This window comes from Akebia trifoliata, chromosome 11 (genome assembly GCF_017979445.1).
Source record: "Akebia trifoliata isolate Shusen 1 chromosome 11, ASM1797944v1, whole genome shotgun sequence".
Classification (NCBI taxonomy): Eukaryota; Viridiplantae; Streptophyta; class Magnoliopsida; order Ranunculales; family Lardizabalaceae; genus Akebia; species Akebia trifoliata.
In genome coordinates, this window is record NC_141385.1 from 10,791,804 (window position 1) to 10,908,464 (window position 116,661).

The 116,661-nt window shown below is 35.3% G+C and overlaps 6 protein-coding genes across 18 annotated transcripts; 5 read left to right on the forward strand and 1 right to left on the reverse strand.

Annotated features, from left to right (window-relative positions):
- Positions 1–3,198: 3,198 nt before the first annotated feature.
- Positions 3,199–28,518, forward strand: RCF3 (RNA-binding KH domain-containing protein). The gene is given in 9 exon segments (XM_086458641.1): positions 3,199–4,241; positions 21,415–21,531; positions 21,533–21,901; positions 25,568–25,810; positions 26,483–26,740; positions 27,437–27,516; positions 27,619–27,727; positions 27,824–27,950; positions 28,025–28,518. Coding segments are annotated over 9 exon segments (2,019 nt in total). The 5' UTR covers positions 3,199–3,554; the 3' UTR covers positions 28,054–28,518.
- Positions 28,519–31,961: 3,443 nt separating this feature from the next.
- On the forward strand, positions 31,962–42,933 carry LOC147390889 (Tetratricopeptide repeat (TPR)-like superfamily protein). Of its 9 annotated transcripts, XR_015182869.1 has the most exons (10): positions 31,962–32,224; positions 33,102–33,275; positions 34,443–34,716; positions 35,845–35,995; positions 38,145–38,367; positions 38,445–38,536; positions 40,440–40,575; positions 41,051–41,124; positions 41,217–41,382; positions 42,402–42,540. XR_015182869.1 is itself a non-coding variant. In XM_086458643.1 (9 exons), the coding sequence occupies exons 1-9, from the start codon at positions 32,181–32,183 to the stop codon at positions 42,650–42,652; spliced, it is 1,665 nt and encodes a 554-aa protein (XP_086314769.1). In that variant the 5' UTR covers positions 31,977–32,180; the 3' UTR covers positions 42,653–42,933. The 9 variants fall into 9 exon arrangements, 8 of the variants coding, with proteins under 8 accessions (XP_086314769.1, XP_086314770.1, XP_086314768.1 ...); XM_086458643.1 differs by having other exon boundaries at positions 31,977–32,224; positions 33,102–33,263; positions 41,051–41,382; positions 42,402–42,933; XM_086458642.1 differs by having other exon boundaries at positions 31,979–32,224; positions 41,051–41,382; positions 42,402–42,933.
- Positions 42,934–48,539: 5,606 nt separating this feature from the next.
- Positions 48,540–54,009, forward strand: LOC147390890 (putative polyamine transporter At1g31830). 3 transcript variants are annotated; one of them, XM_086459597.1, is made up of 3 exons: positions 48,541–48,693; positions 51,589–51,726; positions 52,269–54,009. In XM_086459597.1, the coding sequence occupies exons 2-3, from the start codon at positions 51,724–51,726 to the stop codon at positions 53,724–53,726; spliced, it is 1,461 nt and encodes a 486-aa protein (XP_086315723.1). In that variant the 5' UTR covers positions 48,541–48,693; positions 51,589–51,723; the 3' UTR covers positions 53,727–54,009. The 3 variants fall into 3 exon arrangements, with proteins under 3 accessions (XP_086315726.1, XP_086315725.1, XP_086315723.1); XM_086459600.1 differs by lacking the exon at positions 51,589–51,726 and having other exon boundaries at positions 48,540–48,693; positions 52,191–54,009; XM_086459599.1 differs by lacking the exon at positions 51,589–51,726 and having other exon boundaries at positions 48,540–48,693.
- An 8,511-nt stretch (positions 54,010–62,520) lies between these two features.
- Positions 62,521–63,797, forward strand: LOC147390891 (LOB domain-containing protein 11-like). Its single transcript, XM_086459531.1, has 2 exons — positions 62,521–62,715; positions 63,227–63,797. Exons 1-2 carry the CDS (start codon positions 62,536–62,538, stop codon positions 63,563–63,565), a joined length of 519 nt encoding a protein of 172 aa, XP_086315657.1. The 5' UTR covers positions 62,521–62,535; the 3' UTR covers positions 63,566–63,797.
- A 3,908-nt stretch (positions 63,798–67,705) lies between these two features.
- On the reverse strand, positions 67,706–87,330 carry LOC147390892 (protein NLP6-like). Of its 3 annotated transcripts, XM_086457879.1 has the most exons (6): positions 86,895–87,033; positions 76,873–76,991; positions 74,475–75,046; positions 70,323–70,370; positions 69,311–70,247; positions 67,706–69,095 (listed from the first exon to the last, which is right to left on the reverse strand). In XM_086457879.1, exons 2-6 carry the CDS (start codon positions 76,892–76,894, stop codon positions 67,972–67,974), a joined length of 2,703 nt encoding a protein of 900 aa, XP_086314005.1. In that variant the 5' UTR covers positions 76,895–76,991; positions 86,895–87,033; the 3' UTR covers positions 67,706–67,971. The 3 variants fall into 3 exon arrangements, with proteins under 3 accessions (XP_086314005.1, XP_086314004.1, XP_086314003.1); XM_086457878.1 differs by lacking the exon at positions 76,873–76,991 and having other exon boundaries at positions 69,311–70,226; positions 86,895–87,330; XM_086457877.1 differs by lacking the exon at positions 76,873–76,991 and having other exon boundaries at positions 86,895–87,330.
- A 12,643-nt stretch (positions 87,331–99,973) lies between these two features.
- On the forward strand, positions 99,974–103,149 carry LOC147390893 (uncharacterized). Its single transcript, XM_086458949.1, has 3 exons — positions 99,974–100,119; positions 101,954–102,246; positions 102,560–103,149. The coding sequence occupies exons 1-3, from the start codon at positions 99,974–99,976 to the stop codon at positions 103,147–103,149; spliced, it is 1,029 nt and encodes a 342-aa protein (XP_086315075.1).
- Positions 103,150–116,661: the final 13,512 nt, after the last annotated feature.

Below are 116,661 nucleotides of genomic sequence, written 5' to 3' on the forward strand. Positions count from 1 at the left end.
AGAATTTTACATATCACTAGTAAAAAGAGAAAGCCTTTTTGAATGATTAAAAATGATTTCTTTCTGACAATTACCACGAAGCTCCAAGAATCATAACAAGCATGTGACATACTTTAATGTTGAAGTTGAGGTGAAATAAGAGTCTTCCATCAATAAATGATACACATGGGACAAATCAATTATAAATTAAATTTTGCATTCGATTCAATTTTAAGAAGTAAAATATGGAAAGAGTTTTATCAAATGGAAACAAATGGGATATTTCTCAACCCCAATTGAAATTGCAACTTTGAAGACTAATTTGAGGTAGTTGTTTGCAGAGAAGAATGAACTACGAGGAGGGAATGGATGAAATGAACCTTTAAGAGAATGAATGAAAATTAAAAGGCAGAGTTATTTGATCAAATGAGAGATAATTTGGGTTTAAATTAAGACGATGATGTGTGCACCATATGTTCTTGATTGGATGATGTAATTTTTTTTTTGTTTCAATTTAAATGATTTTTTTAATACATGTTATAAAGGCATTTTTTGACATTTAATTAAATAAATGTGTTATTTGAAATCAAAATTGACGTTAATTGCAATAAATCAACAATGTTGAATTTTTGTCGAAGAAGTAAACCACGTTTTATATTTCACACGGGAGGAGGCAACAGCCCTTGTTTAAACTTATTTGATCTATTGTTTTTTTTTTGCCTTTCTTTTTATATATCTACTGTTATAATAAAATAAGGCGGAGTAGAGGGTTGTTGACAGCAATATTTTCTTCTGAAAATATCCCATAATACATTTAAAAGTTGCTCAACATTCATACAATTTGATGAATTTACATTTTTCCCCAACATGAAAAATAAATATACGTAATTATATGAAAAACATACAAAAGAAATTGTTTACTTAAGTGAACAATAAATGTACCTCAGAAAATTAAAAAAAGTTCAATACGTGTACTTCTTTCTTATTAAATGCACATACCAAATATGTAGTTTTCCTTCCCGATTGAACTCCTCTTCCTTGTCTTCTTCTTCTTGTATTTCTATCTCTCCCCCATGCTTCTTTTTCTCCACGGTTCGCTTCTATTATAATTTGTTATACTTTAATTCATTATTCAACTTCTTATTCCTTCTATTATTTTTCTTCTTATCTAGCTTTATGCATGTTTCAACGAAGGTTCCGATATACAAGAAGTAATATTATTAGAATATGAGTAGCCTAATCCATTTTAAATATGATTTAACAAATATTCGATCTTATCATGTCAATAATCCAGTGTCGACATGGATAAAACCATGTATATCCAGTTAACATTGGATTATTGACATGGCAATAACTACGTGGACATTGGCCTATCGACACAAATATAATTAGAAAAAAGAAAAGAAAATATTTTTGTCTATGTCAATAGGCGCCCTATGGACATGACTCTTGTGTCGACAAAGCCATTTTTTAAAATAAATAAAATGGTAAAAAATCCTACATCCATTGATGTAATTTTATAAAATCCTAATCTTGGAAGCTTTTAAGAAGAGAAAACAACCAAATAAACAAAATGTGAGTTGCTCACTTTGTCTTCCACACATGAGCAACGAATGAAAAGATTAAGATTTTTCTAAGACGTGGTTGGTACACTTACAAAACCAAGGAATATATATTTGACATTTTAATTTTTCATCAAGGTGGTGCACTTACGCAAATGGTAGGTGCAAATTGAGTGTCCCTATACAAAATAAGATGTATAACCTCTTTCATATTTACTATTATAAAGAAAGAAGGCGGAGTAAAAGTGGTTCCACACTAAAATTAGAGTGGACATAAATGTCCCCACTTTTACATTTAAACTTAAAATAATCAGGGTCATTTGAGTCAAACAGTTCATTTTCAAAATCACCAAAATATTTATTTTACCTTAAAATCTTAAAAAAAAACACCCTTTAACGATTATTATAAATTACAAATAAGCCCTTATAATGCATGTGCATTTGCCCATGCCCCTTGCCCACCTTTTGGTAAATGTAATAAAACATGACTTGTTCAATGGTTTTTGCAAAATACTTTGGCTCATTTTAAATATATTTCAAAACTGTATCTAAAATATTCCCCAAAACGTCAAAGGAGTGATGACTAAATCACCCTTAAAATTTTGATAAAGACGTTTTTATCTAATATTTTTATTTTTAGAGAGATTTTATTAACACAATAATTTTTAGAGAGATTTATCGGACGAACTTATCTGTTGCAATTTTATTACAAAAACTGCCTTACTTTATCAAGTTCGTTACCAATTGACCTTTATTTTATGAATCAGGCTAGCATGACTAATTTAGCAATATTTGAAATCTTTTTAAGGATTGTTGGGCCATATGGATTATCAAATTGGAAATCCAAGACCACATACTTCTAGATTTTATGGAAAATATGAGATTTAAAAGCAATAAATTTGAAAAAAAATCTTGATCCAAGGTGTTGAAAATGGATGGTTATTGAACTCCCAAATTTAAATTTAAAATTCGTCGAAGAAATCTAATTTTTTTTTAAAATTCTTAGATATCCCTGTAGTATCAGATCATGTTTTTGGAAGTCAAAAATTGATGAGGTTTGAATCCACTCTAAGGTATGTTGAGTAATAAATTACCACTTAATTTGAATTTTATGACATGGATCCCAACTTCAAGATTTGCTGATTGACGAATTTGATAAAATAAGTTTTGATGGGTAACAAACTTCGTAAAGTAAGATTTTCTATGAATTGTCAGAACTTCAAAAGAGTTTACTAAATAAAAATGCAACAGTTAAGTCTATCGGGTAATTCTCTCTAATTTTAACTTATAACACACCAATCTATGTGCAGAGTATACAGAGAACCGTTAATTAATTGGTGTATTGTAAGCAAAAGTTGGCCTGCCTTTGGTCCATTCTTACCTCATTAATAAACACGCGTGACACCGTATCGAACAGTCTAATCAAAAGTACGAAAAAAAGTTACTATGAACCGCAGCAAACTATCATCCCTAGACACATACCATAGATTATCTCAAAAATTCTATCACACAAAGAAATATCTACGAAAATACAGATGATTGTTAGCCAAGTAGAAAATATAGTGCCAGATGTCTCATAGTGATTGGTTAAAGAAACACAGACCCAAAAACTAGAACAACAAAGTTCATTCATGAGCTGTTCATCTCATCTCATCTGTAAGAAAATCTCTGTGCTAGTCTCTGCAAAAGCAAATCTCACATCGAAATCTCCGATTGAGAGAGAGTTCTCACCATTCCAGCCAAAACTAGAACATTACCGAAGAAAACGAAACCCTAGAAAGCTTTGCAACTCTCTGCCAAAGCAAATCTCCGATTGGGAGAAGGATTTATCGCCATTACAGCGAACACCAGAACATTAACGAAGTAAACGAAACCCTAGAAATCTCCAATCTATATCATCTTCAACTCGATTTGTTGCGATCAGATGATTCAGAACCAGTAATTCTGTTTGTTACTGTAATCGACACTAACATTCGATCTATCTAAAACCTAAAATTCCTGAAAAGAGGGGAAATGGAGAGATCTAGATCTAAGAGGAATTACTACTACAATCAAGATTATGATTCGCAACAAAACCAAGCAAGAACAAAACCTAGGTTTCATCCTCCAAACAAACACCATTACAACAACAATCATCACAGACGAGGAGGACTTGGTGGTGGAAGATTTTCTAAGCCTCAGGAATCATCTCCAACTGTATCGACTTGTTATCGAATACTTTGCCTTGATATTAAAGCTGGTAGTGTTATTGGGAAATCTGGAAACATAATTAAGGCAATTCGACAAGAGACTGGTGCTTGGATCAATGTTCATCCATTGATACCTGGTGATGAGGAGAGGATCATTGAGATATCTGACACTCGACGTCGCGATCCCGATGGACGAGCCCCGTCTTTCTCACCAGCTCAGGAGGCATTGCTCATAATCCATGATCGGATACTTGAGAGCGATGCTGGATTTGGGTTTGGATTTGATGGAAGTGGTGGTGATGATGAGGAAGATTATGGTCCTCGAGGTGGTGGTGATGGGAGTCGTGTTGCGACGAGGCTTGTCGTGGCGAAGGCTAATGTTGGGTCTTTATTGGGGAAAGGTGGGAAGATTATTGAGCAAATGCGGATCGAGACCAAGACACAAATTAGGATCCTTCCGAGAGATCACAATTTGCCTCAATGTGTATCTATTTCGGAGGAGATTGTTCAGGTAACCTACTTTACCATTGTATGTCTAGTTTAGTTTAGTTCATTTTTTCATGGGTTGTCCTTAATTCAACTTTAAGTTCAATTTTATCAGCTTGTGAAAGAGTTTGATGGTGTATAACTTGTGTATGGGGGACTAATTAGATTAGATCAAGGGTGATCTTCTTGAAATGGTCTTGGAGGTAATGGAGGGTAAGAATCTTGAACCAGTTGCTTCCTTTTAGTCAGCTTTCTTTAATTTTCTACAGTTGCTAGTTTTAGGAATAATTCCCATAATAATGGGATTCTTTGTTATCATGATGGAGATTATGAGAACCTGTTGCCTTTTAAATTCTTTTCTATTTTTGATGATTGTCGTAGCTATAAATAAGAGGATGTATTGAGAATCAATTAATAAGAATCCTTTTTCCAAATTATTTCCTAGGAGGCATGGTTTTCCTCAAAAAGTTGACGTTTCTAGGATTTTCTATTTTCTCTTTCAATTGTTTCCAATGAATTGTTAAGGGAATTGTTACAAGTGGTATCAGAGCCACTCATCCTTTGCCTGTTTCCACCCTTTTTTCTTGGGTCCTGCTTTTCCCTTTCCCTTCTAGGCGTACATGGCAGAGATTCACTCACATATTGCTTCACGCGATAACAAAGGTCAACTACTAGAGAAGATGGAACTCTTTGAATAATAATGACTTGTACTCGAAGCTAATATCAAATCACAATTTGAAGTGATTGAAAAGAGGCAGTAGAGTATGGTAGAATTGATCCATATTTGGAGGATATCCTCCATGATGGCAACATCGAGGCTAGATTTTTGAAAAGTCCTGCGATGGGTCAAACTCCGTTTGGGTTTGCAAAGAGCACATGGCAAGATGTCCCTCACAAGGGCCAGCTGTTAACTAGGATACCCTTGTTTCGACAAATGAGGTATAACTGCACCTTATTCACCTCAAATTCCATCAATTTGATGGAACCGACTCGATTGACTAGCTATACATGCATAACAATTCCTTGATTACCACAATGCTCATCCTTGACCAACATGTCTCCATGGCATCTTTCCACCTCGAAAATAAGGTTATGCAATGTACCAGTGGACTCGCAAAAACCTAGGGACCTTACCTTGGTCAACTTTCGGAGAGGCACTCTTATCTTGCTTTGGTCCAATCAGATTTGAAGATCACTTGGGGGACTTACAAAACTCCAATAAACCAGAGCTTTTTGAGATTACCAATCGGCATTAAATTCCTCTCCAACCATACTCCAGGAGTATCCCTGTTGAATAACTCTTTTTATTTAGTATTTTATGTCTTTTGTCTTTTCCACTTGTTACTTGTAATCCCTTTAAAGTCTAATTAGGGTTTTATAATTAATCAAGTTAAATTTCTCTCAATTCAATTTGGCATCAGAGTTTACCCCCATCGACCCCTTCTACCTCCATCGACTCCTTTTTTCTTGCTACTAACTCTATTGTCCCCCTCCCCCCGTACATCCATCTTTAACACCTCTAGTTTTTAGATTCAAACATCACTCCTATAGGGTTTTTTATCCCACCATACGATAGGAGTGTTAAAATACATTGTAGCCTAAGGCAACAACAGAGTTGCTATTTTTTGGTGGCTGTTAAGCCAAACGATGGCCATTGGACTATCCACAGAGACCTGCGGCAACAGTCCCTTGGTTGTTTGACACCTACGTGAACCAGGACAACAACAGAGGTGCTGTTGGAGACCTATGACAACAACAGAGGTGTTGTTTGGGCCTGCGACCATAGCAGCAATGCTGTTTGGGACCTATAACAACATCAGTGGTGTTGTTTGGGGACTGCGACCACAACAGTGGTGCTGTGTGGGGGCTACGATCATAGCAGATATGCTATTTGGAGGTTGCGACTACAACAGCTTGCTATTTTGGAGACTGCGATTACTACATACCCATTGCTTAGAGGCTGCGATCACAGCAACTTGTTGATTAATTGTTGCAACGACAACAAACCTACTGTTTGGAGGCTGCGATCACAACAATTTGCTGTTTGAGGGTTGCAACAACAGCTGTTTGGAGGGTGCGATCACAGCAGCCTTGTTGTTTGAGGATTATAACAATTGCATGATTGCTTCTTGGGGCCCTGCGATTGAGTTGATGGCTGTTCGGGTTACCTTCAATAGTGTTTGATCACCTTTCACGCCTCTTATGATCGTGCATTGCTACTTTTAGGGTGCTGTGATCAGTTTCTTATTTGAACTCCTTTCAAACCAAAGCACATAAATTTTTTTGATGGCCTCCGAGATGTCTTCTTCCTTGATCATCGGTAATAGTAATGGATTGGGAGGTCTTCCCTCTCATTCGACCGACTTTCTAGGCATCCAAATTATCACCGTGAAATTAGATGGCCCTAATTACTTTTTTTGGGCTCGATCAGTTGAAATGTTTATTGGTAGAAAAGGAAAGATCGATTACCTCATAGGGGCGGACAAACAACCTGTACTGATTGACACTACTTATCCCCAATGGTTTGCTAATGACTCTATGGTCCGCTCTTGACTAATTATATTTATTCAACCACACATTGTGGCTGGTTTCATGTTCTCCAAGATCGCAAAACAGATATAGGATTCCGCAAAGAGTATCTACTCGCAACATCAAAACAATGGCCGGATCTTTAACTTAGAGCATAAGATTTCTCGCCTTTCGCAAGGTGACTCTTTAGTCACCACCTATATATCACAGCTACGTGTTTGATGAGAAGAGTTGACCTTCTACTCTTCGTCCTATGCTTGGAAGGACTTTGTTGATTAGGTATAATATGCATCGATTCTGGATAAGAATCGAGTTTTTCAATTTCTAGTTGGACTCCGGGATGAGTTTGAGTATGTGAGAGATCATTTATCGGGTATGGATCCCTTTCCGTCCCTACAAACTACGTATTCTTATGTCTTAGTTGATGAAAGTCGTCGTATAGCTATCTTACCCCATTCTTTAGGAGACCACTTTGCTATGCTTGTTCGCATACCTTTTCCACAGTTTTCCAGCAAATCTCTGCTTTCACGTTAATGACATAAGTGTGATAATTGTGGAAAGTTGGGTTACGTGAAGGTCTGTTGTTATACACTTCATGGTTGTCCTAATCAGTTACGTCAACTGTCTGACCAATCCTCAGCTCATGTTGTCTCTCAGTCGACTACTGAGCAGGCACTCCTTTCAACTACTACCTCTTCATCGGAGTTGGTATCTATAGCTTAGGTTGAGTTTGATAAGTTCAGGAAATTCTTTAATCATATGGAGACTTCATCTCAATTGGTTTCAATTTTCGCTCACTCAGGTACCTTTGCATCTACACATAGTGTTTCCACCACTTTCTCACCATAAGTCATTGATTCTGGTGCCTTAGATAACATGATCGGTATGTCCTCGCTATTCAAAATCTATAATGTTTGCTCTGGTCATTGCAAGGTTCGCTTTGCTGATGGTTCTTTATCTTTTATTGCTGGTTAAAGTCATTTTTCTGTTACACCTTCTTTATCCTTAATTAATACACTGCATATTTCTTAACTTACTACTAATCTTATTTCTATTAGTAGCATTACTAAACATTTGAATTGCAGTGTAATCTTTTATCATTCTCATTGTGTCTTTCAGGATTTAGAGTTGAAGAGGACGATTGACACTGAACGTGAAGTGAATGACTTGTATATCTTGGATGTGCCTATTTTACCAACCTCTCATTCTGTTTCTCAGCTTAGTAGTAGTAGTCAGTCTAATAAGGCACTTGTAACTCGTTGGCACTTACGCTTAGGCCATATTTCCTTTGGATATTTGAAACACATGTTTCTTGTTTTGTTTAATAATACGAATTTGCTTGATTTTTCATGTGAAACTTGTTAACTAGTTAAACATGTTCATTCTAATTATCCTATTAGTATGCATACTACTGCACCTGTTCTGTTTGACCTAATTCACTCTGATGTGTGGGGTCCTTCCCCGGTCACATCCACTCTTGGTTTTTGTTATTTCGTCCTGTTTATTGATGACTACAGTCGTACCAGTTGGGTCTATCTTATGAAATACAAAATGAAGTATATGGGATATTCAAGCAATTTCTTGCTATGGTTCATACTCAGTTTGGTCGTACCGTCAATAATTTCTATTCTGATCATGGTATCGAATACACCTATAGTGAGGTATTGAAAATTTATTTAGAATCTGGTATTGAGCATCAAATGTCCAATGTTAAGACCCCTCAACAAAATGGTCGACTAGAAAGGAAAAATCGTCATATTCTAGAGTTAGCTCATTCCCTCTGTATTGACATGAACGTACCACAATCCTATTGGGCCGATGCAGTTCTTACTGCAGTTTATCTTATTAATCGGACCCCCTCCCGAGTTCTTTAGTTTGCCACACCTTTCTTTAAGCTCCATCCGGATCGTCCTATGTTTCCCCTTCTTCCGCGTGTGTTTGGGTGTATTTGTTTTATTCAAATTCTTGACCATACTCACACTATACTTGACCCTAAGGCCGTCAAATGTATTTTTTTGGATTATTCTTCTACCTAGAAAGGATACCGCTGTTATCATCCTCCCTCTTGAAGGCGTTTTATTTCTCGGGATGTCTATTTCTTTGAACATAACATACTACACTGGATCAGTTGGTATTCAGTCTAAGTGGTTTCCTCTAGATTCCCCTGATGATGACCCCTCTCCTTTGTTATTTTCTCTTCCCATGCCTATTTCTCCTTCTTCTCCTCCTTCTCATTCTCTTGTTAGTTTGTTACCTTCTCACTTGTAGGTTTATTCTCGGCGGTTACACAATACTACCATCACTTCTATGCCAGACCAGCTCGTTTCTTCGCCTCCAGTTCCGCCTCCTACTGTCCCTTGTGATAATCGTCCTATTGCTACTCGTAAGGGTAAGCGCACTTGTACTTATCCCATTTCTAATTATGTATCTGATTCCATTATCCCACCCTCTTATCGGAGTTTTTTTTACTTCTGTTTCTTTGTTTCTCTTCCTAATATTATTGCAGATGCTATTGCTCATCCTGAGTGGCGAGTAACTATACTTGATGAATTGAACGCTCTTGAAAAAATTCAGACTTGGGAACTAGTTCCTCTTCGGCCTGGGAGGAAGGCTGTGGGATGCCGATGGGTGTTTACCATTAAGCATAATCCTGATGGTTCTATTGCTCATTACAAGACACGTCTGGTGGTCAAAGGGTATGTTCAGACTTATGGGATTGATTACCAGGAGACGTTTGCTCCTGTTGCCAATATGACCACCATTCGAGTTCTTTTTTCTATTGTTGCTATCAGAGGGTGGCCCCTTTTTCAGTTAGATGTCAAGAATGCATTTCTTAATAATGATCTTTAGGGAGAAGTTTATATGGTCAAACCTCCTGGCTTTCTTGCCGCTGCCTCTTATGGACATGTCTGTCGTCTTCGCTTTTCTCTTTATGGACTGAAGTAGTCTCCTTGCGCATGGATTGCTAAAGCCATTTATTAGTTTGATTTTCATCAGAGTTCTACTGATCATATTCTTTTCTTGCGTCACTCCTAGGGAAAAATCGTTACTCTAATTGTTTATGTGGATAATATTGTCCTTATTGGAGATGATTGTGACAGTATTGCAGAGGTAAAATCTTACATAGGACCACAATTTGAGATTAAAGACCTTGGATATCGTCGTTATTTTTTGGGAATTGCGGTTGCGCGATCCCATTCTGGTATTTTTATCTCAGTGTAAATATTGATTTACTCAGTGATTCCAGTTAGCTTGGTTCTCGTCCTGCCACTATTCCTATTGAGCAAAATCACAGAATGACTGATTCTGAGGGGGAATGTTTACTGGATATTAGTCAGTATTATCGTCTTGTGGGAAAATTGATCTACTTGTCTATGACTCATCCCGACATTGCCTATGATGTTAGTATTGTAAGTTAGTTTATGCACTCTTCTTGCACATCTCATTTTACTGCTGTCTATTGTATTCTTAGATATCTTAAGGGATATCCTGGTCGAGGTATTTTGTTTAGTAATCATGGTCATCTTCGCGTTGAGGTATGGACTGATGCAGATTATGCTGGTTCAGTAACTGATAGACGGTCCACTTCTGTGTATTGTACCAAAGTTGGTGGCAACTTGGTAACTTGATACAGTAAGAAGCAGGATGTGGTTTCTCGGTTAAGTGTTGAGTCAGAATACAGAGCTATGGTCCTTTGAGTGTGTGAGTTGTTGTGGTTTAAGACCTTACTAGCTAATTTGTGTTTTCCAGTGATAATCCGATTTTCACTATATTGTGATAATAAATCAGCGATTAATGTAACAGTAAATCCAGTTCAGCATGACAAAATGAAGTATATCGAAGTTGATCACATTTCATTAGAGAGAAGATTGTTTCTGGGCAGATTTGTACTCCATTTGTTTCTACATCCCACCAACTTACCGATATTCTTACCAAAGGTGTTAGCAAAACCGTCTTTGAAGGCATCTTATCCAAGTTGGGCGTTGCCGATATCCACGCACCAACTTGAGGGGGAGTGTTGAATAACTCTTTTTATTTAGTATTTTATGTCTTTTGTCCTTTTTTGTTTTTTCCACTTATTAGACTTTGTAATTCCTTTAAAGCCTAATTAGAGCTTTGTAATTAATCAAGTTAGATTTTTCTCAATTCAATTATCCCAATCTCTTTTGGTGAGTCATTCTATAATAGGATGAGATTTGCTTGGACGTTAAAAGTCGGCGACCTATCACACTAGTCGAAACGATTGTGTTAACACAACTTTATGAGAAAAAAATTATTCCTCACCTGCAAATATAAGCCATTTTGACAAGTCTGCAAACATAGCCATTTTGATAAGCCCATGGTTGCTCTCAAGCTATCTACTTCCAACTTTAAGCACCTCACAACAATTGAAATGAAGGAATGTCGTAATGGGACCTATGCTACAATTGTAATAAGATTTACGCCTTCATTCACTGTTGTAAGGAACAACAATTTTTCTTAATCGAGGATATTGCCCTTCATGAGATGGGTGATGTGGTGATTTTTAACCACATACCTCAAGATTCATGTTGATGGAGATTATCTTCTTCATATCAACTTCAACCATTCTTCCAACCACTCCATCATCTGAATGAGATACTCCGGTGTGATGCTTGCAAAAGAGTCTTTGACGATAAAGTTAGAATAGTTACAAAAATAAAATAAAAATAAATAAGTGCAATAAATAATCAATATTTCAAACCTTTTACCTTATTTGGAGCATGCATTTATCATGTTGAATATTAGCATTTATTGTGTTGAATATAAGAACATATGTCATGTTTTGAAAGGAAACCCATGTGACATTGCATGTTTTTTGTGTGAGAAATTATTAAATGTTGAACCTATTTTCTCAATTGAAAAGACTCTTTTGGATGGTTTTGTTAAAGCTTATGTGTTGATCAATGAATATCATTAATGCTTGATATGATATAATTTTTAATATTAGTGAATGAGCACAAGGAGGTGTTAGAGTTTTGTTTTGTTGGCTGGTAAGTTTTATTATGAGATGTTTATGTCTTGTTTATTTGATTTTGAACCAAGTTTTGTCGATATTGTCTTATTTCCTAGCTTATTCTTTCTCTTGAGACAATAGAGTTTATTTTTTCAAATTCTGAGTTTATTTTCCCATTTGAAGTGATTTTGAATACTTATATAACTGTTTGGATTTTCCTTTTAATCAAGATATTTTATATGTAACAAATAGTATATTTGTATCTGAGCAAAATGTTGCATAACTGATATATAAATTCTTGACTTCAAAATTATAGAGAAATGATTTATAAATATGGAGCTTTTATATGATACAAACTATGATATTTTATATGACACAAATCCCAAGGATATATTAATCTCTATGATACACCTGATCTTGTTTTGACGTGCTTGAAAAAATGGTAGCCACTAGTGACTCTCCCTCCAACATGGAGTATCCTGAAAAGCCCACACCTCTTATGGACATGTCAACGATTGATTCCATGATTTCAAGTTTTAGGACAAGTCTTTTTGAGGAGGGATGGGGTGTAGCAAACCCATTTCCACTGGACTCTCACCTAGTTATTGGGGATGAGTTGGATGTTTGAATCCCCAATCAATTGTTCCCTTTTACTTATTTTCCTTAATTTTCTATAGTTGCTAGTATTTAGGATTAAATTTTATAATAATGGGATACCTTGTAATCAGGATATTGATTAGGAGATTAGGTTGCTTTTAGATTCCTTTCCATTTTTGGATGATTCTCATAGCTATAAAGAGGAGGATGTATTGAGAATCAATTAGTAAGAATCCTTTTTCCAAATTGTTTTATGGGAGGTGCATTTTTCCTCGATGAAACCTAAATTTCTAGAATTTTATCCTGTCTTTTGATTGTTTTCAACGAATTATTAATGGAATTGCTACATTTTATCTCCTCTCTAAAGGGTGGAGATCCCAATGAGCTCAATGATTTTCAGCCAATTATTTCGATAATAAATGTCTCCAATTATCATGACTGAAGTCTCATATTCAAAATCCAACAAAGTAATTTTCTAGTTAGGAGGGACATACACTGAAATTGGGGTGGGGGGAATGAAACTCTTGATTCAAGGGTTAGAAAAGGACAAGGCTGCTGTAGGATCGATATGGAAAAGGGTAGGGCAATGTGAATTGGGAATTGATAGTTTACTTGTTATTGAAGATGGGGTGTAAGGAGAGGTTAGGTGTGAACAATTTAGCATGTATGTATTGGAAATAATCTAGTGTAATTGTTTTTTTTTATATATTCTTTTTATTCTTTTATTTCTTGTAAGGACTTTTTAGTCTTTTACTTATTATTATAAATTTTGCCAAGCTCTCAGATTGAGACTTGTGAATTACCTTTTACAATTCTTCTTGGTATCAGAGCCTCTAGAGGCTCCATCGTCCTCTTTTCTTTTCTTTTCTTTTTTTCTCTTTGGGATATAAGTTGCAATTTGGTGTTTCAACAGCAACTAGGGTTACCTTTTTAGGCCCTATGACAGTAGCTAGGGCTGAGTGGAGGACCAATGACAGTTATAAGTTGCAATTTGGTATTTCAACAACAACTAGGGTTAACTTTTTAGGCCTTGCTACAACAGCTAGGGCTGAGAGAGAGTCCAATGACAGCAACTGTCCTATTTCTGAGCTGTTCTAGACCTTGTGACAACAGCTGTGTTGTTTCTGGACAGCGTAAACCTTGTGGCAGAGACTACAGTGAAGCCCTTTGAGTGGTGGTCAACCCTGCGACAATAGCTGCCCTATTTCTGGGCTGTTCTAGATCTTGCGACAGCAGCTGTGCTATTTTTGGGGTATGTAAACCCTGCGGCAGCAGCTACAGGGAGATTTTGAGTTGTATTCAACCCTACAACAGCCACCACACAGTGAGTTTTTTGAGGTTTCTTGAGTTGTGCTACAGTGCAACCCTTTCATTTTCTCGACTGCAACGAGTTTGTTTGTTTCTGGCCTTCTGGTATAGATCTCCTTTCAAGCCAAATCTACTCCTTGTTTGTTCTTGTAAGCATGACATCACACCAAGAAACCAAGGGCATCAACACTAGTCTTGGGGCAAACTCCTCTACCCAACGTATTACTAATGCCCTATTAGATGGTTGGAATTTTCAGTTCTGGCCTCGATCTGTTAAGCTTTATTTGAGTAGTAGAGGGAAATCTGGATGGCTTTTGGGCACCATCACTAAGCCACACCTCACTTACCCCAAAATTAAACAATGGGAGATCGATAATTGCACCATTCTTGGATGGCTTTTCAATTCCATGGAGCAGCGCATCTACACTATGTTTATGTATCACGAGGCTGTTTCATCATTGTGTTCAGCATTCACTCAGACTTAGGCGCATGTCAGGAATGACTCAAGGATTTATGAGCTTTATACAGCCATAGCCCAGGCTACCCAAGGGACTCAGAGTGTAGCTGATTATTTTGGTTTTCTTCAGTCTCGGTGGGAGGAGCTCTCATTATGAGTCTATGACTGAGTTGTCCATAGAAGTAACTGGATATGTGATTAAGAGGATTTCTCGGGACTAGATATATCAGTTTCTCATGGGTTTACGTATGGAGTTTGAGACATTTGGAACCTAGATTCTTAACACCAACCCATTGCCTTCTTTGTTTGAGACATTTGCGACCATTGACAGTGATGAACGCCGTCATCGTGTTATCCACTCTCAGGCACCTGGTATTCTCTTTGCTCTGGTTACAGATCAGATGGCTTTAGCAGTTAACTCTAGTTTCTCCGACTCTCAGACCCCGGTATCAGGGAGTCATGGTTGTGGTAGCCGTGGTCGTGGTAAAGGGAATGGTCTCACTTGTAGTCATTGTGGAAAGACTGGTAATGAGAAGGCCCGCTGGTTTCAGCTCTATCCTCATCTGATACCATGATCTTCTTCCACTAAGTTTTTGGGACAGTCTACTCATCGTGCCGTTGCAGTGGAGTCATCATCCATTCCTCTCACTGATCCTCCTTCCTCACTTGGCACTATTGACTTGTAACAGCTGCAGACTCTATTGTTCGGGATCAGAATCATGCTTACACTCACCCCTCATCGACAATAACCTCGGATACTACGCTTTTAGGTACATCCTCTGCCTTCTATGTCACTCAGTTTGGTTCTGCTTCTCTGACATGGGTTATTAATTCTGGTGCTTCTGATCGCATGACCGGTGAGTCTAATCATTTTACTTCGTCTACTTTTCCTACCACACATAGGGAGGTTCGCCTTGCTGATGGTTCTCTTACACCCATCCACAGCAAGGGTACCATCCCTTTATCCACTAGACTCTGTGCTTCATGTCCCTCATCTATCTTTTAATCTTATGTCTGTGAGTAGTTTTACTAGATATCTAAATTGCTCAGTTATTTTTTTTCCTATTCACTGCATTTTTCGGGACCTGATTTCGAGGAGGATTTTTTGCAAGGGGTATGAGAGGGATGGGCTGTACTTGTTTGGATCTCAGCCTACTGTTGTTCCGGCTTTTGTGCTTTTTTTTTCTGGGAGTCACACATTTTCTTCTCAAACCTTAGATTTATGGCATGCTCGCTTAGGACATGCCAATTTTCAGCACTTATGTTATTTATTTCCTACTTTAAAAACTATTTGTAGTGAACACAAATTTCAGTGTTCTGTGTGTGAACTTTCTAAACACGCACGTACTTCTTATATTCCTCGTATGCATTGAGTTAATAAAATATTTGATTTAGTTCATTCTGATGTGTGGGGGTCTTCCTCCATTATTGTTTTTAATGGTCATAGATATTATGTTACATTTATTGATGACTATTCTTGTTGTACTTGGGTTTATCTAATGCGTTCTTGTTTTGAGGTGCTTCCTATTTTTGTCAATTTTTTAAAAATGATTCAAACTCAGTACAATATTACTATTAAATCTCTTCGATCTGATAAGGGGGGGGGGGAATATATATCTGATGAGATTCGCTCCCATCTTCATGAGCATGGTATGCTTCACTAGTTGACTTGTCCTTATACTCCTGAGCAAAACGGGGTGGCGGAACGTAAGAATCGCTATCTTATGAACATTGTTCGATGTCTTCTCCGAGGAATGCATGTTCCTAAGGCATATTGGAATATGACAGTCCTCACTACGACTTATCTTATTAACCGTGTCCCTAGTTGCACCTTAGAGGGACAAATGCCTCTTCATGTTTTTCAACTTGATATTATACTTTTTTCCATTACACCCCGAGTATTTGGGTGCACGTGCTTTGTTCAGGACAGAACTCCTAATCGCACAAAATTGGATGACAAAGCTATTCAATGTATTTTCTTGGGTTATTCTTATATGTCAAAAGGGTATCAGTGTTATGATTCAGTTTTTCACCGGATCATACTCTCTTGATGTTACTTTCTTTGAAAATGTTTCATACTTTCGTGCCTCATCTACTTTGTAGGATCATTCTACTTTGCAGGAGCCGTCTCCTATAGTATTGCCTTCTCCAATTTTTCCTTTATTTTCGCTGACTCTTAAGGTCTACACTCGTTGCCTTCCCCCTTCTCCACCTGTGTCGACCTTCTCTTTGGACTCATGTATATTTTCTCCTATCTCTACATCTATACCTGTTCTTACCCTTTCGATTTTTGACTCACCTATTGCTATTCACAAAGGTAAGTGGAGGTGTGTGACTGATCATCCTATTGTCCAGTTTGTTTCCTATAAGGGTCTTTTTTCCTCTTGTCATGCCTACTTTATGGCCATTGATTCTATTCGGATTCCTTGGTATATATCAGAGGCTTTGCGAAACCTTAGTGGTTTAGAGCTATGACTATGAGATAGATGCTTTGTAGAAAAATAATAACTGCGAACTTGTTACCCTTCCATCTGGGGAGTGTATCGTTGGGTGTAAGTGGGTTTTCACTGTGAAATATTTCTCTGATGGGATTGTTGATTGGCACAAGGCACGTCTCGTTGCTAAGGGGTTTACACAGACTCTTGGAAAAGATTTTGGTTCCATGTTTGCTCCGGTTGCCAAACTTTCTACTGTTTGCCTTCTTATATCTTTAACAACATGTAACTCCTGGCCACTACATCAACTTGATGTGACGAATGCTTTTTTGAATGATGATTTTCTGATGTTATATATATGGACCCTCCTCCTGGGTTTCGTTTTCAGGGGGAGTATTCTGGGAAGGTATGTCGCCTTCTAAAATCTCTGTATGGCCTGAAGCAGTCCCCAAGAGCCTGGTTTCAATGATTTTCTGAGGTTATTTTATTTATCGAGTTTACTAGATGTCACTCAGATCATACTTGCTTTATTGTCGATGAGTGGATGGTCGTTGCATTATTGTCTTGGTTTATGTGGATGATATTATTGTGACTGGAGATGATGCACAGTGAATTGACAGGGTTAAGGCGTTATTGGGTCGTGCTTTTAAGGTTAAGTACTTGGGTCCACTCAAGTACTTCTTGGGGATAGAAGTGGCCTGGTCTCGGCGTGGTATTTCGCTATCTCAGTGTAAATACACATTGGATCTTCTTCAGGACACGGGGATGCTAGGTTGTTGTCTTGCTTCCTCCCCTATGGATCATAATCATCGTCTTCATGCTGACTCTAATGATCTTTTATCGGATTATTCTCATCGGAAACTTGTAGGTCGTCTGATTTATCTGAGTAACATTAGACTAGACTTGTCTTTTGCGGTCAATGTGGTCAGTCAGTTCATGTATACTCCTCGTACTTCTTACCTTGATGTTGTTTATCGTATTCTTCGCTACTTGAAGTCGCATCATGGTCTTGGGTTTTTCTATTCTTCTACTGTTCAGCTGCATTTGTCGTGTTTTACAGATGCTGATTGTGTTGGTTCTCTTATAGATAGGAGATCTACCTCTGATTTCTGTACTTTTTATGGTGATAATCTGATCTTGTGGAAAAGTAAGAAACAAAGTGTGGTTTCTCGTTCTTCTTCTGAAGCTGAATATCGTGCAATGGACCTTGGCATATGTGAGCTGATTTGGCTTCGGTCTTTGCTGAAAGAGTTGGGTTTTCTTATTTCCGGTTCTTCTCTTTTGTTCTGTGATAACAAGTCTGCTATCATGCTTGCTTCTAACTCAGTTTTTCACGAAAGAACAAAGCATATTGAGATTGATGTTCACTTTCTCAGGGAGAAAGTTCGATCTGGTTATCTTCAGACAGTCTTCGTACCATCTTCAGATCAGTTTGTCGGCATGCTTACGAAGTTTGTTGGTCTTTCTATCACTAATTCTCACATTGTCAAGTTGGGTTTAGTTGATATATTTGCCCCAGCTTGAGGGGGAGTATTGGAAATAATCTAGTGTAATTGTTGTAATTGTTTTTTTATTCTTTATATTCTTTTATTCTTTTATTCTTGTAAGGACTTTTTAGTCTTTTAACTCTTTTATTCTACAATTCTTCTGTATGTTCTTTTAACTATCATTTGGTTTCTTGTGAAGCTTGAGGAGTCTTGGCAATGTTATTAAAATCTTGTGGTTTACTATTTGAATCTATAGTTCCAATAACTCAAATTATTTGAATCCCTTTAAAAAAAGATCCTACAAACAACCTAACATCACCGATACTTATGACAATTAATGCATATCAATGAATTCAAGTTTTGTACAATTTATGATAGGAGATATTTATTTTTCTTTTTGAGAAAGGTTTTATTGTTTGTATGGTTGTGAGTTCAAAAGAATGCCTGAAATGGTGAATGTTGGGATCAGCAGGTAAATATTTATTATTATTATATACAAGTGTGTTTACAAATTGTCATTATTTGATTGGTTAAGGAATAGTTAGGCATATGTATGTCTAAATATCAAAATTTTGTGGATGTCCATTCATCTTCTTTTTAAATCATAAAGAATCTTTATGAACTTTATCCAATGGTTTGAATCAATCTTATGATTTTATGAATCAATTCGATTATGATAATATTGATTTCAGGCGATGGGATTATTTTTTTCACTCTTTCTTTTGCAATATAAGCATTGAGCACACCTTAAGACGATGAAAAGTCACAGGCTTGTTGAAGGATTTAATGTGGGATAATCCTTTAGAAGATGAAGCTGTTTAGGTTAATTGAAGGCTTTAACATGGGATTGCTATATTTTAATTTGTTGATAACACAAATGTTTTACAAGGCACTCTTTATCCATATGTATAACTTGGAATGTATTGTTAGTGCTTTGAGGCATATCAAACTTGAAAAAAACGAAGTGATAATATGGGAGACGTGGATAGTACTAAAGTGATTTCTGTCAGTTTGGACTGTGGAGTGAGCAAACTCCCAGTTGCCCACATCAGAGTGGTTTCATGTCTTCATGTCAACCTTGAAAAAGGGAGTGAATGGTGTTGGAGTCATGGATAATATTAATTTGATTACTACTGGTTTGCAATGTCAAGTAAGCAAACTCATCATAATCTATCTTGGATTTTTGTTGTTGCAAACTTTTCCTAGTGAATTTTGTTGAAGATATGGCTCAAAAACAATATTAGGTCCGGTCCAAGTGTGTTTTTTTGGGCCGGTCCAAGTTACTTTGGGTTGGGCTTGTGACTCATGTAAGTTGTCCACTTTGTGGTGCTTCTAAAAGGATTTGTTTTCCATAGGGCTGTAACCAAACCCAACCCATTGGGTTGAACTCGACTTTGGGTCAGGTTTGGGCATAGTTAGCTTGGGCGTGGTCTTGGGTTTGGGTTTCAAAAAAAATGCCCAACTCAAATAGGGTTTGGTTTGGGCATGGCATCGGGCAACCCAATTTGCCTAAACCCGAACTTAATATGTGATTGTTTTCATTAAATAAACAATTGCTTTATTATTAATGCTTTTGTTTATGTAATTTCATATTGCCATACAATAATTATGTTACTACTTTAAATATTTTTTTTTTTGCAAATTGGTATTAACAATAAATAAAGTTGGTTCCATTTAATCATTATAAATTTGCTTATTATTTTATGTATGTAAATTTTGAAACACATTTTTAGAAAAATAATTGTAAAATTTGTTTTTTGTTTTTTTTTTTGCATATCACTTATCTTTATGTAAGCCCTTAACATTACTAAATTATCTAATATTAATGAATTAACCCGACTGACCCGCCTTGCATTGGGTTAGGGTTGGGCATGGGTGCGTGTTGGTGTTTGTCAAGTTTGGGTTGGGTCGGGTTGATCCTCAACCTGGCCCAACCTGCCCAAGTTGGAAGCATTAACAAGAGAGTAGAATAAAGATAGAAACACTAAATAGGAGAGGTTGAGAAGTTGGGAAGATTGAAATCTAGAAAAAGATGGTGGTGTATGGTCAGCCATGGGAGAAACTTCAGATTCAAAGGCATAACCAAATGGATGTGAGGAATAAGCATTGCTTTTAAAATTGGCTGTGCCTGCAGAAAATCGTGCTCCCATTGTGGGCTCATCCATGGATGATCGACGTGACATATTGTGAATATGAGGAGCAAAGTCATCATTAGAGCCAAAAAATGATCAGGTGATTGTAACCGCACATGAAAATGGCTGTGGTCACGATACTGATTCCTAGTATTGATTTGCTCTGTTTTTCTTCATAGTGAAATCGAGCTCCAATGCTCATATCTCCGTGGTAAATTCTCGTCTTATGGGCATGGTGTTTTTCCTCTTTTCTTTCTTTGTTTGTTTGTTTCTCTTCTTTCATTTGTTACTATTTTTATAGTACACTCTTCGTTGCCATCATCAAACTAGTTCTTGAAGGTGTTGTGTAAGAGGTGTTTGGTGAAATACCCAAGTTGTGTTTGATCAAATTACTAAGCAGGCTTCACTAATGTATTCACATACACAACAAATTTAGTATCCTTGGTATAACTTAGAATGCAATTTTTTTATTTTTTTATTTTAATTGTAAGAGCCCCATTAACAAAAACCAGAGGGTTACAAACATCAAGATAATAGGTCATGGGTTAGTTATTGGAAGTGTCTATATGTTGGGAATGGGAGCATCATCAAAATCTAGAAATTGAACAATGTATGTGAACCTGATTGATCATTTATTCTTGTTTTAGATAATTCGATAAGACTGTTTTTCCAGATCCATTCTTCCCACCCTATTATATTGAGTAGTTGTTAGATCTTCATAACTGGTGATGTTTATTTGTCAATAACTGAAGAGAGGACCTATCTGTTGCTAGATGAAGTGATAAAAAAATTGAAAAAAAATAAAAAATCTGTTGGTCTATATTCAGAAGTTCTACCATCAATTGGTTAACACAGAATTTATAGCATAGTGATTTCGCTTGAACTTATAAGCTGCATTCCGAGCTTGTATTTGAGATTTATGATGGCTATATACATTATATTACTTTGGTAACAACATGAATCAGTTTTTTACTTGAAAGCAGCTCCAATAATCAGTTCTATGATCAATTACATAATTTTTATCTGTTGTGGATAACCATTATCATGAGAATGAAACATCACGCCAAGTGGTATTACATTGGGAAACTGCAGCGATTGTTTGGCCCATCATAGTTTTATTATCCATTCTGTTATCATTCAACCGAATAAATTACTCTATATTTGGAATCTTTTGATGTTTTTGAAGATCTCTTGATATAACTTCACAACAAGGAAAGAGAGTAGAACTCTATGGCATAACATTATAAATTAACGATTTCATGTAAAACTGCTTTTCAGGTTGTCGGTGATGTTAATGCAGTGAAGAAAGCTGTGGCAATCATGGCATCACGCTTGAGAGAGAGTCAGCATCGTGACCGCAGCCATTTCCATGGGCGGTTACAATCACCTGATCACTTTTTTTCCTCCCGATGATGACTTTACTCCTCAGACGAACAATATGTCACGTCGATCATCGATGGATGGGTCCGCAATGGGACCACGATTTTCTTCAGGCACGGCCAATTTTAGAAGCAATGCCTATTCCTCACATCCATCTGGATATGCCTTGGAAGCTGAAGTTTCTCACATGGTTGACCATGCACCACCATTTTCTTGTGAGGAGATTGTGTTTCGAATTCTTTGCTCAAATGACAAGGTTGACAGGGTTATGGGAGAGAGAGACGGGATTATAGAATTGCTTCAAGGTGATATCGGCGTAGAAGTCAGGATAACCGACCCAGAGCCAGGATTGAATGAACGGATAATTACTATTTCTTCTGACGAGGTACCTTCTCTCTCTCTCTCTTACACACACAGGAACACACAAATACTCCGAGTTGTGCAGCTTTTGATATGCATACATAACAACTGAGTCCTGAAAATCTTCGGAATCCATGGTCCGAGCTTAAATGCAACTCATGTAAATCTTTACTCATATTATGCTCTCCACAGCTATAATTTAGCAACCTGTTTCTCAATTTTCTCTCAGTAGTCAGCAATGATGTCTTGATGCTTGTTTTCAACACATTCAATGCCAATCAGAACTCCAAAACAAGATTAAGATATGCTACATCCATTGAACTTGATGCTAGAGCTAGGGCTGGCAATGAATCGGTTTGGTACCGGATCAATACCGTCCGATTTTTTTTGCTATGATCCAGATCCGATCCAATCGGATTAAGGGTTTTTTCCCCTTTAAATCAATGTGGGAGACGAAGGGATAAAAGGGTTTATTTCTTAGGAAACAATCGGATCGGGGTTTTATCAGATCAGTTCGAGGTCAATCCGAAACTTGTTCAGATCATTATATTTCATTCCGAATCCGAATCCGAATCCAATTTTTTTGGATCGTATCTCGGATAAAAATCAGGTTATTGCCATCCCTAGCTAGAGCTCATGCATTCTTTTCTGTGTTATTCATAAAAGAAATTATCTTTGAATCAACGGTTAACCAATGATACTCACTACTTGAACACCTTATCATATTCAGATCATTCTTGTATAGATATCTTAAAAGTTTTGGCAAGGTGTAAATGGAGGTACTTTGTAGGGAATAAGGAATTCTCTATCTTGTTTTTACTAGTTCTTTTAATTAATTGGTATTCTTTTTTATTATTTTATGTTAGTAAATTTATCAAGTGGGACCTCATTTGTAAGGAGGTCTTATAGGGTGTTTCTCTAACACTTGCTGTGAGCTCTGTTTGGTTTCTTCTTTTCTCTTTTTGTTTTGTATTGTTTTTTTTTTTTTTTGGGTCTGATGCTTGGTTGTATAGGTCTATTGATCTCCCTTTTTCTTCTAGTAAGTTTTATATGTATAAAAAAAATTCTTGTTATAAGAATTCTCTTTCTTGTTTTTAGTAGTTCTATTATTTCTTTTTTATTATATTATGCTAATAAATTTATCAGGTGGGATCTCATTTGTGAAGTCTAGTAGGGTGTTTCTCTAGCCCTGGCTGTTAGTTTCATTTGTTTTATTCTTTTCTCTACCTGTTTTTTTTTTCTTTTCTTTTGTTTGTTGCTTGGTTGTATGGGTTTATTAACCTCCTTGTTTTCTTCTAATGAATCTTATATCCATAAAAGATTGCCTTAAAAGTATTAAATTACCAATCTTATGTCACAAATTATATATATTTCTCAATTGAATCATTTGTTAGATCTTTCTTTTACATTTTGCTGAAGCCTTGGTCTTCATATTGAAGATCCATTTGTGACCAACTAATGTATTTTAATAGTAAACCTATTGACACAGGCATCCTCTCTTTGAGATTAAGGGGCTAGAAGATGGAAGACACTAAAGTTGGAGGGGTATTATTGGAAAAGAGGTTGAAAAGGAAAGATATATATAAAGTTGGATGGGGTATTCTTGGAAGGAGGTAGAAGAGGAAATACAATAAAGCTGAAGGGGTATTCTTGGAAGAGAAGATAAAATGAAAAATATTATCCTCAAGATTCATGGCAAGATTAAATCTTGATCCCTCTTTATTTGGGGGGTATAAAGATCGAGACAAAGTGAGGGACAACTGTTTTGTTTTATTTTATACTAGAGTGTGCCCCATGCATCCTCTTTGGGGTTAATGGGGTAGAAGAGAAAAGACAATAAAGTTAGAGAGATATTATTGGGAAATGGTGGTAGAAGAAGAAAGGTAATAATGTTGGAGGGGTATTCTTGGAAAGATGGAGAAGAAAAAATGCAAGATAGTTGAAAGATGTCCTCGAGATTAAATCCCAACCCCTCTTTATGTGGGGATAAAGATTGAGATAAAGGGAGGGGACAACCATCCTGTTTTACTATGTATACACTAAAGTTTGTCCATGCCACATCCTCGTTGGGGTTAAAGGAGGTGAAAGAGGAAAGATAGTAAAGTTGGAGGGGTATTATTGAAAAATGGAGTAACAAAAGGAAAGATAGTAAAATTTGAGGGATATTTATATCGAAAAAGGGGGAGCGTGGGGGGAGGAGAGGAAATGCAATAAAGTGGAATGAGTGAAGTGGAAAGGCAATAAAGTGGGGGTAGTGGGGGTAATGAGGACTCCACTCCATTGTATTGGAAAATAGTAGATAGTAGTAGTCTAATTCTATTATTTCTGTGTAAGGGCATTTATGTCCATTCACCTTTTTTATTATTATAAATATCTGTCAAGCTCTTAATTAGAGACTTGACAATTCTACAATTCTTCTCATGTAGCTGGAGTGGGACCGACCATTGTGTAGGGCTAGCAACGGATCGGTTCGGTACCAGATCAGTGCCACTCTGATCCGATCCAAATTTTTTTTAAAGATGTACTTGATCCAAATGGATTAATGAATATGTGAACCGAATCCGATCCATTTCATTTCATCCTTAATCCGAAATTGATTTGGTCCGATCCGAACTCATGCCTTATTTTCAAATTATCAATGTTCAAAAATTTTAAAAATCTACTTTTCTACAACAAATATAGAGGGAAATAAAAAAGATTGAGGTAGATCCGAATCCGATCCGAAAATCCAAAATTTTAGGTTTTTTTTGGATCGGACCGGTTAGACATCGAGTATATTTCGGATCATTGCCAGACCTACTGTTGTGTTTTATTATATAGAATATGTATGTATGTATATATATTATGCTTTTATTTTTTTATTTTTATAATGAGTTATTGATAATTTTACAAACTAAAGTTGTTTTGCAATGTGTCAAACCAACTAAGCTATGGGTCTAAGCCCACAATATATATATATATATACACACACACACACAGACACACACACACACTAGTGTTTAGGCACAGGCATCCTCTTTCGGGTAAAAATTGGAAAAAAATAAAGTTGGTGGGGTATTATTAATTTTTTTAGAGGTTACAGGGGTAAAAGATGAAAAATAATAAAGTGGGTTAAAGGGGTAAAAGTGAAAATATAGTCAAGTTGGAGGGGATGAAGAGTAAAGGAAATAACAGAACTATAGCTTGATGGGAGGTTTATCCTACAAAACTGTAGCTGATGGGAATTTATCTCCACCGAACTGTAGCAAGTGGGGGCTCATTTTCACAAAAAATCAGCCCATTCTGTAACTTTGAACCCTAGTTTACAAGTTGAAGAATCATGGACCATCAATTTATACTGTTAGTTGGTAAACTACTTTTGATGGGGTTAGAAGTTTCGGAATGGGCTTTTTTGTGTGTGAGGATGATCTCCTCATCATAGAGATCATCCTCACAAAAAAAAATCAACCATTCTGAAACTTTGGGCCCATACAAGACAAAACTTTGGCTACTGAACGCTATCCATATATATTTATAATATGTATGTTATGTAAGTTAAGTTTTTTTATAATGAGCAATTGATAATTTTACACAGGCATATTGCTTCAGCTTAAAGCTTATTTATGAGGAAGATGTTCCAAATTTTTTGTCTGTGTGAGTGTTGATTGTGCTTGAAGTAACAAAAAATTTCTGGTTTACATTTGAATTCCAGGGCCCTGATGATGTCCTGTTTCCAGCTCAAGAAGCTTTGTTGCATATCCAGAGTAAGATTGTAGATCTGGACAAAGATAATATTATAACAACAAGGTTGCTTGTTCCATCCAGTGATATTGGATGTCTAGAGGGGCGAGATGGATCATTATCTGAGATGAGGAAATTAACTGGTGCAAACTTACAGATATTACCAAGAGATGAACTTCCCTTGGATACTATAGGGGACGATGAACTTCTACAGGTTTGTGATCTAAATTGTTCTGCCTTGTTCAAACTATTTGGGGTTGGCTTGCATGAATCATGTTTCTTTATTCAATGCTGTTCATCTGTATTTGCGGAGAATGCTGACCACCAGCATACATAATCATTAATTTTTTTTTGAACCAAGGATCTTTATGAAGTTTAGGAAATTATTCCTCAAATATACTTCAAAGAAATGTCTACTGTTTTGGGAATTCTGTGAAATTTTTAAAACAGTAGATATTGAACAGCAATGAAGAAATCTTGAATCCATTTGGTTGGCTGTGTTATGCACATGGTACACATGAAGGAGGTGACCACCTTAACTTCTAAGCCAAACATCAACCTGAATGATTGCATAGATGTGACCATTTGATCTATAACATATTATGAAGCCAGATACGTACTATTTTATTACGGATTCAACAACTATAATCATTTACTTCTGTTGTAATTTGATATAGAAGATCTTGTCAAAAAATTCTCTCATGACATGGTTGAATATCTTTCTGCATATGTACCATTTGCACATGTTTATACTATTGTTAGGCCATCTTTATTGCCTACCAGATGTGAATTTCACATTTTTTTCTTAGAAAAAAAGATTCCAATTTTTTTGGCTGTTATTTTATTTGCATGGTGCAGCATTCATGATAATGACAGGTGTTTACAGATAACAGGGGAGATAATGGCAGCCAGAGAGGCTCTTGTTGCGGTAACAGAAAGGCTAAGGACTCATCTATATCGTGAGTTCTTTTCAAAGGACATGCCAACATCATCCATCTCCTCATCAGGACATACCGGGAGCATGTTTGCACTTGAGGTGTGCCCACCCAATGGAAATCCAATTCGTGAAGTTTACCCGGGAAGTGATCCTCCCTCTTCAGGCTATCTCAATGCACAGTCTCCAATAACTACAAGACCGTCAAAGGTGATAATCACTGAGAGATATTTAATTTCAAGCCTGGCTTACCTTTGTGTGAGCTAGTTGTTGAGAGTATATTTTCCTCCACTCTCGGGTGTGTTATACCCCAGTTAAGCCCCTTGACTGTGACCCTCTTATATTCATAGTTCTCCCCCTCTCCAACAGATCGGTCTTTTGGAGTAGTTGGTTGGTTAACATGGTATTAGAGCACTACGTTCGTATAGGCCATGGGTTTGATTCTTTACACTCTTATGGGTGAAGGGGAGTGTTGAGTACATATTTTCCTCCACTCTCGGGTGTGTCATACCCCAGTTAAGCCCCGTGACCCTCTTATATTCATAGTTCTCTCCCTCTCCAACAGATCGGTCTTTTGGAGTAGTTGGTTGGTTAACATGGTATCAAAGCGCTAGGTTTGTATAGGTCACGGGTTCGATTCTTTCCACCCTTATGAGTGAGGGGGAGTGTTGAGTATATATTTTCCTTCACTCTCTGGTGTGTCATACCCCACTCAAGCCTCATGACACTCTTTTATCTTCATAGTTCTCCCCCTCTCCAACAAATCGGTCTTTTGTAGTAGTTGGTTGGTTAATTCTAGTTTCAAGGTTACTTCTCTTCTCTTCTATGACTGCTATCCAATTGTTACATTATTGCCGTTCTATATGTAGCCTTTGTTAGTGTTTTTTAAGTTGACCATGGCTGTAGGATGCTGGAGCATCTCGCGGTGGATCAGTGGATAGGAAGGAAGGCGATGCTCATGAAGATCCACCTATAGCCTTCAACAGGTCGTGAATTGTATGCTTTGTTTTACAACTTTTTTATGTACCAAGTCTTTCCATCGTTGCATACTAATTTCTTTCACCTTTGGCTGTGTCTGAGTTCTGCAGATTGACTGCACCACTTGTCACTAGAAGTACACTGGAAGTTGTCATTCCAGAGCAAGCAATTCCCAAGCTCATCACAAAATCAGGAAACAAACTTGCTCAGTTGAGCGAGGTAAAGTCTAACTTCTGGAAGTCTTTTCTTTACTAGATTTTATTTGTTGGACCACAATTTAATATTTTTCATGGGCCCATGTTTCGATATGAACAGTTGTCGGGAGCAAGTATTAGTCTTGTTGAAGGTAGACCCGAGCAAACCGAGAAGATCATTCAAATATCTGGTACTCCAGAGCAGACTGAAAAAGCTCAGAGTTTGCTTCAGGGATTTATTCTGAGCAGTAAGTTTTCTTGATTATTGGGTTTCCCATCTCTCCTCCTTGGATAGAATGGTAATTTTGATTTTGCTTATCAGCACAAGGAGACGACGCCCCTGCAAGCTAATGTGAGCTAAGATGGTTTCAGTTCTCATGGTATTTTGACTCCCCAAATGCAAATATTCGGTGAGTGAATCATTATGATGGTCTAGTATAAAAAGCTGCGGCTTCTTATACTTGTCTGCAGTTCTCGCAGAATGTGAATATCCAGAGTAATGGTTCACTTTTAAACTGACCTTCTAAGGTAACCTTTTTCTCAAATACAGTTCTCTTTAAATTGATGATTATTGGATTTATTTTATTTTTTTCCTAGATTGAATTAATGTGCCGTCTTTGCATTGATATTTTGCTCAACTGGTTGACATTAACATCAATATCTCCAAATTGGGTAAATTAATAAGGCATTATAGGAAACTTTTGTTGAAAAATTACAAGTGTTACATCGACAACAAATGTATTGTGAAGGGGACACTAGATAGGTGGGGTGTCCTCTCTCCAATCAGGAATGAGAAATCTTTAGTGCCCTTGAATATTTTTTTATTTGTTACTATAGTATAGTTTTCTTGAAAATATTTTGGTGTAAAATGAAACAAACACTTAAAAAGGGGAAATATTTGTTGATCTGAACCCCCCAACCCATCAGTAGTGGTTTTTATTCTTTTGGAGCCCTGGCCACCCCTTGAAGCAAAAAAAATATAATTGCAACCTATGGGGAAAATGCAACATAACGAATTGGTTAATGTTTCCCTTTCTTTTTTCAATAAAAAAACTAGTATTTATTTAATATTCAAAGATCAAAATCAGCCCCCCTATATATAAAAAAATGTCTTTGGTGTATGAGCTAGTTTTATTATAAAATGCGTTTCAGTAGATGGGGAGAGAGTTGAACCAATTTTAGGGCAAAAAATGATGTAAGCAGATTTAGGGATCTTAGGATGGTCCATTGGTTTGCTAACCCATCACGAAAGTAGGGACACTCAAAATCTTTTAGTTCGTTAAATCCAGGTCTGACTAAGGCGTAACAATGGCCAATATGACGTACTACCATATCATTTGTAAATAGTTAGATTGATAAATTTCAGATAAAGTGAAAACCCAGATCAATGATCTCTGGTGCAATGTTTCTTATTAAATAGTGAAGATGGGTACAAGAAGTTACATAACTGCCTAGAAGTTACTTAACATAATTAATGTTCTTTTATATATGAGTCGTGCTCGGGTGACCTCAAGATTGGATCTCATGTAACACATACTTGATGTAAAAGTGGATGGGAGCCATAGATGCTTTTTTGCGAGAGCATCTATGGTTCTCTCGTACACTTTTGCGTCAGGGTGTGCGATGTGAGGCCCAATCACTTCAGCATCTTTATATATTATAAAAAGAGAAACACTTTCCTTAGTAAATATTTTAAGCCTTGCTAAGGGTCGTTTTACTCAAATGGATTATCATATTCGCAATCCAACACAATCCTTTAGATTTCATGGAAAAATTCAGATAAAAAAATCAAAATATAATTTTCTTTGGATTTGATCCAAGATTTTGAAAATGGACGGTTAATAAACTTCCACATAACTACCAAATTTAATAATAAAAAATAACATATCTTTTAAAAGTTCATAGAATTTTGTCCTCCACAATCTTGAAGCGTTGGATCATAGTTTTGGATGCCACAAGTTGAGCCAACGACCCTTGGTGTGAAATCCTTACAAAATTAGAAAGACCAGTTGAACTCTTGTAAAAAAGTGTTAAAAGACTTAATTAATAAATAGTATTGTTGTTGTAAAAATTAATTTTTCTTCCAAAGAATCTTATCTTGAAAATATTCTTTATATATAAATATATATATTTAAATCTTATAATTTTATTTGGTTCACAAAAACCGGTGGATAACTCATGGTTTCAAAACTTGTCCGAGACCGAGACTTATTGCCCGAGTCGTCTCGATATTGGCCAATAACGAGATGGACCCATGTTCATTTTTCTCATTGTTAAACGAGATGTCTCAAATGTATCAGAAAACTCATCCGAGACGACTTGGTCTTTGTTCATGGACGAGATGAGATGTCAAAAAGAATTTTTAGACCATGGGTTCACTCGGTTCATTCAAATGATCCAGTTCCATTATAATCAAACCTCCATTGTTTTAAAATTTGACTGGTTGGGTCCAATTTTTGAAACCTCCATTAACAAGGTAGGAGCCGAGTTTGGATGATTTGCGTCTCAATCTTCGCACCACACCCAGGAATGAAATAAAAACAGCTATAAAAATGAAATCTGTAGAATCTGTTTTCCTGCAATATCACTTTTCCATTTTTTAACTCGTGTTACCAGGCATCGGCCAAACAGACCCTTAGGTATAAATTATAAAATCATCTAGGATAATATTTTCATTTATTTTCTTCAAATTGGTTTTAAAGATAAAATAAAATAAAATAATTAATCAAATTGTGCAGAACAAAAGGGCAATCTCCTCTCAAAAAAAAGGTTGAAGGTGCTTGGAAGTAGGGGTGCACATGGTTCGGATTGGTTCGGATTTTGGCAAAATTGGAACCGAACCAAACATGATCGGTTCTACAACTTTGGAACCGAACCAATCCAATTACCCTATAGAACCGATCCAATCCAATCCAATCTTGGTTCGGATTGGTTCGGATCGGTTCTCGGTTCTCATACTTAATATTTTCAATAGTAATAAAAATCATTAAAAAATAATGAACTAATCTAATAGTAATAAAAATCATGAATCAATCCAAAATACTTATTATTTTTAACACATTAAAAATAAAAATCATGAAAACAATTAGAAAATAAAAATCATGAAACACATAGAAACTTTAGAATTTGTATCTGAAGGGGCTCATGTGAAAGATTCAAATCTTTTCTTAAGATTCAATTTGAATCATAGGATTTGAATTTTGAACAGAAGGATTTCAGCAACACTGTCTGTATGTGTAATTTGTTTTCATTTTTGGAAATATACGGTGTCAGTTTCCATAGTTTTCCTATGGAGTTTTATATATCCAATATGTTTTCAGAACTCCAAAGAGTCAATGTTTTAACATTCCAAGAAATTACTGTATATTGTGTTTCTTGTAAAGATTTAGTGGACATGATCTCTAAATGACGATGATTTGTTATAGGCTACGAAGCAAAGCTCCGATGAAGCTTTATTTTGTCATAGTTACACTGATAGAGCATCATTTACCTTTCGACATCTTTTTCCACGAATAAACTATTTTTTTTTTTACTTCTGTTTGTCTATTTTTAAATTTTTCCTTGACTGTGTTTGTTCGAATATATCAGAAATTTTTGTGTTTGAATTTCACACAGAGAATCCGAGCGAAGGATAGAACCTTCGAAACGAGTGAGAATAACGGCAATAAGAGAGAGAGAGAGAGAGAGAGAGAGAGAGAGAGAGAGAGAGAGAGAGAGAGTTACCTCTGTGTTTTTCGACGAGGTGAGGTAATGGAGGGAGACGACCGAGAACGGCGGCGAGGTTTCACCAGCGAAAGAGAGAGATCTCTGTGTGAGATCTCTGTGTTTTCCGACGAGGTGAGCGAAGGAGACAGCGGCGATGTTTCGAGAGAGTCCTCTATGTTTTCCGACGAGGTGGAGCGAGGGAGACGACCGGCGAAGACGGCGGCTAGGGTTCTCGTTCTCAATTTACAGACCTCCCCCAAATTCGATGCGAAGGAGAAAGAGAAATTAAGAAAATAATTTTTTTTTTTAAATCATTATGTTATATATATATATATTTACGGTTCGGATTTCGGATTGGTTCGGATTGTTATATTCTTAATCCGGAACCGAACCGAATTAACCGGATTTTTTTTTTTCAAACCGTACCCGAACCGTGGGTGTATTTAATCCGAACCAATCCAATCCAAAAGCTTCGGATTGGTTCGGTTCTCGGATTTATCCAATCCAATGTGCACCCCTACTTGGAAGAGGTTAAATAAGGGGGTATTTAAGTCATTTTGTGTTAGTACCTTTTGAAGACAAGGGTCAAGGCAAGGGGTATGTTATCAGTTTGAGAATAGAGCGTATCCAAAATATTCACCAAAACCATGAGGGGTAAATTCAAATAACGTGAAAATATAAAACCCTGTCTCTCAAATTGAGAGGGTTTAATAATTATCCGAGGCGTAAGTTAGCGTCAACAGAGCATCTTTCTTCAACTCTTCTCTGCTCCAATGGCAGCTTCACTTCTTCTTCCTTCGCCTCCTTATATTAAAAGGTACTATTTTCCTCTCTTTCTTTATTTCTCTGAATTTTCTGGATATTATGGATTTGGTTTCAAGTTTTACTTTCTCTTTCGTCGAATTCGTTCGTTAAAGTGTTTAGTAATAGTTGGTTCGTAACCCTAAGAGCAATGTAGAAATCATGGTTTAAAAACTCGTCCGAGACCGAGATGAATCGTTCAAATTGACCGACTCAATCGGGGTTTGTGTGTGTGTGTGTGTTTTTTTTTAAATATATAAAATATATATATATTTAAATAATTTAAGTATTTAATAACAAGATTTTGTGACTGAGCATCTACTAATTCATCATAAATAAGAAAAAAAAAACAATATTTATTAATAAATAATGTTAAAATGGGTGATACACCCAAAAATGAGATGACTTGGATGAGTCAACTCAGATTTGGTTAGACTTGGAACGACTTTGTTACTCAACGTTAAATCTTGAAAATTTATATTCAAATATCATAAAGATTTGGGTAACATTGATTTATATTGGTTTCAATCATGGAAGAGTTACACTTCGATATCGGAAATTTGAACTTGGTCAGTAGGGAGCTTAAGAGAACTACTACACTGCCAACATTCTAGAATTTGATGAATCAAATTTCCATCTTAGATTATTTTAGCAAAACTTTACAAGAAAATGTAGTTTTTAGTAGAATTGCACGATAGTGGGTCTCATCATTTATGCTTGCTAAGATGTTTTCGGTTTCATTTCAAGACTCACCACTCTTTACTTTCTTGTAGTCACATTTTTTTTGTGTGCATAGTTTGAACTAGTTTATTCTGCGTTGTGTTCTTGTTGAGAAATTGTTTTTTAATTTCAACCATCAGTAATGTTCTCACATTAATATTTATACTTTTCAGGAAGGAACAAGATCACTTTTATATCTATTCAAACCATTTGCAGAAGAGCGTTGTGTATTTCTCTTCTCATCTTCAACACCCAAAATGCATTATCAAGCTTTGCACTATGCCCCATAGATCCGTTTCTCATCTTAGTGCATTAAGATGCTTTACTACAAATGGGTCAGTTAATAGGTGGGATTATCTTTTAATAGGTGGGATTATCTTCACTCCATGTCCTAGGTTCAAACCCCATTGAACCCAACTACATTTGCTAATCACTAACCTTATACGTAGTAAAAAATAATAATAATTGTGAATGATGAGTAATAGCTTATGTTTGACAATAAGGACGTAATGGATAATGGGGTTAAGGTATTCTTTTGGAGATTCCTACAAATTATTTTACTGAAGATTGTGTAAGTTTTCTAGTACTCTTATTTTTTGGAGGTGTTGTATTTGCCATACTTTTAAATCTCAATGCACTGAGTTGCAGCTATAATATAGACTATTTTATTATACTCACTACGGGTGGACACTTTGGGTGGTCCGGTCGATTCTATCGAATTTGGTTTCATCTCTTGAAGAAAGGCTGGAGATATGGAACTTGCAATGATTCTTTTACCATCTGACGAGTCAATTTACCTACTAAAATATCACCCATTTTGACTCAAGATCCCAGCATCACAATTCCCTTTCTGTCAAAATTGTGGGGTAAATGGGACTCTTGGAGTACTTCGAGGATCTAGGTAGTGCTATTTGTCAATGAAAAGCGCCAAGTGTCCTGACAAGCCTAAACTTGTAGGGATATCTACAGTCATCCTTCTACCAGGAATCTGGAATCAAGTTAATATTGTTCAGTCATCTTCTAATTTCTCCATGCAACAACTTGGCTTCTTTATTGATATATTTTTTTTCCATAGTCCTTTTGAAGAGTCATTTCCTGTCAAATATGGGTAATGTTGAGAAAATAGAAAAAATTGGTTCGCGTTGCGGATGCTTATTATTTCTCAACTTTTTCTATAAATAATGACACAGCTTTATGAAGCATCATGGTGCAATGGCTTGGCATTGGGGTCTGAATCATTTGTGGCTGAGGCCAAGTTGACTCAGATGATCCATACTCTAAACCCTAAACTCTTTTTTTTCTGTCTATAAGTTTTCTCTTATCTTCCTTTGGAAACTTCTGAAATGTATATCTGGGATTTTCCGAGGGATTATTAAAAACAATTGATGTGGCTATTTTTTTTTTCTTTTTCTTGATAAGTATGGCTTTTGACAGTGAATCTAAACACATGAAACAGTAAAACACATTGCAAAGCATCTTTAAATGGTAATACTTGGCACATTTACTGTTAGCAGGTCTAAGACATTTCTTGATTGCTCAAGTAACTCCACAGATGCCATGAATGATTTTGAGAGACAGTTGCAGGAATTTTTTGCTGAAGTCAAAACCATGCTTAAGACGGGGAACACAGATGATGCCATCGATCTACTTCAAGCAAATTATGAAGCAGTGAAAGAGCAGATGGATTCTGGGGCTAAAGGCATGGAACAAGCTGCTATGCTTGATGTCATAGCCTTGGGGTACATGAGTATTGGGGACTTCAAGTTTGTTGGGTTTCTGTTGGACATGGTAATTTTATTTTATTTTATTTTAATTTCATATTTCCCACCTTAATTTTTTCATATATTTTTACACTTATAAAATAACAATAATAAATCCTCACCTTAGTTTGGTATTCCAAGTGTCTGGAGATAGTCTTCTGTTCCTTAGTTTATTTACTGTTTCATTCAGTCTTCACGGTCATTGTTTCACTAATAATTACTTCATAATAAATGTCTAAACGTTTTTCCTCCTTGCAATTTGAGATATATAATAATGTAGACTCTGTAGTGAAATAAATAGCACATGTTTATCAAAAAAAAAAAAAAAAAATAGCACATAAGAAGGCACGGACAACCTAAGGGGATCTCGTTAATACATGTTAGAATCAAAATGGAGTGAGGGCTATGTGCCATTTCTCATCTATTCTTAATTCTCTGATAAATGTTGTAGATATAAAAACTCCTGTAAAATGGTTTCTATGATGTAGATGATTTTGCATGTCAGATCCCAAATAAAGAGCCTTAAAATGGACGTGGAGGTTCCTGCAAAAGCTTGAGTCTCTGTTTCCACCTTTCCTTTTGAGCCTTGTGAAAAGTTTCGATAATTAATCTAATCTTTTGCAAGACGTGCTTCTCCATCAGCATGGTTTCATTTATCTTTCTGTTGTTGTCAGTGAAATTGATGCCAATTGGCCATCTTCATTCCTTGTTAGGGAATTTCACAAGATGATCTATGAATTATTTTATTTATTTATTTGATACTTATAATTTTATTCAAAAGAAAACAGGAGGTTGAGATGATCCACCTTGATTACAAAAGAAGAGCCAACTTACACTTCCATTGAACTTAGTAAATCCCATCTAAAACTGAAATATTCAAAAAATACTCCTTGCTTAACTAGCACCCAAAAAAAATAAAATAAAGGCCTCCAATTTTTTCAAGATCAAATCTTGGATTGTCCATTCCTTCCCTTAAAAAATCCTTCTGTTTAGTTACTTACACCTCTCATGTTTTTAAACAATTTCTATGACAATACAAATCAAAATGATATTACTTTGTCATTTTTTTTAGACATGTTGATCTTATTGTTTCTTTTGTTCCCTTCCCTGAAAATGCGTTTTGATGAGCATTTTCATTTTTCATTATGAACAACAGTTGAATGAGATTGTTGGCAATGTAAAGAATGACGAGCCTTTTGTAGATTCAGTGCTGATCCATATGGGAAGTATGTATACAAATCTTCGGAAGTTTGAGGATGCCATACTTGTGTATGGGAGAAGTCTTGAAATTCTCGAGGGTATATTTGGTAAGTACCACTTGAAGTATTTTACCTTGATGCACAATTTTTATTGGGACTTGGTTATTAAAGCTGGCAGACCATATTTTAGGTTTGAAAAGGCATGGTTAATTAAGCTGATGGTATGCCTATGTCTGTAATGTCATACCTGAACGGAAGATAACCCCCAAATCAGCTATGAAAAGAAGAAAGAAACTAAAAATCAATTTTAAGATCAGGTTTAAGTTCTCTTTCTAAGTAAGGTAAATTAACCCAATTGAGTGACCGTTTTTGAAATATAATAAATAAAAATCTAGGATATCCAGATTATTCAATAAGTGTGACCTACCTTTATCGACACAATACAATTCCAGTATTGACACCCTTTGACATTCCATGGGGTGCTTCTACAATACAACGCTCTTTTCCAATTGGACTGTTTGTTATTTTCTTGCCTTCTAACACCTTTGATACGTGAACACATTCTAATTAATTTTATTGTAATCAGCTTTGTACAACAACAACAAAGCCTTATCCCAAAGATTTGGGGTCAGCTAAATGAATTATTTTCCTCCATTCCACTCTATCCATAGCCAAATCTTCTATTGGAAGTGATTTCATTTTGATTCCACTGTCGCCCATCTACATTCTTTTGGGTCTTCCCTCGCTCTTTTAGGACCTTCAACTTAAATATTTCTTCTCACTGGTATTGTAATCGGCCTTCGTTGAACATGCCCAAACCATCTTAGTCGACCTTCTCATAGTTTATCGTCTATTGGAGCTACTCCATTTTCTTGAATGCTTTAAGTTTCTAATTTTATCTTTCATAGTCTTTCCACTCATCATCATCTTAATATCCTTGCTTTTTAGGACCTATAACTTATATTTCTTCTAATTGGTGTTGTACTCGGCCTTCGTTGAACATACATAAGCCATCTTAGTCGACTTTCTCATAGTTTATCTTCTATTGGAGCTACTCTATTTTTTCAAATGTGTAAAGTTTCTAATTTTTTCTTTCATAGTCTTTACTCATCCATCTCAACATCCTCATCTCTGTGCTTAATTTATTAATATGATGCTTCTTTATCACCCACCATTCAGCTCCATAAAGCATAGTTATTCTTACTTACGTCTTACAAAATTTCCTTCTAATTTGGTTATATTTTCTTGTTATGTATCACTCCAGAAGTTCTCCTCCACTGTAACCAGATGGCTCTGAGTTTATGGGGGACATCTTCCTCAATCTCTCCATCCTTTTGTGTAATAGGTTCAAGATAACGAAAGTGGTCACTTTGGTATATTTTTAAACCATCAATTTTTACTAGACATTCCTCCTCCTGGGTGGCGATACTAAATTTACATTCCACATACCCGGTCTTAGTTATTCTTATTTTGCTCAATATTTGTGTTGGCGGTGGCTGATTTTTACACCACCTACCAATCTGATGCGACCCTCTTTCCTTTATCTGGGTTGGGGACCAGCAATGTAGTATAAAGGGGACACTACATTGACGAAGTTAAAAGTGAGACATTAGTGCATGGTATCAAAATTTAACATTGCCGTATATGTATTAGTGTCTTGGATTTCGGGAAATGAAGAGTCGTGTCCCGGTTTGTATCATAGTTGTATTTTGGTTATAAGGACACCGACATGTGTGGTGTTGTATAACATGCATACAAGGTGTCTGTCATACTTATCAAAAAAAGTTGTCTGAAATGACACCTTTGGCTTTGACAAGCCCAAAATGTTGGCATGCCTGTACACTTGTTTCATAATACAGTATTTTAGCTATACTTAACTTAGAAGTTTTTTGTTCCAAAAAAAACATAAAAATAAAACCAAGGAATGAAATATGTGACGTAAAAGAAAACATTTTCATACACAATAACTTAGTACTCTAATATCAAACCATTACTTCCTTAAAAAAACGTCTAACCACAATTGCATATTAGGATGTGTCCATGTGTTGGTATGTGTACTGGCGTTTGATATCAGCTGAAAGCTGAAGCCAGATACTCTGAGTCATCTGCTCTGATTTTTGTAATAATGGTGCTCCATGAGTTGGTGCATCTTAGCAACTTTTTATTGATGTTAATATTCACTACTTATTAAAAAAATGCCAAGTATTTCTCTGAGTGCAGCAATTGAATGATAAATTGTTCACGTCTCATTTTGTAGGTAAGAATAGTCCTTTTCTTATAACACCACTTCTGGGACTGGCAAAAGTTTATACATCTATTAGAAGGGCCTCAAAAGCAGTAGAGATCTACCATCGGGCGGTCAATATCCTGGAAACAAGCAGAGGTGCTGAAAGTGAGGATATTGTAGTGCCTTTATCAGGTCTTGGCAATCTATTACTCAAGGAAGGGAGGGCTGTAGACGCGGAAAATACTTTTAGCAGGTTATTCATCTTCCTTCACGATTATCAAGGGCTTCTAACATGTGCTGAATATCCCTCTTTGATCTTTTTCTTTCTAGAATTTTAAGGATATATGGCAAGTTATACGGAGAAAATGATGGACGAGTTGGAATAGCTATGTGTTCCCTAGCACATGCAAAGTGTGCAAAAGGTTAGTTCTTTTAGTTGGTGTTTGAATACAAAATCTTTCCCTGTCCCATATTTGTGCTTTGCCTAATGGGAAATAATATGGCAGCTTCCTTTTTTACTATAATATACATCATATGTGCACTCTGGATCCTTGTTAGTGATCCCATATTTTGTTTGCAAATTTGACATATTTGCTGTAAAATGTACAATACTACTATATGATTTGAGAAATGTGTTTCTCTAAGCAGAGAAAGACCTTTTTATCAGTTAAAACCAAGATCAAGTGCTCATCAGGTTGTGTATTTTTAAGTAGTTCTTCAGTAAAAGAAAAAACAAAATCTTCTTGTAGCTTCGTGCTTTTTCATATATGGACATAAAATTAGTATTATAAATTTGACAATGCAGCATATTGAAAATGTATAAATACAAAAATATATGTTACATTTACACGATGTTTATTTCTTATCTTCATTTCTTTTAATAAAATTTTTGAGGTAAGAAAATAAAAAATCTGAGTAAAATCCTAATCATCTTTCTTCTACTCAAAATAATCCCTGATGATCCATCTGGGGGGATCTTCTCCCATTGGTGAACCGTTTTTGAATATTTGGCCTAATAGCAAGTGGTTGGTGGCCAAAATAGTAGGAAAGTGATGTAATAAAATTTTTATTTACTTTAAATGACATATTAATATAAATGTTAAAATTTTCCTCTCTTACTCTTTCATATAGTTGCATCTATGTATGTGGAGTGTGGAGTTCTGTTCATCACGTGTGTTAATCCAAATGTTTTTATTGACATGATGAGTTGTGAGTGTTGCGATCATGCTTTCTACCATTTCCTCTAAAATCGGTATGTCGTCCTATGTTTTGATAATAATCCTCTAGAGCTATTTTACAGAACTTCTCAATCTTGGATTAACTTCGATCTTTTAACCGAGTGAAGGTGAAGTTTAGTATCTTGTCCAGAAGAGTGCGATAGATTAAATGGTTGTGATAATCAAATCAGGTTGTCTATCGTGATAGGCACTGTCCTTAGCTGGGCTTTGACCTGTCAAATGGGGATGTGCTGCGGCCATAATTACTTTAGATCGGTGTTTCAATCTTACAAACTGGGATACTTGAGTTCATAGGATAATAGCAATGGTGGTGATGACACCAATTTTTTTTGGTAAAAACAAAACAAAATTTTTGAGGGCAGTTCTGCTATGAAAATCAATTCCAAAGGTGTATTTAATGCACTGATAAAGCCTATACTTTTCTTTCTCGAGCTAAAAGAACAACTGTACAAGGTTGTAATGGGTTGAGACTGACCAGCTTTTGTTAGATTGTGAACGGGCTCAACTTGAGCCCGTGCTTGGACCACTTGCAAACTTCATATAAGGTGAGGATTTTATCCCGAATTCAGTAATCAAGCTGTATGAAGCTCATGTATATCTTTTTCTATATCTTCCGTTCCTTGTTTTATCGATAGAATTTATTTACTGTATTTTTGAATGCTGAAACTGAGTTATACTCAACTTTTCATGTACAATATTGTCCCGTATACCTAATTGTTAAAAAGGTTCTGGACCATCCTATAGGCTGGCCACCTCTTGTATTGCATTGGGTCCAAAAAATCAGTCCAACATCAACAGTTTGACTAACCTTTCTAATTTTGAGTATTTAACAAAGTTATGGTATGTGACTGTCAAAAAGTTTGTTCATTAAAGCATTTGGATTTTTATGATATGGTTTTGCTCTTGTGCAATACAAGCGTGTTATTTCTTTAATGAGGCATGTGCATTGTGTATCACAAGAAAATCAGGTTCATTATATTTATAATGTAAAGATCTTGGTTATACTTAAACATAGTTTGTTAGCCATAAAATTCATGTATTCAATCATTTTCAACATCTTATGTGATTCTCATACTTGTCTTTTCAGGAGACCTGGATGAAGCTATTCAATTATACAAGAAAGGTCTTCAGGTTATTAACGATTCAAAATACATGGCTTTAGATGATGAATTTGTGGAGAAGATTAGGATAGACTTGGCAGAGTTACTTCATATTGCAGGAAGGTAGAGATTTAATTCCTATATCTAATGGAGACTCAGTATTAGGTTATGAGATGTCAATGTGCTTAAATAAACTATACATGTTCTTTGTGCTTTATGTTTATGTGTTGAGGCTTCAATTGCTCTGTTGTCATTGTGGTAATTTATTCGTGTAAAATGCATGAACTTGCCAACTTACCTACCTAAGCAGAAATGGATTATTGATTAGTGGGCATTCTCTATATCATCTCCTGACTATCTGTTTTTAGCTAACAATTATAAATAATTTAAACCATCTGTTTATTTTAGAGAGATTCTATTGCCACACCAACTTCTGCTAATGCCACCCCAATTCATATGTAAATCACCAAATAATTAGCTCACATCTTGGGGTGGCATTAGTAAAAGTTGGTGTAGCAACAGAAGCTCTCTTGTTTTATTTTTTTGTCACATTTGTTCTGGACATCTCACTGTATTTGTGTATTGTGGTTTCTCATAGAGAACGTGAGGGCCGAGAATTATTGGGGGAGTGTTTGCTGATCATTGAGAAGCATAAAGGAAGTGAGCATCCCAGTTCGGTGACCCACCTTTTAAATCTTGCCACATCTTATTCACGTTCAAAGAATTTCGTGGAGGCTGAGCGCTTACTAAGGACATGTTTACAGATCATGAAGAAGGATGTCAAGTTGCAAGATCAATCTATCACCGTACCGATGCTACACCTTGCAGTCACACTCTACCATTTGAAACGAGATGAAGAAGCCGAGGGTCTTGCACTGGAGGCTGTTCGCATCCGTGAGGAGGCATTTGGAAAAGAATCTATCTTAGTTGGTAAGTCTGTTTTATCATGTAAGTTTGGTTTGTTATAGGGCAGATCGGTGACATGAATCCCATTTTTTTTAAGTTGTTTATATGAGAGTTTAAAGGAATCTCTAAAAGAGAATGGCTTTGCAACTAGATGGTAAACCTCACTTCACCTCAGGCTTGCTGTCTGCCATAAATGCCTCCAAATTTTCAAAATCTTTGATATTTTTGAAGTTTTGAAAAGAAAGGGATGAAGAACATAGTGAATGTTTTTGGAGCGCTGTGCTTTCAAATTTACAAAAACTATTCTCACAAGAAATTGATTTTATGTAGTCTTAAAAAAACAGAAAATGTTAAATATCTCGTGTGGTTTTCTTTGCTCAGAAAATCATATGAATGTGGTTTATGTGATTATGTTAATATTCAACGTAATTCACAGGGTATGTTTGTGACACCAAATGTGTTCATGAGTTGGGGCTGTCCATGTCCATGTCCATGCCTCATACAACTCCTTAGGTGGGCTATGGCTTGTATGTTATACCAAACTGACAACAGTAACCACTTGGTGAAAAATTAAAATATATACAAATTAAAGAACATAACTCTTTGATTCAGGTTTGGTGCTACCAATTCAAGTTCTCATTAATACAGGGACAATATGTGTGAATGTCTATGGCACACATTTTAAAATGTAACTTTTTTTTAAAACTTCTGAAAGTTGAAGTTTGTTTGGATTAATTTAAAATAACTATTTTTTAAAAGTAAAAATTTCAACCTTTTAAAAAACAAAAGAAAACTACTTCCTACTTTACACAAGATACTTTCTATCCAAACGGGGCCTCATTTCCTCGGAACTAAAATTTGACAAAATGGCAGTAAGCCTTTGCAGTTCAGAACCCAAGCAGAACTAAACCACTTTCATTTAAATGATTCCTTTTGGTTGTCAAACACAGGGTTCGGTTATAATATTTCCTAAATCAGTTCCTGGAAGGATTCAAATATATCTGATTAACTATTAATGTTGGTGCTTTGTGTTTTTTTGGCAGGCGAAGCTCTCGACTGTTTGGTGTCCATTCAAACCAGACTAGGGAAGGATGATGCGAAGTTACTAACCCTGCTGAAGAGGATTTTGATCATTCAAGAAAAAGAGTTGGGAATAGAGAGTGAGGAGGTGATGGTAACTCTCAAGAAGCTAGTTTTCTACTTAGACAAAATGGGGAGGAGGGATGAGAAATTGCTCCTACAGAGAAGACTGTCCAATCTTAGAACCAAGTACAAACACAGGGTTCAATCTTAAAGAAGGATGGTGCAAGGTGGAACCTGTTTTCGTGTGCGATCAATCCACTTGTATTATAAAGCCACATTTAAATTCTCACCCTTTTGTATTATAAAGCAACTTTTAAATCCTCGATGGTACCCAATGATTATGTGTCCCAAGTTGTCTACCACAGAAAAGAGGAAACCGAATTATTTTGCTTGCTTTTCAATTTTAGTGCATGTTGTAATATTATGTTGATATGTACACACTGATACACGAGTTTCTGAAATGTTAATATCATCATTTGTAGGTTAACTTGATGTAGGATAAGGCCTCGTTTCGTGTAGTTTTGTTTGCTGTAGAAACGCTTTTATGGAATAGCTTCTCTTTGAATCACTTGTATAAGAACAGCGAGTGTGGCATTAACAGTTTAGTGATGGCATTCGGGGAGTCCTGTTTTGGGGTCCAGAAACACATTCAGAAGCTGTCGAGCATTTAGTGAAGGCGGTCGACATAATTTTTTTTGGATATTTCATCATTGGTTTAAAACTCGATAATCATTGACATTTTTGCCTAAAATAGTTTTTTTTAATTGTTATTTTTTATACGATAAGAACTTTATTTATTTATTGCATACTCTGATTCAATCCAAATCCCTGTTGCATCTAATATTCTAAGTTTCTAAAATATTTTGATTTTAAATGTAATGTTCCGATACTATCTGATTGAAAATTGATATTTTCTTGCATATTATGGAATCGCTCATCAGATTAGGATATTGCAGACCCAAAATCAATCTAGTGAGTTAAAAAATTGGATCCTTGTGAAATCAGGTTTTTGTTGGAACCCAAAATCCTCGATCTCAATCCAAAGTTTTTAGATCATGATGGATTTTTGATTTTGGGTCTTATCCCTTCCAACGACAACTCTAAAAATCACCAGGGACAGTTCAATAGAAAGAATCACAAAGCTGATTTTTGATATAGGACTTGTTAGTGTTTTGCCTTCCTCAAAATCAAGAATGAGCGTTTCGGACTCCATCTAATTGAAACGAGTATTTCACCCCTATTTTTTAAACACAACGCCTAATATTTAACGAAAATGATCCTAACCATCCTAACCAATGCTTCAACTAAAGCTGCTGTTGTCGAAAAAAAAGGAAATTATGACTTTATTTTTTTAGGGAGAATTATTTAAAAGGACCCTGATGGAGGGACTTTTTTTCTAAATATTCCCTAAGTTTTGGGTGGTCTCTTAATAGTCCATTTAGTAAACTTTTCTTTTCTTAACAGTCTCTTGACCTCATCTTCCACATTTGTCACGAATGAATGCCCTAACTATTCGAAGTCATCATTTTCATCCAAAAAATTGGTTTTTTGGCATTTCAATCAAGTTTCGGAGATTCCATTCCATTGGAAAGAATTTAAGAAGGAAGAATAAGCCATTTTCAAGGGTTTTACAAATATTTAAAAAATGTATGTAAAAAACTATGATTTTTTTCATAGTTTTTGAATGAAAATCGATCAAGAAGGTTGAAACATCTAAACAAGTAGTTATCTCAAATTTTTAGTCGATCTTTCCATGTATTTTAGTAAAAAAAACTCGAAAATTAAAATGGGTGGATTTTACCAGTGTCGAATTCGCCATTTTATTGATTGTCAAAAACTGGTGAACTAGACAATAAATAAAAAATGTCAAGCTCAACAATAAGTAAAAAGTGGTGAACTCAAAAATAAATAGTGGTGAGTTCGACAATAAAAATTGTGAACTCGACAATAAATAAAAAAGTGTCGAGTTTGACCATAAATAAAAAGTGGTGAACTCGATAATAAATAAAAAAAATGGTGAGTTCACCAATAATGTAGACCATTAAGAGATAAAAAAAGTTTACTACATGTCCTATCAGGCTACCACGCAAAACTTAAGGACTATTTAGAAATAAATCCTTCCGTTAGGATCCTTTAAGTAATTTTCCCTTTTTTGTAACTTCCTATGATCAATTTCGGTGAGTGTTTTTCTTTCTCAACACAAAAATTAACTGTTTTTCACCGGTGGACTCTTAAAAGCAACTACCATAAGTTATGGAAAATCAGAATATCATGAACCAAAGAATTCTTATACCTTACATCATAGACCATGTGAAAGATGAATTTTAATAATTTTAAGTTAATGGTTGGAAATTAATGTTTTTGACAAGAGAAATGGTAGCCCCACCCTCTTACTAAAGAGCGTTGGCATTAACTCTCTACAACGTGACGACACGTCAATAGAAAAAATAGTCAGATTTTTTTCGTCTCTGAATTTTTGTGAATATTTGAAATACCCATGTTATTTTCAAGGGAAAATTACTTAAATGATCCCGGCGGAGGGATTTCTTTTTAAATAGTTCCTAAGTTTTGGAATGTAGTTTTGTAGTCCATTTAGTAAACCTTTCTTTTCTTAATGGTCCCTCAACCTCATCTCACCTTCTAATGTTTTGAAATACCCAACCTACTTTTTCTCATCTTTTTCACGTACTTAGGTTTTCCAATGATGATTGAGATCAATTCTGACTATTTTTAGCCATGAATGATGAAGGGAGAGTGATATATTTTTTATTTTGAACATTTAGATGTATTTTCGATTTATTTCAAAGATTTATAATAAAATATGAAGTTAAGATTATAATTTTTTTGAAGATTTCATCGTAACTTTTGATCTAATTGTCAATTTCACAACTAAAATATATGCTTTTTAGGTATTTAGAGAGGATCTATCTGGTATTGTAGTCGAAAAAATAAAAAATCTTGATTACATTTACAATGTTGAGATTATTTTTTATTGTTGACTTTGACATTTTTTAAAAATTGTCAAATTTAACTATAGAAGGCGGTGAGCTCGGCATTGTAAACAAATTTTAGAATCTCAACTTCGTTATTCATTTTTTGTTATAAATCTTTGAAAAATAAAAAAAATACGTCTAAATGTTCAAAATTAAAAGTATAATGTTTTCACTTGTCATTCACGATAAAAAATTATCAGAAATAATTACAATCCTGATTGGAAAACTAAAGTATGTGAAGAAGAGAAAAATGGTAGTTTGGGTATTTCAAAAACATTAATAAATAAAAAGTTTATTTAATAGATTATCAAGTTACCATCCAAAACTTAGGGAGTATTTAAAAGAAACCCCTCCTCCGGGTTCCTTTTAAGTAGTTTTTCCTATTTTCAAACTAGTGACTTACCCTCAAGTCTTGTATTTTAATGAAAATTGATTTAAAAAAAACCCTTTATTTTTATTTTCTAAAGTACTTTGAGATACCTCATATTTTCAGACAAGTCACAAGTCCCTTGACCCCAATCTTCTCTTATAGACTGCTAAAAATGATTTTTAATTCTTTATTTTTCTTTCCAAAACCAGTCCTCTTCAACCTCTTGAATAAGATGATGACGATGATAACAATGACGAGACGATGAATGATGATGAGGCTGATGACGACGAAGACGGCATGCCCCTTGACCTCAGTCTTGATCTCGTGTACTAATGAAATTGATCTTTTATTTTTCTTATCAAACCTATGACTCACATTTTCAAACAAGTCACATGTCCCTTGACCTTAGTCTTCTCTTATAGACTAATGAAAAATGATCTAAAATCCCTCGATTTTTCTTTCCAAATGGTCATCTTCAACCTCCTGAATAAGATGATGACGACGATGTCGATGATGATGACGACAACAATGATCATCATCACCATAACATCATCATAATCAAGAGGTGGAAGATGACTATTTGAAAAAAAACAAAAAATGAAAGGATTTTAGATCATTTTTCATTGATTTATAAAAGGAGACCGAAGTCAAAGAGACATGTTAGTAGAGTCTAGAGAGCTGGAGTATTGGATAGTCATATTGGCAGTCCATGCGGGCCAAACAATCCTTAGTAAGGTTTTAAATCAATCTTAGAATTCTTTTTATGAATATAAAGGGATATCCATGACATTCACACAAAATTGCATAACTAAAACAAAATAAATGAAAGAGAGCTTCTATTAACATACCAAATTTTACTTAGGAAGAATTTTCATTTCATGCTTTGAATATGATGAAATTCCGAGTTTGGTACACTGTTCATTTTAATTTTCAAAACATGCATTCGTCATTTTTATGACCTATGAACTTGTGAGTTAGTCACTTTTAATATCTACAAATACATAGACAAATCAGCGAATTCATCAATTATAAAAGTGACGAATTCACTTGAAAAACATGTTTTGGGAATTAAAATGAACAATGTACTGAAATCGGAATTTAAACATAAGTTGCACACATTTTGAAAAAAATCCCACCATTTAATTTCTAAAAGAATGGTGTATCGTAAGTAAAAGTTGACAGGCCAACAGGGGCGGAGCCAAGATTTTCTTGTAGTGGGGGCAAACTATGGTTAGTTGTATAGTTGAAGAACTTGAAGATGAATGATTTTAGAGAGAAATTCAGAGATTTTTAGTTAGAAGTTGAAGAAAATGATATTTAGGTAATTTCAAATTAGTATATGAGAAGGCCCGATCAAGAGGCAATGCCATTAACAAAAAATTGAAGGAGAGGGGAGGATGTGGGGGCAAATGGGGAGAGAGATGATGGAGTAAGGACAAATAGGACATGTAATTAGTTGAAAATATAGGGGTGTCTTAAAGTTTTGTGGGGGCAATTGTCCCTATTGGTTCTTTACTAGCTCTGCCCTTTTTTTCATGTCAATAGAATCTTCGCATTAAAGTCACACCACTTATATTTTGATAGAGACACCCTAACGACATCAGTGACTGGGGATCCTCTGTAGTACTCTTCCAATATTTTCTTGTAATAAGTTGTAAATATAATAGAATTACAGGTTTTAAAAGAAAAACCAACACCTCATGCATATGTAGATCATCGTACGGATCAGTTTTGAAAAAATAACCAATGAATTTTTATATTTTTATTACGTGGCACTCCCTCAACCATTGAAATAAACTTTAGAAAATCACAAAATAAAAGTACTACAGAGGATTCGATTCTGAGTCCTAACATTAGCACGAAGATTTAATGTAGAAAAATGTTGGAATGACACAAATGGAGACACAAAAGTGACAAAAATGATGTGGTAGCGCGCCCATAACCGTAAATATTTTTTATTCGTTTCTCATAGAAAAACATCTAGTATAATGTGCACGATACCACGAGTTTTTATTACCCTTGTGTCTCTCTTTGTGTCAGCCCATCACGATTAATTTCAAGAAAAAATTGTGATTTCGGAAAAAATTAAATAATGTGGTCCACTAAAGAAAGTAATGTGAGGCAAACCATTTATGGTACGACAGGTGTCCCACGCATTTGGAATGTGTCAACAAGCAGGGTACCGTACCAGCACCTTTATTACACTTTTCTTTTCAAGGAGCGTTACGACGGTGTGGAAAAACATTTTCTTTACAGAAAAATAAATTTCTTGAGAAAAAATTATAAGGCAAAATGAAAATTCCTAATTTATTTGTGAATTTGAAGTTTTTTCCCCTACCAAACCACTAGAGAATGAGAGAATAACATAAGCACTATAGGAATGTCATGGGTACCCATTAAATTGGGGACTGAATTAAAATTCAAAATAAAAAATTTTAATTTTGGATATCTTTTTATTTGAATCTATTAGAGTTGAATTTCTTCAAATTGAACTGGTTGAGAGCTAGACTTGAGAGAAGTCAAGTAACGGAATTGTTCATAGAAGAAATTTTTTGATCATTCAAATTGTGATTCCATTAATTTGAGAATTGGAATTGGAATCAATATAAATTAGATCAGATAAAATTTAATGAAACCGACCCATTAAACCAAATTTTTTCTTAAATGGAAAAGTAGTTGGGGGGCGGAAAATTTTTTTTGGGAAAAATTCAGATTTTCCAAAAAAAAAACCATTTTTTATTTCCTTTTTCCAATCTTTGTGGCACACATTAAGAGACCCTGAGATAGCTGAGAGCGACATTTTCTTTGCAGAAACGCAGGAGTAGAATCAATGAAGACGACATTTTCCGGCGACCGTAAACTATCTCGATAACGGTGTGTCAGATTCCGGTAAGATCTCCATTTCCGACTCCTATTATCCGTTTTCATCTCTCAAGCTCTGTTTATAGTATTTCATCTCTCTGGTGCATTTTTTTTTTAAAATTATATTTGATCCTGAAAAATCTCTGGATCTTCTTCTTTGATTTATTTAATATATATATATATATATATATATATATATATATATTTTTTTTTTTTTAAAGTTTGCGAAACAGTGGGCATAGCTTCGATTTATCTGTATTTGTTTCTTTCTTGATAAATTTTTATGTTAATTTTCTGTTTAATTGAATTGTTGAAATTTTGGTAGGTAGGGTGATTAGGGTTTTACATTTGTGAGATTAGTGTGCTAGATCAACAAAGGGCTAACTATATTTGTTTCTGCAATTATTTGTGACGAGTTTTAATCTGGAAAGTGAAATAGTTTACAAAATAGACGGTATGAGAGAGATTTTCTTTATTGTGAGTAGGAAAATGAGGATTAGGGTTGGATTGGGTCTTTTTGTTTTGTGAGAGAATTCTTTTTTTGTAGGCAAAATAGATAGTAAATGATTTAAATGCACGGTTCTCATTCTAAAAAACAGAGGTTGTGATGAATTCTTACATTAAAGGTCCGAATTCCCAATTACATGGACTATAATGGCCTGTAGGCCTATATCTTCTTTGTCTCCCCAATGTGTGCTCTGTCACCTTACGCATGGTTACTCCCTATGGCATACATGTGGATCTATTCATTTTATACCATCTATATTAGTTCTCTGCATGGTGCAAAGGTTTATGGCGACATTTGTGGCACACATTCCCTATTGTAAATCATGATGTCACATGGAATACAAGGTAGAGCCAAATTAGAAGTCTTCTTGGTTTTAGGAATCTGTTTTTTTTCCTATTTGAGCAATGTTATAGATTGTTATAGGGAGATTTTGAATAATGAATAAAAAAATTGCAGAAGTTTTTGTTTTTCTTGTTTGAATGTTGGTGCATTCAACTTGGTGACATGAAAATCATTTGGGTGATTCCAAGGTAAATCTATCATCTTTTCTTTTTGTTTAAGCACCTATACATAAACAAGGTTTTTTCTTTTAAAAAAAAAAAATCTAACCCATAAAACTCTATTTTCTTGATTTTGATGAAATCTTGAATGATTGATTCTTGATTTCTAGATTGTCTTGAATTCCTAACATAATCATTAGGAGGTTCTCCGGGGTTGTCTCATTCCTGTTTTTAGGAGCAAGCTACCTTAAGTAACTATTTTGACCGTTATCGTTCGAGCCCCTGACATCCGGTTGCAAACTGAAAAAGTGCTATAAACCTTGTATTTTCGGCTTAAACTCAAATTCCACTTGTAAGGACCTGTGTAGAATTGGAACAATTTTATAAACCCCGAATTTTTTATTAAAAAGCCAGAGACTAGCAGTCCGGGGTTTCGTACGGTTTTTTCCTGTAAGCTACAGGAACTCAAGTTTCCGCCCTTAGGAGCTCCTCAATAAGAGTGTGTCGTGATGTGTGTAGGGGTCCCCGCAGCAGGTTTTGTCTGAATCTTCACGGAAGAAGAATAAGCGGTTCACCAGTCACTACATTTGTGACTACAAACCTCAATTCTAAACCATTTCCTTCACCTTATAAACCTAAGTCTCTAACTATAATTGCAAAACGTCTCAATTAAATCCTGCCACCCAAACCCCTTTGGGTTTACCCTTAACTTTTATGGTAATCCTCTTGTAGCCAAAATCCTTAACCTGGTCCCAAACTAGTTTCCCTGCCCCACCCCTTATTTCATCTTCTTCCCTCCCATGCTGCATAAAAAATGACAATGACAATGACTGAAGGTGAATAAGAGTTTAAAAAACAATTAAATTCCATGAGAAAGGTGAACTTTTCATGTTGGCACTATTGCCAATAGGCGGCCTTACCTTGAAATGGCATCGCCTAGTGGTGGAATAATACATGAGAAGGAAAGCAATTATTACAAAGATGTATGCCAAGGAGCTGATATGTGTCTGAAAAAACAAACAAGCATTTGAGAAGCATAGATTCTTCCGGATGTGTTATCACTCGCTGGTGGAATAGCACTAGAGAGGACAATTAACTATTTCTAAAGATGTGCCAGGGAGCCAATAAGCATCCGAAAAGGCAATCAAATGCATACAAAGTGCAGTCTTCGTTCATTGACGACATAGCCTAGATCGGAAGAACGCATGTGAAGGCAAGCAAACGCTTTATAAGGCATTGGAAAGTGTCATGAACCCTAGCTTCCCACAAGCTACTACAGCCAACAAGAGATCAAAAAGTTTGTTGCGTAGTGGATGAGCAAAATTCTGATGGACTCTCATCACCGTCATCAATCATCTACTCCTTTTCAAAATAACATTTGCTTTCGTGTGACATGTTCAAAGCAATCGACGTCTTATTGTATAAGTTACAACTCTTAAGGTGGCAGAAAACAAATTTGTCTCCACCATTTAGGTTCATAACATGAATTCACTTTCCCCAATGATTCTATTTGGAACTGTAGGCTCAGGTTTTGGATATTTTCTTTCCATACGCAAAACAAATCCTTGTCAGATATTTGGAACTGCGATGGTTATTGCAATAGCACTTTCGGCCATCCAAACTCATGAGAGCCACTTAACAGATAAATGGTTTGGATTGGTTTAGTCAAACTTCATCTGGTTAAGAGAAATGATCACAGTTCAATGAAGAGTTAAATATGTTTCAAAAAAATTCACCTACAAGTTCTATCGTGGGAACTTTTTATACGTTTAAGTACGTAGGCAACCCATCATAGGATTTTAAAGTGAAATTGGGTACGCATATGCTATAAAAGAAAGCAATAGGTATATGTAGTTTAAGCTCTACAATCCATAACACATTTTTTCTCACCGTTCATTCTTTTGTTTTTGACAGCTCGATCTTCCTATGTGGTGGTGAAATTTAACATTCAGTTACCTTTTCTTCATTGCCCATTCCTCGTTATACAAGCTAAAGTCCAAACCCCAACAATGGAGAGCTACCATTACTAATCATCCATTTTACCTTTAAATGGTCAGTCCATTCTTAACTGGGTTCCTCTGTTATTATATTTCCCTCCCCTGTTCATGATCTGAAAAGACACACTTTACCATGTTAAGAGGTTAGTAACAAATTGAAGTGCATCATCATCATAAACACCTTACCAAATATTTATAAAAAATATTGTAGTCGCCAAACAACTTGAACAACCAAATATAAATATTAATCAATGATTCTTCCATGTTTTGTATTTTTTATATTTTTTGTATTTTTGCTCTGTATTGGTCTTTGGAATCTGAGAAATTTCATTTTTTATACTGTGGTAAGTATTTAATCTTGTATGAAGAAATTGAGGATACTAGCAATCAATCAAGCAAGTCTTCTGTTTTAGTACATTATGTTTCTTTTTTGTTTTTTTAATTTTCTTCTATATGAATGTTCTTCCAATATGAGAAATTCCAATTTTGTTTAGTCGAAATTCGGTTTGGCTTGTATAGTTTAGGTACACAACAGATAAGTATTGTTTGGGGGAAGACCCCATTTTGATCGTGGTGAGGATTTGTTGTTGCACACAGAAATCGAGGTACACAAAAAATAAGCAAAGTTTTGTTCCAATGCCGGAGTGCAGTGGTGCAGAATATGCAACTTTTGGGGAGGGAGCTCTTCCAAGGATGGAGACATTCAACAAGGTTTCAGTTATACCCCTTGTTTTCCTCATCTTCTATGAGGTATCTGGGGGACCATTTGGTGTTGAGGATAGTGTTCAAGCGGCTGGCCCCCTTCTTGCTCTTCTTGGGTTTCTGGTCTTCCCATTCATATGGAGTGTCCCAGAAGCCCTTATAACTGCAGAAATGGGTACAATGTTCCCGGAAAATGGAGGATATGTGGTTTGGGTCTCGTCGGCAATAGGCCCTTATTGGGGTTTCCAACAAGGTTGGATGAAATGGCTGAGTGGGGTTATTGATAATGCTTTATACCCTGTTTTATTTCTAGACTACTTGAAATCAGCAATCCCGGCATTAGGTGGTGGCTTTCCTAGGGTTATATCGGTGTTGTTCTTGACGGTGGCTCTCACTTACATGAACTACCGGGGTTTAACTATAGTCGGTTGGGTGGCTGTGGTTTTAGGGGTGTTCTCAATCCTGCCTTTTGTGTTTATGGGACTTATATCGATCCCTAAATTGGATCCTTCACGATGGTTTGTCGTAAACCTGCACAAGGTAGACTGGGGTTTGTACTTAAACACTCTGTTCTGGAATCTGAACTACTGGGATTCAATTAGTACTCTTGCAGGAGAGGTGGACAATCCAAAGAAAACTCTCCCAAAAGCTCTCTTTTATGCTTTAATCTTAGTCGTTTTTGGGTACTTTTTTCCCCTTTTGATTGGTACCGGAGCCATTCCACTCGATCGTGACTTGTGGACCGATGGGTATTTTTCCGATATAGCTAAAATGCTTGGTGGAGTCTGGTTGCGATGGTGGGTTCAAGGGGCTTCTGCACTGTCAAATATGGGGATGTTTGTGGCCGAGATGAGTAGCGACTCTTTCCAACTTTTAGGGATGGCAGAACGTGGGATGCTTCCCGCATTCTTTAGCAAACGATCCCGTTATGGAACCCCACTTATTGGGATCTTGTTCTCTGCTTCGGGTGTGATTTTGTTGTCGTGGCTGAGCTTTCAAGAGATTGTAGCAGCAGAGAACTTCTTGTATTGTTTCGGAATGATTTTGGAGTTTATAGCATTTGTGAAATTAAGGATGAAGTACCCGGCAGCCTCACGGCCTTACAAGATACCGGTTGGAACAGTTGGAGCCATTTTAATGTGTATTCCTCCAACCATATTGATTTGTGTGGTTTTGGCTCTTGCGTCTCTTAAGGTCATGGTTGTAAGCCTCCTAGCTGTGCTGATTGGGCTTGTTATGCAGCCATGTCTGAGGTACATGGAGAAGAAAAAATGGTTCACATTCTCCGTCAGTTCTGATCTTCCAGATTTTCATGGTGAGAATAGCGAGAGTACCCAATCCTTGATTGATTGAATGAATATTTGGTCTCTGACAGGTGAAACACCAAACCAGCAGTTCTTGTAGTTTGGGATACAATTCAATGATCTATGTTCACGGAAATCTCCCACGCCAAGGAAATAATCAAGTTTAGAGCAGCTTCTGTAGGTAACTTGTGATCATGTAACTGTAGCTTTCTTTCACCAAACATTGTTATTGGAAATTCGTTTATGGTTTATGTTGTTTCTAACTTCCAAGCTTGTAATTAAGTGAACCATGTTGAGATGCTTTAATGAAAATGTAGTCAGTAATTCCTCCATCCCCTTCTCTGTTCACCTTTGCCTTTAATATATGGCCTAAGAGCAACTCCAACACAAATTGGCATATCTGCTTGGCATTTTATTGTGGAAAGTAATTTTGTCTATTCAAGGGATCTCATTCTAACCAAACTAGTTAAAATGACTCTCCACAAATTCAATCACAATAAAATATTTTTCAACTACCATAATTTTTTTAACCGCCAACAAGTAGAAAGAGAGAGAGAGAGGAATTTTTTTTTTAAATTTTAAATCTCTTATCATGATCGAAAACTTTGTTCAATGTGGATGTGGCAGAGATGAAAACAGAACTTTGTTGTGAAAAATTAAAAAAGAAACTTCAGATATTGATTTTCAGAATTGTCTCAAGGTATATTTACGAAAAAGTTTCTGGCTCACTGTTCACTTCAATTACTAAAATGTGAAGGGTAACGAATTGGGAGGTCAGTCACTTTAAACCTGCGAAATAATCACTTTAAAACCTCCATATTTGTTATAGTTCACGTTTTGGTAATTAAAATTAACAGTGAGCCGGAATAGTAAATTCATCAAATTCAGCTCGCTAAATGGTAATTCACCCTTGTCTCAATCCTTCTGAAAATGTAAGTGTGCTGGAGATGATTCTTTCTTTCTGTTTATTCCAATTTTGACATCACGGCCTTTTCTTGACTAGGGGTATAACATTTTTTCATGAAAAAATTACTTAAAAGGACCTTGGACAGAGGGATTTTTTTATAAATAACTCCCAAGTTTTAGGCGATCTGTTAAAAGTACATTTAAACTTTTCTTTTCTTAACAGTCCCTGGACCTCATCTCCCACATTTCTCGCTATTGAATATCCCAACTGTTGGAAATCATCGTTTTCATAAATATAAAAAATAAAATGGTTTTTTGGCATCTCTATCAAGATTTGGAGACTCTATTCGGTAGGAAACGATTTAAGGAGGAAGAAGAAGCCATTTTCAAGGGATTTTTTTTCACTTTTTTCTTCTTTTTCTTAGTTTTAAATGAAAATCGATCAAGAATGGTTCTTTTGGGTTGAAATCATCTAAACAAGTGGTTATCTCAAGTTTTTAATCGATTTTTTCATGTATTTTAGTTGAAAAAACTTGAAAATTGAAAATGGGTGGGTTTTACTAGTGTCAAGTTCACAACTTTTTATTTAAAAAGTGGTGAATATCACAGTAAATAGTGGTGTGTTCGACAATAAAAATTGTGAACTCGACACTAGAGGTATCAATGGGTACCTATTTAACCGAAACAGAACCATAACTGAAAACCTCAATTCCGGATCCCTTTTTACTGGAACCGATTGGAGCTGGGTCTAAAATGGAATCGAATTGATAGGAACTGGAATCGTTAGGTCTGTCCAAGGGGCACCCGCAGGTACCTGGAACCAATTTATTTTGTCATTTCTTTCTATGTTATAGATGATTTAAGATATTTTTTTTATTTCAAAATAAATGCTTATTATATAAAATTCTTCAATTTTTCATTTAAATCATCGATTGTGTCTTAAAATGAGTACTCTTCCAAAAATGTATTACTTTTAACAAAGATAAATTTTTATTTTTGAAAAAAATTATTAAATTTTATCTTTAGTATAACAAATTATAATTATGTTAATAATTTTGTTGATAGTATGTTAATTTTTTTGTATAATGCTTTGAAATAATTTTTTCTCATTCGATTTTTGAGAATCGAAACCAATGGAAACCCGTGATTTTTTGTGGTTCCGGTCCTATTTTTTTGGAACCAGATTAGGAATCGACAATAATTGGAACTGAACTAAATATAATGGTTATGGTTCTAAGTTTCTTAGGAACTAAACCGGACCCGACCCATTGACACCCCTACTCTACACTTGTCAAGTTTGACAATAAATAAAAAATGATGAACTCGACAATAAGTCAAAAAAAACGGTGAGGACCATTACAAAATAAAAAGTTTACTAAATGTCCTATCAAGTTATCGTACAAAACTTAGGGACTATTTAAAAATAAATCCTTCCTCCAGTGTCCTTTAAGTAATTTTTCCTTTTTTTCTTTCTTCAACTGGACTTGTGTCGCCTCTAGATTAACATAAATATAAGGTTCGAGTCGACTAGAGTATGGACAAGCATTGTTTGAGCAATAGGTCGCGATGACTAGAGTATGGACAGTGACTTTGTGCCATGGGTTAGCATGTGACATGAGTGCTAAGTATTAAGATGTCCAAAATGTTGGGAAACTCCCAAACTTTCAAACCAAGATGCGAAATCATCGGAGTGATTGATCAAGAAATAAATTAAACGAGAACAATCAACCACAACATAAGATTTACGAGGAAAACCCTAAATCAAGTAAAAATTGGGGAGTCACATCGATTCCACTATGTTCAATGGCCAAAAGGAAATTACTATGTTTCTCTCGTAGAAAGCTCTTATAAATAAAAACTCCTAACGAATTAGGATTTTACATAAACTATTGATATTATAGAAATACCCTTAGAAAAACGCGTAGATTGATTAACAATAGGCATGGATTGATTAAAAGTACCTCATTATTGACTAGTACCATCAGACTCCACACTAACATAATTAAAAGTGGTATAAAAACTACCAGAAATCTAATATGTTGGCAAGTCATTCAAACATTATCTTTGTGGTTATTCTAGTAACTTGCAGCACATGTAGGGAACTTAAAATTTTGTTAGCCACCCAAGTTACTTGAGTACAAGATGATGATATATCATGTAAGGAATTTTTTTAAGGAAAAACTGATTCATCCATATGTATATGACAAGTGCTTAGGAATGTCACGTTGGCGCGTAAACATTAGCAAAAACTTGAAAATCAAAAGTGCCAGTGTAACACTGGTGACACTGGGAATCATCCAACCCGTCAATCATGGAAATTAATAGTCGTGATTAAATTAAATTGAATTAAATTCTTGGGAATTAACATGTAAATTTTAAAAATAAATAGAGCCGTGTTCGAGTGACCTTAATATTGTACCTCATATATCACTTTCTTGAGGTGGAAATGTGTAGGAACCATAGATGCTTCAGGTATATCTCGATGGTATGTGATGTTGACTAATACTTGTACTTGTTCTATTACTGATTTGAGAGTTAGAGTGAAATTGACAGATACCTCTCCAACTTTGTCTCATCTGGATCTGTGGCATCCAATCCCTTTGATTCCCTCCCTTGTGGGTTAAAGGTTGGACCCAATAGTTAGAGGTACTATGGAGGTCTTTCCAAGTAATTAGGGGTGTCAACTGGTGATGAGATGTCTTACCAGCAAGAATGAAAAAAGTTAAAAAGAGACAAAGAGTTCTTCAACATTTCTTTCAATCGAAGCCTCCATTGAAGGAAAATAAACTGGCCCATCAACCTTTACTAGAAATAAAAAGTCTTGCACTTTTTTCTTTTATTACTTCTTAGTCTCCATTTTCCAAATGATTTGAATTTAACTCCTACCCAGATGGTGACCCATGAGGTTAGCCTATGAAAAGTCAAGCACATGGAATGGATTTCTGCAATAACATTCCAGAACTCTTCACTGGATGTGATCGGATTTTTTACGCGGTAGCTGAATCAACAACTTTGAAATAGTCACAAAATTAATTTCCCAAATCAGCAACTCCCCATGTAGCACTTTTCCACATTGCAAAAGAGGCAATTTTATTTTTTCCTTATCTCAAAGTTGTAAAAAAAAAAAAAATTAATCAATAACTATAACTTGGGTGGATGAAGAACAATACATTATAGGTGTTAGACATCTATATGGCAATAAAAACATGCCACCTCTATATTCTTATTTTTCTCATGAAGTGTAGATTTTCTTTTCTTTTTCAGCTTTGTAAGAAGAATGATTCAATCTTCCTAAGTAACACCAAATTAAGGTAACACTGTGGCACCATTGTTCGATTGCGATAGATGACTGTAGAGCTGTAGATCTTTGACTAGGCCCATATTTGATTTTTCTATTTTTTTTAAATTTATTTGAATATTCTGTGAAGAAGCTTGACCCTATGTAACGTGTCAAACATAAAATCATAACACAGACACGCACACACATTTTGATTATCATTCTATACATAATTACCAATCAAGAAAATAAGATAGCTTTGTGACCCAAACCTAATTTTTAATATAAATGTAGATTAATTGCCACTTCATTATCCTTGGGATAAGACTTGGATAATGATGTAAATGAAAATCCAAGTCAAGGAAACATCATCATGAGAAAACTGAATTTATGGTGAAGCTATTTGAAAAAACCAAAAAAGGAGGAAGAAGAAGAAAGAGCTGGAAAATAAGTGGAATAGAAGAGGAAGAAAGAAGGTAGGAAGGTAGAAAAAGATCAGAAGAAAGAAGAAAAAAGACAAATTGAAAAAAAAGACAGGAAATCCCAAGAAGAAGATTATAAGGGAAGAAATATTTGGTGTGTTACATATGATTTCAATAATTGATGCATTGTAATAATAATAATAATAAGAAAAAGCATGGTATGATAATATAAATTCTCTACACACTTATTAGTATAGATAAATAAATAAAGTAAAAATCATGATAATCTGACTTACCCATGTAACATACTCAATCGACACCCCTAATGTGACATGTCTCGGAGTGGTACATCTGCACTCCTCGAGATACAAAATTGTGCTTTCCCAAAAGTGCAGCTCTTTATCCTGAGGAGTGTGGATCTACGATTCTCGAACATATCACATCAAGGGTGTCAATTGAGTATGCCACGTGGGTAACTCAGATTATCCCAACCCTTTAATCACAAGATCCAATGGTTGAGATTTATGAGTATCTTGATAACACAAATCTCGGAGATATTTATTTCAAAGATAACTCTCAATCATTGGATTTTGTATTTAAAGGGTTTGGATCATGTGTTTTTTTTTTTTTTTCATGAGGCATTCTTAGGAGTCGAGGGATCCTAACCCATATTGATGCTCTTTTTTTAGATGCCCACATATGCTCTTTGATCTGGTAGTTATTTTTTGTGTATCCCGAAGTAAAGAATCTATGGTTCTATGATGGGGGTTACGCAAGGGGGAGGGGGGGGGTGACATCTGAAAAAAGAGCGTCAAATTATCACGACTCATATGTTTAAGTTAATTTCTTTAAGAAGTCATGGAGAAAGTCGATGTGAACTGCATGGTTACAATAAATGTGTCATTATCCAGTCCAGTTACAAACCCACAAGAGCCCATTTAAACAAAAAAAAAAATCCTAATACCCTTTAAATTAATCAAAGAGCTTGCACAAAACAATAATAATAATAATAAACCTAAAATATGGATAATCACTCTATGCATGAATTCCTCTTTCCATTCAAAGATTCTTTTGTTATTTTATTTTCAGATCCCCACATACCTCATAGGCGGTTAGTGATCATAGAATTCTCTCAATACACAAAAGTCATGATATGTCAACGTCCTCTTATTTGAATCAGTGTTAAACATGCAAAATAAATCATTTTTAAATCAATAAAAGTTAGCAAAATTTTCAATATACTTAAAAAAAAGATAATAATAATAACTTTCAATCAACTTGATTGCAAATAATCATATTTTTGAAAAAATAAAGTTGAAGACATAAAATATATGAAAATGTTATTTATAAAAAATAACTATGAAAGATTTACCCGACATACTTAACTTAATTGTTGAATTTTTATCATAAAAACTCTCTTGGAGTTATGACAACATCAGAGGAACCTTACTTTATGACGTTTGTTACCTAGCAAACCTAGAGATGAGGATCCACATCATAAAATTCAAATTGATGTGGTTAATTGGTTAGTTAACATTTCTTGGAGTGGATCCTAACTGTATCAATTAGTGGCATCCAAAAACATGATTTGAGGCCACTAGGTCATAAAGGATAAAATTCTACAAATTTTGAAAAATAAAAATTATAAAAAAAAGTTAATTTTAAATTTTAAATTTTAAATTTGAAAGTTCAGTAGTCAACCATTTTCAACACCTTCAATCAAGCTTAAAAATGATTTTTTTTTCTCGGATTATTTTGAATTTGAGTTTTTAATGAAATCTAGAAGACTGTGGTGTTGGATTACTAATTTCATAATCTATATGGGTCCAACAACCTTTAGTAAGATTTAAAATCTTACTTAAGTTAGTCATGCTAGCCTAGATTGTAAAGTTAAAGGTTAATCCAATAACTAATTTGATAAAGTATGGGAGCTTCTATAATAAAATTACAACAGATGGGTCTGCCTAGTAAATCTCTCTATAACTATTGCAAAGACCGACCTCCAAAGTTTGGTGAGATGGGTAAGATCACGTCTCAATATAAACTCTCTTTTTATAATCATAGAAGCGCACATCAATCAAAAGGGCTTATTTGTAATTTAAATTATTAAATAAAAGGTGATTTGAAGATTATATGATACAAATATATTTTTATAATTTTGAAAACTACCTCAATGTGATTTTATCGACATGAGATTGCGATTTTCTTAGTTTTTAACAAAAATGACCCTGACTATATTAAAATTAAATATTATGTTGACGGTAGCTTTGAAATCTAAATTCTGGTGTGGAACCACTTCTACTCCGTCTTCTCTCATTGTAATAGTAAAGATCACTTATGTTAAAAGATTTTCGAAGGCATAGAAGGTTTTTATTTTTACATGTGTCATTTAATATGTAAAGCTAGAGATCCACCAATCAGTGGGCCCACCAATTTTGAAAATCATCCAATAAAAAGATCATAATCAAAGCTTGGAAAGCTGTCGACGTCTTGCATAGTAACCACCGTCATGTTAAAAATATAATCTTTCTTTAGCAATAGCATATATAGTTAAATGAATCTTGGTCAATCTTTTGACCTTGACTTTAGTGGTGTCGTTGATGAAGGCATGGGTTGGTGGGCCACAATCGTAAATATCTCTGCAACGTGTATGATAGGTAGGGAGGACGGTATCTAATTTCTTCCCGTCCACCTCTTGATTATGACTAAACATGACTATTTGAACTATCAAAATCAGTGAATCACCAAATTTAGTTTTGTCGACAGAGGCATCTGTTTGCTGATCCTGTACTACAGAAAGTTTGGTAGCTAATCAGCTCCAGATCTCATTTACGATCCACATGTCAAATTCTTCTGGCCCCATTAAGATATGAGTGTTTACTCACTCTTTGATTCACCTAAACTTTAAAAATCAGACTGATGGTGATTTATAGGACTGTCAGTGGATTGGATCAGGTCAACCTATTCGTTAAGAAATGGATCGGATTCAGAATTGGTCCGATGCATATCGGCAGGAGTGGTCCCCCTACCCCAAACAAAAGAAAAATCAATTTTTTTTTTTTAATTATGTAAAATTTTTAAAATAATAATATCGGTGGATTTATCCGGCACTACAGGACTATTTATCTGTCGGTACAGCTTACAAGTCCATTTTTTTCTCTAATTTTTTTGTTCTTCTGTTTTGAGGAATAGATTTCCTTCTTTTTTCAAGAATCAAGACTAAACAAATTGAACCTTACTTTTTATTAATTCTTTCAATCTCTCAATTGCATTTGTAAGAACAATTAAGATTTAATGGTTTTATTTATTTATTTTTTTATTTTTTCATATGTTTTTACATATGGCCCTTGAACCGCCCATATATATATATATATATATAGGGTCCCGTTCAGCACCCTAAGCTTTACCACACATTTTAACAAACGTGTTTTGTCTTACATGGGTTAGAAGTTTTGGAATGGGCTGATTTTTGGTGAGGATGATCTCTATGGTGAGGAGATCATCCTCACCAAAAATCAGCTCATTCCAAAACTTCTAACCCCATCAAAAATGATTTACAAAAAAAGGACGGTCCACGATTTTTCAACGTGTAAACATGGGGCTAAACATTTCAGAATGGGCTGATTTTTGGGGAGGATGATCTTCTAATCATAGAGATCATCCTCACCAAAAATCAACCCATTCCAAAACTTCTAACCCATGTAGGACAAAAAACGTTTGTTAAAGTGTGTGGTAAAACTTAGGGTGCTGAACATTTCTAACCCAAATCCTCATTGTTTCTAAACTGATCGGTCGACAGCCTTAATTTCACAATTAGCAATAATATTTTGGAAAATCTGTTTCATGTAGCTTGGCAAGCAATATTGAAGTCATGATGAGTACATGACCGCTTGACTTATGATGAAGTTGAATCGAATGGCTAGAAATCATTACGACGCACCGAACTACTAGTTGTACAGGATCAACTTATAAGTTGTTTGGGGAAAACGGTGAGGCCTACTGTCTGTTTGGTGGGATGACATAATTTTCAACACTTCCAACTTCTCAAAATATGTCTTGGAGTGGCCGCCTTGCCAACTTCCATGCACTTAACTTTGAAATTTAGAACCCTAGCTAGCAAACAAGCTTCTCTCATCTAACTTTATAGGGACCTTAATTCACCTCCCCACCTATATATATATGTGTATGTATGTCAGTGTAACATATATACTACACAAATTAAACACCTAAACCCCATTTTAAACCTCTTAGTAATGGACCTTCCAATGCAGGCAAAATCAAAGATTAATCAACCATGCGCGGCATGCAGGATGCTTCGCCGCAGATGTGGTGATAACTGCCCATTGGCGCCGTATTTCCCCGCAGAAGAATTGGAGAACTTTGCAGGTGTTCACAAAGTATTTGGTTCAAGCAATGTAATCAAAATGCTTCAAGTGAGTGTGATTTGATGATCTATTTTCATTTTTTTCGTTTATATTTTTGATGTACTTGGAAAAAAGGCATTGTTTGATCCAATTTACGTAACAAGTTGGAGGGTTGATCCCAAATTTTGATTGTTTTTTATTTTTTTGAGTACTAATTGGAAGAACTAAAATAATAATAGAGCCTGCAATATATATGGTTTATGCGGTGCAGATAACCATCTTGTTTTCTCATGACTGCACCTCATTTTCAATTACTTTTCCAAGAGAACCCATTCAAATTCTATGACTGGTTATGAGAGATGAGATAGTGATTGAGGAAGAAATCAATGAATTGGCATTCAAACCTCTCTCCTTAGTTGTTTCAAACTCTTAATTTGATGTGCCCATGTCCTTAATTAGTGTGTGATAAGTAATTTTAATGTGTACAATAAGAGAAATTGGTTAGATATATAATTTATACCCATTATGAGCTCTAACAATTTAAATTTCTCACACATGCATTATCTTGTTATGGTTATAGATGGTAGAGGAAACCAAAAGGGAGGATGCAGTGAAGAGTTTGGTGTATGAAGCAAGGGCAAGACTCCGAGACCGCGTTTATGGGAGTGCGGGCGCCATTTTTCACTTACAAAAACATGTCGAAGACCTCACGACAGAATTGGAACGAACAAGAACTAGAATTCTTGAATCACAACGACAAAGTGATGAGCTCTTAACGGTTCTAATGGATTTTCGCCATCTCCTTCCAGTGTCACCCCTCGACGATTCAATGTGGAGTTCTAACGATTTCTTGCTTGACAATAACACAATGGGCTATGAACCTATTCAACATCCGACGAATTGTGATTGGATCTTATAAATGGAAATCCATAGAGCTTTGGGAATAGTACTAGGAAATAGGAATTACAATAGAAATGAATTTGAACCTTATAAATATCTAAATATTTCTTACTAGCCATGTATAAATTTATAATTAAATAAGAAAATTTTCAATTTCAATTCAAAATTTCGAGTTTTATTTTATTTATTATTTTTGTTGTAATCTCTTGTAGACTATGAGCTTAGACATAATTGAATGGAAGAACATGATCGCTAATTACGTGTATGTGTGTCTGCATGTTCTCCGCTTGGAAATGGCTTGGATAAAGTCTACCTACCCTTCGAAGAAAGAAGTATCAAAGTCTTGAATTTTATTTTATTTTCCTCAATTTCTTAGAGTCGATTTACCTTAAATTTACCATCACCCCCATTTCGCAATATGTCATCAAATGTACTATTGGCTTAATTATGTCCCACTAATGTTGAAATACGATACGCTCATGCTAGGTCAAGACGCGCAGATTTTGGGTATACAAAAAAAAATACGGTATATGAAAAAGTTTGTACATGATTTGTATTTGTACAAAAATTGATATAAGAAAAAGGGATATTTACGAAAAAGTGATCAACTTTTGAGAAATTTAGGATTTTGGCTCACTATTCATTTTAATTACCAAAATGTGAATAATAACCAATTCGGAGTTTTTTAAAGTGCTAATTTCCAAATAGTCAATTTAAACCTCTAAAATAAGCACTTTAAAACTGTCAAATTCGTTACCATTTTGAATTTTTTTTAATGATAACGTGATTATTCGTGTTTTTGTAATTAAAATGAACAGTTAGCTTGAATCATAAATAACTCACTTTCAGCTTACGAAATGGTAATTCACCCTAATTTTAATTAAATTTTGTACACGTAATATATATATATATATATATATTTGGAATAATTGAGAAATCAAGTTCATTATTGTCAAAGCCCAATCCGAGAGATTTGGAATCTACTAAATGAATCCCATTCATCCATTCAATTCTGTGTAGAAACACATTTGCTGTCATTTAAAGTGTATTGATACCTACGTTCACCGTCTCAATCCACATTCTTTTGGACCTTTCTTTTGTTCTTTTGTATAGAAATTTCAACTTGTATATTTCTTGCAAGTTTCGTTTAACATGTCAAAATCATAAATCATCTCAATTGGCTTTCTCTTAATTTATTTTTATTTTGCCTAATCTTCTCACTCATCCATCATCTCAGCATCATCATCAATTTTACTTTCAATCTATTAAGTAAAGAGAGTTGCTATTGCCACACCAATTTTTACTAATGCAACCGTGTGCAATTCTTAGGTGATTTATATAGGAATTGGTGCAGCATTAGTAGACGTTGGTGTGACAATAGTAGCTCTCTAAATAAAACGACTTAGTCGTATAACGTATAGTTAAATAAAGCATATTTGGTCTTAGTGTCATTTTATAAAAAAATTTCTCTAATTTTTTAATAAAATCGATAGTAGAATTATTAAGATTAATTACTTCTAAAACAATGGAAGATATGGGGAGATCAATCATCCTATCATATCAGTTTTAAATTCGGAATATCCATCCAATCCTCTACATGGAACGTATCTCGAAGATTAAGAAGTGCAGTGGATGCAACATATGTGTGGGTCCTCCCAAGTGCTTTAGATGTGTGACATGTTTAGTGAGGATAGAATCTTCATATAATAACCCATTATTTGGGAGTACTGTAGGCGTGTGTTTGGGTTCAAGTGGAGTACAGACCGGTACCGACTTAATTCCAAAACAATCAATATCGTCAACTCTATTAGCAAGCACAAGCACAAAAGTTTGAATTTGGGGTACAAAAGAGGAGAAAAAAATGGGGTCTTGGTTGATCTATCTAAAATCTTGAGAGGACTAGACTTATCTCTGCAGACAAACAAAACGACTCAAAGAGAAGGAAAGAAAAGAAAAATGGGGGTCGTTGTCTCGAATCTCTGAGACGACCAGACTTATCCGTGCAGACAAACAATACGGCCTAATTCCATTTGCAGTCTCTATTGGAGTTTAGAAGATTTGAACCAATGGGAATTCATTCACATGTTTTAATTTGACTAAAACCTACAAAGAGATAATTTGATGTAGATATAAATCATACTTTAAACAAAATATATAATATAATTTAGATCATCAAATTTAATCGGATCGGGTGATCCAAAATTGATTAGAATCTCAAAGGGGTGTTGAAATTATACGAATTCACGAGTCCTGAGTTGAAATTTAAAAGAGATTTAGCTTTATTTCTTTCGGAAATGATAAGATCTTTGGTGCAATGAGAAGGGGTGTTCGATCTCTAATTCTACATCATCTTTGCTTAGTTCTTCTCTCTCTGAACAATAACGAGTTGAATTCTTCTCCAATCATCATCGAATATAGGAGTTTAGAGGGAGTTAGAAAATAACGATTCTATTAATATTTTTATGAAAAATATATATATATATATATATATATATATATATATTAAAAATTATTCATAAATTCAATATAATTTTATTGAAATCATTTGATTCGACTTGCTAATTTTTTAATTGAAATAAAGTCAAGTTCTAAAATTATATACTTGGAATAAGGAGAAGCCCTACTCCTATTGCTAAACGAACTTGAAGCGGAATGAAATGTGTGATCCGTGCATATTGATATGTATGTTTCATAAGAAAATCAAATTCAGATCCTTACTGAATTGGGTCCTTATTGGAACCCAAATCGTTGATCCAGACTATTTTTTTATCAAATTTTGATTCCAATCCATTGATAGTCCTACTTGATTTATTTTCCCAAGTAACTTTTCAATTTAGCTATAAACATAATTATTTGATCAAACTTTGTCTGGCCAGCCGGAGCCAGGATTTTGCTCATGTGGGGGCAATTAAGAGTAGAAAAAAAAATTGTGGGGGCAACTAAGAGTGAATTTTTTTTTTTTTTTTTTTGTGTGGGGGTCAATAGTGATGGATTGTTTTTATCCGTTGTTAATATCTTTCACATAGCTCATTAATCTATAAACTTTGAAAATTCTTGTGGGGGCAGGTGCCCCCACTGTAAATCCGCCCCTGTTGACAGCCCTACTTGATTTATTCTCCCAAGTAACTTTCAAAATAAGCTATAAACATAATTTTCCTCTCTTCGATGTCGATGAAGGGAATGCTAACACCTAATGTAAGTCTTCAATGCTGATAAAGGGAATGCTAACAACTGTGGAAAGTCTTCAATGCTATCAACCTCTAAAACCATTTTTTTAAATTCTCATTTTTCTCTATGAAGTACCCCTAAAAATAATTTTATTTTCAATAGCACAAAGCAAAAGATTTTAAAGGTATGTTTGATTGCACATGGAAAAATGGTGAAAAATCAATTTCCATGAAAAATGATATTATTCAAGTGTTTGATTGCACATGAAGATAGAAATTCATTTTCCACCTCAATCAAAAAGTCCACCAAAACATGGATTTCACTTTCTCACCCATATAGGTGGGAAAGTGAAATCCACCCATATTTTCCATCTCCAATTTTTTCACTCATATCTTCTTCTTCACCACCACCACCACCATTACACTAACCTCGCCATCATCGTTGCCTTCATCGTCGCCGTCACCGTCACCGTCATCACTATCTCCGACCACCTTTCCTCTCTCTCTCTCTCTCTCTCTTCTTCTCCTTCTCCATCCCTCACCTCCGCCACCACCACCACCACCATGTTCTCCCTTCAACTTTTTCCTCACTTACCTCCGTCACCATCACCACCGTCGCCACCGCCGCTATCGCCACCACCACCACCGCCACTTATCTTCTTCCTCTCCCCCTTCTCTCATCTTTCTTTCTCTTCCTCCTCTCCTTTTTCTTTTTTCTCATTTAATTTTCCCATGATTTTATCCAAGTAAAATCAAACAATAGAATTTGATTTTCCAACCTTACCTATTTTCCATCACAATTTTTCTATGGATTTTAAATTTCATAGAAAGTCACTTTCCATGCAATCAAACATACCCCTAGTATCATTGTAAAACCACATTTTTACAAAAATTTACAAAATCTAAAAGGAGAAATCATTTACAAAATTAACATCTCCATCCTATAAAAAAATAAAATAATAATAATCCTAACTAGGTAAACTATTCCTTAGTTCAACAAATAAGCAAATTTAGCATTAGAAAAAATTTAGATTTCTATAATCCATAGTAAAGACAATATATACACTACGACCGAAAAAAACCCAGTGCTCGAAATTAAATAATATATGTCGAGTACTTTTTTTTTTGTGTCGGTAATGGATTTATTACAGCACAAGGCAGAATCATAAATCCAAAATCTAAAATTTGAGCTGCTCTAGATATACAAGAGTACTACCATAGGCCTTCAACTTTTTACCTGATTTATAGTTTATTCCTCCTATCCTGAGCTCTCACAAGAGCTCCCCAAGTTGGCAATTACATCATGAACCTGCAATCTGATCATGCGCCGACCCGACAATTTTGAGATGTCCATACACTCCTGCAAGTCCACGTCGCATGCTACTAAGACCCATTCTTGATCATCATCCAGATACTTGATACAGAACGTACCTACCTCCAATTTTAGCCTTTTTCCGACTTCCTCCTTCAACACAACCACCCCAGATGTCAATGGAAACCGAAACCTTATAATATCTTCTCTATATGTCGCCTTTATGGTCATGGTCCCCATGTCTTGGAAAGCTGGAATATGCGGCATTGTTCGTGGAGGAGTAATGTCTTGTTGAGAAGCTTGAGCAGAAGATGGATGGTTTGCCCAACTACAATCAGGTATCTGCTCATCTAGACACCCTTCTGTTGTTGAATTACAAAGGTTTCTCAAATCTTTTGAGCTTCCAGAGTCCTCGATTAACATTCCACAAAATGGTGGCTGCAGTTGTGTTTCGATAAGTGCATCAGGGATTGAGTAAATGGCAGATAGATTTAGATCTCGAGTTGGCTGAAGTTCCAACCCCGAAGAACTCCCCAAAGTTAAACCTTGTTCTCCATTGGAAGAAACTAACAGATCTTTTGAGGGGTTGGTTTCATTTGTGGGGCAACCTTGGCTAGAACCATGAGAAGTAGGTGACAAAGTTTTCTTGTCTGGTAAACCAATTCTTGATTTCGACAAATTTGAGCCCTTATCAAACTTTGGACTGCAACCACATTGCTTGTGAACGACTTCAAGTGGTTGGTTTTCTGTGTCGCCATTCCCGTCACTTTGTGGTGTCTTATGGCTTGATGATTCTGTTTCCTTTGGTCCCTGAAGTTCAGAGGGCTTAGAGTCCTGTGAGTGTTGTTCTTGGGGTCCATTCAAGCAGACAGGCCAAGAAATGGAACCAACTGCGATAGGGAGAGGACTAGTTGCAAGAGAAGTCAAATTGAATGCCCCCTCAGCACCTTGTACCGATTCGATCACTCGCTTCAGCTTGGAGAGAGAACGATTAACCTTGTTGATCTTGCGAGATGGCCACCGGGAAATCCCATGTTGTCTACAGATACGTTTCATGGTAGTCGGGCAAACTGTAAAACCATGCATCTTGATAAGAGCATACCATTTCAACCACTAATACAAATTCATCTTTCCTTTTTTCTTACTCATGTCTAGAACCCATGACCTCAAGGTTGCATTGCAATATGTCAACCAACTGAGGTATGGGTCCAAGCCCTATTACCAATTCATCAAGATTTGAACATGTGAATCTAAGCAAGATTACAAAGTAACAACAGTAACTTACCCCCGAGGCTCTTTGCAGCATCCTTGAGACTCCCAGAAAAATACTGTTGGAGGACATCTAAACTGATAGACTTCTCAGCTTTGCCTCTCCTCCTCTCCAATGTTTTTCTCATGCCTTTGTTGTCAGGTAAAGAAACACCAATGTGGCCTCCATCCACACAAACAAAATTTTCTTCACCCATTAAAGCATCACTTTCCACTGTGAAATGCTGCTCCAATGAATCTGGCGGGATTAACTCTCCCCCTTGTGGTAAGCTCTCGGGTGATATTTCAACACAATCAAGTTTTGAATCATGTTTCTCATCAAAAGAAGTTTCAATAATTTCAACATATTTTTCCTGTTCGAGTTCTTTTTCAGATGCAACCTTTAGACTACGGAAATTCCGTGTCATTGTGTCCAAGAGGGAATCCAATAAGGCCTGTTGTTCACTATCATCTGTTATCTTAGGTGGGAGAAAGAACTCTAGAATATAATCATCACTCCCCGTGTGTTTACTTTGTAAGCAAATAGCAAAGCAGCTCATCAACCCAAACATTAGCGCATAGTGGACCAAAGGGTACTCAGTTTTGCTAAACTGGGTAACATCTCTTGAGAAACATGACCCGTGGGACGAAAATGCCCTCCCAGCCACTCCTTGTCCCTTCTGTAAGTGATGCTCCGCACACGCATCCCGGAAACCCCACATGTGAGCATCTACCACATAGAATGCTACATCACTTGTGGACATACAGATTTGTCCCATACAGCTTCCATCAAAGCTTGTGCAGCTCTTCTTCACACCACCACCGTACGCTAGAACACTACGATGTCTGCATGGAACCCACGTCTGAGCTAAAGGCAATTTGTGGATCTCACACACCATGGTTAATATCTCCAAGATTTCAGCCAAAGCTGTTTGACGACCTTCATTGCAAATCTGATTAAAACACATTGTTGACTGGACAATTGTGAGGGAGAGGAAATAGCAGAACAGTGAAAATTATATTGCAGACAGTTGCAAGTTGCAACTCACCTGCATGTTTGGCTTATCCAAAATCTCAGAACTTTTCAGATTTACTGCCTGCAAGAAAACTTAGATGACGTTACTAACAGGAAATCATAAAGAGAAAAAGGAAACAAATATCAAACAAACATGGTATAAAAACTAAAATGGAAGTATTGGGTATTACTACCATTGCTATCATGTACATATCTTTTCACTGTTCCAATACTAGTATAGGACCAACTTATTTCATTTTCTTCTTTTCTACAAAGGATTGTTTTCCTTTCTTTCATTCGTTTTTCATGGTAAGAAAGATTCAAGCTCTCGAGATCATGGCTTTTGGTGTAGTACAACCACTAACAGGGACAGATTTACAGTGGGGGCACTTGCCCTCACAAGAATTTTTTTAAATTACAAAGGTCTATTAATAAATTTTGAATATGCACCATTTTTTTTGGTTTCTTAGAACCTCTCTACGTGGATAATATTTGAGATACCAACAGTGATTTCCAACCGATGGTATAGCTATCCCATTTTGACGTTGTTATGAATACTTGAGAGACCCCTTTGCTTTCAAATCAGTGACATGCCCCCTAATTATTAGTGATATTTAAGATACCCCTATTTGCCTCAATCCCTTTGAAGAATTTTCTTTCAAAAAATCACATCTTCTACTTCAAAATTTTGATCTTGTTCTTTAGTTTTGAAGATTAAAGTAAATTAGTCCAATGGATCAAGATTAGGGTAAAGTTTTTTACCCAAGATGTTAAATGATTGGTTTTGGGAAGAGAAATCAAATGGTTTTTATTTTAGGATGAAGACGAGGGTATTGAGGTCATTTTGCAAGTCTATTAGAGAAGACAAAGGTCTTGGTAGCATGGCGTTTTGGTCACTATTTGAGATCACTATATATGACATTTCTCTCACAGACGAATGAGAAATGACCTAAATGCCATTTTCTTTAACCTCTAACCAGAAAAAAAACCCCTTGAATTTTCTCCTCACAAAACCACTCATCTTCAGGCTCTTCAACCTTATTGATCAACTATAGTTTGCCCCCAGTACAAGAAAATCTTGGCTCCATCCCTGACCACTAATTAACATATTAGCTCACACCCTTCTTCACAAAAAGGGTCACAATGAAAAACATCCCGAATGCAACATTTTAAATAAATGTACACTCATGCATTGAAAGCATCAAAGAAAGGCATCTCAACAAATTACATAGCTATCATTGCATGTATAACTAGTACATCCTTAAAAATATCTCCTCACACACAGATAAAGTCTTCAATGCATGGAACTGACAGTTGGCTCCATATGTTCCAACCCTGAAATGCTTCTGAGGTACTTATCTAGAAGGTGACAACTTCAAGCTCTTCTTAGAAGGTTACAATTAATGCTCTTCTTGGAAGAACAGAAGTACCTCAAAACCCATCCATCAGCTATAAATTAGAGACCTAACTGAGGGATCCAATTCATACCAAATTCACTTATAAGCAAAAAACGATGATACTTGATGTAGCAGAATGGATAAATCATTCTGTCCTTAATTGGAACTACCAAAAGTGGGATATCACACATGTTTGAGCAGGAATGTCTAGCAAACCACAATATCTTGGGATGATAATTGGATTGATTTTCATTCAAATACCTAACAGGTGGCCTGCCTCTCACAATTCAAATGGCATGGGCCATAACCGTGTAACAGTCTAGGGTACTTAACCCCAATAGAATCTATTACATAAAGACCTTTTCTTGGACAGGTATAAGGTGCAGATGGTTTTATTTTATTTTATTGCAGGTCTGTGATATACCACACAGACTTTACCACCTCACCGAGGTGGCACCTTAAAAGTCAGATCATTCCATCTAGGACTACCAACGACTCCTACGTCCCAATCCATGAATTAATACTCATATAGTGTGGCTGAATCAAACTACTTATATCTCTTAGGTCTAGCAGTACGGTCAAAAGAACATAGCATGTCCAACGATATCTAGATAGTGGCCTTTCAGTTGTAACTTTATAACCTCAATGACGAAAAAGCACCACCAAGATATCCTAAATTTTCAGGAATTAAAATAACTGATGTGTAGAATATTCGTATCTAACTATTTTTTTTTTACTTAGGTGTGAAAATCTATTTAAATAAGAGTCGTGCTGGAGTGACCCCAGCAGGGGACACACTGGGGACATCTTGACATGGTGGCCCACGCATGTCCGTAGATGCGTTTTACTTGTATCTCGGAGAAAACGCATCTACGGGCATGTGCGTGCCACCACGTCAAGATGTCCCCCACTAAGGTCACTCCAGCATTAATCTTTAAATCATATCCATGTTCTGAGTATTATGGTATCATTCAAACATATGAAACTTAAACATTTACTCAAATAATTTTTATACCTCATAACTCAGCCACATGCATGGGCAACCATCAAATTCAATACATGCATGCACACACATGACCACAAGCAGCTGCAGTTCCAAATGAAGGGTGGTAACACCTGAGTCAGGCTCGATGATATCTTTTTGTTTTTGGAAGGTAGGATCTAAGATATCAACTGTGTTAAACATCAATCATACTACAGTGGTCTTACTTGGCACCATTTTTTTTTTATAAGAATAAAATTTACTTGGCACCTTGAATGGACAACTAAGGCAAGTGCTGCTCGGACGCTGTTCAAGTATGAGTATCATAGCTCATTTAATTTGAACTTCATTTCTAATGCCCCAACAAAGCAGAAGAGTTTGGATGAAAATTTGCAGAGTTTGAGAAAACAGATCATGGCACACAGTGAGCTTAATAAGCTTCCTACTTCCCTCACACACACACAAAGGGCTAGTCCGCCTACGCATGTTATGACATTTCCACGAACCATCACAAATGGCGAATGAGAAGAGGAACCCCGGCACTTGAGATGGGTGCTTTCCTTCTTTTTTCTTTTGAAGGTGTTCAAGGGCTGATTGAGGTATAAATTCAATACATATAATTACAATTTTTCTTGATTTGGTGGTAACCCAATTCGGACCAGCTGATCTGTTTCATACGAAAATGAAAATCTTCATAAATGGGATAGTTCATCATGCCACTAATATCTCAAGAGTTTGCACTCCGATGAAACCCCTTCCGCTTGCTAAGCTCAAGGAAGACGCTTCCCAACTCAACCCACTCTACTCTTAAAAAATAGATCAAACTTTCTCTTTTCCCTCTAGCCGGTTAGCTCGCTGGCTTGGTGGCTAGTGGTAACAGTCCGACTGTCAGCTATCCATTTGATTCGATCTCCGGAAGCTAGAGAAAGCAACTACTACTTTCACGATAAGCGATACGACAAAAAGGCCTACGTGCGCTAGTTGACGGAAGGGAATGAGAGAAAGACTTTACCCTAATAGGGGGCTGGCCGTGAATCAATTCCATCAGGTCTGGACTGGCTGGCAGTGAAGGCAGGCTAGGAGTAGTACGCAAAAGCTATTCAGCTAAAGCCTCGGACCACTCTTAGGGTCCCCCCCCCCCCCCCTCCACCCCCAACACACACACAGATATCAAGTGGTTTTCTTATCCTCATTCTTGGACGATCTCCTAACAAACCTGCTTCTGCTTTACGTTTGTCTTTAAAGGCCTGCACCAGTAAACCTTTATATGTTTATGCCAACAAAGCATCTCTCGGAAAGTGCAAGCTTGCTAAGCTGTTTAAAATCTATGAGTGTTGATGTTCAAACCTGCCTTCACCAACTAGTTGACCACCAATCTCGCTTGCATAGCCCAAAAAAAAAAAAGGTAATGCTCAAACTTTTTCCTAAAGGATATTCGCAACTATTATGCCAGCAATTACAATGCATGAAAGTATCTACCTTCAATACATAGACCAAAACTAGATCTGACATTTGCTGATTTAGTACACGTTGTCAAGACACAAAAATAATAAGGAATTTACCAGGCAATACTTCCTATTTAAAACCCTTCAATGGATGATCCCAGTAACCATCCTAAAGATCACCCACAAAAATATTAAGTACAATCATCAATAAAATGTGAATCATAATTGTTATGAACAAAAAAATTTCCACGGAACACAGATATTTACCAAATATTCCAATAAAGAAACAAAATCATTTAATAATCACCAAAAAAATGAAAGGCTTAACAGGCCATCAAATATGTGAATTAGGAATCACCAACCTCAAGAGCTCTGCAAACTTTATCGACCTCAGTTGCATAGTGTATCTTCTCTGACGTCATTATAAGCTCGACTACACCAACACAGGACTCTCCAGAAGGATCAAAGACTGGCAAAGCCAAAGTTCCTCTCACTTTGCAATGCAAAGCATGATTAAGACGTGGATATTCTTTGCAGCTGTAATACCGTACATTTGGAGTCCATTCCGGCAATTTTTGCCGAAAAACGCGTCCAGGAAGACCTTGGTCTCCATCACTCTCTTCGTCCACAGAAAACATATACATCATAGAGACCGTTCTATATGGAAGAAGCCCATTGCTATCAGGACCTAGAACAAAGGGTTGCCCAGAAGTCGTGAGAAGAAACCGGTCCCTCTTCTTTATGGGTGCCCAAACCTGAACTAGTACGTGTTGTTCTGTTGACTCCTTAAAGTATCGAAGTGCCCGTGACAAGCTCTCTTTCATTACACAAGACCCATCTTCATTCTCCATTAGCATTGGCTCCATAGATGGTGGAAGGAGCACTCTTTTGTCGTCACCATTCACAAGTTTTCCAGTTTCGGCATCAGGATTACCTGCATTTTGTGAAATTTCCAAGTGAAAAGCAAATTAATAGGTCTGTAAAAATCGCTACTAAGCTATACCAACTTACAATATGAAAATGCAAAATTACAAGAAGAATAATTAGTGGATTTGATGTGGAAGAATTGATTGATGAAAGTGACAAAAAAACTATATATATATTAGTAATAAGGTACTGAGTGAAAAATAATAGAAAGAGAAAAGAGAGAACATATATATATAGGGGAAAGCTAACATCCAATACTTCATGAGGACGTTAGCATTGCCCAACACTTTTTTTTTTCAATAATACCCCTCCCCATTTTGTATTTTAGTGAAAAAGACAAGAGTGTATTGGTCTTTTACACAATTAATGCTTGTTTATTTGAATTAAATATCTTTTTTGTAGTAAATACTTTGGCAATAAATGCATTTATTAATGGTATAATAAATGTATTTATTATGTAAAAGACTAACATGCCCTTGTCTTTTTCACTACAAGACAAAACGAGGAGGGGTATTATTGGGAAAAAAAAGTTTTGGACAATGCTAACATCCCCATGAGGTCTTAGACGTTAGCAATCCCCATATATATAGTCTATAAGCGAAAGAAAACTAGAAACAAATTTTACGAGTGGAAACATGAAAAGAATGAGGCAAAATATTAGCAAAGCTGGCAAATGAAACAAAAATTAACAGCCAAAATTATATATGTAAAAAAAAGCACAGAAATACATGCAAATACAAACAGAATTTCTCAATGGACTGAACTCCCTCCTCAAATTGTAATATAACAGATTTTAAAATCTTGATAATTTAATAGAACATTGTTTTCTTAATTAAATTACCATGAAAAAATAAGGCTTTTCTTTTTTTCTGTTTTAATTTTTACAAGTGACCTGGAAAAGAGGTAGTTGTCAACTAATTCCTCTCAATCCCAATTATTATATTAAGGAGAACACCATTTTATGGAAAATTTCATCACTCTTGATAGTATAAAGGTTCAAGCATAAATTTCACCAATCGTCGCCAAATATGCACAATTGATCAAATTTAAGTTAAAAACAACAAAAAGGAGCTCCACTCCTTTACTCAAAGTGATAATAAATCAGGGGAGACCCGAATGTTTCCCAATCAAGGGATAGGGAAATGTTTACCCAAATTCTCTATTGTCATATTTGAGTAACAATTTGGAAGAAAACATGAAAGAAATAGGTTTTGAGAGAAGTTGTTAATCTTTAAAAAAGATGGAGTAAAAAATTTGAGTTTGCCATTAGAGATTTTTAGTTTGCCACAAGAATGCTCCATTTCAAACGAAGCTTTTACTCAAATTTGAGTCATGGCTGGAGATGGCTTAATACCTTAAACCGAAATAGTTATTCCCAATCCCAAAAATTTCCAATAGTCTAAACAGAAGAAGATAACAACCAATTTTACTGAATATAAGCAGAATCAGACTATAATTTTATTTATTTATTATATTAAAGTCATTTGGTTCTTCTTATTATAAATTATCACTTGCGTTTTTTTGCTACCTACACTTGAAAATTTTGCAAAAAACTATTTCAAGTTTTCAACTTTGACCTGGCAAAAAGAAGAAATACAAACAAAATAAACGAATTCTCCAAAAATTCCAGCTAAGCTATCACGCCCCAAAAACTAAACCTGAATCCCCATGATTCCCAAATTGAATCCAGAGGCATGATATATGTCATACCTGTCATTGCCCAACAAAAATGTATTCTCAAACATCAGCACGCTTGACATATATACATAAAACAGTAACGACATAATACTGTATTCATAGTTACATAAGAAAATGAAAGCGAAAGACTTAAACCTAATTCTACTTCAAGACTCATTAGTAGTACTCATGCTCCTCCCCTGAAAGTTTAGACTAATCATTTATGAAGTCCTGGTACTGAGCCTCCTCGGAAGGATCATCTAAACCAAGTGTGCCTGAAATTTGTGATGTTGTAGGGATAAGTAATAGGGGAATTACCCTGTAGGGGAATCACCCTGTAGGGGAATCTTACTATTCTAAATAATAACACATTATATGTAGTTTAAACATTCTAGGTTTTCGTAAATCATTCAACTTTTGATAATCATAATATAACTAGAAACATAAACATTGAATTCGTAAAGCAGAGTAAATAATTGTAACATTTTCAAATATCTGAAGAATAATAACAGTTCATAATATAACAACAAATGACAGAGTACTATAATAGAAACTTGAGTGGTCATGACTGATTTGAATATCTCAGTCAAGAAACGATTATTCCAATACTTTACTAATGTGGAACCCCACTGTTAGTTCCTGATTCTATGGCCAGTCTCTACCACATTTGGGTAAAAGTTTTCCAGCTCAGATTGTTCGTTGACTAAGGCCTTAAAAAATGGGTCAAATCAAGTAAGTCATTCTTTCTTGACTACTGTAGACTATTAATGATCATTAACTAGTCATTTTCATCTATGCCAATCTAGCGTGCATGAGATCCTCAATGTACTCTATCATTTATACACTAATTTTACAACTTGTTCTCTATTAAACATAGAAAGAAAATTCATCGATTCCTTTCATGATTTTGTGTTCTTATGCATCCTATAATACATAAGAACTCAAACAACGCAACTGCTATCCTAAAATAACAACTCATTCTAAAAATGTCACAACCCATTATTCTTTATAGGTTTTCACAATCTCTTTAATAAATCACTAAAATACTACATATAAGTATTTGTTTTCTTTTCAAATGTATAGAAAACAAAACATACAAATGCCTTTAAATACCCAGTCCACTCTTAAATGTAAATCATTACCTTTCTTGTTTTTTTTCTTTCGTGCCTTGCACAGTCATTAGCCGAAGCATCTCTCTCCTTTTTGTCTTACACAACAATTAACCGAAGCATCTCTCGTTCGTGTCTTACTCGACAAAAGCCAAAGTATTTCTCTCATTCATGTCTTACACAGTCTATGACTAAAGCATCACCTCCTTCATGACTTACATGGCATGCACCGATGTATCTCTCTAATTGGGTATTCTAAACGACACGCACTCTAATAAAAAACTCATTATCACATTTCATTCAAATAAATTACTTTTCTCACCCAAATTTTTAATTTGAAAATTACAACATATAAAAATCAGCAAGTTAAAATTTCAAAGCTAAAGCATACACAAAAATCAACAAGTTTTACTTGAAATTAAATTTCATGCATGCTTTTGAAAATAATATAACATATGTAAGATGTAAAAAAAATAGCAAACTTTTCTTTTGTAAATAAATTATATTCACGCTTTCGAAATACTAAAGTACATGTTACATAAAAAAAAATGTAGAAATATTTAATTTTTTTTTAATATACTATCAAGTATATTGTAAAAGTATAAAAATCAACAAATTCTTAAGTTGCTATATTTCTTTTTTTGTAATACATAAAAATACTAAATAAAATACGTATAAATATGTACAAAACATGTAAAAATAGTAATTTCATTAATATTCCATTCTAGCATAAAAAAGATGTAATAAAATGCAAAAACAACTTTTATAGTTGTTTTTTTTAATATGAATAATTCATATACATGATTTTGGAAGTAACTACAAAAAAATTTATTTTAGAATTACAAAATCAAATATATTTTAGAACTGCAAAACAAATTATGTTTTACAACTACAAATTTCATAAATTATTTTCTTAAAATATTTCTAAAACTATCACAAAGAATTGAAAGAGCCTACTTCCTTATTCTTCCCTTTTGCTTTCCTTATTTCCTTTCTCTTCCTTTAAATGTGTGAAAAAGTTGAAACACAAATATATAGATATTACCAAAATATCTAGATATTTACCAAAAATATAATTCTATTAGAATCTTCTAAGAAAAATGGACTTTAGTTAGTTTGACTCAGGTCGACTTGACTTGAGTCATAGTCGACCTAAGTCAACAATGGTTAACTTGGTCAACCTAAGTTGACTTGGTCACTCTTATTATTATAATTATTATTGTTTTGGACATTACAACCTCCCCTCCTAAAAAAAATTTGTCATCAAATTTAAGAATATACCTTGTTCGATGAATAATTCTGGATATCAAGTCCGTATATCTGATTCCTTTTCCCAAGTTGATTCTTCCACATTATGATGTCCCCAAGTACTTTCACAAAGGGAATAACACGTGATCACAACATTTTCTCTTTTCTACCAATGATTTGCACTAGCCCTTCTTTATAAGATATATCTTCCTCTAACTACAAAGATTGTCAGTCTAAGACATGTGAAGGATCTGATTCATACTTTCTCAACATCAATACATGGAACACATTATGAATTTGAGCTAGCTGAGAAAGTAAGACTAGTTTGTAAGTGATTTGACTAACTTGTTTTGTACTCTCGAACGGTCCCACATACCAGGGTTTCAGCTTACCCTTTATACCGAACCTGGATATTCCTCTCTTAGGCGAGATCTTCAAAAATATCATATCTCCAACCTCAAACTCCAAAGGTCTCCACCATTTATCAACGTAGTTCTTCCATCTGCTCTGAGCTGCCTTTATCCTTTCCCTAACCATTCTGATCTTCTCTCTAGTCTCTTCAACCAATTTTGATCCCGTGAGCATTGTATCCCCGACTTCTGTCATAAAGTGCTTCAAATAGAGTCATACCTATACTGGATTGGAAGCTATTATTGTATGAAAACTCATATAAGGGTAGATGAGTCTTCTATTAACCTTCAAAGTCTAGTACACATGCTCAAAGCATATCTTCCAAAATCTGGATTACCCTTTCTGACTGTCCATCAGTCTGTGGATGGAATGTAGTGCTGAATTTCAGCTAAGTTCCTAAAGTTAACCGTAAACTCTTCCAGAACTATGAAGTAAATCTGGGATCTCGATCTGAAACTATTGACACTGGTACTCCGTGTAATCTTACGATTTCTGCTATATAAAATCTGCTCAACCTATCAACTGTATGCGCCATCTTGATCGGTAAGAAGTGAGCTGATTTTGTCAATCTGTCGACTATCACCCAGATCACATCTAGACCATCACTAGTCTTAGGTAACCTAGTTACAAAGTCCATGGTTACATGTTCCCATTTCTATTCAGCTACAGGAAGTGGTTGAAGAAAGCCTGCTGGTCTTTGATGTTCAACTTTGACTTGCCGACAAGTCATATAATGATTCACATACTAAGCAATATGTTTCATCCCAGGCCACTAAGAGTGTTTTGGTAAGTCTCTGTACATCTTTGTATCTCCTGGGTGAATCAAATAACGAGATCAATGCGCTTCATCTAATATGTCTTTCCTTAACTGTTCATTTGTCAGTATCCACAATTTGTTTTAGAACCTAATGTTGCCATCTGCATGAATACTCCACTCATGATTCTCTGAATCTCCCGCTTTCAAACAATGCTCCACAACATCTGCATCCAAATTCTGAGACTCGACAATTCTCTGTGTTAATGTATTATTAAGTCTCAATAGTGCCAAATAATTGTATTGCCCATCTTCATCCGTCGGGTTATCAAATACGAACTCTATAACCGACTCCAACATGTGCCATTCACTCAACATCATCTGAGTAAGAACACTCTCTTTTCTACGGCTTAGTGCATCTGCTACTACGTTCACTTTACTAGGGTGGTAATGTAGCATAAAATCGTAACCTTTTAAATACTCTATCCAACGTCTTTACCGCATATTCAACTCTTTTTAGGAGAATATGTATTTGAGACTCTTATGATGGGAAAATAGCTCAAACTTCTCACCATATAAGTAATGTCTCCATATTTTCAGGGAGAAAACAATGGATGCCAACTCAAGATCGTGAGCTAGATAATTTTTCTCATGCATTTTCAATTTTCTAGAAGCATAAGCGATTACCTTCCTATTCTGCATTAAAACACAACCCAAACCTACACCCGAAACGTCTGTATGTATCACTAAGCTTTCTCCTAGACCTAGTGCTATCAATACTGGCACAGTAGTCAAACGAGTCTTCAACTCTTGAAACGCCGCTTCACATCTATCATTCACTCAACTCAAGATTGTGAGTTGTAATGTCCAAAAAATAAAAATAAAAAAATAAATAATGATAATAATAAAATAATAATAATAATAAGATTGACCGAGTAGACCATTGTTGACTCAAGTCAAGTCAATCTGGTCAACCAATTTTGACTAAGTCAAACTGACCAAAGTCCATTTTGCTTAGAAGATTCTGATAGAATTAGATTTTTGGTAAATATCTAGATATTTTGGTAACATCTATATATTTGTATTTTAGTTGATTTGTGTTTCAACTTCTTCACACATTGAAAGAAAAAAGAAAGATAAAGGAAAAAAAGAAAAGCAAAAGAGAAGAATAAGGAAGAAGGCCCTTTCAATTTTTTGTAATAGTCTTAGGAATATTTTAAGAAAATAATTTATGAAATTTGTAGTTGTAAAATATAATTTGTTTTGTAGTTCTAAAATATTTCTGATTTTGTAATTCTAAAACAAAATTTTTTGTAGTTACTTCTAAAAGTATGTACATGAATTATTCGTACTAAAAAAAAACAGCAACTATAGAAGTTTTTGCATTTTATTACATCTTTTATGTATTAGAATGGAATACTAATGAAATTACTATTTTTACATGTTTTGTACACATTTATACGTATTTTATTTAGTATTTCATACCTATAAATATAACAACTAAAGAAGTTGTTGATTTTTGTACTTTTACAATATATTTGATAGTATATTCATAAAATAAAATAAAAACTAAATATTTCTATATTTTTTTATGTTTTACATGTATTTAGTATTTCGAAAGCATGAATATAATTTATTTACAAAAAAACAGCTTGCTATTTTTTTTTACATTTTACATATGTTCTATTATTTTCAAAAGCATGCATGAAATTTAATTTCAAGTAAAACTTGTTAATTTTTGTATATGCTTAAGCTTTGAAATTTTAATTTGCTGATTTTTATATGTTGTAATTTTCAAATTAAAATTTTGGGTGAGAAAAGTAATTTATTTAAATAAAATATGAGAATGAGTTTTCCATTGGGGTGCGTGTCGTTTACAATACCCAGTTAGTAAGATACATCGGTGTATGTCAAGCCACGAAGGAGGTGATGCTTCAGTCATAAGCTGTATAAGACACGAATGAAGGAGATTAGTTGGAGGCAAAAATCGAGGGTCAAATGGTTGAAGGAAGGGGATAATAACACAAATTTTTTTCACAAGATGGCTAATTTCCATAGAAGAAGTAATCAATTTGACAAGCTCTACATCAAAGATATCTTAGTGATAGGAGAGGAGGAAGTCAGGAAAAGTGTGGTGGAGTTTTACAAGGATCTATATAAGGAAAAGGAATCCATAAGACCACGACCAGAAAATCTAGAGTTCAAGTCTTTGACCGAAGAGGAAAGGGGGTGGTTGGAAAGACAGATAGGGGAGGAGGAGGTTAAGTCAATTATTTTTTCGATGAGTGGGGATAAGGCGCTTGGGCCGGATGGTTTTACTATGGAATTTTTCAAGCATTGTTGGGAGATAGTGTCGATAGATTTCATGAAAATTATCAATGAGTTGCAAGAAAAGAAGTGTTTGGACTATAGTCTTAACAGCACATTCGTGGCCTTGATCCCTAAGAAAAATGGGGCGGATAAGCTAGGAGATTTCAGACCAATTAGCCTAGTGAGCTCGGTGTATAAAATAATATCCAAAGTGCTGGCTTCGAGGTTGAAAAAAGTTCTACCTAGTCTTATTGAGGATGAACAAAGTGCGTTTATTAGGGGAAGACAAATTCTTGATGGTGTGTTGATAGCAAATGAATGCCTTGACTCTAGGATTAAGAACAAGAAAAAAAGGGATGACAGGAAAAATAGACTTACAAAAGGCGTATGATCATGTAAGTTGGGATTTTTTGGAATATATGATGGGGAGGATGGGTTTTGGTACTAGGTGGATAAGTTGGATTATGAAGTGTGTTACAACGGTATCTTACTCGATTTTGGTCAATGGAAGTCCGGCCGATTTTTTTAGGGGCTCGAGAGGGTTGAGACAAGGGGGGATCCTCTATCCCCCTTCTTGTTTCTTATTATAGCAGAAGCTCTGGGCAAATTGTTTAGAAGAGCGGTCAAATTAGATAAGCTCACGGGGTTTAAGGTGAATGATGGACCATTGATCTCTCATCTTCAGTTTGCGAATGACACATTAGTCTTCCTAGAGCATTCGAGGGATCAGGTGATGGTTCTTCGAGTTTTATTATGCTGCTTTGAGGCTATGTCAGGTTTACATATCAACTTGCATAAAAGCAAACTTTTCGGAGTTGGAGAGGTGGAGGATATGCAGGTGATGCCTGCAATTTTGGGGTGTGGGCATGATATCTTACCCACGTCATATTTGGGTTTACCATTGGGAGCTCCCTACAACAGTACCAAAATTTGGGACGATGTGATTGAGAGATTGAAGAAAAGGTTGAGCACGTGGAAGTCCAAGTATCTGTCGAAGGGAGGGAAAGTAACTTTGATTAAAAGCACATTGTCGAGTATCCTGGTTTACTTTCTCTCGTTGTTCACGCTTCCAAGGTCCGTAGAAACTAGATTGGAAAGGCTCATGAAGAACTTTTTGTGGAACGATAAAAGTGGTAGGAAGAAGTATCACTTGGTCAAGTGGAAAGTGCTTTGCATGCCCAAGAAGTACGGGGGGCTAGGAATTAGGGGGCTTAGATTAACAAACAAAGCGCTTTTAGGAAAATGGCTTTGGAGATTCGGGGAGGAGAGGGGGAGACTTTGGAGAAAGATCTTTAAGGCTAAATACGGGGAGAGGAAGCTAGGTTGGTATAGTGGCGAGGCGAAAGGCTCTTATGGGTGTAGTATTTGGAAAGGGGTTCTTAAACTGAGTGAGGACTTTGAGAGTGGTATTAGGTTCAAAGCGGGGATGGGCGACAGAGTCAGATTTTGGGAGGATTGGTGGTGTGGCACATCTTCTCTGGCTACTCAATTCCCGTCATTATACGCCTGTTCTATTAAGAAGAATTGCTCTATCCAGCAGTGTTTGATACGCAATGAGGCTAGTCCCACGTGGGATTTGGGGTTTAGGAGAAATTTTAATGATTGGGAGCTAAACGACTTGATATCTTTCCTTGATCTCCTGCATTCGGTTCATCTCAATGAGGGAGAACAGGATAAGTGGGAATGGACGAGGGCAAAGGATTCGAGATTCTCCGTCAGATCCTTCTATGAGAGCCTCAACCCGTGTGCAGAGCGGTCCTTCTTGGGGTCCATCGTTTGGTGTAAGTCTATTCCCTCTAAAGTCTCTTTTTTTGTTTGGTTGGCCTCCCTTGGTAGGATACTCACGTTGGATAATTTAATTGTTCAGGGTTGGATCACCCCTAATTGTTGTCTGCTTTGTTTGAGGGACGAGGAGTCTGTGGATCATATTTTAATTCACTGCTCATTCTCTTCTATTATTTGGTCTTATTTCCTTGGTCGGTTTCGCATCTTTTGGGTCCTTCCTCATAAGTTTTCCTCCTTGTTAGTTGAATAGGCTAGTAATGACTTCCATTCCAGAAAAAGACTTCTGTGGGCTATGCTTCCCTCGACAATTGCTTGGGGCGTTTGGAACGAGAGAAACAACAAGGTGTTCAATAGTAAGACTAGAAGCTCGCATGCAGGTTTTTTGGAGATCTTGGGTTATTTGTACCTTTGGTCAAAACAGTATAAAGAGTTTGCAGGATTCCCCTTCGATGATTTTGTCTTTAGATGGAACGATCTTTGTAATCATTGATGTTTTACTTTCCTTCTTGTTCTTTGTGAGGCCTCCTCGACCTCCTTGTAAATGTGTTTTCCTGTAATTATTTTTCATTTATCAATTTATTATACCTTTCAAAAAAAAAAAAACACGAATGAAAGAAATGCTTTAGCTTATGTCGAGTAAGACACGAACGAGAGATGCTTCGGTTAATTGCCGTGTAAGACACAAAGGAGAGAGATGCTTCGGCTAATGGCCATATAAGGCGCGAAAGAAAAAAAAACAAGAAAGGCAATGATTTACATTGAAGAGTGGACTGGGTATTTAAAAACATTTGTATGTTTTGTTTTCTATACATTTTGAAAAGAAAACAAATATCTATATGTAGTATTTTAGTGATTTATTAAAGAGATTGTGAAAACTTATAAAGAATAACAGGTTGTGACATTTCTAGAACGAGTCGTTATTTTAGGATAGCAATTGCGTTGTTTGAGTTCTTATGTATTATGGGATGCATAAGAACACAACATCACAACAGGAATCCGGGAATTTCCTTTCTATCTTTAATAGAGAATAAGTTGTAAAGATAGTGTATAAATGATAGAGTACATTGAGGATCACATGCACGCTAAATTGGCATAGATGAAGATAGCTAGTTAATGATCATTAATAGTATACAGTAGTCAAGAAAGAATGACCTACTTAATTTGGTCCATTTTTTTAAGGCCTTAATCAACACACAACTTGAGTCGGAAAACAGTTATCCAAATGTAGTGGAGACTAGCTATAGAATCAGGAACTAACGGTGGGGTTCCACACTGATGAAATATTGAAATAATCGTATCTTGACTGAGATGTTCACATCAGTCGTGACCACTCAACTCTTTATTATAGTACTCTGTCATTTGTTGTTATATTATGAACTGTTATTATTCTTCAAATATTTGAAAAGTGTTACAATTATTTACACTGCTTTATGACTTCAATGTTTATATTTCTAGTTATATTATGATTATCAAAAGTTGAATAATTTACGAAAGCCTAAAATGTTTAAACTATATATAAGGTGTTATTATTTAGAATTGTAAGATTCTCGTACAAGGTAATTCTCCTATTACTCACCTCTACGACATCACAAATTTCAGGCGCACCTGATTTAGATGATCCTTTCGAAGAGGCTCAGTACCAGGAGCATGAGTACTACTAATGAGTCTTGAACTAGAGTTAGGTTTAAGTCTCCTACTGTCGTTTTCTTATGTAACTATGAACACAGTATTATGTCGTTACTGTTTTATATATATATGTCAAGTGTGTTGATTTTTGAGGATACATATCTGTTATATTAGGCAATGATCAGGTATGAAATATAGTTATTTATTTGTCGTTTACGTCTATATATTGATTATCATGATATTAGTTATATATCATGCCTCTGAATTCAACTTGGGAATCATGAGGATTTGGGTTTAGTTTTTGGGGCGTGACATAATCATTAGAAGAGAACCTATTTGCAGAAAAAATATGGAATTTCTTGCTTCTACACTTGATTTTTTTTTTGATGGTACACTTGAAAATTTTGTAAAAACTATTTCAAGTTTTTAACTTTTACCTAACAGGGAAAGAGGAAACACATGCACACACACGCACAAAAAAAAAGGGGGAAATAAATTCTCGGAAAATTCTAGCTAAGCATTAGAAGAGAACCTATTTGCAGAAAAAATATGGAATTTCTTGCTTCTACACTTAATTTTTTCTTTTTTCTTTTTTCTTTTTCTTTTTTGGAGGGTACACTTGAAAATTTAGTAAAAACTATTTCAAGTTTTCAACTTTTACCTAACAGGGAGAGGAAACAGGAAACACACACACAAAAAAAACAGGAAATAAATTCTCGGAAAATTCTAGCTAAGCATTAGAAGAAAACCTATTTGTAGAAAAAATGTCGAATCTATCAAAACTTCCTAATCAAAGGAAGTAAATTCATCAAGAACAAGTAACTAAGAACCTATTCCCTACAATCTCAGCCAAATTAGATACAAATTCGACCAAAAAATAGCTAAAATTTGACAAAATTTACCAAATTTGGAACAAATGACGAATGAGAACTTACATGAAGAAAATCTAGGGCAATCTGCAAGGCGATTAGGTCCAGATAGCGAGAAATTCGCATTCCCACCAAATTTCTCCTCGTCTCCATCTGAGAAAACCCAGAGAGGCGAAAAGGGTTGGTCGGATGAGGAGAGAAGTGTAGGGTTTTGAGAAGGTGAAGTGGAGTTGGAGAGAAGAAAGGGAGATGAAGGATTGGAGGAGAAGAGGTTTTGATCGAATGGCCAGGATTCGAGGTCGATATCAAGATCCATAAGAGAATCTCTCTCGACTGTCGATTGAGTCGACTTTGGATGGAAATCTGTAGTTGGATTTTCTTCTTCTGGTTCGGACATTTTTGCTAGATTTCCGATTTTAGTTTTACGACAAAAGATAGAAAATTGAAATCTGAAAGAGAACGTTAATGGCAGAGTTGTGATTCCCTGGAATCTAATGTTTTACAGTTGTGTACAATTTGCAAAATTTATTTAATATTTTTAGGAGTGCTGATTTACGAACTAGAAACTCTTAACTCGATTAATACTCGGATGACGTGACATGAATACAAAACCATCGATCTTTCTCCTCGGGATACAAAACTATACTTTTTTATGGAGATGTTCAGTTGTGTATATTGAGGAAAAATACATGATTCCATGTCCGTACCAAATCAGCCGAGTATTAACCGAGTGATGACTCTCTAGTTAGTAATCATTAGGGCCTTAGATATAAAATGGGTCGGATCTAAATATATTCATATCCTGATCCGGATTTTTATACTGATAGTGTCCAAGTCTGACTCGGGTCGGATCGGATAATTTTGGAATGCTTGATTTTTTAAAAAACTATTTTGCTTTTTTTTTTTTTTTTTCTCTAAAACTTATAATAGTATTCTTTCATTTTTATAAGAATACATTTTATTGAAAAGTATATTTTAAAAAACTAAAAAATATAATTTTTAAAATAATATAGATTTTGATACAAATGAATCTATCGATGGATCCGTACCCGACCCAAATTTGAGTTGGGTGGACATCAAATCATATTCAACTCATTTTTTTTTATTATTCAGATTTGTATCACTCGAAGTATGACTCAAATCCAATCTATTTTATGACCTAAGCCTTTGGGTCAAATTCTAGAATTCGATTCTTTTGCCGATAATTCGATTCTAAAATCTCATATCAGGTCTGTTTATAGATTTTAGAAGAGATACTCCCATAATTAAAGTCACAGATCAGCAAAGTTTATATATTCAGGAAGATCTGTTTGGAATTGGAATGAAAAACCTTGGTTTTGGATCCTTATTTTTAATATCCGATTAGAGCAGAGTTTAAAAGGAATAGAATCTAATAGAGATTGGAACCGATTTGTTTTACCATTTTTTCTATTATAAATGATTGAAAGTTTTCGTAGCTTTAAAATTTAATAGATATTATGTAAAAAATTTCATGTTTTCATATAAATTGTGTATTATAATTTAAAATCTTCTCATTTCCTTATGTCTATTACTATTAAAGAAGATGAAATTTTGTTTTAAAAAAAGTTAATTTACATTTATTAGACCAATTTGTAATTGTGTTATTGATGTTTTTTTGGATGATCTGATGTTCTTAAAAGGAATGTTTTTTGCAATAATTCTTCATATTTTATGATTAAAAAAAAAAACACTTGCGTATACAAAGAAAATATAATACTAACATTAGTTGATTTTTTTTTGTCTTATATGTTTATTAAGAATTGGAACTGACGAATACATGTGATTTTTGGTAATTTTGATTTTGGTTCCATTGATTCTAAAATTAAAAATATGATGGTTCAAGACTGATTTGATTGAATAATTTATTTTTGAGCAAATAATTTCTCTACAGTTATTTTCATTAGTAAACCCATAACTTCCGTTTCCGAAAAATGTCTTTGAAATGCTTTTATTGTTATTTTTTAATATGAAAAATAAAGGTAATTTGATCACTATAAAGTATAAAATAAATATTCATTAGAAAATTTTCATTGCAACAAATGTAATAAATCTAAATTTATTTGAGGCTCACTTTAATCATTCGATTGTTTTTTTTCATTTATCCTCTCAATTTTATTTTCACTTCTCTAACTTCACTATGATTTCTCTTTTACTCATTTTTAACTTATTTTATTATTTTTCATCTTTTACTCCTTAAACTTCAAATTTTTTTAACAATACCTTTTCAATTTTATTTTTTTAATTTTTATGCATTTAACTTTTCCATTAAACTATAATTTTGTGGGATCTACTTTATTTATTTTACACTTCACCCCTTATAAGTTTATTATATTTCTTTTTTAACCAATTTTATTATTTTTCTTCTTTTACCCTTTTAATTTTAAAAAACTTCAGTAATACCTCAAACACAATTAAGCTTGACCTATCCGTAAATTTTGTGTTGTGTTTGCAAATTGTATTAAAATTGCCACCATCTATGTTAACTTTTTTTTTTTTTTTTGGTTTTTATCCCCTTAATCTGAGAGAGGATACTGCGCAAGTGAAATCTAGTACTTTAATAAAATGCTATTGAGAATTTTAATATTTATGAAATTTTCATTGTAAAATGGTTAAAAAATCATTTTTTTTTACTAAGAAAATAACACATTTCAATGATATTTTTTGAAAAGCCTAAGTTCTAGAAGATGCTCACTGCTGAAATCCCCATTAGAGAGAGAGACAGAGAGGGTAGTGTTCAGGGGATAATGTTGGGAGACAAAATTTGCCTATTTGCCTTATATGATATAAAGTTTTGGATTGAACTGATTTTCTCACAAAAAATCAGTGGAATATGAAATTTCTAACCTCAATAAAATATGATTAACAAATTAACGATAAAAAATCAATTGTACACAATTCTAAACCACCTTCAAAATATGTTGATTTTTTGTGAGTATGATCTCTTCACCGTATAAATCATCCTCACAAAAAATCAACCCAATCCGAAACTTTTAAGTTATATAAAATAATTTTAATCTCTCAAAGTTGTCTCCCTAATGTTGTCCTCCAAACAAACCCACATATTCAATTAGTTGTTGGATTGGATTTGGATTCAGTATGACTTTCATATTATAAATTCTAAATCAATCCCAATCGAGTCACTTAATACCCTTACATGGGAGCCAAAGGTGCCCTTGGAAGATGGAACGATCATTCGTCAGGACTAATAGAGTAAATTGAAAAAAATAGATATTTGCAAGGAGACATGCTATACTGACACCTTAGAATACTTTCTACATAACTATTTGCACAGAGAACCATCGATTCTTCTCAAGTGTACCACCATGTCAGCACAGTTTTGGGGGTAATGTTGTAAAAAGTCATCTTAGTATTTCTCATGCCCAAGTGGGACATTTTTTTTAATCAGTTGGCTCGACATGGAATCCTCGATAGGAGAAAGAGACAAGATTATAATGTAGAAAGAGAAATCAATATAAAAAAATATATTATTAATATAATCCCATCTACTTAACTTTGTTTTAGAAAATTAAGATAAAAAATACTAAACTTCAACATTAGTAGGTGATTAATATAGAATATTTTAATTAGTGATCTTTTGGGATGATTTAGACATGCACCTCTACATTTTTTTAGTGATTAATTATTTGAGATACCATTTTGTTTTCAAACTGATAAGATATCCCTTGACCTCGGTCTTCAATAATAGACTAAAAAGTGGCCTAGATGCTCCCATCTTCATCCTCAAATAAAAATTTTGCCCTCATTATTAACCTTAATGTTCTATCTACATCAACCTTTAACAAAAAGAACAATTTACGATTTTTAGAGAAGTGGAAGACTATAGAATTTAAAAATATGGATTGAAGACGAAATTAAATAGGTTATAGGTTAAAGAGTTTGAATATTCCAATTGTTTTAACCCCCAAGCCTTGGTGCATCAGATGGCCAAGACCACGCATCAAGAAGCATAGGTCTTCAGTTTGAATCCTCCTTGAGAGATTTATCATTTTGTATTAGTCTATAAGAGAAGACTAAGGTCAAGGGACATGCCATAAGTTTGAAAACACAAGATATATCTCAAATATTCACCAAAACATGGAAGGTTTTCTTAATCTCCCTCACTTTTATTAGTGATTGACCAGATGAAAGGAACATATTGAATGAAAATGATTTTTTTAAGGGAGTTGAAAAGTCAACGGATATAATAAATCAAGCTATCTTTAATGACTATTGATAATCTGACGTTCTTTTTTCAGATGCCCCCCCTCACTCTCTGATCTGCAGGTAGTTACAGAATCATAAATCTTTGAGAGATTTACTCAACAGACCCAACTGTTGCATTTTTATTACAAAAACTTCCATGGAGTTTTGACAACTCCAACGGAACCTTACCTTATCAAGTTTGTTACGGAGCAAGCCTTGGAGTGTGGGAATGCATGTCATTAAATTCAAATTTGTGACGTTAATTTGTTACTTAACATACCTTGGAGTGAATTCTAGCTACATCAATTTGTGGCAAATAAAAGCTTGATCTGATTTCACTGGGTTATAAAGAACAAAATTCTAAGAACTTTAAAAGAAAAAAATCGACAAAAAAAATATTTTTTTCACTATTGAACTTTAGTTTTAAATTTGGGAGTTCAGTAACCATCTATTTTCAACACCTACAATCAAGCTCAAAAAGGGGTTCTTTTTTTTTTTTTTTTTTTTTCGAATTTGATTATTTCTATGAAACTTAGAAGCCTGTATTGTTGGATTACTAATTTCATTATCCATGTGGACCCAACTTAGTAAGGTTTGAAATCTTACGAAGTAAGTCATGGTAGCATGATTCATAAAGTACAGTTGATCCAAGTAACAAACTTGATAAAGTAAGGGAGTTTTTGTAATAAAATTACAACCGATAGGTATGCCCTGTAATTGCCTCTAAATATTTTTCTTGTGTATCCGAAAGCAAAAGATTTACAATTCTATCAAGGGGGCATTTGAAAAAAGAGCGTCAAATTATCACGACTCATTTTTAATTTTTAATCACTAGTTAGTTACTATGATTTGCTGATTGTATCGGCTATTATTTACAGTTATTTACCCAAATAATGAAAGTTCCAAACACTGAAATGGGTAGTAATAGATCACAATATTCCTAAAAGGTTCTTATCCCCTTTGAAAAAAAAAATACTTCAATCTTTGATTTATTTGACTGCCATCAAAATATAAGTTTAATTCATTTTTTTCTTATTTAAGAGAAGAAAAAATATAGAAAATCAAATAATAAATCAAGCCATCACTAAGAACAAGTCCAGATCTTGTCACCATAACCCAAATTTGAACACAGTAGGTTTTGGGGGAAAATAAGAGGTTTTAGGAAAGATTGAAAAGGGTATTTGGGGTCATTCTTCAATAGTCTCCTAGGGGAGACCATGGCCAATGAGTGTGTCATCAACAGGGTATCTCAAAATGCTTGCTTCACTAACAGGTTGATGCTCTCCATCAAAATGACTGTTGAGATGCTAGGGATTCTTAAGAAAAATATATCTCTAGGAAAATATGTATTAATCCCTAAAAGATTGAATCTAATATGTAAGAAATTTGTGTTTTTCCTCAAATCCCAGCAGTCATGTTGATGGAGAGCTTCATCTCAGAAGAAAAGTTATTTGTTGTTGACAAGAAAGAATGTGAGAATTCCAATAAGAAGAAGACTTTCTTCAAGTTTTATTGGCCTCTCACTAAAGACTGAAATCAAGATGCACATATGTAGTATAGAAGGGGATTTTAGTTGTTAAAGTCCCACGTTGGTTAAGAACTTATGAGTTTTATGGGTTAAATATCTATTGGGCCACTCCAATTGATACCAATTGGTTTTAGGTTGGAATCTAACATGGTATCAGATTCTATAGCTCGCCTGTCTATGTATCAGGCCTTTGTTCTATTTCAATTCAGCTTGGATGTGTGGGTGGGTGTTAAAGTCCCACATCGGTTAAGGACTCAGAGTTGCTATGGGTTAAACATCATATAAGATGATAGTTTTTTTCCTATGTTACATAATTAGTTGGTTCTAGTTCAAACCACAAACCCATTCATGATGTGGTACGGTTCATATCGGATTAGTAAAATCAAATGAACCCACCAAATTTTGATGTTTGACAAACCAAATTAAGAATTTCGCAAAAAAAAATTAATTGGTTCACTGAACGAAATCCACTTATTATATATATATATATATATATATTCATTATTTATATCTAGGATTTGAATTTTTTTATTAATTTGTTTCTATAAAGCATAATTTTTTATTATTTAACATTATCATTAGGCAACATTGGTTTGTCGTTTTTTTTTACAATTACATAATAAAAGAGATACATTTGTAATTTAAAAAACTAAGTAATTTTGATAATTCAATCTTAAGTAAACTGCAATTTTCTTGATTTTTTTACCAAAATGACTCTGATTATATTAAATTTGAAGAGTTGTCATTGGCACCTCAACTTTTACTAATTACAAAATATTACGAAGTTTTGACAAAATGTATAATCTCTATATTACGAAACATTATAATACTCATTCAAACAATTTCAGGAGTTGTTTAGAATTTTATAAACTCTAAAATAGAAATTTAGCAAACAAAATAAAAATAATAATCAAAATTAGAGAGCTTCTATAGGAACCTCAACTTTTACTTATTCTTAATCATTGATTTATTCTCCTTATTTTTAAATCGGGTGTAATAAGTAAAAGTTGGGGCACCAATAGCAACTCTCTAAATTTAAATATAAAAGTGGGGGGCATTTATGGCCACTCAAAATTTTGGTGTTGAACCACTTCTAATCTAGGACGAAGGACTTGCACAATAGAGATTATGCGAAGTCACGCAGGATTGCCACATCACCCACAAACAGACCTTGTCGGATCAAAATTCGAAGGAATTTCAATGATTGAGTCTTTGATGCTAAATGATTTAAATTCTCTTATTTTTAGAGGAAAAAACAAAATCATGTTTTCTTTTTCAAAATCAGGGTGTCTTTCTAAAGTCAGATTTTCAAACACAACAACCTCTAAAAATTATTTTTCTACTAAAAAAATTCATCATTTTTTACTGAGTCGTGAGAACTCATTGAAAAAAAAAAAAACACAAACTCAACATGTGTGCATGGCATGTGCATTTAACCATAGATTTATTTCCTCTGGATGCACAAGGGGAAAAAAAATCAATGCTTTTCTATAATTTCCACGTCAATTGAGTATATTTGAGTATTTGTTTTAATCAATTTATCATTATTCTTTTTTATTTTATAAAAAAAATCTATTTCAACTTATTATTTCTTTCCAAAATAAATTTTCTAAAAAAAATTTTAGATTTTTTTTTTATTATCAAAACTATTGAAGATTAAGGGAATTTAGGTCAATTTAATTAAATTTAGAGAGTTTCTATTGCCACACCACTTTTTGCTAATGCCACCCTAAGATGGTAATTCTTTGGTTGTTACATATGAATTAGGGTGGCCTTAGCAAAAGTTGGCGTGGCAATAGAATCTCTATAAATTTATTGTGGGTATATCCTAAAGGAATTGTGATAATCGGACGCCCAACCCCCCTAACATACGCTCCCCTATGCCCCCCATCACAGAACCCATAGATCATTTGCCTCATGGTACACAAGAAAATGATTTATGATTTTATGTATCCCGAGGCAAATGATCTATGGTTCTATGATGGGGGCCTATGTTAGAGGGGGCATCAAAAAATCATTACTCATCCTAAATAAAAGAGTCGTCCTAGAGTGATTACATCTTTTTACTACGTTACACACTATGCTGATGAGGTGGTGAGTTAAAAATCATAGATGTTTTTTTCTTGAGATAAGAGTGAAAGCATCTATGGTTCTAAGCACACCACCACATCAGTGCAGTGTGCAACGCGGTATTAATAGTCATTCTAAGATTTTCTCATATGGAAAATACTGGCTGGACTGACTTTGTTGGGCACTGTGCTCAACACTGCATTGATGTGGCAGTGGCCATAAAACATAGAGTTTGTAATCTAGTTTTATTCTATTTTTTTTTTTTTTTCTGGAAAATGTTGGACTGCTTTTGTTCAACACTTTGTTAGCAACTTCAAGTTCTATTTGATCTTGGATTGCAAAAATCCGGTTTAAAATTCGACCAAATATTCGAAAAATGAAAAACATGCAGCATATACTTCATATGTGTATTATCTGTTTCATTTCAAAAATTCGATCATATGATAGTGATGGTGATGACGGAATTGGTGATGTTAATGGTGATAGTAAAGGAGAAGGTGAAGGTGAAGATGAAGGTAGTGGTAATAATGAGTACATTGAGGTTATTATTCCATAGATTTTTAAAAGAAGACCAAAGTCAAGGGATAAACCATCAATTTGAAAAATTAAGATGTAATCTCAAATAAATATAAAGTGACATGTCATTATTTTTTTAAAGATAAAATGAATATTTATCACGTAAAAAGATAGATTCTTCCAAAATTTTGAAACATGACCGCTTCAAAGTTGACTTGTGTTACATCTCACAACTTATATGTTACACTTTGCAACATACAACAAGTTATACTAGTATTTTTTTTTTCATCAAATTTTATAAAAATTCATAAAAAAATGTTTTTTATTCTTTTTAAATTTAAGATCTGTGAATTATTCAAAATAATTCAATAATCTGGAAAATAATGTTTTTATTGAAAAAAATAAAAATTTTGTCATGAATTAAACGAGAGATTGGTAACAATGGACTAACGTGGCAGCTCACAAAGAACCCTTAATTAATATTTTAACTTGTATCTCAAGGAAAGAAATTTATGGTTTCTGTGGAGTACCGCGTCAACGCGGTGTTGAACACAGTGTCACGGCTTTTTTTTTTCTTGAAATTGCCACATCAGCCCAGCGATGAAGTTAGTCTAGCACGACTCACGCATACACAGGAGAGTCTTGCATCAAAATCGACAACGAATTTGCTGTCAAAGGAATTGTTGTTCTAAGCTGACTAACCAATGGCATGATCCCATGTGCATTAGAAATTGCTAAAAAGAATAATGATAATCGGACATCGAACGTGGCATACTCAAAATAGTCTCCTGACGTGGGATGTGCAGTTATGTATCCCGACGCATAAAATCTATGATTTTAACACATGCCAAGTAAGAAAGTATTTTCAATATGCCACGTGGGAGAGTCAGATTATCATGAATACTAATTTTTAAATACACGTGGTGTTATGCCATTGGTTCATCATCTTAGCACAGAACTTCCTTACCAGCAAATTCGTACTCAACAAACTCCGCCTCCCTAACACAACTAGAATTTGTGTTGTTGGTCTCTAACTTAAACAAGGATTCTTAAACAAACAATTTGTGTTGCTTTCGATCTAACTGAAGAAGAAAGTGAAGTGACGTAGTGAACCACAAAATAGAGGACTACATATTAAGAATCCTTGTTACTAACACCACAAATTCACTTTCTTCACTACTCTCTCTCTCTCTCTAACTCAAAATCTTTCTTTCTTTCTTTCTTTCTGTCATTCTCTCTTTCTAACAAAATATTATATAAACTTTCTTCTTATGAAGCAGTTTCTTTCATTGGTAAAAGCTGTGAAGATGATACTTAGGAGCAATAGAGCCGTAGCGGCCGCGGCATTGCTTCTCCTTGAAGAAGAAGAAGAAGCAGCAGCGGCCGCAGCATTGCTTCTCCTTCAAGAAGAAGAAGAAGAAGAAGTAGCAGAAGCAGCGGCGACATTGCTTAGCCTTAGAGGAGGAGAAGAAGAAGAAGCGGCGGTCCCACCACCGATGCGTCCTTGCATATTAGAAGCAATCCATAATCTTGGAGGCACTGAGCCAATTTTAGTTATGGAGAAGGAACTCAAAGAAAGTGACATCAAACAAAATCAAGGCCGTCTCTTAATCACAACGACCGAAAAAATAAACGAGTTGATGACAGATGAGGAGAAGAAGAAAGTTTTTATTTTGAAGAAAGAAGGGAAAGAAGAAACTGGGATCAATGTATTGGTGATAGGCCCAACTGGTCATGAAGAGTCTGAGCTTACACTTAAGTATTGGGCTAGCTTCCATAAATACGTGTTGGCGAAAACATGGTATTCTCTTGTTGAAAAACATCAATTGGAGGCAACGATAGATACGGTGAAGCTTTGGTTCTTCCGGCTTCCCGAAGAGAGAGGTTCACGATTATGTTTTGCTGTTGATGTTATAAGAGATTACAACGCTATCATTAATAAAAAAGAAGACGATAATGGGGCCAGCAGTAGTAAAAAGAAGAGATCGTGATACGGGGAAAAGCACGAGTAAAAGAAAACTCGATATGGATGCAATTAGTTAGGATCATTGGAAACCTTTCGAGTAGGAAGGATTTTAATTCGAATACATAGTCATTGTTTTGAATTCTTCAAGATTAATTTACTATTTGATTTTATTGTGTTTATGCACTGTTTAATTTGATTGAATGATGGGTGTTTTATGAGTAGAATTTACCTTTTTTTGTGGATTAGCAGGGAAAAAAAATGTAAATTTACTTTATACCCCTTTGATTTAGGTACAGTAAATAAACTTTACAGAGGCATTCTCACAATTTTTTAAAGGTCAGCATAAGGGTACTTTAGTATTACCATGGTGTTTTTTTGAAATTTAATTTTTCTTTTTTCAATATGGCAGGGTTTCCCCACACCCTTTTGTGTGTGTGTGTGTGAGCGCGTGCACACTTTTGTGAATAAGAATTTTAACGAAAACGAATAAATTACCTATTTATGTAAACTTATCTGGATACATAAATTCATGAATAAGTTCTATATCTGTTTTCATTATTCTACTTACCTCTTACCAATCCCTACAACTCATCTTCTGTTGGAGGGGTATCCTAAACCTCTCCATTACAAAATCCAATTCCTAGTTGGGAAACATCCCATCTCCCCTTATGTTGATTTTATTGAAAACTTCCTCAAATTCTTCAAATCTAGTTTTTGTAACCCAGCTAATCATTATTTCTTGAAAACTTTCAAGAATTATTGAAATCTACTTAATTTGTAGACCAACTAATCAATAATGAATTGGGTGTGCTAGTCTTATCTAATGTTCTAAAGAAGGCTCAATTATATATGTGAAGGATGAGTCTGCCCATATTTGGAATTTAATTGATATAAAAGTCTATAAGGGAACAGTTGGAAAACTAAGGCAGAATACGTAGATGATAGACCACTTAAAAAGTCTATGATATTTATTGTAATTCCTAAGGTCTCAAAGCACCCATCAGGAAAAATTATTTGGGAGGTTGAAGCATGGAAAAGTTTTGACCATTTTCATGCAAATTAGCCCATCAAGTATGATCTGATTGGATACTGGATTCACCAAAACAACAGATGATTTTACATATAATGAGTCGTGCTGGGTAGACATTGGATTTACTGCAATTTTTACATTTCTGAAACTATTGCAACTTTTAATTGAAAATTTGTAGTACAGGGCTGCTTCATGATGTGGAGTAACATATTAGATCAATAAAGTTAACATAGAGCATAGTTGTTCTTCTTTGTAATTTGAATTGGTAGAGATGGGAATACGTACGTGATGTGTATAGTTGTATACAATAAAACAGATATCGAACAGATGGAAGTAATCAGTGGCTCCTAATGCGTGATCTGTTGTGTCCATGTCCTGATGTTGAGTTCTAAACGGGTGAAATTCAAGGTTCTATTTGGATACTTTCTTTTTAAAGGACCCGCCAAACAGTAGAGCCTACACTACACATCAGGCTTAGTATATGTACTGTGGGAATGATAATTCAAAGGTGAAAGGTGAAATTTATTGTCTCGTATGTTTAAATTCAACTATACAATAAATGGATCGAATTTGACGACAGTAGTACTTATTCTAAGACATTCTTTTGCATGGTTGAAAAACTTGTTCAATCCTTTCAAGTTGGCTCAACATGTACTTGATAACCAACTTATGTGTGAAGAGACTAATGGGAAATTTCAGCACAACAGGACACCATCCTATTCTCTAAGAACGAGACACACCGTAGCTGATGATCCTGGATCTTTAAAGGTATCAAAAATTTTAAAAAAATCGATCAAGTTGTTGCAATCCAACAACTCAAAGATGGTTCTCATTCTTCATCTTCCCAAGGTAGCAATGGCTTTGTTAACCAACCAACTACTCCAAAAGACTGATCTGTTGGAGAAGGGGAGAACTATGAATATAAGAGGGGTAATGAGGATTAACTAGGTATGAAACACCCGAGAGTGGAGGAAAATATACACTCAACACTCCCTCTCACCTATAAGGGTGGAAAAGATTTGAACCTGTGACCTATTGAACGTATTGCTCTGATACCATGAAAAATTTGGTCCAACTCAAAACCAATTGGCACTGAGTGGAGAGGCCCAGGAGCTTATAAGGAGAGAGACAAGGCAATGAGTTTCCAATGTGGGACTAAACTCAACACACCCCCGCACGTGAGAGACGGACTGGGCCAAATCACTTGGAGATATGAACTGGGTGACGTGGAGTAGAGAAAGGCACGCTCCAATACCATGTTAACCAACCAAGGATGATTAAAATTAACTTTCGACGATTTGTTGGTGATGATCCTACCAGCAGAATTTATCTGGCAGAACAATTATTTGACTACAACAACACACCATTCATGGATAGAGTTCCAACAGCTTCCTTCATTTCACTTAGAAAAGGCAGCCATCCCATATTACTAGTAGCTCCAAAGAACCATTGAGTACATATCCTGACCCGCCTTTACATGAGCCCTCTGTGCTATATTCGGGCTATTAAGTTTGAAGATTTTTCCAAAGCCTTGCCAAGCTTCGACAAACTCTCTGTTTTCGGAGATCAAAAGATCGTCAAATCAAACAACAGGTCTATCAGAAGAATTCCTTATTAACTAGTTGCTTTGTTTGTGGGTTAAAGGGTGAGCTCCGCTACGATGTGGAATTATTTAAACTAAAATCAAACCTACTATTGCATCACCTATTCCTAATCTTAGAATTTCACTCCCAAACATCAAACGACTAGGCCAATGGAGATGGGGTGTCGAGACAAAGGCCTTTGTTATAATTGAGATGAAAAAGTTTTCCATGGGGCTTCAATTTAAAACCCAACAACTGTTTTTGTTGGATGGTGATGTGCTTGACTCGGTCGATGATTATGTTGTTGACAAATACCCCCAAATCATGTTTGAAAATGACATGCCACCAGAAATTTCGATGCGTGCAATAACCAGGTCTGTTGCTCCATAAATCGTGTGCATCCAAGGATTCCTCAAGCACCAACCAGTTACCATCTTAATAGATCCGGTGAGTACCCACAACTATATTGACACTGCAACTGAAGACAGATTGCCTGACACATCAATGTGGACAAATCATTTGAACCAATGGTCGCAAATGGTGATCTCCTATCTTCCTAAGGTCTAAGTTCTCTTATAACCATTACCTTACATTAATACAAATTTATAACTTATTTGTATATCTTTTCTCTAGGATTTGGTCTTGTCGTTTTTGGAGCCGATTGGTTACACACCTTGGGACCCCTTATTTGGGAATTTGTGACAGTAGTATTCATTCTGTTACGCAGCTAGCTTTGGCACAGCTGAATGAATCCTATTCATCCATTCCATTTTATTGCTAGTTTGTTCTTAACTGTGTTCACTACATCAATCCACATTTTTTTGGGTCTTCATCACTCCTTTAGAACCTTTGACTTGAACGTTCCTTTTGTAAGGGGTCCCAATTAAAGTCTTATGAATGTGAGCAGACACATTATGTGCCACTTGCATATGGAAGTAAAGGTCAGATGAATAGCTGAGTAAGGTGTCCACATAAACCAAGTTGACGGCAATTCGGTCACCGTTCCTTTGACAAGGAGTGAAGAAATGAGTGTGGAATTAGGAAACATGACTGGATAGGATCTAGAGAAAGAGATGGAGTTATCCTGTAAGAAATTTCTAGTTGAGCTCTGATATGACTTGCATAGATATCCTCATTGGTTGTGGAGTAGAATGCACGACACGATGTCATGAGGTATCAATTACAAGTGTATTCCCCATCCACCATGCCATACCCTCTATCTTGTCACACAGCCCATGACATTGGGAATTGATGTGTATATATCATGTATGATCTGTTATATAAATGTTTGGGCAATGGGGAATACACCATCATGTGTATTTTTTCATGCTACGCGGGTTAATTTCGTAATTAAGTCCACTTGTCATCTTATGTGGGCATCTAATAGTCCATTGGGTTTGCAGGTGCACCACACTTTGCATGCGTGAGTCCTCCGAATGTACCAACTAACCTTTGTGCTTGGGCTCTAATCTGCCTTCATTGCACAAACCATCTCTATCGACTTTCTCATATATGTTTATATCGTGGCATAAATGGATATGTAAGTAGTTTGAATAAGAATTTCCATTTACGACAAAGTCTACGCATATAATCCTCGGAAAGTTTGGAGATCCTTGATCTACAATGATGAATTGTCTCTCACAAACCATAAATAGAATCAATAAGCACCTTTTTATAGTCTAAAAGTGGTTACTCTCAGTGATGTAAGGGTTCAAGAAATAGTCAGCAAGGGAAAACTTCTGAAAAACTCGGAAAAAGTTAAAAATAATTAATTAATTGTAGGAACTTGGGATTTTTTTTTTCATATATTAAGTAACAAAATAATATTTAAATGAGAAATCATTTTTGTGGGAAATTACAAATTTGAAAAAAAAAAGATTTAATCATGATTTTTTCAAGAAATCACTGATTTTTTCAACTAAAGTCTTGCCTCTCACTGATACCTACTTGACTCATTTGGGACACCTCCTCTCAGATAAGTCAAACAATTTAGATTGTTTCAAAATTATTTAGTATATCATCTCTCATGGTGAATATTGGCAGGAATCAGGCTCATTAATGTACACCTCCCCCTTTCCCCCCTTCCCAATGTAAAGTTTTTCAATCAGCATTTGTGCAAATTTGTCCATCTTACAATCAAACTTTTTGTTATGATCATGGAAGCTTTTTCTGCTAAACTGGAAAAAAGGTTCAATTTGGTCTTTTCAGCCTTCATAGCAGATGCAAGAATCCATTTATCTCTCACTTATGCTTTGCTGGCGACTTGTTGGTGTTCTTCAAAGGTAATATCAATTCAGCTGTTTCCCTCAAGGATACACTGGACTTTTTCATGGAGTTTGCTGGCCTTCAAGCAAATGAAACTAAGAGCAAATTGTTCCTCTCGAATGTGCCTCATTCTCTTAAGGAAGCTATCTCGGTTAAGATGGGGTGGAGAGAAGGAAACCTTCCTATTAAATACCTAGGAATCCCTCTCATCCCTTCAAAGCTTAGTGTTCTCGATTGTGAGCCTTTAATCGATAAAATTAATCTTAAAATTTTCTATTGGAAAGGTAATTTGCTTTCTTATGCCGGTAGATTGGAGTTGATCAGAACCACTCTTAGTAACATGAGCATTTTTTGCGCATCCAACTATTTATTGCCGAAGAAGATCATCAACCAAGTCTGTGCGAGATTTTTGTGGGCTGGCACAACCGCAAGAGCTAAACATCATGCGATTTGCTAAAGCAAAATTTGTAAGCCAAAGGAGGGGGGGGGGGGTCTGGGAGTCAGAAACTTGGAATAGAGCTGTGACCTCAAGGCATCTATGGTTCCTAGCGACAGACAAAAAGAACCTATGGGCGCAATGGATGCTTGCAAACAAGCTTAAAGGGAAGTACTTATGGACTTCAATAGCAACTACAAGAGCTTCTTGGGTATGGGGAAAACTTCTTAAAGCTAGGAGGGAGATGTTAAATGCCTTCAAATATGTTATAGGAAATGGGTATAACACAAATCTTTGGCACCCATGGACCTCTAATGGGATCTTGTTCGACAACTTCCCAATAGAGCTAACTCATGACTCAAGGAATAATGCGAAGGCTAAGGTGAGAGCTCTTATTAGGAATGGAGAATGGGTGATGCCTCGATCGGGATTAGGGACTTTAAACTCAATCTGGCATGAGATCACTCAGATGGAGAGGGTGGAGTCTAAAGAGGATAGGGTTGTGTGGACCGCTGATTCCACTGGGACTTATACCACCTCTTCGGCATATTCTTTTCTTTGTCATGAAGCTAACAAGAAGGATTGGGCCAAGATTGTGTGGAGCAACAAAGTGGTCCCCAAGCATCGTTTTATCTCCTGGATATGCTTTAGTGGCAACCTTAAAACCCAAGATTGGTTAGTCAGGAGAGATAAGCTTAATTAGGCCTATTGTGTGTTTTGTCGCGCAAATGAAGAAACTAGTGACCATGTTTTCTGCTCATGTCCCTTCACCAAACAGATATGGATCAATGTTCTCAAAAGATCCCTCACTACGAGAGTGCCTTCCTCGTAGGAATCCGAAATTGAGTGGATTACAAGAAATTGGAAGGGTAATGACTCGGCCATTGATGTCAAAAGAAGCAGCTTTTGTGCATTCATTTACCATGTATGGACAGAAAGAAGCCGGAAAATGTTCCAGAATGAATACTTGCCAGCAACTCAGATCGAAAGACTGATCACTAATGAGGTTTGATTGAGATTCTCTTACTTAAGGCTTAAGGTTGAAGACATGCCTTATTCTAGACAGTTTTTTGACTCTTGGGCGATTAATGTGACATTCTAGCACAAGGAGTGTATTAGGTGCCAGTGGAAAGAGCCTCCTTGGGGATGGCACACTCTTAATACGGATGGATCTCTTTGAGGACTCTATGGGGGCCAAGGGGCCATTATAAGGGATGTTCAAGGATCTCCTCTAGCAGTTAATGCCAGCTGCATTATGGGAGATAATGTTTGAATGCATGAGCTTCGGGGTATTAATGAAGGGCTGAAGTTGGCTATCTCCTTACAAGTTAACAAGTTATGTGTGGACTCTGATTTTAAGCTTGTTGTCCAATTTATCTTGGGTCAAGCTGATATGCCTTGGTATGCAAGGAAGATGATCAACTCTATCAAGGAGCTCTCAAGGTCATTTCGAGAGGTCAGATTCTCGTTCATCCATAGAGAAACAAACAAGGCTGTAGATTTTTTGGCATCGTGGTTAGATCCTTTCAAAGTTCAACTATGTCTCCTTCTGAGTTCCCAACTCAGCTGCGTACCATTGTAAATGAGGATTCCATGGGAAAATCTTATGTGAGATTGTAACTTTCTTTTGTCGGCTGGGGGTTCACTAAATACCCCTCATTACCTTCCAAAAAAAAAAATCATTTGCCAATATTAAATCCCATGGACAAGATTTTGCACTTTTTTCCCTTTTGGTTTGATAAAACTTGATTCATATTACACCATTGTTAATTCTTATCTCAAATACTGATAGCAATTTCACTTGCCAATATTAAATCCCATGTGTTCTTAACTCATTTTCAACTTAAAGACCATTTGTGTTTGTTTTTCATTAGTTCCTTTTTTGCATTCTCCAAATTCATTAGGACTTTCCAATAGAATTGTTAGGATTTTAGGTGCTTACCTGATAAGCGCAGCGGAGATCCAACCTTGAGTCATGTCACGTTTGCCGGTCGCCGGAGATCGGCGATCGGAGAGTTCAAACACCCGTCACATGTTGACGCTACTAGAGCAGTCATGATGCTTCCACGCCTTAATCCCTAGGGTCCTCAATAGAAACCTGGAGATGCTTGCTAAACTTAGATAGGAGAGAAGCTAGAGAATGTTTTTCTGATTTGCCCATTTTTATTTGTGGTTTCATGTACCATACTCTTCTCCTATTTATAGGTATAAATAGATAGTGAGATTGTAGTTTCCTAATCAAATAGGGACTCAATCTCACTAGGACTCTACCTCCTAGAGGAGTCCTAAAGTGCGTGAATATAATATGGGCCCACATGGATGCCCAAAATAACCAACAAGAATTTTATAGAGTGATGTGAGGTTGAAAGATAAGTAGCTAGAGTTCATATTTTGAAGCTCTATTAATAGTTCTTTTTCCCCCAAAATTTTCAATTTGAATTTTTTCAATGAGGATAAGCGCGAGTGTGTCCATTCTATTACTTGTAGTACAATTGCATAATTCTAGCAATTTCACTTGACAATCAAAATGGTTAAAAAGGTTAAATTTATGGCCGATTATGTCAAAATGGTTGAGAAACTTACCATTCAATCCATTCATGTTGGCTCAGCGGGGATAAAATCTCTTAAGAGGGTAGAAATGGTGGCAGGCCTGTTCAATAAAAAACTTGACATCGCAACAAATCATGCGTACAATTACTGATGAACAATTTCCGCATAATAATAACACAGGGTCCAGTCTATCAACTGTAACACAGCGTCAAACTCAATTGGATAACATGTTTCAACTCTCACGATTTTCATGGGAATGATCTTTACAAGCTTGTTTCTGACGACAAGATCATATTGCAATTTCACTTTTATTTGAAAAGTTATACACATGGCAAAAGGAAAACTATGAATGATGTTTGTGCTAGTTCAAAATTATGGTTTAAAATACATGACAGCCTTCATAACTAATGAAAGTTTTCACGGTGTACCCAAAAAAAAAAAAAAATTCTTTAAGTTAGGTTAGGACATTTGAATGTTGATAAAGTGAACAAATTTTTTTTTTTTTTTTTTTAATTTCAAAATTTTGCTTTGCCGTTCTAAATGATTTGCAATCATTCAGAACTGCAGATTGGTTCATTGTAATTTGAATCAGCACAGATGAGTCTTAAGTATGTTTATAATATAAAATAACATTTATCAATGAAGGTAGTCCTTGGAAATGCTAATGTTTTCAGTTTGAGACAATGACGGCCGATAATGATAGCTCATACATACAATTCAGATAGGGAGTTTGGGGTTGTAAATTGCTTAAACAAGCTTAAAACTTGACTTCATATCTTTATACCATCGAAGACTTATCCAAAAAAATTGTGTCAGCTTAATGAATCCTATTCGTCCATCCCATTTTATTGCTTGTGAGTTCTTGACTGTGTTCACTACATCAATCCATGTTTTTTTTCGGGTCTTCATCACTCCTTCTGAACCTTCAACTTGAATGTTCCTTCTGTAAGGGGTGCTGATAAGGTCTTATGCATGTGAGAGGACATGTTAGGTGTTGCTTGCACTTGGACGACAGGTCAGATGAATAGCTGAGTAAGGTGGCTCCAGTTTCCACATAAACCAAATTGATGGCCATTTAGTCACCATTCCTTTGATAAGGGGTGAAGAAGTGAGAGTAGAGTAAGGAAACATAAATGGAGAGGACCTAGGGAAAGGGATGGAGGTAGCCTTAGAGAAATTTCTAACAGAGCTCTGATATGACTTCCATAGATATTCTCATTTGTTGTGGAGTAGAATGCACGATGTCGCGAGCTATCTATTACAAGTGTCTTCCCCATCCATCATGCCATACCCTCTATCTCATCACGCAGCCCATGACATTGGGAATTGATGTGTATGTATATGATGCATGTGTTACAATTATATAAACGTTTGGCCAATGGAGAACACACCATCATGTGTATTTTTTTTCATGCTACATGGGTTAATTTGGTAAGTCATCCATTTGTCATCTTGTGTGGAAATCTAATAGTCCGTTGGGTTTACAGGTGCAACACACTTTGCATTGCATGAGTCCTCCGAATGTACCATCTACACCTTTGTACTTAGGCTCTGATCTGCCTTCGTTGCACCAACCATCTCCATCGACTTTCTCGCATATGTTTATATAATGACATAAATGGATAAGTAGTTTGAATAATCATATATTTACAATAGAGTCTACAACTATAATCCTTGAAAAGTTTGGAGATCCTTGATATTCTAATTCTTATATATATACAGGCACGGTCGGTACCCAAGGTTCAAGAGTAGGGAAAGGAAGAACCAAATACTTGATCCCATTCAGGAAAGGGTTACTCCATCATATTTTGGGAGGAAAGATGTTGAGAGATTCTCACCTATGACCATATTCTCTTCCTATTATTACATAAATGCAATAATCAATCATGTGAAACCGACGGCGCTTTGGATTGCCATAGCTAGAAGTGGCCTAAATGATTGGGAGATCAATAGTTATCTAGTATTCTTATTGGGCTTGGACTTCAAGAGGCAAGGCATTATCAAAAGAGACCTTTCGAGGGTAGTGTCCCGAGGCGAATTTTTTTTTGGGTATATATTGTATTTTCGAGTAGGGTTTTCTTATGTGTTTTTTGCTCTGTGAGGTTCCTTGCGGCTGTGGACAGGAAGTCTATAATCTTTATCGTTGATAGTGGATTTTTCTCCCTCTCCTTTGTGGACGTAGGCAATTTGTCGAACCACGTAAATCTTGTGTGTTCGTTTTGTTATTTTTCTTTAATCTTGTTACACGTCCACACAACAGTTTTGCATCGTCAACATGTTTGAGTTGTCTCTCACGAACCATATATAGAAGCAATGAGCAACTTTTCATACATGGCCTAAAAACAGTTGCTTGGTTGTGTAATGGGGTTCAACAAGTAGTTGGCAAGGGAAAATTTCTGAAAAAATCTGCAAATTTCAGAAAATTTTAAAAATAAATTATTTTTATGAACTATGGAAAAATATATTTAAAAAAATATTTATTTTCATATATAAAATGAAAGAATAATAGTTAAATAAATAATTAAATGAGAAATCGGTATTCTTAAAATAAATCACATTTTTTTTAAATGATGACTTTTAAAAAATACAATTTAATCATGAATTTTTTAAAAGAATCATTGATTTTTGAAGTCTCACCCCGCACCGATACTTAAAACCAATTAAGTTTGTTTTAAAATTATCTCATCAATGATCAAGCCCAAAATTAACAGATTGGGTTTCAAGCCAATTATTAAAATGTTCTAATTAAATGGCCTCAAAACCCTAATCAGCTCTACATATTTATTTATAGGGAGTATGATTTTGTACTTCACAATGTTGGTACTTACCCTACTCCATGAACCAATTGGATGCCAAGTGGCAAAAAAAAAAAAAAAATTCTAAATTGTCGACATTCAGATAGAAATAATTTTTTTTCCCCAAAATTAGAACCCAGAAGAGCTATTTCTGTAAAGTAAACGATTTTTTTTTATAAAAGGCATTGAATTGGGGTGGCGTTAGCAAAAGTTGGTGTGGCAATGGAATCTCTCTAGATTAAAACTCCGCGCTATATCTTTCACGCCTAAAATAACGACATTAACGTCAAATTCCCGATCCAGTGCTCTTAGAAGCTGGTTATCTAACCAATTCCACATCCAGTTGTATGCCACATCGCAAAAAATTACGAATTAAATCAGAGTTCTTCAAGGAAACTAATTCGAGTTTTAAAACAGAAAATTAGAGCCGAGTCCTTCTGTGAGTTTCACTCCTAATAATACTTGAATTACAAGTTCCTTTATATAAATTTAACCCAAACCCATTTTAAATCTCACAAAACATCATCGTTTCTCAGAGTGCTTTCTTCTCTCATTCATCTTCTTTTCTTTTTTTTTTTTCTGGGTTTGTTCTCTCATTCATTTTGAAGAACAAATGGCAAGAGTGAGAAAGTTTGATCATGATGATTATGAGAACCAGAGCAAAACAGAAATTGTGTTCAAGGATGGGATTCTTAAACTATGGGTAACGGCATTTACGATCGAGTCGAACACGACTAGTTGTTTGATTTGTAAAAAGCCGTTCCACTCCTTAAATTTCTTATTCAATCACATGTCATACAACCACTCTGAAAGTGATTGGAAGAAATTTGCAATGGAAACTCCATTAATGGAGGCACCCAAAAAGAAACTTCACATCATGGACCAACCGCCACAAATGCCTATCCGCATATCAGAGAATAATTCGAGAAAAGATCCAATAGTGACACAGAAGTACCCACCAAGGATAAAGTTTAAGTTCTCAGTCAATGAAAAAGGAAAAGGGTCTTGTAGTACTGCTTCTGAGGCGCCTAAGACAACGAAAATGCAGCCACAAATGCCTATCCGCATATCAGAGAATAATTCGAGAAAAGATCCAATAGTGACACAGAGATACCCACCAATGATAAAGTTTAAGTTCTCAGGCAATGAAAAAGGGTCTTGTAGTACTGCTTCAGAGGCGTGTAAGACAACGAAAATGCAGCCACAAATGCCTATCCGCTTATCAGAGAATAATTCGAGAAAAGATCCAATAGTGACACAGATGTACCCACCAATGATAAAGTTTAAGTTCTCAGTCAATGAAAAAGGGTCTTGTAGTACTGCTTCGGAGGCGCCTAAGACAACGAAAAAGAAGAAAACGATGAAGCGTGTAAGGAAACCAATGAGGGTGGTTGCGGATGCAAATATCCCACCACCAATAATGCGTTCTTGTATGCGAGATACGGTAGATAGTTTGGGTGGCATCGATGAGCTTGTATGGCTAACTGAAAAGGTCCTCGAAGATAGTGATACAAAACCCCAACTAGGCCGTCTCTTCATCCCGAATAGTACGAAGTTGGAGGATTTCATGACGAGTGATGAAAAGGAGAAGGTTGGGGTTTCGAAGGAGAGGAAGGACAGAGGGATGGGAGGAGGTATTGAGGTTGATATGGTTGGACCCAACGGAGAGTTGCTGAAATTCAACTTTAGAAAATGGGAGTCTGTTGATCAATATGTTTTTGCCAAACCATGGACAAAGTTTATTAAGGACTACCATTTGGTGAAATATGATAAAGTCTTACTGTGGTGCTTTAGGGATAGATCGTCAAACCTTTGCTTCGCCATTGACTTTGTTAGACAAAGAAATGATGATATGTGAAGTATTGGGAGTGCGGATTAGAAGCTAATGAGGATCATGTCTCTTGTTAATCTATCTTTTATTTTAACTTTAATTTCTTAAAATATTTTGCCTTTTATTTCAATTGATTACATTTCAAAGCACAGCGAATGAAAAAAATAGTTATGGGATGGAACCCATAAGATTTTAGAAAAAATTAGTTAGAAGGTCCCTTGGTGTCAAGAATTAAACAAGAAATAAATCATTGAAGCTCTGTAGTAAAGTTCAAATAATTTAATAAGATCAAACGGCAACCATTGAATGTTGTTTGATCTTATAATTTTTTGAAGGTTAGCATAATACTATTTAAGTAGAGATACTTACGAAAACCTGATCAACTTTTGAAGAACTTACAATTCCGGCTCACTGTTCATTTTAATTTCCAAAACATCAACGGTGACGAGTTTGGAGGTTTTAAAGCGACTATTTCGCAGGTTTAAAGTGACTATCTCGCAGGTTTCACTATTTTTAGAAAGATAGTCACTGTAAACCTGCAAAATAGTCACTTCAAAACCCCCCAATTTGTTACCGTTCATGTTTTGGTAATTAAAATGAACAGTGAGCTGGAATCGTAAATTCGTTAATTCAGCTCACGAAATGGTAATTTACCCATTTTAGTAATTTCAGTTGATGGTGCTTTTTTGAAATTTATTTATTGTTTCCTTTTTCTTTTTTCAATATCGCCACGCCCTTTTTGTGTGGGACTAGTCCCTACCGTCGTCCGTCACTACGCCATGGGTGTTTCCCAACTTGCGATAGGGTAAGTCACATCTGCATGCTTGTGTATATGTATGCTTTTGGGTATAAAATTTTTAACAAAAATGAATAAACTATCCATTTACGTAAACCCGTCTTGATACATAAATTCATGAAGTTCTATATCTGTTTTCGTAGTTCTACCTGCGAATGTATCTAAAATAATTCTCTCACCAATCCGTGCAACTCATCTTCTATTGGAGGGGTAGCCTAAACCTCTCCATGATCAAATGCAATTCCTAGTTGGGAAACATCCCATCTCCCCTTTAATTGATTTCTTGAAAACTTTCTCAAATACTTGAAATCATGATTTCTTGAAAACTTTAAAGAATTCTTGAATCTAGTTCTTAATTTGTAGGCCAGGTAATCAAGGATGAATCTAGTTCTTAAAGAAGATCAAATTAAGTGAAGGATGAGTCTGCCCATATTTGGAATTATTTTGATATAAAAGCCTATGATATTTATTGTAATTCCTAAGGTCTCATCAGGACAAATTCTGTGGAAGGTCAGAGCATGGAAAGAATATATAGTTTACGGTGCTGTGTGTGTGTGTGTGCACGCGTGTGTGGTTGACATGGTGAATATTGGCAGGAAAAAATTGAAAATTTAGCATAATGTACACAACAGTACACCTCCCCCCTTTTTCCCCTCCCCAATGTCAAGTTTTTTCAATGAGCATACGTGCGAATCAGTCCATCTTACAATCCAACTTTTCAATTCTAGCAAATTCCCTTGCCAATCTTGAATCCCATTGACAAGATTTTGTAAATTTTTTCCTTTTGGTTCAATAGAACTTGATTCATACTGCATCATTGTTAATTCTTATCTCAATATTACGTTCAAAAAAACGTATTTCTGTCAAATTAAAAAACATGGAATTCTTGCAAATTAAGATGAAAACTGAAAAAAAAAATTGGACAGTTGAAAAGCGAGCTGAAAATTTTCTTGTTTTAAAATTATGTTTTGTATCAATGGGTGAGGATTGCACAATTACGGACATGATGGAATTATACATTAGTGACACTGCAGAGATTGACACATTTTATAGAGGGAGCAGAGTTATCCTACTCTGTAATTTGAATTAATAATTTTGTTTCATTTCCACATATAAGAAATGCATAATCCCAAACAAGTTCCGGATCATATCAACGGCAAAGAAATCAGAAGTTCTTACTGGAAATTTCTACTTAATACTAAAGATCATAACATGGGAAAGCAATGTTAGCTAAAGCCAAGAACACAGACAAAAAAGGACTTAGTTTTCCTTAGAATCTCAACATCACTAATATCATGGAATGAAGAAGGCATTATTAGTTTCTGGCCTTATTTGTGTCATAAAGGGACTACCCAATAGACATTATGTCAAATGTCTTTTTTATTTGGCAAATTTACCAAAACATGCACTACATTTCGACTATTTACCAAAATGGTAAACTGTAGTAATTAATTCCGAAAATGATAATTTTACCGTTTTTGGAATTAATATTTTTTACCAAAACGGAAAAAGCAGTAAAATATATATTTTTTAACCGAAAATACCCATTTTTATTTTTTGACTAAAATTACGAAAAAAATCCTCTTCTCTTTCATATTTCTATTTAGTGTTGGGAAGATTAAAAAGAAGAGAACTGCACTGGAAACTGATTAAAGTTTCCTCCCAATTTGGACTCCTTTAAAACGACGTTAACTCCCAATTCCGCAACCTCTGCTCCTAGAAGTTGGGTATCTAACCAACTCCATATTCAATCCTACACCACGTGGCAAAAAAATCATGAATTAAATCAGAGTTCTTAAAGGAAATTAATTCGAGTTTTAAAAATTAGAAAATTAAAACAGAGTTCTTCTATGAGTTGCATTCCTAATATTACCAGAATTACAAATTCTTTTCTATACGATTAACCCAAACCCATTTCAATTTCACAAAAATACTTTCCTTTCCTCTGTGTTCTTTCTTCTCTCATTGATTTTTTTCCTCTTCTAAGCTTTTTCTCTAATAACTTTGAAGAAAAAAATGACAAAAAGAGAAAGAAAAAGTGATGATGAGAAGCAGAGCAAAACAGAAATTATGTTAGAGAGTCGATTCTTAAACTATGGGTAATAGGATTTACACTGTATTCAAACACAACCTGTTGTTTGATATGTAAAGATTTGTTCCCCTCATAAAGTCTTTGTTCGATCACATGTCATTCAACCACTCTGGAAGTGATTGGAAGAAATTTGAATGGAAACTCCATTTATCGAGATACCCGAAAAGAAACTTCACATCATGGACCAACGGCCACAAATGCCTCTCCGCATATCAGAGAATAATTCGAACAAAGATCCAACAGTGACACAGAAGTACTCGCCAAGAAGAAAGTTCAAAGTTCTCAGTCAATGAAAAAGGGTCTTGTAATACTGCTTGGAAGGTACCTAAGGTAACGAAAAAGAAGGAAACGATGAAGCGTGTAAGGAAACCAACAAGAGTGGTCGTGGATGTGAATATCCCACCACCAATAATGCGTTCTTGTATGCGCGATATGGTAGATAGTTTTGTTGGGCTTTGTGGAGCCTAGTTATGTTTGATCCGGTTGACGACCCGACCCGATCCAAATAATGTTTGCGTGGTATTTTAGTGGGATATTTTCTGAGGCTTAGTCTATGGAGTGGAGGCTTGGGCCGATAGGCCCATGCCGGAGCACTCATAGATAAGCCTCTTGGGGGCCCAAGGGGCAATGCCCCCGGGAAAAATTGTTGGGCCCGTTTTGAAACCCATTGTGTATTCTGTGCGCAGTATATAGAAGTTGTTTTTGGTGATTAGGGTTTTTTAAGGTTTTGGTTGTCATCTTTGAGACTTGAGCCGCACTTTGTAATTCTTCTCGAAATAGTGAAATCTCTGCAACTCCATGGACGTAGGCAAATTGCCGAACCACGTAAATACTGTCTTGTGCGTGTGATTGCTTTCTTTTCGACTTGTGTTTTTCTCTATTTTTGTTTCTCACAGACTGAGAATTTTTGGGTTGAATTCCTTACAAGTTTGGGTGGCATTGATGAACTTGTATGACTAACTGAGAAAGTCCTCGAAGACAGTGATACAAAACCCCAACAAGGCTGTCTCTTCATCCCGAATAGTAAGAAGTTGGAGGATTTCATGATGAGTGATGAAAAGATAAAGGTTAGGGTTTCGAAGGAGAAGAAGGAGAGAGGGGTAGGAGGAGGTATTGAGGTTGATGTGGTTGGACCTAATGGTGAGTTGTTAAAGTTCAATTTTAGAAAATGAGAATCTTATGATCAAAATGTTTTTGCCAAACTATGGAAAAAGATGATTAAGGACTACAATTTGGTGAAATATGAAAAAGTCCTACTATGGTGCTTTTGAGATCGATCCTTGAAGCTTTGCTTCGCCATCAACATTGTAAGACAAAGGAGTGACGTCGTGGAATTAGTGGGGGTGCAGAATTAGAATTAGAACCTAGTTAGGATGGTGTCTCTTGTTAATTTGTCTTTTATTTTAATTTTAATTTTAATTTTTTTTAATCGATTATAATCTTCTCCTTACATTTCTGGAGTGAAGATACTGTGGGAATGAGAATTCAAAGGTTTAGAAGAGTTTTTGTATCATAAAAATACAATGTTGTAAGCGAAGAATTTCAAAGAAATGTGGTTCCTACAAAGGCACACAGTTCTTGAGAAATATGGCATTATTGCTTAAATGTGATTACAATCTGACTGATCACATATGTTAATATCACTCGATTCTGTCGACAAACATGTTGTTCGCTATTGCAAGTGTGTTAATATCTGCTTTCCTACCTCAACCGCATTCTTCTGGATGTCTCTCTTGGCCTTTAGAGCACAAGATCAAACCATCTCAATCGAATTACTCGCACATTTCATAAATTGACAAGTAGCTTAACTAAGGATTCCCATTTTACAATAGATGTAGGAGAAGCACCAAATTACGAATCAACCTTATAATTCATTGGAAGGGCTTTGTTTCACAACATGGTGATCATGAGTTTGATACCATCTGATCGATCAACTACACGGAACTGTCTACAAAGGAGGGGATTTCTTAAACTTGTCAAATGATGATCCCCAACCAACATCAAGTATGAGGTTTTGGGAATCCTTAATATTATTTAAGAAAAAACTAACGAGATTGTATATTTAGGTGGTATTTGTATCAGGTAGAGCCGCCAAAAAATTGCAGTGTGGTGCTCTCAAAAAGCTCAATCCCCTAAGGCTTCAACGAATAGATCAAGAATTCAACTTGGAGAATCACTTGGAATATCTTCCATCCCAACCATTTGTTGGCCACCCGGTGTTCAATGATGTTGGACACACAAATTTTACTGTTACAAGTTAAGAAAGAAAGAAAACGGAGTGAGATAGTTTACAGTTAAAAGAACAGTTATCGAACTAGTGTTACTTGTCTAGAAGTTATGAAAATGTGAGAATTGCACTAATGTAAAGAGTTTGGTGAACAATTTCAGTGTAACAGTAACATAAGGTCCACTCCAATACTAATAGAGTTCTAAACAAAATCTCCAAAGGCCAAGCTCCCAAGATCATTGATCACTGAAGACAAGAAAAGTAAGTATGAATTATGATTTTCATAACCGTAGAGTCAATCGAGCCCTCCATGTTGTTGAAAACTTTCTTTTCTCATTTGGTCCAAACGGACCAACAAACACAAAAAGAAGAGTTCTCTATAGGATCTTAACTGTTCTTGGAGAAAGCCTTCAAATATGGCCCTAAGAACAAATTAATCCCTCACCAAACCACAACACTATTCATCTCACCACTAAAGAATAAGATGGTATGCAAGTTCAAATGATGATTTGCTCATGATAAACTTATTGGGGGGCATTGGGTCACAATTCCTTTGACAAGGGATGAAGAGGTGAGAGTGGAGTACGGAAACATTAATGGAGAAGGTCTGGGGAAAGGGATGGAGTTAGCCTTAGAGAAATTTCTAGCAGAGATCTGATGCGACTTGCATGGATTGTTTGTGTGGAGTAGAACGCACGATATCACAAAGTATCTATTACAAGTGTCTTACCCATCCATCGTGACATTGGGAGTTGATGTGTATATATGCATGATGTGTTAAATAAACGTTTGGCTAATGGCGAACACACCGTCATGCGTATTTTTCATGCCATCTTGTGAGAGCATCTAATAATCCGTTGGATTTACAGGTGCAACACACTTTGCAATTGTGTGAGTCCTCCGAATGTACCATCTACACCTTTGTACTTGGACCCTAATCTGCTTCCATTGCACAAACCATCACTACTGACTTTCTCACATACGTTTATATAATATGGGTAAGTAATTTGAATAAGCATTTTCATTTACGACAGAGTCCACAAATATAATCCTGGGAAAGTTTGGAGATCATTGACATTCTAATTCTCAATGATTGAGCATCACAAATTTAATTCTTGAATATCACAAATGGAGGATCATGTGTTCTCTCATGAGTCACTGGAACCCGACCCTTCAGAAATTTCAAGTAGATAGTTTATTTTATAACATTTCACGGGCAATTTTGCAAGAATAATACTAAAACAAAATACTCAAATACACTCTACTGATATGGAATGTGCATTGAACCATAGATTTTTTCCTAGTGTATCTAAAAGGTAAAAAAAATCTACTTTCCAGGTCAGTTGAGTGTATTTGAGTATATTTTTTAATTAGTTAGTTTAACACGGCTCATTTTGCAATGGGTCGACTTCTCGTGACTCATGGAAAAATTCATGATCGTAACCGTGTAATCATAACATGCAATGGGCATGATTTATGAGTATCCTATCAATACACATCTTAGGTATCCCGAGAATAAAACCTCGACAATTGGAACTCATGTTTAGACGGTCAAGAACATGTATTTTTTTTCCCAAGTCATTTTCTCTGAGTTATCAGAACCTAACCCTTCTGTAATTTAGAAAAAAAATTAACTAACGTAGATTTACGTCAACGATACTCACTATTTTCTCAAAATACTTGCCCTCTCTCTATTACAAATGAATAAATGTGATACAAGGACATTTTTATAATTTAAAAAGTATTTAATATGGATTTGCATGAATAATACCTATTATAATGTTACAAGTTTCCAAATAAATCAAATAAGTCAAGGGTTGAAGTCAAAAGATATTTTAAAGAACAGAAATCAATCAATTACCTGATAAATCGAAAAATTCTACCCCAAGACAATAAACAAGGGTTCTTATTTCTTACGTAGTGC

Bases quoted from the DNA above. Each gene is read 5' to 3' on its own strand.
- LOC147390889 (XM_086458642.1), top strand. From the start codon at position 32,181: ATGGCAGCTTCACTTCTTCTTCCTTCGCCTCCTTATATTAAAAG. The intron at 38,368-38,444 runs GTTATTCATCTT...TTTTCTTTCTAG, and splicing joins GCGGAAAATACTTTTAGCAG to AATTTTAAGGATATATGGCA. The intron at 41,383-42,401 runs GTAAGTCTGTTT...TTTTTTTGGCAG, and splicing joins AAAAGAATCTATCTTAGTTG to GCGAAGCTCTCGACTGTTTG.
- LOC147390893 (XM_086458949.1), top strand. From the start codon at position 99,974: ATGGGGCTTCAATTTAAAACCCAACAACTGTTTTTGTTGGATGGTGAT. The intron at 100,120-101,953 runs GTCTGTTGCTCC...TGGTCTTTTCAG, and splicing joins TCGATGCGTGCAATAACCAG to CCTTCATAGCAGATGCAAGA. The intron at 102,247-102,559 runs GTGAGCCTTTAA...TATGGTTCCTAG, and splicing joins AAAGCTTAGTGTTCTCGATT to CGACAGACAAAAAGAACCTA.
- LOC147390892 (XM_086457877.1), bottom strand. From the start codon at position 87,225: ATGTCCGAACCAGAAGAAGAAAATCCAACTACAGATTTCCATCCAAAG. The intron at 70,248-70,322 runs GTGAGTTGCAAC...ACAATTGTCCAG, and splicing joins TGGATAAGCCAAACATGCAG to TCAACAATGTGTTTTAATCA. The intron at 69,096-69,310 runs GTAAGTTACTGT...ATGGTTTTACAG, and splicing joins TGCTGCAAAGAGCCTCGGGG to TTTGCCCGACTACCATGAAA.
- LOC147390891 (XM_086459531.1), top strand. From the start codon at position 62,536: ATGGACCTTCCAATGCAGGCAAAATCAAAGATTAATCAACCATGCGCG. The intron at 62,716-63,226 runs GTGAGTGTGATT...TTATGGTTATAG, and splicing joins ATGTAATCAAAATGCTTCAA to ATGGTAGAGGAAACCAAAAG.